The sequence below is a fragment of the Danio rerio genome, chromosome 5 (genome assembly GCF_052040795.2).
Source record: "Danio rerio strain M-AB ecotype USA chromosome 5, GRCz13ab, whole genome shotgun sequence".
In the NCBI taxonomy this organism is placed as follows: domain Eukaryota; kingdom Metazoa; phylum Chordata; class Actinopteri; order Cypriniformes; family Danionidae; genus Danio; species Danio rerio.
The window spans coordinates 8,935,001-9,038,455 of NC_141025.1; the positions used below are offsets into that span (position 1 = coordinate 8,935,001).

The 103,455-nt window shown below is 36.4% G+C and overlaps 4 protein-coding genes and 1 long non-coding RNA gene across 35 annotated transcripts in view; 3 read left to right on the top strand and 2 right to left on the bottom strand.

The window, feature by feature from the left end:
* slc1a3a (solute carrier family 1 member 3a) overlaps positions 1 to 12,084 on the bottom strand; it is a 64,481-nt gene extending 52,397 nt beyond the window's left edge. The window contains exons 1-3 of one of the 2 annotated variants that reach the window (XM_087251275.1): positions 11,994 to 12,084; positions 4,153 to 4,361; positions 1,378 to 1,515 (exon numbers count right to left, since the gene is read on the bottom strand). In XM_087251275.1, the coding sequence (XP_087107401.1) occupies positions 1,378 to 1,515; positions 4,153 to 4,333 (319 nt within the window). In that variant the 5' untranslated portion in view covers positions 4,334 to 4,361; positions 11,994 to 12,084. 2 annotated transcript variants of the gene reach the window in all.
* A 12,881-nt stretch (positions 12,085 to 24,965) lies between these two features.
* Positions 24,966 to 28,110, bottom strand: LOC147843839 (uncharacterized). Its single transcript, XR_015490928.1, has 2 exons — positions 27,216 to 28,110; positions 24,966 to 26,178 (listed from the first exon to the last, which is right to left on the bottom strand). It is a non-coding gene; the product is annotated as an uncharacterized LOC147843839 (long non-coding RNA).
* A 6,928-nt stretch (positions 28,111 to 35,038) lies between these two features.
* lmbrd2a (LMBR1 domain containing 2a) lies at positions 35,039 to 73,029 on the top strand. Of its 30 annotated transcripts, none has more exons than XR_015490191.1 (20): positions 36,493 to 36,617; positions 38,875 to 39,113; positions 41,101 to 41,198; positions 41,361 to 41,459; positions 44,224 to 44,391; positions 44,505 to 44,715; positions 50,199 to 50,273; positions 50,366 to 50,479; positions 52,371 to 52,554; positions 57,787 to 57,968; positions 59,623 to 59,756; positions 59,839 to 59,944; positions 62,427 to 62,524; positions 62,635 to 62,738; positions 64,065 to 64,111; positions 65,538 to 65,646; positions 66,909 to 66,953; positions 67,903 to 68,002; positions 70,992 to 72,150; positions 72,201 to 73,029. XR_015490191.1 is itself a non-coding variant. In NM_001441885.1 (19 exon segments), coding segments are annotated over 17 exon segments (2,067 nt in total). In that variant the 5' UTR covers positions 35,039 to 35,478; positions 38,875 to 38,939; the 3' UTR covers positions 71,056 to 72,542; positions 72,592 to 73,029.
* Positions 73,030 to 75,222: 2,193 nt separating this feature from the next.
* Positions 75,223 to 82,748, top strand: fam111.2 (family with sequence similarity 111.2; the record flags this gene model as incomplete). Its single annotated transcript, NM_001440912.1, is given in 6 exon segments — positions 75,223 to 75,407; positions 76,775 to 76,871; positions 76,963 to 77,025; positions 77,337 to 77,405; positions 78,045 to 78,098; positions 80,649 to 82,748. A coding segment is annotated over 1 exon segment (1,173 nt). The 5' UTR covers positions 75,223 to 75,407; positions 76,775 to 76,871; positions 76,963 to 77,025; positions 77,337 to 77,405; positions 78,045 to 78,098; positions 80,649 to 81,182.
* Positions 82,749 to 86,882: 4,134 nt separating this feature from the next.
* Positions 86,883 to 100,744, top strand: LOC101886901 (serine protease FAM111A). Its single transcript, XM_087253199.1, has 5 exons — positions 86,883 to 87,029; positions 88,927 to 88,994; positions 89,073 to 89,135; positions 98,668 to 98,733; positions 98,864 to 100,744. Exons 2-5 carry the CDS (start codon positions 88,941 to 88,943, stop codon positions 100,610 to 100,612), a joined length of 1,932 nt encoding a protein of 643 aa, XP_087109325.1. The 5' UTR covers positions 86,883 to 87,029; positions 88,927 to 88,940; the 3' UTR covers positions 100,613 to 100,744.
* The last annotated feature ends 2,711 nt before the right edge of the window (positions 100,745 to 103,455 follow it).

Sequence of the window (103,455 nt, forward strand, 5' to 3'; positions counted from 1 at the left end):
AAAAACAGCCACATACAGTAAATTAGGGAGAAAAAAATTAAAATCAATCAAAAACAACGCATCAAAGGCAGTGTTGTTTTACATGCCCAAGACCTAGTCCAAATAAATCTAGTCCAAATCTACTTTTTATATTGAAAATACATCATTTTGTGTGTGTTTTTTCACTAAATTAGTCACATCATTTATGAATTTGACAATTAAAAAGTTAAAATCCTGTAATTTTCTAAGCGATTTAGTAGTTTATATCAGGACTGAGGCTAAATAACAGATTTATGAAAAAAAAAATGTTAACAATATTTATCTGATGCATTTTTACAGCAGTTTAATTCAGTGGATGTTTTCATCATTAACATAACAAAAGGATAGTACATTTCCAGAGTGTTTCGTTGAGTTAAAAAAAATACAAAATCCAAAGCATTTTCCCAAAATATTTGTCAAAATAAGATTTGTCACCAAAAATCATTCTGCTAGCTGAAAAACACAGAGAAAGTTATATCCAAATTAAGACACAAAATCACCCCAGATTTCATGCAAACATCCCCAACAGTACATAAGGGTTAAAAACCATAACAGAAAACAAGACAAAAATACTCTAAACCAGTGTTTCTCAACTGGTCGGTCGGGTCGCAGGAAAATTTTCAGTGGGTGGCAGAGTCCGTGGTCAAAACAACAAACATTTAATTTTTAACTTATTTTGCTTATACCAGACTTTTATTTTGAAATGCGTGAGCGACAAGTGTACCGTATAAAATGTGAAATTTCATTTAGTAACAGAAACAAATATGTCGAAGTGCAAGTACGACCCCAAATATGTAAAGTATGGATTTACATATACTAATGACAAAAAAAGGCTTAACCTCAGTGTGTCATATGTAGTGATGTGCTCTCACAAGAGCACATTTAGAAACCAAACATTTGTCATTTTTACTTTGTAAAATTTCTATAATTTGAGACATTTTGTTAAATGACAGCAATAATATACTGTTTATTTGTAAGTCTTGGTGATTTTATTATGATTTATCTGTCACTCCTTGTGTATGTTAACAAATAAATACAAATATATAATAATTCCTAAAATGATATTCTAGATCCTTAAAATTTGGGTCGCTGGTTGATGACCATGTAAAAATGTGGGTCCCATGGCCAAACCAGTTGAGAACCCCTGCTCTAAACTACAGTAATGACTATAGAAAAGTGGATTCGCAAACACATGCTCAACTTCACAAGCAGACTGAGTAGCTTCAGCTGCCCGAGGGACATAACAAAGGGCAAAGCCATAACAAATCAGTCAGTCATCGCTCTGTGAGGATGGCCCGTCCCGTCAGCAGTGTGTGTTTGTGTCAGACTGGTGTCTGGTGGCGCCACAGAGGCTCATACCTGTGATTAAACTGGACACCAGCAGGGGGAGCACCAGCATCTGCAGCATCCGCATCAGCAGCTCTCCGGGGAAAGAGAAGTACTTCACCTCCCGATACGACATCTTATACGGCCGCAGTCCGAATCCCAGGATTATTCCTGCAGGAGGAAAACAAGGATGTCTTTAACTGTTTAACAGGTATTGCAACATCATATCATAGAATTAAAAGAAACCTATCCTTTAAAAAAACAAAGCTCAAATTAAACTCAAACTCTAAATTGTGTTGGGAACACAATGGGGTATATAGGGGACTTTTTATTTTTAATAAACCAGCCTTGTGTTTCCGGTGAACACCATAACAAAATTGCCCAAAAAATCTTCAATCTTCACTGCCTGATTGACATACATTATAAAGTGGGTCTGAGACTAAACAAGTAGCACGGCTTTAAATGACATTTTCTTCACGCTTTGTCTTTAAAATATGCAAATTTCTTTTAATTTTAATTTATTTTCCAGTATTTTCAGTGGAGTTTCTGCGCATGCCAGCTGCTACCGATGGTGCTTTTGTTGTGTTGTTTTTCATCCTATTTTACGCTTGAACAACTAATAAATGCTTAAGTCTATTTAACTAATTGTATTTGAATTACATTACAACATTCATACTGTAAAAGGAACCTTATGTTATTGAAAATAGTCACATTAGCCTTTCCCCGGAAGTTTATCATTGGCTGAACAACACTAGGGGCCCTATCATACACCCGGCGCAGTGTGGCGCAAGACGTGGCGCAGTAGTCTTTTGGTAGTTTCAGCTTGGCGCAAGAGTCATTTTGAGGTGTTGCGCTACGCTGTTTAAATAGCAAATGCATTAGCGCTCATATGTGCGCCCATAGTTGTTCTGGTCTAAAAAGGAAGGCGTTCTGAGGCGGACCGCTGGCGCGTCGCTATTTTGAGAAACTATAATAGATTTTTCATTAGACCAAAACTAACCCGGTCTAAACTCCGGCGCAGAGTTGCGCCTCGCTTACGCACTGCTTAATACGCACAAGAGAGCAATAGGCAAATATCTTTACATATGAAAAAATTTAAGTATTAAGGATATATATAGGATATAATAAGAATAGATATAGAATATAAATATAAAGGATTAAAATATTACAAAACATTATTTTCTAGCCTACATAAATATAAAAAATCACTGCTTTTATGTCTTCTTCATCTCGGGAGGCTTTTTCAGTTCATTTATAACAATTTGCTTTTGTATAATGACATATTATTAGCAGTATTATTTATTATATCCATATTTATATTTGTTTTATTAAAAACAAGCTTAGATTTACCCACCTTTGACAGGTGGGCAAATCTAAGACCATATGGGGCAGGGCAGGTGTATTTGGAAATAACTCAGTATTTTGACCACACTTGGTCATTATTGTTCATTTATTAGTTTGCTAGAAATTAGAACTGAATTTAAAAAATAGTTTTGAAACGAATATTTGCGCTTAACAAACACAATTAATTATTTATAGGCTAATTGATGTCTGTGCGTAAAGGTTTCCGTATCCAAGAGCGAAAGTGAAAGTAGATCCATTATCTCTCATTCTCACACAGTAGATGCTCTGTTTAACAGTTTTCTGTTAAAAAAAACTGTCAACTGTTTGCTTGTGAAATGCTCAGTTTTTCCACTTAGACTTACTTTGCGTCCTGTAAATAGCGAATGCGCTCTTGGCGCGACGCAGCTGACTCTTAAAGGGAATGGGAGATGAGACTCTAATTGGTTTATTCTAAAAACACATCTATAACTCATTAAGAAAATAAACTCAACCCTTTTAGACCATGCGCCACGGCGCAAAGCGAATTTTCCCGTCCGTAAATGAGCAAAAATGCGTTCTGACACGCCCTGAAAGCGTTTGCGCCCTGCGTTTTGCTCTCTGCGCATGGACCGTCAAAATAGAGCCCAAGCTGTGCATATAGCCCATTGATTGATCAGCACTTGTGTAGTTGGTTCATGCTGATGGATTGGGGAGCGTCTGGTTTTTCAGCTGTTTCTAATCTGTAATTAGATTTTCTAAGATGGAGATGTATATTTAAAGCCTTTGGAAATGTCTGGATGTATTTTTATCCGCTGAGGAAGGCTTTTAAGTCGAATGCGTTTAGTTTATTTCATTTAATTTTAATTATAACTCCTTTATTTACTGGAGGTCCCTATTTTTTTATTTTATTTAATTGAAATATAATACTTTAACCCAGAATAACTTTTAAAAGTTATTAGTTACTAGATAATTAGTTAAAGTTATTAGTAGCTAATAGAGGTATAGTAAGGAATAACACTAACTTTTCTGAAATTGATTGTAATGCAGTAATGTGCATCTTTTATAAAAATGCTTTGAAATAATAAGTATTATGAAAAGCACAACGTTTCTGTGTGGAGTTTGCATGTTCTCCCTGCCTTCGCGTGGGTTTCCTCCGGGTGCTCCGGTTTCCCCCACAGTCCAAAGACATGCGGTACAGGTGAATTGGGTAGGCTAAATTGTCCGTAGTGTGTGAGTGTGTGTGTGTGTGTGTGTGTGAACGTGTGTGGATGTTTCCCAGAGATGGGTTGCGTACAAAATGCTGGATTAAGATCGTCTAGGGAGTTGAATCGAGATCGCAATTTTTTTTACGATTAATTGTGCAGCTCTAAATTATGGAAAGATTTTTCAGGAGGGCTAATAATTCTGACTTCAACTGTATATGTATGTATGTATGTGTGTATCATAATTTCCATAAAATATTGATTTAAAAAAGCATCATCTCACCCACGATGACGGCAGCGACGGTGAGGATGACGAAAGCGTTCCTCATGAAGAAGCCCTTGACGTCATTGCTGGAGATGTTCTGGACAGTGTTTTTGGCCCTCAGCGAGCGCTCGGTCAGGCCATCCCGCAGCTGCTGGACTCTGCTGCGCTGCAGACGCGTCTCCCCGTTACTCTGAGTCATGTCTGGAGGAGACGCCACACCGCCGACACTGCACACAGCAACACACGGGTCTGTAACGCAACAACCAGCAATACAAGTCAATGAATCATCAAACACTGCACTACAAAAAAAATTACTCATTAGATTTCGAACGTTCACACTTAGCTGATGTTTGTTTGGCATGCTGTCCCGGGAGAGAGCCCTGAGCTCAAGGGATCCTCGAGCCCAGGGCTACCTACCGATTGCAGAGCGAGAGGGGAGCTTAAGCTTAGGTAGATTTCAAACTACCCGGCTGCGATAGCTAAGGAAACACTTGAGGAGAAAGGGAGTAAACTAGTGCCTGGATTGCTTAATTATGTATATATTTGGATGGTGGGAGGAAACGGGAGGACCTGGGGGAAACCCACCCGGACACAGGAAGAATAAACAAACTTCGCACAGAAACTCCCAGCCTGGCGAGGACCAGAGCTAGTGGTGTTCTTGCTGTGGGGCAACGGTGCTAATCAATGGGCCGCCCACAAGAAGAGGGGAGGGGGGGGGGGTTTCTTCCATACGAAGATAACTATGGACTGAACCTGTGCTTATTTATAGTAAATGGGAAATCATATGATTGGGAGATCGTCACGCCCGGATTGGCTAATCGGGAGAACAGGGAGAATTCCCGGTGGGCCGGTCCGTTTTTTGGCCGCGAGTGTCGATGTCCCTAGCTGCTTGCACTCTCAGCAGTTGCACTTTTTAAAATTTATTTGTTTATTTGACCATAACCTCACTCTTTTTAATCATTATTTTGCCGCAGCTCCGCTTTTTTTATTTATTTTCTCGCAGCCCCGTGAACTAAATGCAGCCTGCATGTTAATGATGATCATCATTAACCTGCGGGCTCTACCCCATTTCACCCCAAACAGTGGCACCCTAGTGAATATTAATTAATATTAATAAATATTACACCTGCTCAATGAAAATCAGATGATTTACTACATTAATAAATCTTAACTTTTAATTTTAACATAACTTGATCAGAACAAAATATTACAAAAAAAAACAAAAACATAACTTGATCAGAAATCTAAAATGGGGAGAAAAAGAGTAGGGTAAAAAAAGAGTAGATATCAAGTGGTAGCCATCGTGGTCTAGTGGTTAGCATGTTACGCATTAACACAGCCGACCAGAGTTCGAACCTCACCAGAGTAAAATATGGTTTTTTTTTCAGTGTTAAGACATAAAATACTGTTTGGGTTACTTACATATTTTTTTTGTGTTACGACTGTTACAAAGGACTGGATATCTATAAAGAATTAATGTTCTCATATTTATGAAAAACATTTGAAGTTCTAAAGCAGCTGTGTCCTTGAAAAAGACGTGTTAGTGGCATTTAAAACTGAATTGGAAATGACGTTATTTTAATATTGTCAGTCGTCGACTGAGGTGGGCCGCTCTAAGGCTTGAAACTCCAGAGCTAAAAAGGAGTCCCACTCCGGCCCTGGAGATCGTGATTAGTAAATGCGAGATCAGCCGTGATAAATCATAATCACGTGATCCTCTCGAAATTTGTTTATAAATAAACTTCACTTACACAATTTTTCAATTTCAAGGTAATTGGTTGCAAACAATTAATATGGGCTGAAGTTGACCATAACTCAATTCAAGTTGTTTGTTTAAATCCAGCCCATATAAAATGGTTCCAACCACTTACCTTAAAAAAACATTAGTAAATCCAATGAGTCATTTTCTTTCAGTGTGAAATGTTGTGAGGGATTGTGCAACTGTGTTTGCGCCACTATATGGTTGCATATCAGAAGAAATAAATATTTGTCTTGGCCAATTTCACAATTTTATAAAACTATAGAAGTTGCGGTCCCACTTTATATTAAGTGTCCTTAACTACTATGTACTTACTTCAAAAAATAAATACAATGTACTTACTGTGTTTATGATGTATTTGAGAACACTTGTGGTGCTTTTGAGTTGGGATAGGGGTTGGGTTATGGACAGGTTTGGTGGTATGGGTAGGTTTAAGGGTGGGTTAAGGTGTAAGGGATGGTCAATAGTGTATTTACAAATGTAGTTACAAAAATTAATTACAGATGTAATTACATACATGTATTTAATCAAGCATAGGTACACAGTAAATACATGTATTTACACAATAAGTACTCTTAATTCCTGTATAAGTACATATTAGTTAAGGCCACTTAATATAAAGTGGGACCGAAGTTGCTAGTAAATTTTGCAAATAATTACTAAGATAAGACAAGTCATATGTTGAAATAAACCACATAAAGGTTATTTTTGTAAATTGAAACTAAGACCAAAACTATTCGTCAAAAATTTGTTTAATTAACTTAAATAAATAAAAAATCTCAACTACTGAAAAACTAAAATGAAATAAGACTAACAAAAGTCACAGAAAAATGAATTGTAATAAAATAATCATTAAAATTAAATAAATGATAAGAGGTTTGCACAAGAGTTGATGTAAGCTTTGCAAAAAACGTTGCTTTGGTGGACACTGGAAATGTTCTGTTGACTCTGTTAAACTACAATTACAAAAACTGAAACTACATTCATTCATTTACTTTTCGGCTTAGTCCCTTTATTAATCTGTGGTCGCCACAGCGGAATGAACCGCCAACTTATCCAGCATACGTTTTACGCAGTGGATGCCCTTTCAGCTGCAACCCATCACTGGGAAACACCCATACCCTTTCACTCACACACATACACTATGGCGAATTTAGCCTACCCAATTCACCTGTACCGCATGTATTTGGACTTGTGGGATAAATCAGAGCACCCGGAGGAAACCCACGCTAACACAAGGAGTACATGCAAATTCCACACAGAAATGCCAACTGACCCAGCCAAGGCTTAAACCAGTGACCTTTTTGCTGTGAGGTGATCGTGCTACCCACTGCGCCACCGTGACGCCCTCTGAAGCTATATATAAAAACTAAATCGAAATGTTTACACATTTCAAAAAACTATACAACTGTATAAAAAAAAATCTGTCCACAAGAAAACGAAAACACACCGTAATGCATGTTATAGTACACATAAAATCAAAACTAACCATATTGAGTTTATTAGCTCGCATTGCTAGTTTTGTGGCGAACAATTCATCTGTGCATGTCATTAAGAAAAATAATAGTTTGCCCCTATAATCTTTAATTGAAATCTGAAAATGCTTTTTCTGTTTGTTTTCAGTCAAATTTCCAGATTACGTCAGAAATTGGGCATAGCTAACATAATTAGCCACGCCCCTCCAGCTGTTTTGACAGCAAACAGAAATGATGAGGAGTTAGGTTGTAATAACTCTCCCCAAACCCTTTTCCAGATCTTTCTGAATGAAATGCAAACTTTACTACAATCAATCAGGTCGCAGTAGAAAAACAAGCCACGCTCAATGATTTCTCATTGAATATTCTGTTTCTCTAAAAACTGCGTCACACTACGAAAAAATAAAAACAGTCACAGCTTCTGGTTCATGCAGACTTTAACAGCATGCCCAACCAAGAGGGGGCGATAATGACAGTTTTAAGCTGAGTTTACAACAAACGTGGAATTAAGTATATGTGCAAGTTCATTGCATACAAGTCAGTGCAAGTATGAGAACAGAATGACACGAAATACGTGACGTGTTTGTCACAAATGTGCAAAATTCGGCTTAATCACAGGTTTGAATTTGGTGTGAACCCAGCCATGTTGGCTAATCTAAAAGGAGAAAATAGAGTACACTCTGGTGTCATGACGTGAACATTCATTTGTAGTGTCCACACGACTACACTGTACCCATTGATTGTTTATTCACCCTGACCAGAGTTTTGGTTTCTGACACCTGATAATTAATTTTCATGTGGACAAATGATGAAACCACATAGAAAAAAACTGTGGTTTGAAACTACTCATGTTAATGTGGACAGGGCCTAAAGGAGTATGAGTGCGCGAGCATGTAGTGTTTCTTTACAGACGTACATCTACTGGCCCGGCATGAATAATACAGCTTTTTCACATCTATTTTCGTAGATCTATGTGTGAAAGTTGTCATAATTTAGTTTCAGACAAATGAAGAAATACCATTAACATTTTTAGCGCATCCTAGTTTTATAAATGGACCCTCAAAACTTCTTCTAAAACAACCCACTTCAAATAAAACAGATTTGTTTTAACAGAATCAGGCGTCATTTTCATAGATCCATAAGTGAAAATCTGTCATCTGTACACACATTTAGTTTAAAACACATGAAAGAATTACATTTAAATTTTTAGCACATCCTTGTTTTGTAAATAGACCCTCAAAATTTATTTTGAAACAAACAACGACAAATAAAACAGTTGTTTTTAACAGAATCAGACATCATCTTCATAGATCCATGTGTTATTAAAAATATTTAAAGCACACTTCTCCTGAAAAGACCACAAGATCTGAAGTGTCAGCCATGCAAAAAAATGTTGCCTGCTATGAGCATATTGTAATCATTAGGGTTTGTGGTTTCTTCAGATCACTAACCAAAAGTATGAGCAAAAAATAATAGTGAAGCTTGCCTAAAATAAAAAAAATTAACTCTTATATAATCGGAGTTGATTAAAAGTTCAAAATTCATTAATACACTGAAATTACTTTTGAAAAAAAAGTAATTGCTATTACATTTCAGAATCAATAACAGATAAACAGCGAGTAGAATTTAGCAGATAGCATTTCTTAAGTAGAAAACCTGAAATGGATTTTCTTGTGGTTCAGTATCTATAAAATATATTTGGTTCAAAGATGAAAAGGTGTTAACAAGCAATAAAAAACTGCAAGTTGTAAATGTTTTTTTACACCCTATAATGTGTCGTTTCATTTTAAACCTTCATACTTCGCAAGTATATCAAAAGCCACTAGATTTTAGTCATTTATCAATACATTTTTTTTATATAATTATTTTTTAGGGGTTTTCACCTTTATTGATAGGACAGTGGAGATTGACAGATAGGAAAGTGTGGGGAGCAGAGACAGGGAAAGGATCGGCAAAGGACGTCGTGCTGGGAATCGAACTCAGATCGCTGCTAGCACCCAGGTGCTATATGTAGACGCACTAACTAGGCTATTGCCGCTGACTTTATCAATTATTTTTAAAATAAAATATGGAAAAATATAATCACATTTAATTAAAGATTTCAAAAAATAATAAAAAACAGTGCTTTCTACACTGTAAACAAAACATATCATTCATTATTTAATTTTCCTTTGGTTTAGTCTCTTATTTATCAAGAGTCGCCACAGCAGAATGAACTACTAACTATTGCAGCACATGTTTTACACAGCAAATGGTCTTCCAGCCACAACCAAGTACTGGAAAACACCCATACATTCTCACATTCGCACACACACTCATACACTATGGCTAATTTAGATCATTCAATTCACCCATAGCGGTGAATTGTTCAGTTTTAGTTTACTCAGCGGAATGAACCACCAACTATTCCAGTATATGTTTTACACAGCAGATGCCCTTCCAACTGCAACCCAGTACTGTGAAACATCCAAACACCTGGAGAACATGCAAAGTCCACACAGAAATGCCAACTGACCCAGTCGGGAATCAAACCAACGATGTTCTTGCTGTAAGGCAACAGTGCTAACCAATGAGCCACCGTGCTGCCCCATTTACTGTACTATTTACAATTAAGTTTTACATAACATACACTTTTTTCATGTTTAGTAATGCTTATTTGTACAAAAACTCCTTTTAATGAAGACATTTAGCTGGTTTTACAATTTGAGGTCACACAACACATTTTACTGAATGTATTTAATTTATCTAAAAGTTTATTACAAGTTTATTACATCGCCACTGGATTGCATGGTTTGGGATTTGCTCTTTAGTGTTTGGACTTTCAGCAGTGAAAATTAACCCACACTGAACTGAACTAAAATGAACTCTGAAAACTGAACTGACACTGCTTCAGTCTACTGTAATCTTCTATGTTAAGCTGCTTTGACACAATCTACATTGCAAAAGCATTATAGAAACAAAGATGAAAAAAAAAAAATCGATAGAGTTTTTGGCTTGTTTCTAGTCCAAATATCTAAAGAAGCATGTTCCAGAATAGAAAGAATATTGTTTTGTTTTCAGAAACATTAAGTCAAAATTAAGTCAGAATCATTTTTTTCCTTAAAAGCAAGCTAATCTACTACAGGGATAATTAAAATAATCGTGTTTTTATTTTTTGTTTGTACATTGAATTTCTTTTTTCTCCTAATTAACTTTACTTACTTAAAATGAAATTTACATAACCAAAAGCTGGGAGGCACGGTGGCTCAGTGGTTAGCACTGTCGCCTCACAGCAACACAGGTCAGTTGGCATTTCTGTGTGGAGTTTGCATGTTCTCCCCATGTTGGTGTTGGTTTCCATCGGGTGCTTCGGTTTCCCCCACAGTTCAAAGACATGAGCTATAGGTAGGACCAGACAGAATGTGTGGACGTTTTTTTTTTTTTGCTATGTCCGCGCAGAATTTTGTAAAAATAATCTGCATATTAATGTGGAATGATTTTGGGATTATTGTAACTAAAAACTTAATATATGTAATAAAAAAATACCCTTTTTTAAGTTTTAATGTTTACAATGCAAATCCAAATAGATCCACTTATTTGGTAAACAAAGCAAGTCTCTCAAATAATATATCTACTAAAAGGCAAAAAATACTACAGTACAAACTGTATTGTAAATACATAATATAAACATTTTCATATTAGTCAATAATATAACTGACATTATTAAAAAAAACTGAACAAATATATACTGTATTTACACATGTTTACACAAATAAACGAATGATAGGTCACACAGATTCCATGTGGGCATAGCTATTGGTGAATTGGATGAACTAAATTGGCTGTAGTGTATGTGTGTTTCCCAGTTTCCCAGTACAGGGTTGCAGCTGGAAGAACATCCACTGTGTAAAAGAGATGCTGGATAAGTTAGCGGTTCATTCCCCTGTGGTGACCTCTGATAAATAAAGGGACTAAGCCGAAGGAAAAGGAAATAACCAAAATTTCCTCCAATTAACACATTTAACTTGTTTTACCGTATTAAATTGTATTGAAATATTTTTTACTTATTTTACTTTACTATTATTATTAATATTATATATATATATATATATATATATATATATATATATATATATATATATATATATATATATATATATATAATGCTAGTTACCCTAACTTTATGAGTTACTTATAATTTTAAACTAATTAACAGTCAGCACATTTAACTAGTTTTTCCAGTTGCAGTCATACAACAAATATGACAGAATTGTACTGAATTTTGTTAACTTAAAATGTACATAACCATACACATTTGTCCAGATTAGTAATGTAAGTAAACTAAAAGCTCCTCCAATCAGCAGCACATTTAACTTGTTTCACCATTTGCAGTCACACAACAAACAACATAACCCAGTGAGCTCATTAGAAGTGGGTAGAGTGCAGGTCAGCACAGGTCTCTGAAACCCAGCCAGATGCGTCTGCGTCTCAATAGTTATCTAGCAGCGCAGTTATCTTTCCACGTGTGCTAGGAAAACAGCCAGACCAAACATTACTGCTGCTCTCTCACACACTTGGACTCGCATGCTGTGAGAACCACACACACACACACACACACTTAGAAGATCACTAGACAGTGTACTCACATCAGAAAAATACAGGATTTGGTTCAGGGAAGATCCTCCACGCCGAGGGAGCAGAGAGAAGTGTGTACTTAGAAAGAAACTGCAGGAGTTTGGAAGGGAAGAGTGTGTGTGTGGAGGGGGTGAAGGAGAGGGAGAGGGAACGCCAATCAGAGAGCAGAAGAGAGATGAGATGGGGCGGGGCTTTAATGAAGGACAGCAGCTCTTACACAGATTGGGGAGGAGAAACTGCCAGCTCAACTGGGGGTGGGTCTTGGGGAGAGGCTCCACCCACCACGAGATGAAGAGATGGAGGGAAAAAAGCATGTGTTTGTTTTCACATTCAGTGGGGGTTTTAAACGGCTGTGCAGATATAATGGGGAAGTTCTACTCACTATTTACTCGCTCTCAGGTGGTTTCAGGTCATTATGGGTTTCATTTATTCTGTTGAACACTTAAGAAGATATTTTGAAAAATGTTGGAAACCTCCCAGCAGGCATTTTTTGTTTTTAAAAGATGTCTAATAGACATCTAAATGTAGACAGCTTGGCTAAAACAAAGCTAAATTTGGGCTGTCAGTGAAAATCTTATAGACATCTAGGAATTGGACAAAACTGGACTAGTCATCAAATAAACAGAAATGAATCATTATGTAATGTAATGTAATGTGTATTTATATAGCACACTAAATTGTGTATGGCCATACACCCAAAGCACTTCACAATCATGAGGGGGGGTCTCTCCACACCATCACCAGTGTGCAGCATCCATTTGGATGATGCGACGGCAGCCACAGGACAACGGCGCCAGTGCGCTCACCACACACCAGCTATTGGTGGAGTGAAGAGACAGTGATAGAGTCAATTCGGTGGAAGGGGATGATTGGGAGGCCATGATCGTAATGGCCGATAGAGGGACTTTGGCCAGGACACCAGGGTTACACCCCTGCTCTTTCACGAGAAGTGCCATGGGATTTTTAATGACCAAAGACAGTCAGGACCTCGGTTTAACGTCTCATCCGAAAGACGGCGCCCACTGACAGTGTAGCGTCCCCTTCACTTTTACTTGGGGATTAGGACTCACATAGACCACAGGTTGAGCGCCCCCTGCTGGTCTCACTAACACCACTTCCAACAGCAACCTAGTGTTCCCTAGTGGTCTCCCTTCAGTGAGTAACGGTCTTGGGCTGCAGGGTGATATGGCTGTAGCATTACACATATAAAGACTGCCTAATCTGTCTATAGGTGAATTACCGGATTGTAAACATTCAGATTGCACGCACATCGAGGTTGCAGAAAAAAAAAAAAAAAAAACTGGGAGCACTAGGGAAGGGAATGACATCTGATGCGGTACAGAGTTTGTTGTTTTCTTAAGAGATAAGTTATATTGATTACATATTATATAAATTATTCACATAATGCTCTTAGCATATTATAACAGCTTGTCTCCCAGTGATAAGCACAGTTATTCTGCAAAATTAACGTTAAAGTGAGCAGCGTTCATCTGACAGGTCCATTTGCGATTGGACTCCTATTGGATAAGACGAAATGCCAAGCATCCAGCCCCAAATATACAACTATCTTCTTGAAACTTCAAGTGTTTTTACAAGAGGCCTACAAGTCTTTGGGTGCCTACAATTGTGTTCTGTGTGGTCATGTGCACAAAATAATCTTCCATGATTACCAGATTCAAAACTATGTAGTGCTAAAAACCGAGGTTCTTCCAAGCCAAAGACAAGGAAAGAAGATCAACAAGCAAAACAACTGCAGTCTGACAGCGAACTGCACCTGTACGGCAGGGTATGTGAACTTACATATTTACATTTCATTCTAAGAATTCAGTGTCCGCAGTTTAATTCACCATATTTAACTGTTTTTGCTGAAATCATTGCTGCAGTCAAAAACAAGTAATGCGTATGATCCAGCATAGCGTGAACAGAGGCGGACTGGCCATAGGGAGCACCGGGACATTTTCACTGCGAGTCTGGCCTGCCGCGCCTCCATTAACCCCCCACCCCCGGCTCTTCACTTTCTAGATCGCATTAGATGTGGCCTGACTGACTGTAAAGCCTGATTTATACTTCTGCGTCAAGTGACCAGCGTAACCCACGGCGCATGCAACGCGCGTAGCTGTGCATTTATACTTCTGCGCGCTGTCTCTGTTGGTCTACACTTCCGAAACGCTAGTTGGCAGTGAGGTGTAAATGTTCCTCTGTGTTGAGTTTCTTCGCTGCTTTTTTGCTTTTCCTGAACACTTCCGGGATGTACAAGTGGCTCAAACTCGCTCATTTTGAGGCAGGAACCGGCGGACGTGCAACAACTTTAACTATGAGGTAAACAAAAAAACCAAACTATCCATCCGGAGCTCCTTAACGGGACTCCACACTTGTAAACAATCGCTCGCGCCATTCGCGCGGCTCTCTGTCCCGCCCCGACTCGTCAGCACTACCAAGCCGACCAATCACAGAGCTTGCGCTTCGCATTGTTGCGACGTGTAGTTACATTTTTGAGAGGTGCACGTCAGTGACGGCCACGGCGAAGGGCTATGCGTCAGCGCCGTAGCATACGCATGTGTTTAACGCAGAAGTATAAATTAGCCTTAAGATTGGCTCGGTGGAAAATGTTTTCCCAGTCCGCCCCTGAGCTTGAACTTACCTGATATAAAATGAGAACTGCAGCGTCAAGCATTTTTAATTAGGTCCTCACTTATGATGGCTGTAAGTCAATTATATCTGCGGTCAGCATTAAAAGCAGTGTGGTGTACGGTAAAATGTAACTTTTCTATTTTTGGACTTTCGATTTTGGCATCCAACCCCACAGCACGACATGTTTGCTATTGCAACCGGTCTTTTTTTTGCAACCTGTATGCGCGGTTGAACCTGTGTGATGTCATGTGTGACGTAGGTTGGTAATCCGCCTATTTGACGACTAGTCTAGTTTTGGGCTATTTTTGGGCTATTCTTAGATGTCTATAAGAGTTTCACTGACAGCTCAAGTTTAGTCTTGTTTTAGCCAAGCTGTCTACCTTTAGATGTCTATTAGATGTATATTAAACACAAAATTGTTTGCTGGGCTGTAACCATTGACTTCTGTAGTACACTGAAAAAAACATATGCATACATTTGCAGTTTTCCATATTTTTTTATTTTTACTTTATTATTTATGCTTTTGAAATGCATTATGGGACCTTGATATTTCTTTTTTTAAATTTATTAACAAGAACCAGAATGTACAGTTTTCTTATACAACAAAATCACTTTACATTTCTTAACAAGAATGGAATAAATAAGGTAAAAAAATAAATTAAATAAAAAGAAAAAGAGAAAAAAACAGAGGAGAGGGTACCTAATTATCAAATTACATACAAATATATTACGGACAATTTTCTAATTTTAGTTATTAACAACATGCACTTTTACTACAGGAAATGCATATATACAAACATTTTTATGCAAAAATGTTAAAGAAGAAGCATATTTTAACTGTTTTAATTGCGTTTTTATTTTCAGACTTAGAAATCATTTTTATTTACAGTACATCTGAATCTCTTTTTCTAGCACCATGAAGAGAGGTTTGCTTTAGGCAAACTTGGATTTATGTATGTGAAATTTACATAGTCATAAAATAAAGTTTATAATAAAACTTGCATCTTTTAAAGAGCGATCCTTAACATATTAACCCAAAATCACATGTTTATAAGATAAGAAAAATGAGCTTCAACATTAATCCAAAAAAGTTGAGTATATTGGCAAGACCAAAATAAATGTAAAAAAGTTTCATTAAAGCTTTCACAAAAACAGCATTCTAACTCAATATCAATTTTAAATTTTAACCTTGATCTTTCTTCCAATAACTTGTAACCTTAAAAAGTTTAAAAAAGGGACTTTTATGAACATTTTTAGTAGTTTAAAGTGATATATTGTCTGGGTTGGTGTTATATTTTATGCTACAAAAACCTTGTAATAAACTGTCAGTACATATTCTTTTCTTTTACAGTCTTATTTCTGTATGTCATTTCTTATACATTATATTATTTCAAACTACTAAAATGTCAATAAAAGTCACTTTGTTAAACTGTAGAGTTTAATTTTCAACATCAAAAGTCGACAGAGCAGAGATCAACATCCCATAATGCAATTCACAACCATAAATAAACAGAAAACACACAAATACAGAAACTGTTCATTAACAGATTTTTTTACAGTGTAGGTAAAACAAATAGTATAGAAGTCAACGGTTACATGTTTGCAACATTCTTCAGAATATCTTCTATTGTGTTCATCTGTCACTCAAATAGGTTTTTAAATAGTGAAGGGAGGGTAAACGATGAGAGAACCTTCAGTTCTTGGTGAACTGTCTCTTCACATGCATGCTATTGTGAATAATATTACATTTCAGATTCTGAATGCGAAGTTATGTGAAAGGTTAGATGTTTATCTGCTGAATTGACTTTGATTGTTCTCAGATCATGCTGGAGAACACGATCATCAGGTTTTTTTTATCTTGTTGATTTCATGCTGGCTTTAATCCAAGCTGGCATTTATGTTCAAACGGCATTCACAGCTAATTTCTCTTTCATCATAATTGAATATTTTTCTGAATAAAATAAGTAAAAACAAAAACAAAACAATAATAATAAATAAACAATAATAAAAACAAATCTAAATTATACATAGCATTAAATACAATATATCTAAAAATGTTTATTTATATGCAATATAACAGTGTTTATACAATATTTGTATTATTTAATGCATATCTGTATTTAATGATCTATAATTAAATGTTCAAATACTTATTTTTAAAGACTTTATTCCATGTTTATTTATTTTTACTATTCATTACATTTATTATTTATTACATTCTTGTTTATTACATGCTTACTACTCAAGTAAAAAACAATGGCTTGTATAAGCAGACATATATATGATTTTAAAATATTAAAACACTTTAAAAAAAGAAAGTTTTCATTAAAAAGTGAACAATTTTGATTGATTTATATAAAAGAGGTATTAATTGTGGGCGTCACGGTGGCACAGTGGGTAACACGAAGCAAGAAGGTCGCTGGTTCAAGTCCTGGCAGGGTCAGTTGGCATTTCTGTGTGGAGTTTGCATGTTCTCCCCATGTTGGTATGGAGTTCCTCTGGGTGCTCCGGTTTTTCCCCACAGTCCAAACATATGCGCAATAGGGGAATTGGGTAAACTAAATTGGCAATAGTGTGTATGAGTGTGTATGCGAACGTGAGAGTCTATGGATGTTTCCCAGTACTGGATTGTGAATGGAAGGGCATCCGCTATGCAAAACATATGCTGGAATAGTTGGCAGTTCATTCCACTGTGGTCACCCCTGATAATCAACAACTAAGCCGAAAGAAAATGGATGAATGAATACACACTGTAAAAAATATACAGCATGATCAATACGTCATGACAATACATGTTTTTAGTTCATTCATTCATTCATTTTATTTTCGGCTTAGTCCCTTTATTAATCCAGGGTCGCCACAGTGGAATGATCCGCCAACTTATCCTGTACATTTTTACGTATGCCCTTCCAGCCGCAAACCATCACTGGGAAACATCCACACAATTTACCTGTACCGCATGTCTTTGGACTGTGGGGTACACCGGAGCACCCGGAGGAAACCCACGCGAACGCAGGGAGAACATGCAAACTCCACATAACTTATTAAACTAAGTTATTCATGTTAACTAGGGGCGTACTCACACTATGTACAGTTGCTTTGAACCGTTCCGAAGTGCAATTTCCCACACAAATCTTGCTCTGGCACACCTTCAACCGAGCCACGTCCGGTCATTTGTGTTTGGGCCCTATTAAGAGCACTCACACTTGTCAAACAAACCGGGAAAAATGCTTGGGAACAGTTCAGATAGTATAGTGTGAGTGCACCCTAAGTTAATTTTATGAGTTACGCAAGCTGTTTCAAGTCAGTTTAATACAAATTAAAATGACTCCTAAGCTTAATTTGATTCAGCTTAAAAATTTAAGAAAACCAGTAGAGCAGGGGTGGCCAACCCTGTTCCTGGAGAGCCACCTTCCAGCAGATTTCAGTTGCAACCCATTTATATAAATAAGTTGTATTAATTGAATTAATGCATATCGATTGCTGTAGTGAAAGAAAGTTTAACGCTTTACAATACGGGACATGCAGTTGATGTTAGATACCGTATTTACAAACATTAAGCAAATGCATGTACAGCATTTAATAATGCCATTAATTATAATTTAACATTTGCTTATCCACCCTGGGTTAACATGAACAAATGTATTGTCGTAAACTAACAACAAAGGCGAATAAATACAGTATATTTACATAATAATTGTAATGTTCATTGTGTTATGGAAAAAGTTAATAAATTTATTGTCCAATACATGGTTATTGTGTAATACACTGGTAACAGTGTGCACATTAATAAAGCTCATTTGAATTGAAAAGTTAGAGGTTTTATTTAATCCACAATGTTTCATAGCGTTAACTTTTCTTCACTATTATTTTATGTTATTTAATGGGTGAAGCAGTGGCGCAGTAGGTAGTGCTGTCGCCTCACATCAAGAAGCTCGCTGGTTCGAGCCTCGGCTCAGTTGGCGTTTCTGTGTGGAGTTTGCATGTTCTCCCTGTGTTCGCGTGGGTTTCCTCCGGGTGCTCCGGTTTCCCCCACAGTCCAAACACATGCGTTACAGGTGAATTGGGTAGGCTAAATTGTCCGTAGTGTATGAGTGTGTGTATGAATGTGTGTGTAGATGTTTCCCAGAGATGGGTTGCGGCTGGAAGGGCATCCGCTGCGTAAATACTTGCCGGATAAGTTGGTGGTTCATTCCGCTGTGGTGACCCCGGATTAATAAAGGGACTAAGCCAACAAGAAAATGAATGAATGAATGAATGAATGTTATTTAATGACGACAGAGGATCTGGATGAGAGGTTATGTGAGATTGTGGGTTTTGTTTTTGTGAGAGTTACTGGAGTGAAATCTGTCCGCTCATCAGGTCTGAACAGCATTTCTGTCCTGCCATCTCACCCTTTTCCAGGAAGTCAACAGCGTTTCATCATCACATTTGTGGTGAAAAGGGAAGCAAACAGAAGAACCGTCTGGTCAATAGACACTGAGTGCACCAAAAGGCTTGACAGGTTAATGTGTTAACAAGTTACATTTGAATCAATTACATTTGCGCTTAGGTAATAGAATCTCCTCCCACTGATTAGTGAGGAAATATTGGTGCTTTATAGAGCAGGTCATTTGGGTTTTCCAAAAAAATCTTATTTGTAGCTGTCCTTAAACATTCACTCATTAATTTTCCTACTTCGACTTAGTTCCTTATTGATCAGAGGTCACCACAGCGGAGTGAACCGCCAACTATTCCAGCAAATGTTTTACGCAGCGGATGCCCTTCCAGCCGCAACCCACTACTGGGAAACACCCAAACACTCGCATTCACACCCACACTCATACACTACAGCCAATTTAGTTAATCTGATTTAACTATGTTTACAATTACAGAAAAACACAAATATTACATTATTACATTACAAATTACATCTAATTACAAAAAAACAGTTTGTATTGTGAAGTCCTAGTTGGGAAACCTTGCGTTTTAAGCTCAGCCTAAGGACTTCCTTATTGCTCAGATAACTGAATGTTTGGAAAATGTATTGGTATGCTGTCTGAATAAGATTTGACGTTTTGGATACCGGCATTATGAAGTTTCATTCCTCCATTATCTGCGAGTCGTTCAATAAACGCAAAAGTAGATCGACATATTTCAACGCTCTCAATGTTTTTTTCACTCTAAATCAGTGAGACCAGTTTTGTTTTTTAGTTTTTTGTTTTTTTATGCTTAACTTAAGGAAATGACCATCATCCAACAGCTAAGACATTTTTTGTTTTGGTTTTGTTTGTTTTGAGCGAAGTTTCAAAGATATTGGGGGTTTCTTAACTTTGTATTGTTGTTTTGGGTACATGATTTAGTAATTCAACATATTTTCCATCTAATAAATACAATATATATTTGCATAGAAACTAGAACAGCATTTTTATTTCCATTACTCCAAAGTGTCCATTATTACAAGTGACAAACATTTCATTCTGTTACTATATACAGCATATATATATATATATATATATATATATATATATATATATATATATATATATATATATATATATATACACACACACACACACACACACACACACACACACACACACACACACTGAAAACCCTAATAAGTTGACTGTACTAAAATAATTAAGTAAACTCATTGTCTCAATTTCATTTATTTGAATTGACTATACTTAAATTGTTCAGTTCACCAAATGTAGTAATAAATAGTACTTAGTACTAGTTAAATAAGCTTAAATATGTAAGTTTTGGAAGACTCCATTACTCAATTAAATTAAGGCAATGAGTTTACTCAATTATTTTACTTCAGTCAACTTATTAGGGTTTTCAGTCAGTGCAACTGATGTTTTCAAGAGTACACAAGAAAAAACTAATGGACTCAAGAAGTTTTTTTGTTCACTCAACTTCAGGCATTTCTGCAGAAAATATTCAGTAACTTAAAATATTTTGTTACAGAATAGTTCACCTCTCCAGAAAACTAATAATCTTATGTTTACCCAACTAAATGTTTTTTTGTATTACTGACTAATAATTTTAGGTCAGTGCAGCTGATGTTTTCAAAGGCTGAGTGAACAAGAAAGAACAAGTCTCCTGTGTGTCTCCAAATAGTCAGCATTTCAACACTTTTTCAGCATTTTTTCCAACCCTGAACAGAGTCTGCTAAAGGCTCTAAAGGGGCTCATCATGGAGACACAGTCCGACCCTCAGCAGCAATAGCAGTTGTTTCGCAATTATGTTCAATGAGCTGATGATTTGGACGAGGGTATCAGGTGATTCAGCGCCCACACTCGAAAAAACAAATAGTTTTGCTGCTCCTTCAAACTACTGATTTAAAATGAGCTAAAACAACACAATTATTGAGACTTTTTGGGACAACTTAATCAATTTATGTTCGATCTACTTAAATTAGTAAAAACGAGTAAGTTAACGGGCGAGGCAGTGGCGCAGTAGGTAGTGCTGTCGCCTCACAGCAAGAAGGTTGCTGGGTTGCTGGTTCGAACCTCGGCTCAGTTGGCGTTTCTGTGTGGAGTTTGCATGTTCTCTCTGTGTTCGCGTGGGTTTCCTCCGGGTGCTCCGGTTTCCCCCACAGTCCAAAGACATGCGGTGCAGGTGAATTGGGTATAGGCTAAATTGTCCGTAGTGTATGAGTGTGTGTGTGAATGTGTGTGTGGATGTTTCCCAGAGATGGGTTGCGGCTGGAAGGGCATCCGCTGCGTAAAAACTAGCTGGATAAGTTCCGCTTAAACCACAATAAATGCTTGCAGCTATACTTACTGTACTTAAATTTCATTCTTTTTTTATTAAACTGTCTGACATATATGGAGATTGTGCATTATAAAGTATCCTCTAAAAACATTCAGCTCCAGGATGGTGAATGAAGCCTCTTAATAATAAAGCTCTTGCCTGAAGGGGTGACCGTGGGGTTAAAAAGTCAATCTGATCGAGGGTTGTAGGGGCATATGGGGGGAAACAAAAGAAGAATGTGTGACTTACTAGCCCACAGAAACACTGCTGAGAAACATCTGCTTGACTCTGCTCTCTTTTTCACATTTATTTATGATTTTGACTTGCATTATGGGAGCTTGTTCTTTCTTTTAACAACTTTTAACCTTGAAAAGTTCAAAAAAGAGGCTTTTATGAACATTTTTAATGGTTAAAAGTGATTTATTGTCTGGGTTGGTGTTGAATATTATGGTACGAAAACCTTGTAATAAACTGACAACACATATACATTTGACTTGTTGCTCTTTTTAATATTTCTTATACTAGTTCAACCTAATAAAATGTCAATAAAGTCACTTTGTTAAACTGTAGAGTTGAATTTTAAACATCAAAAGTCGACAGAACAAAGATCAACATCACATAATGCAATTCACAACCATAAATAAACAGAAAACCCCTTCACAAAAATCACAAAATCACAAAATACAGAAACTGTTCATTAACAGATAATTTTCCAGTGTATACTTGGAAAACACTTTAATTTAGGGACCAGTTCACACTATAGACTATAACTTCTGCCTCAAATAAACATCTAATTGCTGTCAGGTTAAGTCTGGTTAATTTTTAAGTTTATGTTTCTAAGGGATCTGAAATTTGATGATGCAGAATAAGACATTAATCTTAGGGTTTAGATATTGGGTAGGATTGTTTATGCACAATAATCTAAAACACTTTAGTTTATAGTACTAATAAACAGCCAATATCTTTATATTATATTATATTATATTATATTATATTATATTATATTATTTACAATTATCAGTTATAAGCCAGCAGTTAATAGTGGGAATTGGTACTAAATTAAATTATAAAATATATTTATACAACAGTTTATACTATTTATACAGTTATTTATACAACAGTTCTGTCTGGTTATATTCTTTATATATAAATAAATAAATTTTAAAATATTTCATCTTTATAAAGTTTTCTTATATTTATAATTGTATATTTTTTGGTTTAAATATGAATGTTGATTGGTAAATTCATACCTAATACATAATTTACCAATCAACATTCATATTTAAAACCATATTTAAACCAAAAAATATACAATTATAAATATAAGAAAACTTTATAAAGATGAAATATTTTAAATATTAGATTAAATTATAAATTATTGACTCGTTTATCAGATGAAGAACCATATGTGGTTACTTAATTGACATAGATAACAATATTCATTTATTCAGAATTAGTTTTAACCCCCTTCTTGTTATCTTGTTCTGCAATAACAATCAGTAAAAACCATCAGTACAGCAGTGAGTATTTCAATGAGGGGCTTAAAAAGTGTTAAATGGCCCTACTTTCTATCATTATTTGTAAACACCATAACATCTTGATAAACTATATGCAAATGGGACTAAAGTTTCAATTCTGACCTCAAACTGTGGGGTGACAATTAATGGGACAAATCTATAAAGAAAAACTGAATTTTTTGTCTCTCGGTCTAAAAACAGAGTGTGCCAAAAGGTGCAGCAGAACTTCTTAGAGTGTTCTAACACTAAGCAATCCTATCTCAAACCCGTTTGACCTCCATTTCCCGGTTCGTTTGACAAGTGTGAGTGCTCCGAATCAGGCCCAGGTGCATTTCAGTTGGGCGGCCCTGGCCCGGTTGGAAGAAGTGTGCCAGACTGGGTTCAGTTGGGATTTAGCACGGTACACTTATAGTGTTAGTGCAAATCGCAACTGAGCGCAAAACTGAAGACATGACCTGACTTTTAAGGGACAGCTTCATATGGATTTATTAATCATTCTTACTTTTCAATGAACATGAGCTGTCATAGTTGATTATGCAAAGCCCTCACTACACATCAGCTGCATCTTCAGCAAACCTCTTAATACATGCAGCAGATGACTTTATGAAAGTAAAGAGAGATCATGTTTTGATCCTCGACGGGTCTCACGCACTCAAGCAATGCGATTTAGCAGGTCAGAGTTCACCAAGCTTGAACTTTGCACTGAAGCAACCTGCGAAATTTGACACATGATCCTGCGTTTCCGGTCTGACGCATTCGCGTGCATATGAATGGAAGTCTATGGGGAGTAAAGTCAAGTGTGACCGCAGCTTAACTGAGCGAGATCGCTTCTCTTCCTAACTGAACAGTCGCATCGGTGACTCAAGTGTGTTCAGCTCGGAAGGCAAAATTGCAGTGTGTGTGCAAGCCGAGGGGTACAGGGGGACAGGGGACAATGGCGCTTGGGCACAGTTCAAGATAACGGTGCCTAGTGTGAGTACCCCCTTTGTGTGTTTGCTCAAACTACTTATTTAAAATGAGCTGAAGCAACACAATTGTTAAGGTTTCTTTTGTGACAACTTAATTGTTTTGTGTTCAATCCACTTAACCCTTGTGTGCTGTTGGAGATGTTTTCAACCACTCTGGGGTGATTCTGAGGCAAAATTTGGCCACAGCTTTCACAATTTGCCTCAGCAAATAAACTAATTTTTGCCGACAAATCTCACTTTGACACACAGTTTTGGAAAATGCTTTAACATTTTTCAAAAACTCAGCAATACACTTCTGGCAAATTGACTACACTATAATTATGTCCGTAGCTGTTTTTGCTTGATTGACTTTTATTATTATCACATTTTTTGATTGCGAAGCTATGACACCATAGAATCATGCATTCTTGATTGTTGCTGGATTGTTGGGAACAGGTCAAATTTGTACATTTGTACTGTTGGTCACCAGTCCAACAAAAGCTTAGTTTCTTGCTTTTATATTGAGTATAGTGTGTGTGTGTGTGTGTGTGTGTGTGTGTGTGTGTGTGTGTTTTTGTGACATATCAGGACACAAATCCGTATAATGACATGGGTATGACACAGGTATTACAAAAAGGAGGTGAAATATGAGGACATTGGTGACGTCCTCATTTCTCAAAATCCTTATAAATCCTACAGGATGAGTTTAATCAGAGAGTAAAGCTGCACACAGTCTCCTGTGATGGTAGGGTTTAGGGGTGGGGTGGGGTGAGGGCAATACAATATACGGTTTGGGCTGCATAAAATGAATGGAAACCTATGTAATGTCCCCACTTCTCACAAAAACAAACAATACATGCCTGAAGTTGAGTGAACAAAAAAACTTCCTGAGTCCATTTGTTTTTTCTTGTGTACTCTTGAAAACATCAGTTGCACTGACTGAAAACCCTAATAAGTTGACTGAAGTAAAATAATTGAGTAAACTCATTGCCTTAATTTAATTGAGTAATGGAGTCTCCCAAAACTTACATATTTAAGTTTATTTAACTAGTACTGAGTACTATACTTAATTTGGTGATCTGAACAATTTACAATTGTGTGTGTGTGTGTGTGTGTGTGTGTGTGTGTGTGTGTGTGTGTGTGTGTGTGTGTGTGTGTGTGTGTGTGTTTGTGTGTGTGTGTGTGTGTGTGTGTGTGTGTGTGTGTGTGTGTGTGTGTGTGTGTGTGTGTGTGTGTGTGTGTGTGTGTGTGAGAGAGAGAGAGAGAGAGACCTTTGCACACATACCTTGATTTATTTGAGAAAACAAAAATAAGCAGCTCAGACCAGTAAACATTGTAAGTGTATTTAAACTTCATAATCTGCTGTTTTACTCCATATGAAAGCTAGAAACCTTTTTTGCCCAAGGCTATCTAAAGGTTAAATGCTGCCAATTGATGATCAACAAGTGAAATTACTTATCTGACCTCTTTCCAACAGGGAAAACCACCAACAATCAGGAATGCATGATTACATGGCGCCATGCCTTTGCAATCAAAACATGTGGTTATAATGGAAGTCAATGGGGCAAAAACAGTCAACAACATAACAAAAGAGTTGTTAATTTAAACACTACACTAGGATTAAATTTGTAAAAACTGACATTAACTTAATTCCTTCATGTTGTCCGAACCCGAATCGATTGTATGAAACCCAACATTTTTTTACAGTGTATACTTCATTTCTCGCTCTCCAAGTCAACATTACATCACTTCAGCTCTCCATCTGTCCCTTCAAGAAGCCCTTTAGTGCCATGTGCAGAGTCAGGGCGGGTGTCTCCCGCGGGACTGGCCTGTATTTGGGGCAGGAGATGCGATCCGCTCGGCTCTCCTCCCTCCAGAGAGCACAGACAGTGGGAACGCGGGGAGCTGTGCACCGGCTTTGTGCTGCGGGGCTTTTGTGCGGCGGGTTTCCCAGGATCAGACTTCAAACCTCAGGACAACGAGGCCTAAGTACATCAGTCTCAATTGACGGAGCACAAAAACACTGGTCCTGGAGTGACGCTGGGGCTGCGGCGTGGGGGCGGGTGAATGAAGGCAGCTGATCTCAGGTCAGAGGAGCAAGTACAGTCTACTCGCTTTAATGTCTGCCAGATATCTGCTGATTGTCTGCAGGTGTACAGGTGTACACACCCCATTATGATGATCTATTATTAGGTATTATTAATAATGACTATTCAAATAACAAAAATAAACACTATGAATGAACTTGATGGAATTATGTTGTGAACATAAAACAAATTAAAGATTCATAATGTTTGGGTTTTATATAGATCCCAGTTATATAACTAATATTATTAGCGGCTAATATAGTTAGCATATTACTTTTTTAATGGGATGCTTTTTAAAAGAGGCTGCTTTCAGCAAATTATCATTTATCAATATTATCAATATTATCGAATTATTCACTTCATTGGTTTGTGCTATATGTATACTATACACTACCTGACAAAAGTCCTGTCGTCAATCCCACTTGTATTAGCAACAAATAATAACTTGACTTCTAGATGATAATTTGAAAAGTGGCAGAAGGTAGATTTTTTCTGATGAATCATCTGTTGAGCTGCATCCCAATCATCACAAACACTGCAGAAGACCTACTGGAACCCACATGGACCCAAGATTCTCACAGAGAATCAGTCAAGTTTGGTGAAGGAAAAATCATGGTTTGGGGTTACATTCAGTATGGGGGCGTACGAGAGATCTGCAGAGTGGATGGCAACATCAACAGCCTGAGGTATCAAGACATTTGTGCTGCCCATTATATTACAAACCACAGGAGAGGGCAAATTCTTCAGCAGGATAGCGCTCCTTCTCATACTTCAGCCTCCACATCAAAGTTCCTGTAAGCAAAGAAGGTCAAGGTGCTCCAGAATTGGCCAGCCCAGTCACCAGAAATGAACATTATTGAGCATGTCCTGGGTAAGATGAAGGAGGAGGCATTGAAGATGAAGCCAAAGACTCTTTATGAACTCTGGGAGTCCTGCAGGAACGCTTTCTTTGCCATTCCAGATAACTTTATTAGGAAGTGATTTGAGTCATTGTAGAGATGTATGGATGCAGTCCTCCAAGCTCATGATGGAGTCAGACACAATATTCATTCTGTTTCCACTGCAGCATGACTTTATATTCTATACTGGACATTATTTCTGTTAAGTGACAAGACTTTTGTCTAAGCAAAGTCAGACCTTACTGTCCTAAGGAAATCATTAAGAATCAAGACATGATCATGTTTTATTGTGGTAAAATAAGCATAATCTAGAGGCTTTTGCCTTTCATATAAGCCACTTCTGATACCAAATGATCAACTAGAAGTCAAGCTATTAGTGGTTGTTCCTAAAACATGAATAGGCGACAAGACTTTTGTCAGGTAGTGCGTGTATCAATAGGGACAATTTATATTTACAAAAAATTGTATAAAAACTCCAAGTTAACCAGTAATGTATTAAAAAGGGAAAAACTAGTAAAATTGACCAAACACATACAATTATTAAAAGCTAAATTAATTGGGTAACATATATACAGTTGAAGTCAGAATTTTAGGCCCCTGAATTATTAGCCTCCCTGTTTATTTTTTTATTTTTTTCCAATTTCTGTTTAAAGGAGAGAAAATTTTTTCAGCACATTTCTAAACATAATAGTTTTAATGATTCATCTCTAATAACTGATTTATTTTATCTTTGTCATGATGACAGTAAATAAAATTTGACTAGATATTTTTCAAGACACTTCTATACAGCTCAAAGTGACATTTAAAGGCTTAAGCAGGTTAATTAGGTTAACTAGGCAGGTTAGGGTAATTAAGCAAGTTATTGTATAACGATGGTTTGTTCTGTAGACTATCGAAAAAAAAAATTAGCTTAAAGGGGCTAATAATTTTGACCTTAAAATGGTGTTTAAAAAATTAAAAACTGCTTTTATTCTAGCCAAAATAAAACAAATAAGACTTTCTCCAGAAGAAAAAATATTATCAGACATACTGTGAAAAATGTCCTTGCTCTGTTGAACAACATATGGGAATATTTTAAAAAGAATACGAAATTCAAAGGGAGCTAATAATTCTAACTTTAACTGTATTTGCTAATTTAAAAAAAAAATGTTTTAGTGAAAACCCTAAAATTACAAATTGGAAATTACTAAAAATTTTAATTAGCTCTAAATAGCTATAGTGTATATAAACAAAACAAAAAATCTTAATAATAAAAAACAACAAAATCAATTACTAAAAATGACTAAATAATAAACAAAAATCAAAGTGAGAACTAATAATAGTTACTTAAAGGCAATTTAAAGACAAATTTGGATTTATTGTTGCCTTGGAGGTGAAGAAATATAATAAACTGAAAATATAAACCATAAAAGCTAATTCAAAAGAGAAATTACTTTCTAAAATCATACTGAAAAGTGCAACTTTAATAAAAATGTAAAAACTTATTTGAAAGTAGTCTACACTACACTACACTGCAAAAATGCTTTTCTTAAGTACATTTGGACTCGTTTCTAATCCAAAGGTTTTAACATTTCTAAACCAAAAAGCATTTTCTAGACAAGCAAAAAAATATTGTCTTAATTTAAGAAATAATATGTCAAAATTAAGTGAGGTAAAACAAGCAAGATAATCTGCCAATGGGGTAAGCTAAATCATTTTAAGTCATATAAGGAAAAACAAAATTAAATGCTTACCCCATTAGCAGATTGCTTTGCTTGTTTTAAGTAAAAACTCACTAATTTTTGATGTATTATTTCATAAACAAGACAATATGGTTAGCTTGTTTAAAAAATGTTGATTTAAATTCTTACTTTAAGAATTTTTAGATGTTTGCACCAGAAACAAGACAAAAATTTTCCACTTTTTTGCAGTGTAAATGTACAAATAATACCAAAACGATGGTGATGGCACTGAATTATGTCATTATTCACATGCACTTTGATTTAGAACAGCCGTACATGTTCACGGTTAATGACTTTCGTAAATTACACATTAACTATAATATGAACTGTATTTTACTGTAGGATGGTTATGCATATGGTAATGTATTTTAAAGTTGCATTGTGAAAAATACTGTATATTTACCAGTAAAGACGTATACACCACTGTAAATACATATACAGCAAAATAAATGGTGCTGCGAATGTAAATACAGTATTTTTGCTGTAATTGTTTTACAGTAAGTCGCTGTAGATTCTGCGGGAAATTGTTAACAGTGTTTTATTTATAAGGTCAAGAATAGTTTAGTGTTTGCGTCTGCATGTGTCTGGTCTGTGGTAGTTATTGTACATTCAGTTGTAATAATGAACCGCTGTGAGTTTGTGATCAGTCAGAATGGAGCTGAAAGCAGACCCAGGATCAGTTTGCTCAAGCTTTTGTGCTCTGCGTGTTTTAGGTTTCTCTCTGGAACAAGAGCGCAATAGCGGCTTCCTTCATTTTTAATTGACGCACTTTGAGATATTTGATGTAATAAGCCAAGATTAACAATAGCCGTTGATAATGGGCAGAATATAAAGGCAGCTGCTGTAACAATAGCACATTATGGCTCTTCTCAGGCGTCTGATTTCTTTATCATTCATCAGCGTTCGGCGAGAGGAGGCCTGAAATCCAGCCGTGGGAAGAACAAAACCAACTACGCAGATGAACGGCTTATAGAGCCACTGTAGAGCTGCAGCATGAAACAAATTACTTTTAAAATGAAAACAGACATGCATGACAGATCTGCTGAACTGTTGCGCTTTCATTATGAACATGTTCAACGCCGACATCTAGTGGACAGATTGCGCATGTGCGACGAGACGAGCGAAGAGGGATTTATTTAAAACATCGCCAACTAGTGTACAAATCAGAAAAACATTTAGCCTAGCCTACGAGTGAATCTAAAAAAAGCGTTATTTTTTATTTATTAAATTGTTTTTTAAGTGTTTTTTTTTTTGTAAATGCTAAAATAGTTTTCCATATTTTAAACGGCTTTTTAAAAGCATTATTTTAAATAATAGGAAAAGGAAAAATCTGATAAAAATCTAATGAATATCCGTGATGCATTTTTTAATTTTTCAATAGCAATTATTCATTCATTCATTTTCTTTTTGCCTTAGTCCTTCTAATGATCTAGGGTTGCCACAGCGGAATGAACCGCCAACTTATCCAGCATGTGTTTTACACAGCGGATGCCTTCCAGCTGCGACCCATCACTGGTAAACATCCATACAGACTCATTTACACACATACACTACGGTCAATTAAGCTTACCCAATTCACCTATAGTGTATGTCTCATGCCAACACGGAGAGAACATGCAAACTCGACAAAGAAAATACCAACTGACTCAACCGAGGTTCTAACCAGCGACCTTCTTGCTGAGAGGCGATTGTGCTACCAACTGCGCCACTGTGACACCCCCTCAATAGCGATTATAAATCCATAATATCCAAATATTCACAATGCATTAAAATAAGCCTTCAGGGTAATCTGACCTGGACAAAACTGTCCTGAAATAAAGGAATTGCTGGGTAAATATTGATTAATTCATTCATTTTCTTTTGCTTTTCTAGGGCCACGTCGTGGGGGCAGCAGTCTCAGGAGAGAACCCCAGACTTCCCTCTCCCCTGACACTTCCTCCAGCACCTTTGGGGAGATCCCGAGGCATTCACAGGCCAGCCAGAATGAATTAAACACTTGCAACAATACTTGAGCTTCTTGCAACAACTTAATTGTTTTCTATTCAATAAACCAAACTCTTGTGTGCTTTTGTGGATGTTTTCATTCACTCTGGGGTGATTTTGAGGCTTAATTTGTTTCAATTTTTTTTTTAACTCAACAATACGCTGGACAAATTTACTACCCTTTCATTATGTTACATGTATATATATATATATATTTATATATATATATATATATATATATATATATATATATATATATATACACAGTTGAAGTCAGAATTATTAGCCCCCCTGATTTATTAGGGCCCCTGTTTATTTTACTCCCCAATTTCTGTTTAACAGGGGGAAGATTGTTTCAACAGATTTCTAAACATAATAGTTTTAATAACTCATTTCTAATAACTGATTTATTTTATCTTTGTCATGATGACAGTAAATAATATTTGACTAGATATTTTTCAAGACACTTCTATACAGCTTAAAGTGACATTTAAAGGCTTAACCAGGTTAATAAGGTGAACTAGGCAGGTTAGGGTAATTAGTCAAGTTATTGTATAACAATGGTTTGTTCTGTTGACTATCGAAAAAAAAAATAGCTTAAAGGCGGCTAATAATTTTGTCCCAAAAATGTTTTTAAAAAAAATAATAACTGCCTTTATTGTAGCCGAAATAAAACAAATAAGACTTTCTCTAGAAGAAAAAATATTATCAGACATACTGTGAAAATGTCCTTGCTCTGTTAAATATCATTTTGGAAATATTTAAAAGAGAAAAAAAAATCAAAAGGGGGCTAATAATTCTGACTTCAACTGTATCTTTAAAAAAAGTTGAAATAATGAATTAAAAATGTAAATTAAAATAGCTAAAAGGAAAAATCTGATATCGAATAACCATATTGCATTTTTTTAATTCTTCAAATTAAAAAGCATCCAGAATGCAAAAGTAAAACTTTATCTTTAAACTTTATCTTTAAACAAGCAGGAAAAAGTATATATACAGTTGAAGTCAGAATTATTCGTCCCCCGGTTTATTTTTATCCCATATATCTGTTTATCAGAGAACGGATTTTTTTCAACACATTTCTAATCATAATAGTTTTAATAATTCATCTCTAATAACTGAGTTATTTTATCTTTGTCATGATGACAGTAAATAATATTTGACTAGATATTTTTCAAGACACTTCTATACAGCTTAAAGTGACATTTAAAGGCTTAACTAGGTTATAGGCAGGTTAGGGTAATTAGGCAAGTTATTGTATAACGATGGTTTCTTCTGTAGACTATCGAAAAAAGAATTAGCGTAAAGGGGCTAATAATATTGACCTTAAAATGGAGTTCAAAAATTAAAAACTGCTTTTATTCTAACCAAAATAAAACACATTTTCTCTAGAAGGAAAAATATTATCAGACATACTGTGAAAATTTCATTGCCCTGTTAAACATTATTTGGGAAACATTTAAAAAGAAAAAACATTAAAGGGGGGCTAATAATTCTGACTTTAACAGTATATCCATACTCCCAGGGTCATGTTTATCAAAGTGGATATTTAGCCGCACCATGTTGGTGTTTTGTAACACCTCTTTTTCACGAGGTGGGTCATTGGCCCAATGCTCATCACCCAACCTGGAGGACCTCGACATACTCACATACACTACTGACAATTTATATTCAATAATTTTATTTATTTTATTTATAAGTGGTCATCACAGTAGAATGAACCACCAACTTATCCAGCAAATGTTTTACGCAGTGGATGCCCTTCCAGCTGCAACCTATCACTGGGAAACATCCATACACACTTATTCACACTCATACACACTTATTCACACTCATACACTACAGACAATTTAGCTTACCCAATTCCCCTATAGCGCATGTGTTTGGACTGTGGGGGAAACCGGAGCACCATGAGGAAACCCACGCCAACACGGGGAGAACATGCAAACTCCACACAGAAAGGCAACTGACCCAGCCGAGGCTCGAACTAGCAACCCTCCTGCTGGAAGGGCATCTGATGCATAAAGCATATCCTGGAAGAGTTGACTTTTCATTCAGCTGTGGCGACCCCTGATAAGGGACTAATGTTGCATTCGCAAGTCTGTGTGTGTCTCTGTTGCCCCATGTGCTCTCTCTTTCTCTCTCTCTCTCTCTCTCTCTCTTTCTACCTCTCTCTCTTTCTTTCCCGCTCTTTCCCTCGTCGCAGGTCCTACCCTATTTACGGCATCGACGTCACTAGGGATTGGCTGGAGTGACGTGGGGCCTCTTTTAAAAACAGGAACAATCGTGGAAAGCGGAGAGGGAGTTGCATGGCATGTTGTTTGCAAGTGTCGTTAAAAACTATAAGAGTGATGCTTGTTGTGGTTTGTGTATTTCTGTGTTGAGTGTATAAATTTGGTTTCTTGTTGTTGTTATCCCTCCTGTGTCCACCCTTCCCTTGTAATTTTTGTTCTGGCTTTGTTTGTTATCACTGTAAAAATTATTATACGGTTTGAAGCAGTAGGGGTTGAAATATATATAACTGATTGAAACGTATATTTATATATATATATATATATATATATATATATATATATATATATATATATATATATATATATATATACATACAGTATAAATGAGCAATATCACACAATTAGCAGTGTATTATGGCTGTATATCGGCACTGGTGGGAGGCGTGCATTAGCGCCCCACCAGTGCAGATATACAGCCATAGCACACTGCTACGAGTGTGATATTGCGTTTATACAACAGTTCGATGGCACAATCATGTACATAAAAAAGAAAATCAAACACGGAGAGTCTAAAACCCTTTTGTATTAGGAACTACTTTCTTCCGCCATTCATTCACATCTGCAGCTGACGTCAGAACAGCAGAAGCCGTTACTAATTCACCAACGTCACTTTAGAGCTAGTATTTGAATGATTCTCTATAGCGCAATGTGAAGCAACGCTTCTGGTGTGTGACCCCCTTAAGGTGATGACATAACAGCAAATTTTGCTCACATTTTAGGATTATAAGGCTGAGCGTGACATGAAATGCCATCCATCTACAGAGATTTCTAACCAGACTGCTGTCGAGTTTGCGATAAGGAGAGACAAGGCTGAATCCAGCTTCTTATTCGCAGTTTCTAATTGACTCTATGCGGTCCACCTTAAAACCCCGAGACTTCCGTTTTTTAGCTTTTTAATTCGCGCTCAAGAGAACACACTGAGGAAGGGCTTATTATGCAGTTCTGGCGCCATCTTGGGGATAGACAACATCAACCGCCGCCGACGAGCTTTCAGAAATAGTAAATATTTTAAAATAGGCACTATTCTTACAAAGAAACTGCATAGTTGCAATCTGAACAACAACATTCTCGACTAAAAAAGCCTCAAAAGTACATTTTGCTGTCTAACAACAGTAATATTTGTCAAACTGTAGCCTGCTTGTTGCTTGCTGTATGTGGGCGGAGGAATACACAGAGGTGAAGAGGCCTTTGTGTGATGTTACTGGCAAAATATCGCACGGCTATCAGCCAATCATATTCAAGAACAAGACAGAACTGTTGTATAAATATATATAGGTAGAAAGTGAGGTGTAGTATTGTGTTTTAACTTCTGTTATTTTCTTTGTAAGGTGTAGGCAGTTTTATTGTGTGTGTTTAGGTAGAGTGTACTTTTTGTTCATAATTTTTTTGTTGGTCCTCTCCGAGGTATAGGCTTCACGTTTTGGGTGTTTGAAAAGAGAAAATGACAAAAAAGGCAAATAAACAGACCTAACTCTAAGGGTTCTTATAAGTTATTTTATTTGTCGAGTGTTTTAATTATGTTGCGCCCTTGACCCTAGACACTTATCGTAACACTAAGCCGAAGGGAAACAAATATATATATATATATATATATATATATATATATATATATATATATATATATATACACACACACACAGTTGAAGTCAGAATTATTCGCCCCTTTTTTAATTTTTTAATTATATATATATCGTAACACTAAGCCGAAGGGAAACATATATATATATATATATATATATATATATATATATATATATATATATATATATTTCTCAAATGATGTTTAACAGAGCAAGGAAATTTTTACAGTATGTCTGATAATATTTTTTCTTCTGCAGAAAGTCTTATTCGTTTCATTTCAGCAAGAATAAAAGCACCTTTAAATTTTAAGGTTAAAATTATTAGCCCCTTTATAATAAAGCTAATAATTCTGACTTCGATTGTGTGTGTGTGTGTGTGTGTGTGTGTGTGTGTGTGTGTGTGTGTGTGTGTGTGTGTGTGTGTATATATATATATATATATATATATATATATATAGTTTCTATTTTGGTATGAGACTTCTTTTTCTGACTTTCAACCCCCCCCCAAAATATATTGCACCCTAATAATAACCTAATAATGCACCATAATAGCATCAGAGTGAGCGGTGAGCTTTGGCCGTCTGGTGTTAAAGTGTTTAACAAGATGAGAGTAAGCAGCACACAGACTCTTTATCTCCCGCCCATCTGCTCCTCTCAGAAAACTGCAGGAACTCAGAGCCTGCAGGACGGACTGACCTGAACTGAAGATGAGTCTGCAGGAGTGGCTGTGCTCTGCGGACGCTCTGCTGTCTCTGCTGCTGGAGGACACACAGCCCGCGGAGGACTGGGATCTGTGTGTGCGTCTGCTGGAGAACCTGAGTCTGGATCTGATGGGTCAGCTGCAGTGTCTGCTGGAGGACAGAGGGGTGTGCGCGCGTCTGCTGGGCTCTCTGTGGGCCGATCAGCTCTCCACATGGGCTTTCCTCAACATGTAGAGCTCTGGGGACGAGGATTTCAATGCAGAGATGACATCTGAGTGACTCTTTCTGATATCTTCATTATATCCTGCTCATCATGCTGCATTCACAAACACAGGCAGAAATCAAATGGAAATACACATTGTAAAAAAAGGATTAGTTGACTTTACTTAAAAAAAGTGAGTAAACTTGTTTTCAAACCTCTCACCTATGGTCACTAGCTTTGGGTCATGACCAAAAGGATAAGATCTCGCATACAAGCGGCCGAAATGAGTTTCCTTCGAAGGGTGGCAGGGCGCACTCGTATGGATAGGGTGAGGAGCTCTGACATTCGTGAGGAGCTCGGAGTAGAGCCACTGCTCCTCCACATCGAGAGAAGTCAGCTGAGGTTGCTTGGGCATTTGTTTCGAATGCCTCCTGGACGCCTACCTAGGAAGGTGTTCCAGGCATGTCCCACCGTGAGGAGGCCTCGGGAAAGACCCAGGACACGCTGGAGGGACTATGTCTCTCGGCTGGTCTGGTCTTGGGATCCCCCCTGGAGGAGTTGGAGGAAGTGTCTGGGGAGAGGGAAGTCTGGGGTTCTCTCCTAAGACTGCTGCCCCTGTGACCCCAAAAAAGTGGCAGAAAATAAATAAAAGAATGGATGTTACTAAAATTAACATTCATATTTAAAAATTAGAGAAAAATTTAACTCTATGTAATAACTTTATAAAATTTCACAGGATTTAATCTTTAAACTAAAACAATGCATATTAATGTAAACAGTAATGTGAAGCATAAATAAATGGGCAGATCTTTAATAGCTACATTTATAAAATATTTACTTCAACACAATACGAATTGTAAACACATTAATATTACACTTTAATCTCTTGTAAATACTAAAATTTACTTCACAAATAATTTTTTGAAGTAATTCAGTAATATGAAACAAACTCGACGACCTTTAGTCTTCATCTTAGTACGAAATTGTTTCATTGACAACACTTGAAATTCAGCGTAAAAACACGGTAATATAACATTTAAACAAACAAGAACACCTCGAATCGTCATGTATGTGCATGTTACTAAAACCAACCTTACTTAAAATGTTTAAAAACTCATCCTACCACAAATAAAACCAACCTACGCAAAAACATAGAAGAAAATACAACTACCACAATGCATCACGAAAGTCGGAAGTGCATCACTGCACAGTTACGTGACACGTCAAGAGATACAGTACACAAATATCTCGGGCTGCTTAATTTTTACCACGAGAATGTGACCTGACTAAACACTTTCTTCAAGATTTCGTCCCGAGTGTCTGCTTTACCTCGTAAGTTACTGTCCAGCTCTTTCTCTAATGCTTCATTGACGGTTAACGTTAGAGGATGAACTAACGTTAGCGGAAAAGTCGTCCGGTTGCTCTGACAGAACATCTTTGACTCTGTACTATTAATTACGCAATAGCTACGTGTCAAAAATACATATATCCAACGCTATTTACAACATGTGGCTTATCCACATAATTTCAAGTAGCCGATATTAGCGACTGTAATGTCAATAGTTTGACAGCAACTTGTTTAACTTGTTTCTGATGCTTTATTTATTCTGTTTATTGTAGAATGTAAACAATAATCAAAACGCTAAAGCTGGTTTAAACGATGATTTGAATTGTTTATGATATTTTGTATGTATGTTCAATATGTTTAATTATTAACTGGTTAGGCAATACAACTGTCTTTTTTCATTTCTTAATATTATTATTATTTTTATTATTATTATTATTATTTATTTTTTTTTTTTTAATTTTCTTTTTCGGCATAGTCCCTTTATTAATCTGGGGTCGCCACAGCGAAATGAACCACCAACTTTTCCAGCACATGTATCATGCGGTGGATGCCCTTCCAGTTGCAACCCATCACCAGGAAATATTATTATTATTATTATTATTATTATTATGACAATTTGTATAATAAATTAATTATTTGAATAAAATATTTTATTTTCATAATTTAATTTTAGTATTTAGTATTTTAGTATAATTTTAGTAATAGTATTATGCTTTATAAATTATATTTTTGCTAAAAAAATAAATTTTCTGAACAGTTGGGTAATACTGTGATGATTGTCAATTTGTTTTTAAATTACATTCTAAAAACATGCTGACCCAAAAGCTGGGTCATATGTAAACAAATAATAATATAGGGTTAATTTTTCCAATAAAATTTAAATGACACTTTTTAATCCAGTGAATGTGGTTTGTCCATTTTTATTCCAAATTTAGGTTACAACTTTTCAGAGTGTAGGTTAAAAAGTGTTTTTTAAATCTAGATTCTTATTCTTAAAATGTCATGATCTTACTTTGGATTTTGTGGTACAACTCCATCGAGAATTTCTACTTAAAACTTTTACCTTTATGTCCAGTATTGCGTGTTTAAGATGTTAAAGTGGCATGCTGTAACATTTTGGTGAGACAGGTGTAATGTATGCGACAGATCAAGAATGAGGCAAGAATCAATTCTCTTATGAATTCTCTCTAAAAAGACAGAAAGAAAACATAAATCATAACATCCAGTATTACTTAACCATTTAAAAATGTAGTTTTTAGCAAAATATAGTACAAAAAGAGTAATATGATAAAATATGAAATAATGAAACTAAAATATATAATTTTAATTATTATTTTACTAAACAAATTGTGCAAGTATTAATAGTAAAAATTTTAAATGGAAAAACACACTTGTTTTGCTGAACCAGTTTATAATAATTAATCTGAACCAAATTAATATAAAAGTGTCAAGCAAACAAACAGCCCAAAAGGTAAGGGTTTTATGTAGAAGTTTGAGTTGTACCACAAAATCTAAAGTAAGAATTTGAAAAATAAAAATTGTGAATCTAAAAAAAACAAAACAAAAATGTTTGAACCTACACTCTATAAAATGCTGTGTTGTTGTAACCCAACTTTAGGTCAAATATGGACACTGGGTTAAAAAAAAAAGAAAAGTGTAATTTAAATTTAACTGAAAATATGAACCCCATGTTGGGTTTGTCCATATTTGACCCAACCTTGAATTAGGACAACCCAGACTTTTTTTAGAATTTGGTTTAAAAACAAATTGACAATCAGTATAACAGCATTACCTAACTGTTCAGAAAACATACTTGGGCTTTCACTTGGGCTTCGGCGCAGTAAGCTTGTTGTGTGAGTGCAATGCGCGCCTGAGCACAAAACTGAAGGCAAGACGTGACTTTTAAGGGACTGTTTTATAAGGATTTATTAATCATTCTTACTGTTCAATGAACACAAACTTTCGTAGTTTAGTAAAGACGCAAACCCTTCGCTGCATGACAGCTGCACCTGAGCAAACCTGCTAATTCCTGCAGCATGAGGACTTTATGACAATCTATGAGCTTCAAAAGTGGCTGATCTGTTTGGCGAAATATTTGACTGCGTGTCATCGCATCCCAAACAACTAAAATGAAATAACTAAAATATGCATTCATGTTAACATGGTTCAGATGAACTTGTTATGAATGTCAATATGTGATGTATATTCCTGAATCTTGATGAATTTGCTGTACCCAAACAGTGCTTGTGTTGATGGCGTGTGCTGGTCCAGTCTGACGGGTTACAGAGAGAGAGAGAGCAGTCAGGATGAGTGGTGTGGCTCTGGCGCTGGAGGTGGTGGTGGTGTTTTTCCTGGCACTCTTCCTGCTCCATCGATATGGAGATTTCCGCAAGCAGCATCGGATGGTCCTGTTCGCCACGCTCCTGGCCTGGTTCTTGTGCTTTCTCATTGTCTTCATTTTACCGCTGGACGTTAGTACGGTGAGTCCTGCTAGATGACTGAAAACAAACTGAAGTAAAAAATCTACACGTTTAATGAGGAAACACATTAAAAGGATCTTTCAACTAAAAATTTAAACTCTGTCATCATTTACTCATCATCCACTTGTTCGAATCCTGTTTAGGTTTCTGTTGACCACAAAGGTAGATACTTAGAAGAATGTTGGGAAAAAAATATCGTTTTTTTCCAACATTCTTCCAAGTATCTTGTATTGTGGATTCACTTGAGTGTAAGTAAATGATGAGGACATTTTTAGTTTTAGGTGAACTTTATCTTTAAATATGGATTTAAATGTTAGTTAAAAACATTCATGAAAAGTTTAAGAAAATTCAAATTCAAGTGTAATGATATTGAAAATGATTATGCAATTACTGAAAGTTTCGCACAAAAAGTTATGGATTTCTACGAGTCCTAAAAGTGACTTATATTCTCATATTTAAACATAGGTCTCAAACTCGATTCCTGGAGGGTCGCAGCTCTACTACAACCCTAATTAAACACAGCTGAACCAACTAATAAAGGTGTTCAAGACTACTAGGGACTATTAATCAGGTTTGAGTCGAAGATGGTTGAGGCTAAACTATGCAGAGTTGTGGCCCTCCTAGAATTGAGTTTAAGACCACTTAATTAAGGTCTTGAAATGACTCTAAATCAGAGAAAGTTAAAAACTATTCATGTTTTATGGAAATAAACGTCAATAAAAACCATTATTTCTGTATTGTTAATAATACAAATATGTAGACATTAAATCCCACGCTTTGATTTCTGGGAAACTGAAAGAAAAAGCGTATGCTTAAAGTAAGAACAGTATTTGTGAATCATGTATAAAAACCTGTTTTAATCAGAAACTGTTGTTTTGACCTTTTTATTTATAAAACAAGACCTTTTGCCTCTTAAATAAATCACCTATTAAGGATCTTTAATAGTTAGCACTAAAAAACAACACAGAATTACTGAAGATCAACACAATTGTGCAGTGTGGTCAGAGGTTAAAACTATTTCCATATGTTAATTCCTGAGAGCAGAGTTTATTTAGGCTATAAACATGTTTTATGTAATAAATTAACTAAAAAAGACATTGGTTGAAAGTTGTAATTTCAAACCTTAAAGAAATACTATTCATTCATTCTTTCATTTTCTTGTCGGCTTAGTCCCTTTATTAATCCGGGGTCGCCACAGTGGAATAAACCGCCAACTTATCCAGTAAGTTTTTCTGGATAAGTTGGCAGTTCATTCCGCTGTGGCGACCCTGGATTAATAAAGGGACGAAGCTGACAAGAAAATGAATGAATGAATGAATGATTTCTTGCCGTGATTGACATAATATTTTATTAGATATTTTTCAAGATACTTGTATTTAGATTGACATGAAATTTAAAGGCTTAACTAGGCTTATAAGGCAAGTCATTGTATAATGATGGTGTGTTCTGTCGAAAAAAAATTAGCTTAAGGTGGTAATAATATTGACCTTAAAATAGTTTTAAAAAATTCAAAACTGCTTTTATTCTAGCCTGAATAAACAATAAGACATTCTCCACAACAAAAAAATTTAATAGGAAATACTTTGAAAAATTCCTTGCTCTGTTAAACATCGTTTAGAAAATATTTGAAAAAGAAAAAAAAAATCTGAATAATTCTGACTTGTACATACTGGCATTTCATTCTATTTACTCCTCGAATTTTCTTGGTCCCAAATGAACCTGCATTAAACGCCTGTGCAACTTAAGACAGAATAAACTCAGAGGATGATGTTTGCATTTATAATTAAGACATGCGACACGAGCTCTCATCTACAGCCTTTTTCAGTTGTGTATAATTAGTGTATACGTGACTGTCACGATCAACAGATGGCAAGCGTGCAATTCAGAACATTTCCTGAGGTGCTCTTTAAACAAAAAGATGAAATACCAGTCTGTTGTCTTTTACCCTTCACCCCTGCTAATGCTTTGTTTCTTTTTGCATCTGCAGACCATATATAACCAGTGTAAGATTGACAATCAGGTCCACCTCGTGCCCAGCAACAGTAATGATAACTCCTCCAACACTTCGGTACTTCCAACACAAAGGTAAAGAGGTTTGCTTTGCTCTATTGAATAGCACTAGGATGAAGTAAAGCTGTGGGATTTGTTTAAACACTGATGTGCAAATAGTGCGAAGACATTTTATGTTCGGTTAATATTGTTATACATTAACTTCATCAATGTCACCTCACCTTCTCCTGATTAAAGGATCCCAAAGACTTGCTATAAGCCCTGGAGTTATATCCCAGATGGAATCCTGCCTGTATTTTGGAGGGTGGTGTACTGGACTTCACAGTTCCTGACATGGTACGAGAGAAAAATGACCTTATTACTCCATTTCATTAAATTTTTTTCCACTTCTGAAATTACTTCTTTTTTTAAAGCACTGAAAGAGTATTCAACTTAACATATATACAAAGCATAAATGAGTACACCCCTCACAGATCTCTTCTTTAAATGACATTTTGTTATAGGATGCTTTACAATAATATAGTTGAGCGTATATGTAAGATTAATCGGGACCAATCGCCAAAACTGGAACTAATCTAACAAAAAAAAACTTTAAGTCACAGTCCAAAAATGGTTACACACAAATTAAAATGATGGAGAAAAAATATGGGTCCCACTTTATATTAAGTGGCCTTAACTAATATGTACTTACATAGGAACTAATAGTTTGTTACAATGTACTTATTGTGCAAATACATGTATTTACTGTGTACTTATGCTTGATTAAATACATGTATGTAATTACATCTGTAATTAACTTTTGTAATTACATTTGTAAATACACTATTGACCATCCCTTACACCTTAACCCACCCTTAAACCTACCCATGCCACCAAATCTGTCGATAACCCAACCTCTATCCCAACTCAAAAGCACCACAAGTGTTCTCAAATACATTATAAACACAGTAAGTACATTGTATTTATTTTTTTGATGTAAGTACATAGTAGTTAGGGACACTTAATATAAAGTGGGACCAAAATATTAAATCAAATTTTAATAAACAGGGGAAAAAAAATCAAGAGAAACATAAATATTAAATTAAGTGATAAAAAAAAAACGTAAATTATTATCTTTCTACTCCTAACGATGTCAAGTGACCAAACTCTTCTTTTAGTGGATATAACTGTTTAATAAAACATTTTTGTTTAAATGCACCACAAATTATTGGCGATATTCACAGAGAAATTGATAAAAATATTCATATTCAAAAAGGGTGTGGTCATTTATAATAAGCACTGTACATTTAAATGATTACGTCACAAAAAAAATTATTTGATTTATTTAAAAAAAAAAAATCACAAAATTATGTTATTCCTTTGCTTTTTACAAATGAAAAAAATAACATAAAATCAAGGCAGACTTACTGTGAACCCTGATATTGTTGAATGATGGATACTCATTATATAAATGTACTAAAGCCACAATTCAATATTTAGTTCTTATTAAAAATAAATTGTTTAAAATGAATTGTTATGAAATAGTTTACTGTAGAAGCTGCTGTTGAGAATGCCCCCCAAAAACCCGTCCCTTAAAGCATTGCAAATGAAGCAATTTTGTGTTAATGCATAGAATTTATGTACATACTGAAATATTTTCAAATAAATCTATTGCAAACTGTTAGCATTTTTACCCATAGCCATCACATCACCGTTTTTGACAAGGTGTTAGAGCAAAATAATGATTTCCACACACACACAAAAAAAAAAAATCAATCTTAGGGTTCTGTAAATAAACGGAAATGTTTATTAATTATTAATTAAACAAGACAGACTTACCATGAACTCTGTTGCTGTTGAATGATGGTATATTATAGGCATTCTGTATCCACACTGAAACCACAATTAAATATTTTTACTTATTAAAGAAATTAAGTTGTTACAGAAGTTGCTTTTATCAATGCCCAAAAAAAACTAAATTTCTTTAAATTCCCTGCAAATCATACACAGTACATTATTTTATTCACTTTAATCTGCGATACGGAAGTGTGCTCGCTTTTTGCACTTGTTTTAGCTTCCACTTCAGTCGCCTATGGGAGAAATAACTAGTAATAATAATAAAAACAGTCCAACTACTTGTTCTACAAGCAAGTGTGTTTATGACTATACATAACAAGTGCAATAACACAATAAGAAAATATCAGTTTGCAACATCAAGCAGCAGAACATGCTGTTTTTAATGTCTAGAAATCAACAGAAGTAAATAAGATCAGAAGTAATGAGCCAAAAAGATTCCAATGGCGGCACCTGATTGTACGTCAAGAATAAGGTCAATACTGTACACACTGTATTTTCTATCAGTCTACCACAACCCTACAGCTAAACCCAGCCCTCATAGGCAACTGTGTGCAGTTTTACTTTCTGAAACAAATTAATTAATTAATGATTTATAAGCTTTTTAATTTAATAATTACCTAAATAATTCAATATTGGATCATAGTGGGGGTTTTTTGAGCAGCACTTGCTTCTGGAATGACATGCCTGTATGAAATAATACTATTGAATATTTCCAAGATCTTTAAAATTATTATTATTGTCACTTATTTTGTCGTTTTCAATTTTTTCAATTTCAATTTTTTTTTTATTGGAGTAGATTTCTTTTGAGTAAATAAATGGTAATAAAACACCTTTCAGAAGTATATTTGGTTGCACTCCAGAGAACATTTCTATCAACAATAAATAATTTTTATTTTACTGCACATTTTTACACCTTTGGTTGCACAAACGTTTCTCTTATCGAAGTAAAATTCAATTCAATTCAAGTTTATTTGTTTAGTGCTTTTCAAAATAATTGTTGTTCCAAAGCAGCTTTACAAAAGATGCACATTACTGCATTACAATCAAATCTGGAAAAGTCAAGGTTATTAGTTACCATATACCATAACCTGAACTAATTAACTAGTTACTAAGTTAAAGTTATTATATATAAGCATAGTTAACCTGCAGTTATATAGTATATAGGTGATGTCTATGTGTGCATGTTCAATGAAGTGTATTAAGTGTATGTGTAAAAAGAAAAATGGTTTTAAAGTGTTTGAACATCTTGTTTGTATGTGTGCAGGCTTCTGATTCCCTTCATGCAGTCGTATGCACGTTCAGGAGGTTTCTCCATCTCAGGAAAGATAAAGACAGCCCTGATAGAAAACGCCATTTATTATGGCACATACCTGCTTATCTTCTGCTCTCTGCTCATCTACGTCGCCGTCAGTCCACAGTGGCATCTCACCTGGTCTGAGTCCCGCCTTCTTCCTTTTGCTACAACCAATCACAACATTCCTGTTTATGCACATCTAACATTTCTTTAACTTAAATGTGTGTGTTTTTTTTTTTTTTTTTTTTAAGGTATGGCTTGCGTACAATTGGCATCACTGCCGCTAACACCTGGGGTTTGTTCCTGCTGGTGCTGTTGTTGGGATACGGCCTTGTTGAAATCCCACGCTCCTGCTGGAGGGCATCGTGCCACGGGCATCTGCTTGCAAAGACATACTTTAAAGCAGCAAAACTGATGACCGAAAAAGCAGATGCTGAGGAAAACTTGGAAGATGTCATGGAGGTGATTTTTTTTCTTTTTTTTCACATATACAGTTGAAGTCAAAATTATTCACCCTCCAGTGAATTTTTGTTTTCTGTTTTCAAATATTTCCCAAATGATGTTTAACAGAGCAAGGAATTTTTCACAGTATTTCCTGATATATTTTTTCTTCTGGAGAAAGTCTGATTTGTTTTATTTCAGCTAGAATAAAAGCAGTTCTTAATTAAAAAAAAAAAAAAAAACATTTTAAGGTCAAAATTATTAACCCCCTTAAGCAATATTATTTCTGATTGTCTACAGAATAAACTATTGTTATACAATATCCGGAAAATTTCCGGAACGACTTTACCAGTAAGTTCAAAAAAGTGCTGTTCACACAGGCAAGGACGTTACAGACTTTTTCCGGAAAAGAGCATTCACACATCCATTCCAAAATATCGGTAAATTCTCACATCATTAAAGGTTCAGGACACCCTGGAGAACTTTTTTTTTTTTATATTAACAGATTTGTGTGTGTTGAGCATCAGTTAAGACAATGTTAGCACCTGTCAGCTTTAATTGTGGATAAAACTGGATAATTTCAAGCTTTTGTCAGCTAATTTCAGCTTCCGGGTTTAAAATGATTTTTGGGGCGGGATCAAAATCTGCGACGTAGCGCAGAACTGCAAGTGAAATGATGACGCGTCGGTTTCTCATTATTATTCATAGCAGAGTTTTCTTATCCTATGAGAAGAGCTGGCTGCTTAATTATTCATGAGAGCACGTGCTTTCCGAAGGCAGACCTGCCAGTTTCAAGCAAGCTGTGAGACAAACCAACGGCAGCTGTAGCCGTTCATGAAGGCTCGTATGTGTTTGTTTTCATGATCCACGGGGTTTGTTGCATGTTTATTCCCCGCGATCCTGTCAGGGCCGATCATACAGCAAAGCTGTGTGTGTGCTGCAAGCATTTTTGTCGGGAGAGCAGTGCGAGAATTGAAAAATGGCAGACGTTGACTTTTATCAGGAGTTCATTCACATTCAAACACATCGCCGTGCTGCTGTGTTTGCCTAAATCCTCCAGATTACCAGCAGGGTTAATGGTTAAAATAGACAGGTCAGGAGACCTGCTGCACTGAGTCTGCATTCAAGATCTATAATTTAGACCCGGGGATCGAGGGAGAATCCACATTTATAGTGTTTACATGAACACACTTATCTTTATAATGATATAAATTGTGGTTATGTGTATATGAAATTACGAATAATAAATGTTGCAGGGCATCAAATTACTGTTTATTTCTTTGCATTTTAACTTTGTGAACTATAAACTCATGCGTCTCCTCTTTGTGTCTCAGTTTGTGAGCTATAACTGACAACAGCAGTTATTCGCTCACGTTCTCCCCTGCTGGCCACGCCCACTCCTGCCCGATGCTCACGGAGCTCCACGCCCATTAATCATGCATCTTTTGAAAAAATTCTGAAGTAGACTTTAACTGAAAGTGAGGGTGTCATGGCCCTTTAACCAGAAATGAGCTCTAAACGGTTGCGCTTGCATTTGTAAACATTGAACTACATCACAAACTCTGTAGATGGATCAGCATTGTGAACAACTTCGATGTAAACATATGGAGGAACACTTTCGCATGCCGAGATGTACATGATATGTGTGTGTGTTGGCGCTCACCGGCTCCTTCACGGGCACACGCGACACATCAAGCAACTGAAGGAAGCAGAGCTTGAAGGTAAACAGACAACGGCTTATCATAAGCATCTTATCAATAATTAGTTTCACAGTTGGCATTAAGAAGGAACATAGAAACTTTATCTGACTAATTTCTAGCAGCTAAAGGTGTCTGGGAAAATATTCAAAGGCTTTTATTCTCATAAACCGCGCGAACGTGAAAGCGTCTGATTGTTCTGATTGGCTAAAGCCTAGTTCAGACTGCGTGATTTTAGCCCAGATTTTGGCTCACTGACAGGTTTTGAGAAATCGCCGACAAATGCCTGAAATCACAGGCAAATCGGTGCTTGTGCACGTGAGTGACAATCACACAGTATGAACTATCAAAGACGCGATCTGAGAGAATCGCCGATAAGTCGCCGATGCCTGCGAGATATTTGGCGTGCTAAATATCTGGAGCTGTCTTCAATTCAAATCATTGCTGTGAGAGGTAGTTTGGACGAAGTTGTGGGCGATTCTTAGTATGGTAAAGTTATGCAATGTGAAAGTCCCTGTCGCCGATCCATCTTGCAGTGTAAACAAAGCGACGAAACGCTAGCCCAGATAGTCATTCAGTGTGAAAACATCTGTGACACGACTACTTTGAAAATTATGCAGTCTAAACTCGGCATTAGCAGAAGTCTCACGTCAGCATGTTCTAGACGTGCACGCGCTCTTTCCGGCAATCTTCCTTCTGCGTTCACACGGCGCAGCATTCCAGCAAATTACCGGATTATAATTATAATCTTCTCTTTCCGAAAAATAGCCGGAATGAATTTACTAGTATTTTTAAATAAAGGGCCTGCTCACATATACAGACCTTTCATGAAAATTATTAATTATATTTATTAACTATTAATTAATAAAAGTAATTTTCTGTAAAGGTCTGTATGTGTGAAAGGGGCTTATGACTTGCCTAATTACCCTAACTAAACTAATTAGCCTAGTTAAGCCTTTAAATGTCACTTTAAGCTGGATACTAGTATCTTATAAAATATCTAGTAAAATATTATGTACTGTGATTATGGCAAAGATAAAAGAAATTATTCATTCATTCATTTTCATCTGCTTTTCCGGGGCCGGGTCGTGGGTGCAGCAATCTTAGGAGAGAACCCCAGACTTCCCTCTCCTCAGACACTTCCGCCAGCTCCTCCGGGGGGATCCCGAGGCATCCCCAGGTCACCCTTCCGGGTGACAGAGCTCCTCACCCTATCTATAAGGGTGCATCATGCCACCCTGTGAAGAAAACTCATTTCAGCCGCTTGTATCCAAGATCTTGTCCTTTCGGTCATGACCTAAAGCTCATGAACATAGGTGACAGTAGGAATGTAGATTGACCTGTAAATCGAGAGCTTTGCCTTTCAGCTCAGCTCCATCTTTAACACAACAAGCCGGTACTTCTACCACATTACTGCTGCTGCTGCACTGATCTACCTGTCATTCTCACGTTCCCTCTTTCTCTCACTTATAAACAATACCACAACTTGAACTCCTCCACCTGTGGTAAGGACTTTCCTCCAACCTGGAGATGGCAAATCATCTTTTTCCAGTGGAGCACCATGGCCTCGGATTTGGAGGTGCTGATTCTCATCCCAGCTTTGTCACACTCGGCAGCAAACTGCCCCAGTGCATGCTGAAGGTCCATGTTCGATGAAGGCAACAGAACAACATTATCGACAAATAACAGAGATGAAATGGTGTGGTCACTGAACCGAACCCCCTCCAGCCCAAGGCTGCACTTTGAAATTCTGTCCAAAATAATTGTAAACAGAATTGGTGACAATGGGCAGCCCTGCCAACATGCACTGGAAACAAGTCTGACTTCTTGCTGGCAATGCAAACCAAATTCTGTTCCTACAGGTACAAGACAGCCCTTAACAGAGCACCTCTGACCCCATACTCCCCGAGCACCTTCCACAGAATGCCACAAGGGACACGGTCAAATCCCTTCTCCAAGTCCACAGAACACATGTGGACTGGTTGGGCATACTCTCATGAACCCTCGAGCACCCTGGTAAGGGTATAGAGCTGGTCCAGTGTAAAAAACAAACAGAAAAACAAACAAAACAAAACAAAAACATTTAACAAAACTTAAGAATTTAGAACTTAAAGTCAGAATTTACCAGGGGTATGAACAATTTTGGTCTTGACTGTATATCAATGATAATACTATCCATATTCATGTAAATTAATGTCACTTCTTTAAACCTTCAAATGTCGCCAGTCCAGTGTTCAGGATGATTTTTAGTATATTTTCCAAACAAAACAAAGATTTCTACACCTAAACTTATTTGGACAAACTATGAATAATATGTATCACCAATAATTTTCAAGTGTGAATTCTAAATTGCTGGTAACAGTTATCCGCTTGTTAAGTGGTGACGTGTTTGTGATGTATGTATACTGTTTCCGGGTCCAAGCCTCCATTCATTTGAGTGGAGAAATCATTCGTTTATGATCACGTTTTATTCCTATCACACATTAAAGTTAATTTTATATAAAGTCGTAGTGTACACAACAATCTCTGGGCTTGTTGCATAACAAATACCAAAAATTTAACAATTTATAAAAAGATTTTATCACTTACTGCTAGGGGTGTCACGATTTCGATTTTTAATCGAAATCAATCGAAATTTATGCTCAATTTCGATTATCGAATCAAAAAATAGAATCGTCGATGCTGCCACGCCCCCATGTCACGTCAGCTTGGCTTGCCAAGCGGGAAAAAAACAGGCTTGTTGAAGTGCTTGTTAAACTGCAGACGCAGGAGACCCGTCGACAGAGCTTAAACCCTCTCCTCTTTCAATGAAGTCGCCGGTGTTTAAGCGTTTTGGATTTCCAGTGAGTTATGTTGACAACGTTCGTGTTGTCGACAAAAAAAAAACACAGTTTTGCACGATCTGCTATGTACGTATTACATACGGTTCGTCCGATAGACAACACCGGCATCGCAATCCTCCGCCCGCCCCCATTGCAAATCCGCTCGCGAAAAATACACACTCAGGCCCTGTTTACACTGTCTTTGTTTTTAAATGCATTTTAGAACGAGAACGATTTGACATCCACAGTGGCGTGTGGCATTTCTGAGCAGCTCTCCTTCCTCACTACCTCTGAAAATGCAAATCACGGGACCACACAGACGCACTCACAGCCATGTGCTCGAGACAGCAGGTCCAGGCAGTCAGAGGACTGCTTCAATCTTTCACTCACTTGTACTTAGTCATTTTAGCGAACACCTCAGATACTGTTGGCTGGTTCCTGTTGGTTGTGCGTCTTTTTTACCGACGCCATTATAACGACACAGATCACTGCCTATTCACGAGTCCCGCAGAAAAAGTGATCGACAGGTGGTAATTATGTGTGTATCTTGCCTTTATTCATTTACTGTATGATTTGTTTATGGGTAAAACAAAGACCATGCAGGTCAGGTAGTTTAAATGGTAGGCTACAAATAATTAATTAGTCATTAATTAATTAATTATTCATAATCGAAAATCGAATCGAATCGAAAATGTAATCGAATCGAGGATTTGGAGGATCGTGACACCCTTACTTTCTGCCCATCGGATATTAGGCATGTACATATATACTGCGATCGTGATTTTCGAAAGCCTTAAAGTGCTTTGTAAACGTTTATTATTACCATTTCATGAGTCTCCCCATTCAGTTGAATAGAGCGCTTGGACCCGGAAGCCGCTTCACATGACGTCACACTTAACAAGCGGATTGTGTTAATTAATGTCCATGCTTTACCCAATCAAAACATAATAAAAGCATACTTATGTGTCCCTTTCTATGTGTACAGGATGTCAAAACCGTTAATGAAACAATAAAATATAATCATCCTCTAAGGAAATGCATCGACACTATTCTAAGGAAGGTAAGTTTCATGTGATCTCGATCTACATCTGTATTTTACTGACTCTGCATGTGGAAATATATGGAAAATCAACACCCTCATGTCTTTCTCAGTGTCCTGTAGAATACCAGGAAAAGTTGGGCAGAAACATGGACGATTACGAGGACTTTGATGACAAAGGAAACCCTTATCCTAGTAAAAAGAGTTTGGTCAAACTACATAAGCAGGTAATACAACTGCAGCAACTGCATGGAATATGAATATAAAGCAAATTCATTGGCTTGGCCATTTATTATTTATGAATAGTATTATTTAGTTGAGGTGTAACGGATCAAAAATCTCACGGTTCTGATCACATTATGTTTTTTTAAGTAACGGATCAGACCATTTTTCAGATCAGCCAAAAAGGGGAGGAGACAAATATAATTTGCTTTCCATTAATTACAGAAACAGTACTGCAAGCACTTGGTTTTAACAAACAGAACTGAAGAAAATGAAGAAAATAATCAGCTGAATAACAAAGAACTAAAATATTCAGTGCTGTAAAAAATTCACTGTTACTACTGTTGCTGATAACGCTAAATGTAGAAATCTAACATAATTTGTACCCATATTTATTTTTAGTCTCATTTTCAATAAATGTTATATAAATATAATTTGTACAGCATAAATTAGTTCATGTTAATATCTGATAATTTATTTTATCTGATGATGTTTTTATAATAATTTAACAGTATATATCATGATATAGTAACTTTTCATTTATAGCTTGGATATAATATTGTTGATACTGTACAGTGATGCCGTTTGGATGAAATACTTTTTATAAGTATTTTTTAAAAAGTAAATACTAAAAAACACACATTCAAAAATGATTGATTATTTTTTCTTACTGTATTTAGAACTTCAGGGCAAATATTTAATTATGTAGAAATATCAGATAAATATAATGAAATATAAAACACTTTTGAAAAACTAAAGATTACAGACTCAACATAAAATATAGCTAAATAAAATACAAAATGAACCTCAGCTTAGTTGGCGTTTCTGTGTGGAGTTTGCATGTTCTTCCTGCCTTTGCGTGGGTTTCCTCTGGATGCTCCGGTTTTCCCCACAGTCCAAAGACATGCGGTACAGGTGAATTTGGTAGGCTAAAATTGTCCGTAGTGTATGAGTGTGTGTGTGTGAATGTGTGTGTGTGTGGATGTTTCCCAGAGATGGGTTGCGGCTGGAATGGCATCTGCTGCGTAAAAACTTGCTGGATAAGTTGGCGGTTCATTCCGCTGTGGCGACCCCGGATTAATAAAGGGACTAAGCTGACAAGAAAATGAATGAATGAAAATACAAAATGTAAACATGTAAAACAAGAATGTGGTTGTCTAAATTGTAAATACCAAACATAATTATTGTAAACAATGTATTTTGCGACACCACAACATAAACGACAGGGCATGATATGAAGAGATAGACTTTTTTTTTTATTATGTTGCTATACGCTCTTGATTTGTTCTTGATTTAATTTCATTTTCTTGTTTTACATCTTCATGCAAGGTTGTTATGGAACTTATGAGCTCAGTTTTCAGTTGTTGTTTATTTATTTTGGTGTTATCAGTTTCTTGAGCCATTCTACGCTGAGTTGATAACACTAGCCATTTCATGCATGGGCAGATCTACAAAACCATTTTGCCTGAAATAATAAAATAAGAATAGAAAATGCCTGATTGTGGTTTCAGAAAACCCCACAAAGCAAAATTCAGATGCTTAATTGCTTATATAAACTATTATCTGATTGTTAAAGCTCAATTCAATTAAATAAGTCCCATCTGGGGTGCCAATTTTTATGAAACTGACTGACTGCTTTGGGATGCCAACTTATAAATCATTTATAAGTAAAAAAAAAATTCTACATAGGATTCTTTTGAACATAAACATAGTGAACCAACAATAAATTAAACAAAAACTAAATCAGCTTAAATTGCATGTGAGTGTCATACAATGTTCCCTCCTTATGAATAAACAATTTTACAATGACACAAAAGAAAATATTCAGGACAAAATGAACTGTTATATTTCCCAACCCCATGTCTGAGACATCTGTATTGTTCTTTATCCTGTCAGGTAATCTATGCTGTTCAGAGGCACAACCGCACAAAAGTTCAATGGCAGATTCTATTGGACGAGGCCTTTCACTTAGAGGACGTGGCCAAAAATGAAACAAGCCCCGCCCACCAGTTTGTCCACAGCTTCCCCTCCACAGAAACGCCTGGATGGATCAGCAAGTACCTGTACACACCCACAATGGGTGAGAAAATCCCGCAATACAATACCTTTCTGCTCTCACTACAATAAAAGCTTTATGAGAGAACACAAATCAGCTCTTCTAAAGCCTGAAGGCCTGTTCACTGTCTGCCTAAATGCTTTTAAACAATGCATTGCTGTCTACCTATTAACAGACTAAAGTTGTGTGTATTTTAAACAATCTATGAGTGGTTGAATTGAATGAGTTGTTGAGATGTAAAGATTTTTCACAAGAGATACACCCGTATGCATTTGGTGATTAAGGTATTAGAGGCTATGTAAAAAAAAAAAAACATTTAAATATACTTGTATTTAATTAAGATTTATTTAAAATAATTAATAAAAATGTAATGTGCATAAATAATTTAATAAAGCTTTGATTAAATATGAAAATATGATTATTGAAAAAAAATAATAATTTATTAGGATGAACACACAGTTGGATTTTAAAATAAAATAATTAAAAAAAAATTAATAATAAGTATAATATAATATAATATAATATAATATAATATAATATAATATAATATAATATAATATAAAAATAAATATAATGTAAAAATGTTTGGGGTGATAGCAAAAGGGGAAATTGGGTGATATTACAAATGGACGGTTTATTCATTTACTTTGTGAAAGCTTTGAATTGTATGTCTGTTGCATTAAAATAATTACATTTAGTTATAATAATAATTCATTCATTCATTATCTTTTGGCTCAGTGTGATTGATCAGAGGTCGCCAGAGCGGAATGAACCACCAACTATTATGGCATATGTTTTACGCAGCGAATGCCTATCTAGCTGCAACCTAGTACTGGGAAACACCCATACACTCACATTCACACACACTCATACACTACTGCCAATTAAGTTTATAAGAACGTGCAAACTCCACACAGAAATGCCAACTGATCCAACCGGGACTCTTCTTGCTATGAGGCGACAGTGCTAACCACTGAGCCACCGTGCCGCCCTTATAATAATAATATTAATGTTAATAAATAATAATATCATTAATGTTGGTCTGCTGAATGTTAAATGCACCAAAACAACATTGTTTTATTTGATAGCTCAGCAATAAATTGCTAAATGCATGTCTTTCTAAACTCTGCTATTTTAAAACATAAGTATATCTTAAGTACATGACAAAAAAAATAGCTTTATTTTTTACGTAAGATTGAAAGTGAGCATTGTAACCTAATTGTGTCAAGACTTCTGGGGACTCATGTATCAACGCTGTGTACCACAAAAACTTTGCGTACGCCAGGTTTCACGCTCAGAATCGCTCACGTTTGGATTTACTAACAATGAACTGAACGTGGGAATGTGCGCAGCTTCACGGCAGCTTTATGGCTGGCGTACGCACTTTTTTTGTGTGTGTCTGTTTTATTTCCATTGGCGACTCCTAGAGGCAGTTGTGTTAAATTCCTCTCTACAAAGTGTCTGAGCCTTGCAATGGCAGCTGTATGAGACGGGTTCATCTAGTAGGTATGTAAGGTTTCCATACCATACAGTTGACCAGCTAAACATTAAAGCGCAATTTGCAGCGGTCGCCTGTTTCCCCAATGTAATCTGAGCTATCTACTGCACACACATTGCTATAAAGACACTATCTGAAGATGAATTTGCATGCGTGAATCAGAAACATTTTCATTCACTAAATGTGCAAATAAAATATGCACAAACTTATTAATGATTCCTACTTGTCTTTCTCGTGATAAATAGTTGGCAAAATCTGATATGTAGCGGGGGGAAAAAGAAGAAAGAGTTCATCAGACGCTGGATTCGAACCGATTCATGCTAGATCGTGTCAACACATGTTAACATGCAATTTACGAGTTGCGCCACTGAGACTGTTAAGGGTACTGCAACATTTTACACCTATAAATCACACTATTTCTTTTTAATGTGCACTCTATTTTTTTCTTTTGTTGTTAATTCCGGAGAACAAACTTGCAAATAACACCGCTTTTCTCCGGTCTACCTCCGAAAGCAGCACCTCCAATTCACATTCTGTTCAAAGTTTCTCTTTTTGCTTGCTTTTGCCTTTGCTTTTTCGTTGGGTTTTGCCAAAGTAGAGTTATTTGCATATTCATACGGGGGAGGAGGCAGGGAGGGGTTTTGTGCTCGTGCATGTTGAGCTCAGTTTCACGTTCATTCGGATGTACAAAAGAATATGCGTGAGATTCGGCGTACGCAGTGTTTCATACATATGAATTTTTTTCTGCGTACGCACATTTACAGCTTTGTGCGTACGCAATGTTTTAGTATGATTTCCACGCAAGTCTTCGTACATGAGGCCCCTGGTCTTATTCACTTTAACTTATTTTCTACTATAAAAAGCAGCTTGTTATGCTGCCTAAAGTTAAAACTGTTATTTTCTTGCGTTACTATTTTAATATTATTTTTTTAAATTATTTTAATTTTAGTAAACGCATAAACACAGAGCAAATATTTTGACCGTTTACTGTCATTTGTTCCTAGACTTTTCCCTGCTGTCCAATGAATCAGAATTTTAACACATTAGCAGAAAAGATCTTTCTTCTGCATTGTAAAATAGGATAAATATCTGGGCTTTTACATATCCCAACCATAAAAGAAAACACTTTTATTATTATCTTTAAAAATAAATCTACACAAGCAATGCAGACATTGAAACCTAATTCATAATGCTGCGCAAATGCTTATTATCTATTACTTCTATAGCCACCATGATAAACATGATCATAGACTGATGTTTTCAGTGATCAGTGTTCTTTCTCAGTACATAGCATCTAAATTAATATTGTGACATGGCAAAGTGTAGAAATGTTCCAGACTTGTAAAAAAAACTATTTTAACATTGCATAATTTATTATTTTAATAAATATAAGTGTCAAAAATATACATTGTATGACTTCTACTAACATTTATCTGGTGCCTGCAACTGTTTGCTCATCTTTTCTTTAATTCATGTTTAACCTGGATGATTTCAACAGCTTTTATTTACAGTTTTTACAAAGCCAGACTGTTGCACAAAAAGTTTAGCAACACTCCTTAGCCTCTATCAGAAAGCTAACGGAAATATCAATAGTTTATTTCAAATATTAAGCCACTATCAAGTCTGCATAGTATGTATGTTTGGATTGGTTGGTACATTAAAAAAAACACACAGATGACTAATATCACCCACTTGTGACCTTTCCGTTTGCTGTAGTTTGCTTTCATCATTGAACAGCTGCACAATTAATGTTGTCATTCAAATCAAAGCATATTGAAGGTTAGGGCTGCTGGAAAAATTTGTAATGTTGTTGCGATAACGATATTTCTTAAAATATAAAATTTCCCTGGAAAAATGCTATTTTTTATTAGCTATGTTTTTAAACTATTGATTTATTTAATGATATTAAAATAAACATGAAAAATATATATTTTCAGATCTAAATCATTCTAATTCAGGCTAAAAAACTGTTGAGATGCTAATATTTAGGGCTCTGTTTTAACAATCTAAACTCAAAGTCTAAAGCGCAGGGCGCAAAAGCATTAAGGGCATGTCTGAATCCACTTTTGCTATTTTAAGGACTGAAAAATACGCTCTGCACCCCGGCGCATGGTCTAACAGGGTTGTGCTTATTCTCTTAATGAGTTCTGGGTGTGTTTTGAGCATAACATGCATTAAACCAATCAGAGTCTCATCTGCCATTCCCTTTAAGAGTCAGGTGTGTTGCACCATGACACATTTGCTATTTACATGATGGACTTTGTAAGAGGAAAAACTGAACGCTTCACTAGCGAGAAAACAGTTAAACAGACCATCTGCAGCGCAAGGATAAAGAATGAGCCTCCTCCATTCAGCCTCTTTACTTTCTCTTTACTTTACTTTTACTCTTTACTCCTTTACTTTTGTGGAGTAAGGAAACGGTGGAAACTCACTCCACTAAAACATCCGTTTTATTTATCCTTTAATTTGTTAAGCGCAAATATTTGTTTCAAAACTATTTTAAATTCAATTCTAATTTCCAGCAAATGAATAAATGAACAATAATAACGAAGTGTGGTCAAAAAACTGAGTTTTATCCAAACACGCGTCCTGAAAGGTGGGCAAATCGACACTTGTTTTTATTAAAACAAGCATAAATATACATAATTAATACTACTACTACTAATAATAACATAATATTATCCAAATGCAAATTGTCATGAATAAATTGAAAAAACAATGCGTCTTAACACACCTCCTTTTTAGACCAGCACGCTCCACAAAGTGGCGCAAATAGATTTGCTATTTAAACAAAGTTGCACAAAACGTGAAAATTAGGTTTGATAATAGCAACAAATCACGCCAAACATGTCTTATGTATGATATGTAGGGATGTATGATAGGGCGCTTTGTCTTAAAAACAATATGGGTGCTTTCACACCTAGACTTTTGTTTCGGAACCTGTCTCGTTTGCACAGTTAGCGTGGTTCGTTTGGCATATGTGAATCCAGCAATCGTGTTTAGGTCCGTGCCAAATAAATCGGTCCCAGATTGCCTGAATGAAGTGGTCTCTACTCGATTAAAAACTCGGAAGCGGATCGATTGTAGTGAGAAAGCGATACAATCTGAGCCTGAGTATATCAGAGTGTATCATGGATATGTCATAGGCATATATATTGCTCATCTTCACAAATTAAAATAAGGATGCATGACAGTTGAACGGGACTCTGCTAAATAAACCCTGAAACTCTGACCAATTTGAGGAGATTTTAATCGAACATGACTTGTTTTAGCTCTTTTGTTCCGATTAGAAACTTTGCCATGTGAAAGCGAACCGCACCAAGAACAAAGAGCAACATTGTAACAATTTAAATCCCTGTTTCGGAACAAATGAATCGATTCACAGGTGTAAAAGCACCCTAAGAATGAGTGAAAACCTCAACAGATATTCTGACTCTGATTGGCTGTTGTCGTTTTCCTCTCTCGTCTCGACTATTAGTGTATATTTTCAGCTCTGGGTTCACCTTCTAGCCATTAGCAGAACCGCAACTACTGGGGAGGTGGGGATAAAGATAGGATTTAGATAAACTACCAATGTATAAAATGAATTTAATTTATCACGTCTGGGTTACATATATGCATATACTATTATCACAATAACAATAATTTAGCCATATATTGTGCAGCCCAAGCTAGAGGTTTGTTCAAAATCGCTAAGCTTCAGTAATAATGCTGTAAATGAGCAGTTTGTGTAATGAGCGTCTCTTTCTCTTCTCTAGAGTGGTACTGGGAGTGTGTTTTCCGCCGCTGGTGTTATCGCGTGCTGGCTGTGGTTTTGTGTGTGTTTTCTGCGGCCGTGGTTTGGTCTGAATGCACCTTCTTCAGCACACAGCCTGTTCTGTCTCTGTTCGCCGTCTTCATTCAGCTCGCAGAGAGAGACTACAACTACGTTTACATAGAGGTGAAGAGAAACACACATGCAATGATGACAAAAGGCCAGTCAGAGTTGAAGCAGGAATATAGAATAAACCTTTCGAGTTTTTGGGGACCATAATAATGTATTTTGAATTTATTATTATTAATAATTTTTTAAATCTGATAGGGTTAAGCCCACCTATCAATTTGAAATCATATGAATAATTGTTTTTTTTAGGGCATCTTAGATTAACATTTGCTGCTTATTAGTCTATTAAAGTTCTTTTAAAAGCAAATACCATCCACAGTTGGTGCAAGGTTTTTATTAATAATTTTTAAGTGCCTGTTCACAGTTGTTTGCTATTTACACAATAAATGTGCAGTTTAAATAATCACACTTTGTAAACCAAGTGAGGTAAAATTAATGTGAAAAATTGTCAAATATATCAAATAAAGGCCCATAAGTTTATTCATGCTGCATTACATTATTTTATATTATATTCCACTACATAAAAGTCAGTTCTCTGCTAGATTTATTTATTTATTAAATAATTATTATTATTATTATTATTATTGTTGTTAGGTATGGGTCTGAGAACATTTGTCCACATTTTTCATTTATAAAATGTTATTTTAGAGCTTTTTTTTTTTCTTAAAAATAACAACTGGTCAGAATAACAAATGTTTTCATTTACTCTGCTTAAAAATCACTTATTCCACGAAATACACTTACTGGCCACTTGAGTTCTGGGTTGGACCCACTTTTATCTTCAGAACTGCATAAATTTTTTGTGCCGTAGATTCAACAAGGTACTGGAAATATTCCTCCGAGATTTTGGTCCATATTGACCCTGGTAGCATCAAGCAGTTGCTGCGAATTTGTTTGCTGCACATCCATGATGCGAATCTCCTGTTCCACCACATTCGAAAGGAGCTCTATTAGATTGAGGTCTGGTGACTGTGGAGTCCATTTGAGTACAGTGAACTCATTATCATGTTCAAGAAACCAGTCCGAGATTATTTGTGCTCTATGACATGGCATTTGCGCTCACTGGTTATTTTCTCTTTTTCTGACAATTCTCTGTTAACCCAAGAGATGGTTGTGCGGGAAAATCCCAGTAGATGAGCAGCTTCTGAAATACTCAGACCAGCCTGTCTGGAACCAACAATCATGCCATATCTAAAGTCACTTAAATCACCTTTCTGCCCAATTCTGATGCTCTGTTTGAACTGCAGCAGATGGTCTGGACCATGTCCACATGCCTAAATGCATTGAGTTGCTGTCATGTGAGTGGCTGATTAGAAATTTGTGTTATAGAGCAGTTGGACAGGTGTACCTAATAAAGTGGCCGGTGAGTGTATATCTGAATATCTAATGATCTTTTAAATTAAAAAGACATTCTGAGTTGTCAGTAAACATGTCTCCTTTTTAGTTATTTTATGCAAAGTAATGCTCTAAATTAAAACGTATTTAATTAAATTGTAGAAGCAGTAGTACTTAATGTAGTAGTTAAAAATAAATAATCATCAATTAAAGTTCACACATGGTGCAGTAAAAATAAAATAAAAATTGTACTTAGTTGTAATTTTATATAAAGACACTGACTTGATTTTATGTATCATGATTGAGTGATTTAAAAGTGTTTGGAAGGGTTGCAAAACTAAAACCTCCATATGGTTATTTTGTCTTTGTCCACCAGATGGCGTGTTTTGTCACTATATTCTTCTTGTGTTACTGCGTGTACTCCACTGTCTTTCGGATACGAGTCTTCAACTATTATTACCTGGCCCCACATCACCAGACAGACGCCTACAGTCTGCAGTTCAGCGGCATGTAAGAGACACCATCTGATTGTCACAAAATACTATTGATCAGTTTGTGTGTTAGTATTTAGCATGTCATTGCGTTTGTGCAGGTTGTTCTGTCGTCTGACTCCTCCACTGTGTCTGAACTTTCTGGGTGTGATTCACATGGACTCCACCATCTCTCACCAGCAGAGACAGCCCACAGTGTACACTTCAGTGAGTCACACACACAACAGTCAGATACAGTATCATTACATAACTGTACATATAATAAATGTGCTAGATTTTATTTCTAATCACTAAGGCTGAATGATATTAACCCGTATAGAAATCTGATATATGGAAATGTATGCAAATTCCATATATAAAATAATTGTCATATATATATATATATATATATATATATATATATATATATATATATATATATATATATATATATACACACACACACACACACACACACACACACACACACACACACACACACATATACACACAACTTGTATTTCAAAATATTGCAAGAAATGGCCTTTTATACATGCAATGATGACAAAAGGCTGAAGAAAGCTTAAATCAGAGCTTATTTTGAAGAATAATTCAATTAATATAACTTAATATGTGGCCATGTATGAACTTATATAAAATATACATATAAACATATATATATATATAAAATATATATATATATAAAATATATATATATAAACAGCCATTTTTGCAGTATTTTGAAATGCATGTTGCATATATGACACATTTTATATATGTTGAATTCAAATATGAACTTGTCTGTCATATATGTAATTTGCATATTTTCCATATATCCGATGGCACTATTATAATGCATGTCCAAAATGTTTATACGAATGTTATATGTTAAATGTTATACGAAATACATGTTCATGACTGCTGAAATCCCTTTTAAATAAAAAAGTAATAATAATTTGTAAAAATAACTATCAAGAATTGTATCATTAATAAGAATAAGAATGTTTGTGATATATTTAACATGTGCCAATACTTAATTTAATCCACAATGAACAGGAACATGCAGTTTACAAAATTAAATATTATTTATTTGTTAATTAAAAACGCAGTATGGCATCTGTATTTGATGATAAAAACAAAAGACTGAATATTCAAATTCAAATCAAAATCTTTGCATATGAAATTGTGCTTTAAATCTGATATATATATATATTTTTTTGATATCTGATATCAAATATTTTTGATATACTGTATACGTTACACTTTACATAGTTTTTTTTTGTACTTAGTAAAAATCAAGAATTTGTTGTTAGATACAGATCTGGCACTTTATCCTGTGACTAGTTGTATTAATAATATAATTTTTATGGAATTAAATTTAATATTATTATTATTGTTTATTTTTATTTTATCATTATTATTATTATTATTATTATTATTATTATTATTGTTATTATTATTTTATTAGGTTCATCTTAGGTCATACATTAAAATATATATAATATTGATACATATAGATATACGCACTGATACAATTCACCAAACAAGAAATTTTCAGAAAGACATAATTATACACTAAATAAGTATATAAATAAAGATAAAATACCACATTTATACACAAAGATATACAAACACAAGATAACAAAAAAAATAAATAAACAAAATAAAAATAAATAATACAAAGAAAAGAAAGATAGAAAGACTTTCTGGAACTGTTCTGGCTTTTGTTTCATTGCAAACCGAATCTTTCGAAGAGCATGCAGGAAATCAAAAACCCATTGCCGATAAGATGGGGGAGCTGCTGACTTCCAATTCATAAGAATAAGTCGTCTAGCCAGTAAGGTTGCAAAGGCTACGCTTTCGGCCTGTAATGAATTTAATTCATCACTTTACATAGTTTTTAACATAGTTTTTAAGTAATATTTTGTCAATATGAAATGCTTATAAAAAATGCTTTTTTATTTTCACTTCTAACACTTTATTCTAGACCAGTGGTCACCAAACTTGTTCCAGGAGGGCCGGTGTCCTGCAGATTTTAGCTCCAACCCTAATCAAACACACCTGAACAAGATAATCAAGGTCTTACTCTGTATACTTGAAACATCCAAGCAGGTGTGTTGAGGCAAGTTGGAGCTAAACCCTGCAGGGACACCGGCCCTCCAGGACCAATATTGGTGACCCCTGTTGTAGACAATGCATAGTTCATAACATTGAGTATAATTGTTTTAAATTTCTATCATTTAATGCATTATTGTATTAATCTATTATTTCACTGTGATGAAATGTATTGTTTTGCATGTCGAACATGTTTAAAAATGTAATTTATAAACAATGTTTAACCTATCATGTCATTATCATTACATTATTTTAGTATCATTAGATTTGTTAAGATATTTTAGTTTTATTTATTTTAGTTTAGTCACTTTAAATTAAGAAAAAAATCCTTGATGTTCAACAAGATGTTTGTTTACTTATATATTTATTAATATATTTTTGTATATACAGTTAACCTATTTCAAATTACAAAAAAATTTAATTACTGTAGTTTAATCTTTTTCATTTTAATTATTTGTAATAGTTCTGGTCCAATTTCTATATCATAACTGGTTTTCAGTTATAGCACACAACAGATATATTGATACTTCAAGGCCACACTCTTAAAATCTCTCTCTCTCTCTCTCTCTCTCTGTTTTTTTCCTCTTTTTGAAAGATAATGGGATCCATGCAGGTCCTGTCATTCATTGCTAATGGATTTTACATTTATTATCCTATGCTCATTGTTTTGCTCTGCATCGCGACTTATTTCAGGTGAGATGTAACTCAAATATTTATATATTTTGCTTTCAGATAACCACAGAGGTTGTTTGTTGGAGGTCTGTTAGCTAATGGTTTCTCCTCATGTTGTTGTTTTTTTGTAGTCTGGGCACACGCTGTCTGAATCTGCTGGGTTTTCAGCAGTTTATGGGTGACAATGATCTGACCTCTGACCTGGTAGACGAGGGGAAAGAACTCATCCGGAGAGGTGCTAACACTACACAAAAGACTATTTAACTAAACACTTCACATTTTCTTATATTTTAAAGAAAGTATAATCAAATCGTTAAAAAAAGACACATTTAGATGAGAGTTTTTGATTTTTAGTTCCATTTTGAATTAATGCAAGCATTTCCTTAATAATTAATAAATTAATGAATTTAAGCAAGTTTAAGTATCTGCTAAATATTTAGTTTCTCAGCATCCAAGCAAACATACCTCATGTCCATTTCTTGCTAAATAATTGCATGCTTTAAAGTGCTGTTATATTTTGCCATCTGAATAATGTACAGGGTGTCCCCAGGGTCTTAAAAAGTATTAAAAGTTGATAAATCAGTTATGAGAAAATTAAGGCCCTTCAGTGAAGTTTATTCATAAACTAATTTCAAGAGGATCACGTGCTTATGATTGACACGGCTGGCCCCGAGTCAAGCTAACGTACGAACCTCCAGTCAGACTATTCCTAACCAAGTATAAATAACCAAACACCTTACCTTTAGTCATCTTCGTCTTGAAGAATCCCCCCTTCCACCCCTTCGCCTCCTCTTTTTTGGGTGGGTGTTCTCAAGATCTACCCGAGCTCAAAGTCCTCTCTCACCCTGCAACGGGAGGGAGCCCTGGGCTTGAGGCTCTCATGAGCTCGGGGCTCTCTCCCGGGACAGCCTGCCAAACTAGCTTATTACCAATCATCAGCTAAAGGCTGATTTATACTTCTGCGTCAAACGCCGGCGTATGCTACAGCGCTGACGCATAGCCCTTCGCCGTGGCCGTCGCCGTCACTGACGTGCACCTCTCAAAAAATGTAACTACACGTCGGCAAAATGGGAAAATGTAAGTTTGCATACTCCTGGTTGGAGAAAAACGAGTTTAAACAGTGGCTAAAGCCTGATGCTGAAAACAACCACGTAGCTTTCTTTCTTCTGAGCTTATCTAAGGTTGCATGGTTGTGATCCATTGATTTATGTAACTACAACTGTTTATTAACAACCGATTATTAAGTTAAAAGTTTGATACTGATTAGAACTTGAAGTGGCAATGAGGTCTTAAAATATTCTGAGAAGGTCTTTAAAAAGTCTTAAAAAGGTATTGAAATTACCTTTAGGACTCCTGCATATACCCTGATGTAATAGCATAGCATACGGTTCACCTTAAGGGATGCGTTGAGCCTTTGACGTAAATGAAAGGTCACTAGGCTTTTTAAAAGATGCTTCAGTCACATCTTGCATATTTCAGAAACAAATACAGGACAGCAAACTGCACGTGTCAAGCCATATCATTGTTTTTGTAAAATGCTGTAAAATGTCTTCATTTTCAGAAAGAAGAAAGCGTCAGAGAACAGAGGACGGCGAGAGCAGACGGAGAGTGAGTTTGATCCTTTTAAACCCATTTTGTTTTTAATCATTTGAATTCTTTGCTTTTTTATTCCTCGTATGTTTCCTTTATTCTTGTTTATGTAAAGCACTTTGAATTACCATTGTGTATGAAATGATTTGCCCTCCTGTGAAATTTTTTTTTCTTTTCCAAATATTTCCCAAATGATGTTTAACAGAGCAAGAAATTTTTCACAGTATTTCCTATAGTATTTTTTCTTCTAGAAAAAGTCTTATTTGTTTTTATTTCGACTAGAATAAGCAGTTTTTATTTTTTTAAAACCATTTTAAGGTCACAATTATTAGCAATATAAATGTTTTTTTTTGATTGTCTACAGAACAAACAGACTAATGACATTTGTCATTAAAATAGCGCCATAGGTAGTTGGAAGATTTGTGTAAAGGGCCTGCCGCCACAGTGTTCCCTCTAGTATAAGTTGGCGGTTCATTCCGCTGTGGCGACCCCGGATTAATAAAGGGACCAAGCCGACAAGAAAATGAATGAATGAATGAATGAATGAATAAAATCAGTGCATTGTACAATAGGCTTTTTTTTTTAACAAACATTCAAATGTTGCATTTCAAAACACAACAAAGGCAGTGCATTGCAGGCTTCTTCTACATTCAGATATGTTCATTCATTCATTCATTTTCTTGTCGACTTAGTCCCTTTATTAATTCGGGGTCGCCACAGCGGAATGAACCGCCAACTTATCCAGCAAGTTTTTACGCAGCGGATGCCCTTCCAGCCGCAACCCATCTCTGGGAAATATCCTCACACACATTCACACGCTATGGACAATTTAGCCTACCCATTTCACCTGTACCGCATGTCTTTGGACTGTGGGGGAAACCGGAGCACCCGGAGGAAACCCACACGAAGGCAGGGAGAACATGCAAACTCCACACAGAAACGCCAACTGAGCCAAGGTTCGAACCAGCGACCTTCTTGCTGTGAGGCGACAGCACTACCTACTGCGCCACTGCCTCGCCCAGATATGTTCATATGTTATGTTTTGAACTGCATAACAATTAGGGATGCAACAATTATAGATTTTGGTTGTACGATTCTGAAGAATAATCATGGTTTCACTGTTATCACGTCTAATGTAAATTTAAGCTTTATATTAGCTAAGTATTTAAATAAACTGTTGTTATCATTTGAGTTCATACATACATTTTAATAGTTTGTTATAATTCGTCTAACATAGCTTTTGTTTACACTGTTTACACTGCAATGAAAGCCACGCACAACTCTCACCACTACATAAAATAAAAAATAATAAACAGGAGGCTAATAATTCAGACTTCAACTGTATATAAATAAACTTGCCTTGCCTAAACTGCCTCTCAATCAGTGATGAGAATAAATCAACACTAATGCCTGTCTAAACCCTTGTTCATTGTGTCTCTGTCAGGAATGGAGGGAACGCTATGGTGAACAGAGGGAAAGATACAGCGGGAGGAACAGAAATGCTTACTCTGAGCTGAAGGAGACGGATGGATCCAGCACAGAACCAAGCAGAGGTGATGCACGCCTCACAAAAACACTGTATTAAAAGCGCTACTGCAAAATGCATTGAGCAATAATAGAGTTATATTAGGGCTGTCAAATTTGTATTAATTTATGTGGACCATGAGAGCATATGATTCTCACCAAATGTGAATTTAAGTATTTGTGCAAGTAGATTAAATGCAAAGTCAATGCAAACTGGGTGGTGTGAATGATGTGCGATGTGTTTGCTGGGATTGCGAATATGCAGAATCCATTTCAATTGTGACTTTTCATATTTAACTTGAGCTGAAAATTCGCTTGAGGCATGAGTAATCTATTCTACAGGGTTCCCACACTTCTTGGAAGTACTTCCTAGTGCTTGATTTTCAGATATATGAATTCAAGGTCTGGAAAGTACTTAAAAACAAACACAGGTCCTTGAAAGTGCTTGAATTGAAAGATTATGCTGTTATTTCACCAATTGTACAATCCTGCTTTTTAACGCCTGAACAAAAAAAAACTGAAGAAATTCTTAATTTAATAATCTTAAATCTCAATTTTATACATGAACTATAACAACCCACATAGTAAAATTTCTCTGGCCCAGCTATGGCCCACACAAATCAGGTTTTGCTTAGCAGTGAATTACGGTACATGACTGGACCAAGTCTGGCTTCCAGACAAGGGCCAAACATGGACATATCTGGGTCAAGTCACGGCCAAGTTAATAACTCATAACTGGGCCTGAGCTGAATATGTTGGTGTGTGCAGATTGCAATGAAATTGATAAACCCACAAAGCATTGAGCTTTTGGCACACTATGGGCATGCTTTTTCTCAAAGCGAACTGATTGGTAATTTTTTTTTTTTTGTTTACTCAAAAATTATTGTAATATATTTTAAATGTGGGTCAAGACAGGCCAAACTTACGTGGTCCACATATTAATTTTTAAAATCTGGGCCAAATACTACATTTTACATCTTGCCCAAATCTTGTGTGCTGCCTTAAAGACAGTGCCACCTCTGCCAAACCCGGGCCATGTGTGGCCCACATGCTGTATGCCAGTGCCGGATGAATGCCTGCTGTGCCAGAATTCTATGCTACCTGCAAATAATGCATTTTATCAATATGTCAGAAACTGCATTTGAATATCGCCAGTAAAGAATTCACCTCTTTAAGCATGACTTTAATATTGTTGTTTAAAATGGTCAACATTTTTAAAAATGACATTCAAAACATCATCATTATCACATTTTGATGTAAATATTAAGTGTAAGTGAAATGTTAATTACAGGAAGGACTTTGATGACGCTAAATGCTGGGGGTGTGAATTACAGAGGTAATCGATTTAAACTATTTATGATTTTAAAAAGTCCTTGAATTTGGTGTCCATGAAAGAGTGGGAACCCTGATTCTAATGAGTGAGGGACAAGGTGCTTTTGGTGTAAACCCAGCATTATAAATAAAAATCTATGCTGTTGTTAAAATCTTGATCTTAAAATAAATTAGTGCACTTTTGTCTTGTTAATTTGTTTCAAATTGGACACCAGTAATAATTGTTTTCTAAGGCATATTTGAAAAGATTACTTTAAGATCTTCAAGATGGCCTAATTCTGGTTTAATCTAAGCCTGTCTGTGAAACCAGGCCATAAATGGATATATATAGGTAAACATCCACTTGTTAAGTGTGACGTCACGCGAAGCGGCTTCCGGGTCCAAGCGCTATATACAACTGTATGGGGAGACTCAACAAATGGGAATAATAAACGTTTACAAAGTGCTGTAATACTTTCTGAAATTACGATTGTATTGGTCATAAAGTGAGTAGTGGCTTGGACCAGGAAACAGTATTCCATATGTCACGACTTAGCAAGCAGATAGCATAATTTTGTGCAAATTTAAATCTTTGTGCAACTAAATTACATGAGAAGCCATTGCAAACTGGGCAGTGCGAATGATGCGTTTTGGTTTTTATTATTATTATTATTATTAGTTTTTTTTTTCTGCTGTGAACACACAGAATTTGCTTCTATCGCACAAGTTTAAGATATTCAACTCAAAAAATATCCCATGAGTGAACTAGACTAAGTGACTTGGTGCTTCGAAATTTGGAGTGAACCCAGCATTATAATACAAATCCATGCTGCCTTAAATTGAATGTTGACTATAAACTACATCTCCCATATTGCATGACAGTTTTGAGACTCAGCTCAAAATCATCTGTTGGTCGAAAGTTCTGCTTCTCTCAAATGTGACAAGGTTTTGTGTGTGTATGTGTGTGTGTGTAGCTCCGTCTAGAAGAGATCGAAACGACAAGGCTGAATTACTACAAGACGTTGAACCGTTGGACTTTACTGGAGAAGAGCCGCTGGAAACAGACAACAGGAGGTCTGTATGATTATATCCCACTATATAAACTCATTATATTGCGGAAAATAAGAGCATGTTCAAAGTAAAACTCAAGAACGTTTTTCTGATCTAGTCACTCTAAACATTATTGAAAAGTACATAGTATATAACCTTGAATGTCATACATTTCATTGTTTTAATAGAAAATTATTTAACTATTTTGTTTTTTATTAATATGACATTACTCATATATCCAAAGTAAATGCTTTTGTCTCATGTTTGACGATGTTGTTGAATCATACATTATTTAACTGAACAGATGCTAAAGTCACAGGTGAGAATAAGAAAATCACTCATTTAGATGTTTTGCATATTTTTATTATATACACACATTATTTAATGTAGATTATGTTTAGCTTTGATTGATAGATAGATAGATAGATAGATAGATAGATAGATAGATAGATAGATAGATAGATAGATAGATAGATAGATAGACAAATGGATAGATAGATAGACAAATGGATAGATAGACAGATAGATAGATAGATAGATAGATAGATAGATAGATAGATAGATAGATAGATAGATAGATAGATAGATAGATAGATAGATAGATAGATAGATAGATAGATAGATAGATAGATAGATAGATAGATAGATAGATAGATAGATAGATAGATAGACAAATGGATAGATGGATAGATAGACAGATAGATAGATGGATAGATAGACAGATAGATAGATAGATAGATAGATAGATAGATAGATAGATAGATAGATAGATAGATAGATAGATAGATAGATAGATAGATAGATAGATAGATAGATAGATAGATAGATAAAAACAGTTGATAGATAGATGATAGATAGATAGATAGATAGATAGATAGATAGATAGATAGATAGATAGATAGATAGATAGATAGATAGATAGATAGATAGATAGATAGATAGATAGATAGATAGATAAAAACAGTTGATAGATTGATAGATAGATAGATAGATAGATAGATAGATAGATAGATAGATAGATAGATAGATAGATAGATAGATAGATAGATAGATAGATAGATAGATAGATAGATAGATAGACAGATAGACAGATAGACAAATGGATAGATAGATAGACAAATGGATAGATAGATAGATAGATAGATAGATAGATAGATAGATAGAAAGAAAGAAAGAAAGAAAGAAAGAAAGAAAGAAAGAAAGAAAGAAAGAAAGAAAGAAAGAAAGAAAGAAAGAAAGAAAGAAAGAAAGAAAGAAAGAAAGAAAGAACATAACCCTGGTTTCACACACAAAGTTAACTATAGTCAGAGCTGTTTCAATTAAAGGAAACTTTCACTGCCTGATCTTAAAATATATCACCAGTGCCTTTTATCTAGTTAATGGACACCATTAACCTGTAAGAATAATTTTCTAAGGCATATTTTAAAAGATGACTGAAATTTCTTCAAGATGGCCTAATTCTGGTTTAATCGAAATCCTGTGTGTGAAACCAGGCCATAGATGGATAGATCTAGATTAACATAGCATACTTTTGACCATTTATTTGACACTTGACATCCACTTCAAAGACTATATAAGTATGGGATTAGAATTACAGTGTAATGTTTTGCCCAAATAATAATGTTGTAAATGTTCTTTTATTTCATTATTTCATGTTTTTAATGCATCCAAAGTGCTGTTTAATAAAGTGAATATTTTTTTCCAACACGTTTGTAAAACATAATAGTTTTAATAACTATTAACCAATTATTTTGTCCACTGTCATGATGACAGTACATAATATTTGACTAGATATATTTCAAGATACTAGTATTAAGCTTAAAGTGACATTTAACTAAGTTAATTAGGTTAACTAGGTAAGTGATTGGACACAAGTGGTTTGTTCTTTAACCCAGTGGTTCCCAAAGTGGTCGAGATCCCCTGGTGGGTCATGGGACCATGAGAGGGGGGTGGGGGGGGGGGGTATGGTGGCTTGGCAATTACCAAAAATCAAATTTATTTTATTGAACTATTAGAAGGACCATATTTTATCCATAACCTACTGAAGAACAAAATAGTAGTTAATAGTGACAATGAGTAAGTTTATATGAACATCAATAATCAGATTTGAATGCGATTAAAACAATACTCTGATTAAGAGTCTAACAGCGATTTTTGATTACCTCCGACTAAGGTCATAATCGAACTAAACAGAAATGGAATTAGGGCATGTGGAGTATGCCGATATGAGTATGGAGTATGTTGATTTTTCAATGCATTTTGCAACAGGATAGTCCATATACACACGGCTCCGAGGAAACGTGGATAGCGCAATGACTAGGGATGTAACGGTATTGTAAATACCGTCATACCGCAATATTAATTTTTTTCGATATTACCGAAGTCGCATGACTCTGTAAAACTATAGGTCTTCTGAGAAAATTTGCTCAGGCGAATGAAGCGAACGGGAGGTAGCGAAAACTACAATTCCCATCAGCCCATGCTTGACCATCATCCCTTGCGGTCTGTTGTCGCTACAGATCCAGTAATGCGGAAATGGAGTGTGCTGCTAGAAGCAGGGATGAAAAGAGCTGGAAAACTCTAAGGCCCCGTTTACACTAATGCGCCTTAGCCTGAAAACGCATAAGTTTTGCTACGGTTACGCCAACCGTCCACACTACGCCGGAGTTCTCGAGCGCCGAAAACGGAGCGTTTCGAAAACGCTGGAGAGGCCGTTTTCATTCTGAAACGCTGCTGCTCCGTCTCAGTGTGGATGATGGAAAACGGAGACATCTGAAAACGGAGGCGGGGCTGCAGACGTTCGCCTCTCTGATTGGGGCTTTTCCTGAATATTAAGTAGCCTAACACGCACAGTTCAGTCCTGCATTATCTCCGTGTAAGTTCAGACTTCGCAAGTTTGATCAAGGCTGCAGTCTATTATATTATAAAAAATTATAATATAATAATAAAATGTAACAATTCTAATAAAAAATATTAATTTTGCATTCAACTGTATGTGATTGTCTCTCTGTAGGTACCCTGGAGGACATTACCTCTCCACGTCTGCATCTCGCACCCGCATCTTTGATGATGTATAAGAACAAGCAGAACACTGAAGGGAACTTGTTTGCACTTTTTAAATCTTCACACTTTTCCTGAAGTGTCCATTTAGAGACTGCAGCTGTAATGCTCACGTGTCTTTCTCTAATGATTTGTGTGTGTGTGTATGTATGGTGTGTGTGTGTGTGTGTGTGTCTTACATCCATCCATTGCCCCTTTACTTCCAGATGAAGCCAAATCTGCTGTAGAATCATGGTTGTGGTGCACTGACTAGTGTGGCATCCTCACGGCAGAGACGGTTATATTTTATGTTGAAGATCTTTATTATTATTATGTGGCTGAAAAGGGAAAGAAAAGGGTTAGGTTTGCTTTAGAATGCTATTTTGAATTTTTGAAACATTCTTTAGAATCCTGTTTAGAACTTTTGAACATTCTATTTGCGATGAAAATGTATTTAAGGGATGTTTTTGGAATGAGTCGGAATCTAGCTCACACTCTGACCTTTATGCTCTATTGTGACGTCTGATCTAGTGTTGTCACGATATTGGAATTCGATACTAAAATTTAAAAAACTTCCATTTTCCGCTAACATTTGAGTGTTGTTGAGCGCGTTCCTAAACAGCGCTGATTTACCATTGTGTTCACATGCTGAACAGAAATGACTGATCGGGCGTATGTAACCACGGATAAAAGGACACTGGAGCATTTCAAAGTCACGTCGATCAGCTGGTTTGTCTATAAGCTGACATGCTGTATGAGCAATCTGCAGCTTTAAAACACTTAAGAACGTGGATGATTCCGATTAATCAGTGAATGTTTAAGAACACGTTCAACTGGGCTCAAATGTTAGCAGGAAATGTAAGTTTTTTTAAAAATTCTGTATTTATTGGTACCAAATTCCAGTATCATAAAAACCCTAGTTCTATTTGACCTCTGACCTAGTGTTGATCATGATACTGGAATTCGATACCAATCGGTACAAAATTTTTAAAAACATCCATTTCCCGCTAACATTTGAGCGCTGCTGAGCAAGTTCTTAAACAGCTGATTTGCCATTGTGTTCACGTGCTCAACAGAAATGACTGTGATTGGCCATGAAGATCATTCAGTGAACTCACCGCTGTTTACTGAGTGTAACCACAGATACAAGGATACAGGAGTGTTTTAAAGTCGTGAAGATCAGTCAATTAATCAGTAGATAACTCGTTGTTCAGCTTTTAAACAGACCAGCTGATCGTTGTGGTTTTAAAACACGCCAGTGTCCCTGTATCTGTTGTTACACTCAGTAAACGGTGAACTGTAAACCGGTGAGTTCAGTGAACTGATGACCTTTATAAGCTGACATACGAGTGATCCGCTGATTAATCAACTTATCTTTGCGGCTTTAAAACACGCCAGTGTCCCTGTATCTGTGGTTACACGCAGTAAACATCGGTGAGTTCAGTGAACGGATGACCTTCACGGCCAATCACAGTCATTTCTGTTGAGCATGTGAACACAATGGCAAATCAGCTGTTTAAGAACTCAACAGCGCTCGAATGTTAGCAGGAAATTGACATTTTTTAAATTCAGTACCGATTGGTGTCAAATTCCAGGATTGTGACAACACTACTCTGACCTTTGAACTTCAGGATGGGAATCTGTTCGACCAGTAAATCACCAAGAGGAAATGCTTCTGTCTTTCTGTTTGACTGTTTTAGTTTAATCATTCATTATTTAACAGATCCGACTATATAAAGGGTACAGGTTTTGGCTGTACATCTCTGGTTTTGTACTGTAAACTTCAGTTCTTTTCTGAAAACATGAATGCTGTTTTACTTTATTTATTATAAACCTCCCTGAATTTATATTAATCAATTGCCAGATGCTACTGACATGTTAAAGGATAATGAAGGAAGTGCGTTTGTTTATTTCGGGGATGATACAGAAGCTGTTTTATAATTATTTTCTTTTATTTTGTGCCCTTTTTTCGCATTTCCTCAATACCTCAAATAAAAGAGACCTTTACTATCTTTCTGTGCAGTTGTGTTGAACTTGGTGGAAAGAAAAATAGCTCAATGCTGCTGTCGGAACCTTTCATTTTCTATTTAAAGGCACACAGTATGTAATTTACACCACATTTCTTGGGATTTGAACATTTTTCGAAACATTTGGGATAATGCAAGTATGTCAGCAAAATATAAAACACTGTTCTTGTATGTTTTCAATATTTTAAAGGAAAAAAATCCCCTTTATGTTAACAGAGTTCTTTTAGCTCAGCGTTATTAACGTGTAGAATGACACACATGACATTTCACTTGCACTTTTTCTAGTGCAGTTACACTGACTGACATAGGCATTTTATTTAAACTGAAACACCTGTATTAACTGATTAAATCACGTGACATGATTGACAGTGATGAATATTTTAAATAAATACAAATAAATATGAGAGAATAAACAAACATTCAACAATTTACATCTTTGACCTGTTGTTTTCCCCTACTATGCTGCCACCTACAGGGCATCCCGGTCACTGCACTGTAGAGAAGTGAGAGAGTTTTTAATCCAGGGGTGTCCAAACTTGGTTCCTGGATCCTGCTGAGTTTAGCTCCAACTTGCTCGAACACACCTGCTAGGAAGTTTCTAGTAGATCTGGAAATAGCTTAATTAGCTGGTTGAGGTGTATTTGATTAGGGTTGGAGCTAAACTCTCCAGGACACCGGCCCTCTAGCACTGAGTTTGGACAGCCCTGTTTTAATCACACTGGTTTTAGACTAGGGGTGTCCAAACTCGGTTTGACAAAGTTTGCCCACCACTGGATTATTTTGTTTGTTTGTTTTTTGTCCTTTTCTTAGAATATTCATTCATTAATTTTCTTTTCAGCTTAATGCCTTTATTAATCAGGGGTTGCCACAGCAGAATGAACCGCCAACTTATCCAGCATTATGTTTTACACAGCGGATGCCCGTCCAGCTACAACCCATCACTAGGAAACATCCATACACACTCATTCAAACACACACACACACACACACGCACACTCACACTCTACGGACAAATTATTTTACCCAATTCACCTGTACCGCATGTCTTTGGACTTGTGGGGGAAACCGGAGCACCCGGAGGAAACCCACGCCAACACAGGGAGAACATGCAAACTCTACACAGAAATGCCAACTGACCAAGCCGAGGATCGAAGCAGTGACCTTCTTGCTGTGAGGTGACAGCGCTGCCCACTGCGTAACCGCGCCGGTCCTTCTTCAACATGTTTTGGACGCATCAAGAAAATGGACGACAAAACAAGCAAATTACCTGTGTAAAAACAGATATTCATATGTAACAAGTGAATTCGCTTGACAACTGAATTGTAGATTTGGCTGTTTTAAAACTAACCAAATCCCCTCCCCCCAAAAAAACAGTTTGAGACCTCGAACAACTCCAATGCGACACAATTCAAAGTCTGCAGTTAAAAACCTGTTTCTTATGTGGTAAAAATTGTGATTTTGCTACATTTTCGTTTACACTAAGTGACTGAAGCCATCAAGCTGTTTATTTTTGAATCCTTGTGCACTGTTAAAATTCTCTACCCCTTTGTTATGATGAAAACATCCACTGAATTAAGCTGCTGTAAAAATCCATCAAATAAATGATTTTTCCTTTTTTTTCCTTTTTTTTTTTGCATAAATCTGTTAATCAACCCCAGCCCTGGTCAAGACTATTAAATGTTTAAAAATTGCAGGATTTTAACTCTTAAATTGCCAAATTCACAAATGATGTCACTGATTTGGTGAAAAAACACAAAATGACGTATTTGTGGACTGGATTTTTATTTATTTTTTTACTTTTATCACAGTCCTGGACATGTGAAACAACATTTTAAGGGTCGTTTGACTGCATGGAAAATCGGAAAGTGTACGGAACATGAGTAGTCTACATTAGATGGTGAGTACATTTTCAGTTTTGGGTGAACTATGCCTTTTATTACGGTTTTAGAAACCAGAAAAACAGCTTTAGTTCACATCTAAATAATATTATCTGAGGAATAGAGATAAGAGAGTTTTCCAAATTGCCTGCTGTATTTGATTTTACTCACTCCAACATAACAGGTGACTTAATTAACAACTCGACGGTTAAGTAAAGTGGGAGTGGAACAGAGTTTATTTGCTTAGAATAACTGAATTGATCAAATTAATTATATATAAGTAGTCTATATTTTTTTGAGAATACACAAACGCTTGTTCACACTGATTCCGTCTCAGTAGGTGGCGATAAATGAATATAAACGTTGGTGTTATCCGCCATTAAAGAAGACATTTGAAATGTTAGCGCGCGAAACAGCAGCAGATGATCACAAGACTGGAAAACAGACGACGCGCACTTTCTCCAACTTCATTTTAACTCACTCAAGGTAACATTTAAACACGATATACAACATTCCCCTTTGGACTGTTTGTGAATGACTAGCTTTTGACTTGAATTCGAGTTATATATGTTAAACATGGACAAACGAAAACAACTGGAACACTATGACATGTAACGTTAATGTTATGGCGGTTTACACTAATTAATCCAACAAAAGCCGTATAAATACAATCTTGTGACTTATTCGATAAGGCAAAAAAAAATACATTGTAGTTTGTTTAACTTTAAACCCCGTAAAACTTAATAGCACTTAAGTAGTTTGGATGAGCGGTGTTTTAGCTGTGGATGATGAACTTCTCTGCTTCCTGTTCCTGACGCTTCTTTATGGAAGGCCGCTGGGGCCAAAACGTTTGCACCTAACTCGTTTACACTATTATAACGTTTTTTTTTTTTTTTTTTTAGGTTTTTTTTGCGTGATGACGTATTTTTAAGGATATAATGAAATATGTGAAATTGTGAATAATTACTATATTGAAAAGCTAAAACTTATGTAGTTCAACTAATGATTATAATGGGAAAAATTCCTATACACAAAATGAACTGGTCAGGTGGTAACCCATGTATTTTTTTTAAAAACAAATTCAAACAGTATTGCAAAATGGTGTATAAATGTAAATTAAATAAAAAAGTAAATTCAAAATTGACTTGCGTCTTACTACTTTTATGTCAATTTTAGTTTATTTTTGTTCTTCTGGCTGTAGTGTTTCATTTCATTTTATTTTATCTACTTCCCATAACATGTACTGTTGGCATATTGTGTGAATCTTTTGTTGCAATATTTGTTTATATGCATATATATATATATATATATATATATATATATATATATATATATATATATATATATATATATATATATATATATATATATATATATATATGCGTGTAGATTAGTATGTCATAAATTGTTACAAAATGACTGCTTATTTTAGATAAAAAATTATTATTTGAAAAATGTTTACATTCGTTCATAAAAGTACTGTAAACGCATTTGTTGTGATAGTAATATAATCAGCATTTGTAATGATTTATCTGTTTTAAATGTACCGAAATAACGAGTTACACGTTTGTAACAATTAAATTTTCTGCATTTTCAGTAACACTTTATTACAAAGTCCATTAGTTAATACTTAATATTAATGAGCAATAGATTTGTTACATTTATTAAACTTTCTTAACACCTAAGAAATGAGGGCAATGTCATTTTGTATGCAAGTTATTGCATTCTTTAAATGTACCTCTATTTTATTTAATTGGCGCTGTTTACTCCCATAATTCATTTAAAGCATCATGGGATGTGAGAAGTATTGTGTCAGCTGTTTTGAGAAATAATGTGATTTGTCTTCTTCACAGAAACGGTGAACTGTCAATGTCACGTTTGGTCATCAAGAGCAAAAAAATGAAGAAAATGGACAAAACTGAGATCAATAGCATTCACAAATTCTTAGTGGTGACACCATTTAAATATTGCCATATTTATAATATTATATTGAACTGAAGTGTTTATAGTGAAGTCTGTTGATTTTGTTTTTATTTTTCAAAAAAAGTCGACTGACAACAGCAGTGGAGCCAGGAGGATCTTACAATCCAATGCAAATGTTCAGGTATACTATAATAATGATGATGATCCTAATTATGATAGTTAAGTTTACTAATAATTTACAAATACCTCTACAGTGTTTAGTTATTGTATAGTTTTAGCAAATGAGCATTATTGTCATCAGCTTGGGCAAAAGAACCAGTAATTTCATTATTTAAAAACATAAAAGTACTTTAGTAATGTATATAAACAATATTTCATGTTTTGTCCTGCCTATAGTTGAAAATTTTACAAACAAAAAAACAAACAACAAACTTTATTTTAATTATTAATAAAAAAATAGATGAACAGATTTGCCATCTACTGTCATTTTAGGACAGAGAAAACTGTACGAGCATGAAGAAAGAAAAACTGATCAGCAATGATCATCGTAATCCACTACAGGTTTGTTGCATACCGACATACATTTATAGTCAGTATTATACGCCCCCTGTTTATTTTTTTTCTCCAATTTCTGTTTAACGCAGAGAAATTAAACACATTTAAAAACGTAATAAATTTAATAACTCGTCTCTAATAGCTGATTTATTTTATCTTTGCCATGATGACAGTAAATAATATTTGACTAGATATTTTTCAAGACACTTCTATACAGCTTAAAGTGACATTTAAAGGTTTAACTAGGTTAATCAGGTTAACTAGGCAGGTTAGGGTAATTAGGCAAGTTATTGTATAATGATGGTTTGTTCTGTAGACTATAAAAAAAAATAAAGCTTAAAGGGGCTAATAACATTGACCTTAAAATAGTTATTTAAATAAATTTAAAACTGCTTTTATTCTAGCTGAAATAAAACAAATAAGACTTTTTCAAGAAGAAAAAATATTATCAGACATACTGTGAAAATTTCCTTGCTTTCTTAAACATCATATGCGAGATGTGGAATTTACCAAAACTTTTTGCAAAAACAAATTCTGGTGGGCTGCTTTGAAAATCCAATGCATTGCACACACTCATTATGATTTACAATATAATAATAAACAGTGCGCTGGTGGACTTAATGAATGCTGTTGACATTCATTAAGGGGAGGACCAACAATATTTCTGAAGAAGGACTGTTTAGCAGCTTTCTGCAGCAGGTATTATATTTTATACTATAATGTGTGCTGAATGCTTGATTCTGATTGGTTTATTAACCCTCTAGTTGTCTTAGAACTCCATATACACCATTCCACCTTCAGGTAAAAAATGAGCCGCCTTTACTAAACCACTAAAATAAAGCATCAAATTTAATTTAAATCATTAAATCTATTTTGCTCTAAGAAACAACCCCATCTTCATCACAAACTCTGTGAATGTCTAAGTTTTTCCCTCATCAGTGTTGATTATTTTATCAGTGTTTAATCAGAGGGCAACAATGGTTTTTGACTAAGTGAAGTTTACGTACAAACAAATTTCGAGAGGATCACGTGCTTATGATTGCTAGCAGCTGACCCATATTTTCTAATTCACTACGATCCAATCAGATGACTCCTAAACTACTATAAATACCCTGGGGTTCATTCCATTGCTATCTTCGTTTTGAAGAGTCCCCCCTTCCTCCCCTACTCCTCCTTCTTAGACGAGTGACACGGTGGCCCAGTGCCTAGCACTGTCGCCTCATAGCAAGAATGTCTCTGGTTCCTGGCTTTACCAAAACTAGCAGACATTTCTGTGTGGAGTTTGCACTTCTCCCTGTGCTCACATGGGTTTCCCCCGGGTTCCCCGGTTTCCTCCCACCGCCTAAAAACATGCAATAAAGTCAATTGAACAATCCAAATTGGCACCATAGACACGCTTCTAGTTCCTAGTTAATTTCAAGAGCATTCACTTGCTACAGCAGGGGAGTTCTCGAGATCTACCTGAGCTCAAACTCCCCTCCCGCCTTGCAACGGGAGGGAGCCCTGGGCTCGAGGATCTCATGAGCTCAGGGCTCTCTCCTGGGACAGCATGCCAAACAAGCTTTTATAATTAATCATCAGCTAAGTGTGAACTCTTGAAACTAAAGGGTGTATTATCTAATGCTAAAAGTGTAAAGTTTTAGCAAGACAGTATTCATAAACGATAAAGCAGCAGATTTATATTGTTTGTGAAGGTGTGTCTTGGAATGTGCACATGTGTGCCAGTAGTTTTTTGTGGTGTGCAAATGGTTTTGTTGTACCCTAAATGTGTACAGCCTTCATGGAAATAGAAAATGTATTATTTTTTTCTATGTCGGGGTCATTTTAGGAAAAGTCACCAAAGTTCAAGATAAAAAAAAAATTGTTTAAGTTTTTTCGGCTGTTAAATATGGTGTTTGGGTTCATTTTGACCTGTTAGTCAAGAAGAGGGTTAATATTTGACGGTGCGCATTTGTTTAGAGAAATGCAGAGCTTAAGTAGTTTCTGGTCTTGAATTAGTTTCATAACACTCTGCCAAACAATTTTACCTTATTTTCTTTTTTTTTCAATCCTACAACAAATTACATGTCTAATTGGCCTATAACCGCAAAAGAACCACAGAAACACACAAAAACATCAACCAAGAATGTAAAAAATACACTTTGAAATTAGCAGTTGAGGTTTTAGATGAGATGTGTAAGAAAAAGCATTTTTTGGACAAAAACTTACACAGGGTATATGCAGGAATCCTAAAGGTCATTTTAATACCTTTTTAAGACCTTCTCAGGAATATTTTAAGACCTCATTGCCACTTTAAATTATAATTAGTAGCAAACCTTTAATTTAATAAACAGTTGTTAATAAACAGTTGTAGTTAAATCTATGGAGCACAACCATGCAACAGAACTCAGAAGGAAGAAACAAATCTTGAAAGAATAGATTATGCGGTTGTTTTCAGCGACGGGCTTCAGCCACTGTTTAAACTCGTCTTTCTGCAACCAGGAGTATGCAAACTTACATTTTCCCATTTTGCCATCTGTTTTTCTCTATGGTTTCGCTACATGTGGAGAGCGTCACATCACCTTCCCGCGTTTGTCACAAATTGGCCTGACGCGCCCCAGCTCAAACCAATCACGTGGATCAAACACGCTGTTGTTGTTATTAGGAGGAAAATAAATATATTTATGCCTTCTTGGAGTCAAACAGTTTGGAAAATGCTTGAACAAAAATTAAGACCTCGTAAAAACATCATTAATGTTTATTAATGACTTTTTTGAATACTTTTTAAGGACCTTAACTTTTTAACTTGACTTTTTAAGACCCTGCGGAGACCCAGTTACAAATGTCCTGAAATATAACATCTAAACAATGTAAAATTAGGAACTCCAGAAAATTATTTATTTATTTATTATTATTTTTTTTTTAAATACACAAAATTGTTGGGTAAAAAGAAATGCATGTTGAAAGAAGAATTAGCAAATGGTGCAGCTTACAGTAACTAACTTATTCATGCCACAATCAGGAGCAATTATATACAGATACCTTACCAGTCAACCTAATATGTAGTACCTAAGAATGAGCCTTTGCTGTTTAAATCTTGAAATTCCATTATTTATGGATTTTTATTATATGGGTTAACACTGAAACTACCAGAATTCTAAAACTACTAGAATTACCCAGTAGTGTAATAATTATTTATATGACATCTAAATATTATACTATATTTAATGGAAATCTTTAATGCATTAACTGTTATTCTGAATTTAACAGAGTGAAGAAGGGAAAAGTCACACTTTCAATTTCCGCTACAAATACAAGAAACATGCAGTGGCGTGTGACATGTCCAAGACTGTCCTTGATGCTCTCAGTACAAACAAGATGTTCGAAAAAATTATGGGAGAAAACAAAAATAAAGAAATTGTCATCCAGAGATCCCAAGGAGACGTTCCTAGAGCTGCTGTGAGGAGAGATTTCCCTTGCTGCCTTATTGAAAAAGATGAGCTGTTGGATATAACCTTCATCAAGAGTAGTGGAAATGTTCCTACAAAGCGAAGGACTGGAAGATGCTCATTATCTAAAGAAACACAAAATATAATAACCTTTAACATCAAAACTAAAGGAGGCAAGAAAGTGAAACGCTTGATGAAAAACAACGAGCTGAGGAAGAAAGTTGAAGATGTTTGTGTGTATGCATTCAAAGAAGAAAGAATCAAGGATGCACTTCGGCATGATGGACGGTTCATCAATGCCATTTTCAAGAAACATTGTGCACTTACCGAATTTGGGAGTGAGACCATCTATGAAATGACACAAACTGTAGAGCATCTGGACGGAAAGCATTTCGAGATCATTGTTGTCAGTGACAGTATCCAGCCAGAAAGTCAAGATGCCTTCTTGAGTGATGAACCGTATGAAGCTTGCTCTGCTGATCTGCAAGAAAACATCAATCCCAAGCAACATCCTATTAACAATAAACTAGAAATTAAATCCGTTATGAAATCCACAAATCCAACCAATTCCTGGACTCTTGAAATGATTCCAGACTCTGAAGAAACTGTGAGAATTCTGCGCTATCAGCGTCCATTTTACCTAGAGAGCTTATTGAAGCAGCCAGAGAGCAGAAGGAAGAAATCTGAGGTCCGAAAGCTGTTCAGAGCAGAATATGATAAAAGCGTTCAAAGCTTTTCTGAGGTGTTTAAAATAAAGCAGATCATGAGACTCTTTAACAGATTTATCCTCACCAATGCACATGTTGTTAAGGATTTTCTGCAGAATCCAAACAGGCTCTCCGCTTCAAAATATCTAGAGGCTGCATTTGATTTTGATCGTCTCGACTCCAAGGTGAAGCTGGTGCCAATCAAGAAACAGATTCCTGCTTACTGTTTTATAACCGATGCTAATAAAAGCCGTCTTGACTTTGCTCTTCTTGAATTGGATGCTGCTGATGAAATCTCAGGTCGCCCAGAGTTGCTCAGTTATTACAGCCCTGGAGTTCCTTCAACTGGTGGGGTTTGCATTGTGGGACATCCTGATGGCGGGAATAAGAAAATGGATGCCTGCTTCATCATTGCTAAAGATAAAGCACTAGAGGCGGCGGATGAACACATCTCTAAGAATGTCACTTTCATTCATGTGGTTTCACAGAGGTGTATAGAAGAGAAATGGGACATTTATGGAAACCAGTTTAGTTATAACTCCTGCTTCTTTTATGGATCTTCTGGCTCTCCGGTTTTTGACGAGGACTGCAAGCTGATTGGTGTGCACACTGGTGGATATGTGTACCCGGAGAAAGGAGGTAAAACTAGAAGCGTAATGGAGTATGGCTATACCATGCAGTCCATTCTGGATATGATCCGAGCTCAGGTGAAGATAAAAGGTTTGAATGAGATTGTCAGTCTCTTGGAAAACTACAGCGGTGTGTTTGAGACTCCAGAGAAAGAGGAGGAGACCGACTGTGAGATGGAAGATGTTGAGTGAAGCCGTCCATTTCTTTTGGGAGGAAATGACTAAAAAGTCTTAATGACAACAGTTTTGGATGAACTAATCATTTAATTACTCACCCTCACGTCGTTTCAATCTCCTGAGACCTTCATTCATCTTCAGAACACAAATGAAGATATTTTAGATGAAATCCTGAAGCTCTCTCATCTTCCATAGACAGCAATGGTTCAGAGATGTTCAAAGTCCAGAAAAGTAAGCAAAAACATTGCCAATACAATTTCAGTGGTTCAACTGTAATCATACAAAGCTCCAAGAACACTTTTGTGCTAGAAAAAAAAAGTAAATACAACTATTACTGTCTATTTAGATTTTTTGTATGGCTTTATGTAGGGCTGGATGATTAATCGAAAATGCGACTGCGCAAAGCTGAAGAATCCCTGGAAATCCTCATAGCATTAATAATGCATTATATTTATAGACCATTGTGAGGGATGTAAACAAAAACAATGGTCCCAACGACTTCCTGTTTTACATTTTTAATTAAAGTAGCTTACGAGAATCCAAAAAGAGCCACATATTAATTAATAATGTTATGAGAGCAGTTTTAACATTAGGTTATGATTGAATTGCTTCTTGTTACTGTTATGAAATAGTTTGATAACAAGCAGGAAATGTTCATGGACTAATGACATGACCACATTGAAATGATCTATACAAGGGGTCATCAATCTCAATCCTGGAGGTCCGGTGCCCTGCAGAGTTTAGCTCCAACTTGTGTGTTTCAAGTATATCTAGTAAGACCTTGATTAGCTCGTTCAGGTGTGTTTGATTGGGGTTGGAGCTAAAATCTGCAGGACACCGGCCCTCCAGGAACAAGTTTGGTGATCCCTTGTCTATACTGTGCTTTTCTTACACTCAAAGCACTATGGTTAGGGTAATACAAAGTAGAGAGTGAGTGAGAGAGAAAACAATAAACAATACAAAGTAAAAAAGCGAAATAAAAACAAGATTAAAAAACAGCTTTTTTCGTAATTTTTTTAATCAGAAAAGGTCTGTATTAAAAAACATTATTCATAAATGATTAATTTTTTTTCTTAATGTTGTCTCCAAATTCCCTACAACATTTTTTAGCAGTCTATGAGTTTCTAGTACTCATTTATTCAACTATGGTGAACGGATGTAGAATAAAGGCTCTTGCTTTTGCACTCCTTTATTTCGGACACTGCGAAAATCAGCTTCTCTCCCATGGTGCTCAACACAGCTGAAAATTCTGTGCGACTGCCACAAGGGGGGGGGGATGGATTACAACAGTAGTGTCCAAAAGTTGGGTGCAGTGGAAAGGCGGCTTGACTGTGTAGTAAATGCTGCTGTATCTGACAGCATCTGCCAGAGGTTCACTTGAACTGGCTTTACTGACAAAATGTGCATGATAATGGGTTTTGATTAATCACCCAGCCCTGTTTTTTTAAAGATAAAGTGTTACTAATCAATTAATAAGTTTTCCTTTGAAATTTCTGGTTTGATGTGATTGTGGGTCTGTTTCATAACCAAAGCAGAACAATTAGATCTCACTTGGCAAAGACCAAATATATTTTTACATGCTATTTTACAGTTCAGTTTTTCATACATGCTTGTGTGTTTGTATATCTCACACAACAAAATCACTCATATAACTATATTACATGTTTTATTTCATTGTGTTTTCTATATTGACATTTAATGCTGCTTTTATGATTTACACATTTTCATAATCGTCATCTCTGAATCACTGAAAGTACTTTGGGCAATGGTGTCATCAATGGGCAATCAGGAGAGACAGGGCAACTGGAGTTAGAGGCAGTTTTGTCATCACCTTTACAGTACACTACTTAATGTTATGGCAGAATCATGTAATAAGACACAACAATACACAATTAAAATTGTATTTCCACTACAATATATTTAAAAAGAAAATCTAGGTCTCAAATCCAATGGGCTATATGCACAGCTAGTGTTTTGCCAAAGATGAACTTCCGCTGAAAGCTTTATGTGACTACTTTCAATTTCATAAGGTTCCTTTTACAGCATTGATGTTGTAATGTAATTGCATTACATTCAGTTAAATAAACGTAAGCATCCATTTGTCAAGTTTGTCAGTGTGATTCATGTTGACTGTTAATGGTTTTTTGTTTGTTGTCTGTTAGACCCATGAGACGTGTCTTGGCCAGGACGCTCTTCAGGACATTTTTACTGTTGCTGAGTCATTTGAATTTTACCACTTCCTATAGCAAATACAATTCATTGTGGGATTATTTTGTGCTCAGAGCAATAACATCTTTGTGTTTACACAATTATAGTGGTTTCATGCCTCTTTAATAGAAAGGGATTATGTGAATTTGTAATGCTGTTGACTTTATTTTAGAAATGTATGCGCCCAAAAAGACGTGCTGAGGATCGTTTGCGTATTTGCATGCACTGCACCAGTTTTCTGGTGATGTTTTTAGTTGGCCTATTCAAGCTTGCTGTTAAATATATTACTGAATTTATGCAACATATGCTCATATAGATTCTTTGCTTTATTCTCAAAGTTAAATATAATAATATATAATGCAAAAAAAAGTCCTACATAAAATTTAACCAGTCCAGAACCTCCTGTACTAAGGAATTAAATAACACAAGAAAACTCCTCATGCTTTCTTTCATTCATGTTTATTGTATAAATGTACAAAAGAAATCATTCAGTCTGAACAGCAAGGTGAAAACAAATCATAGGTCAAGGTATATGGACACTGAAATAATGAAAATTAAAGCAGTATTTGTTATATTAAATATATGCCCAGACTTTTAATTTCAGTCAGCCAGAACCAGGGCTTCCGGTTAATTGTCATCCCAAACATAATCACTGTTTAAGATCTGAATTCTTTAAAAAAAAAAAAAAAAAGCAGTGATCTTTTCTGCTTGGATGAGATACAATATAAAGTGTTTATTAAACCAAACAAGAAGCACTGCATTTATTTTTCTGCGCCAACTCTTTAAAATATGGAAATGAATTTCACCCCAGTATTTTCAAAGGAGTTTCTTTGCCAACCTTCTGCTAATGACGGCGTCTGTATTTAAATGTCTTTCATCTCTTTTTACGCTTTAACAACCAAATTATTATTATTAATATAACCTTTATTATGTTTAGAAATGTGTTAAAAAAAAAATCTGCTCTCTGTTAAACAGCAATTGGGGAAAAAAATAAATGGGGGCTAATAATTATGACTTCAACTGTACATCCAATGTTGATAAACAATGTTTATTTTAATTGCATGCATGTTACCATACTGGTGTTTAGGCGTGTTACTTTCTTATTACCACCTGCATATGACTGTGTGTTAACGGGTATATCTGTGTAACAAAAGATGTGTAGATGTTAGTAATTCACAATACAAACATATTACCTCTATAAATTAATGAATTATGGTAGTTTACTGTAAAAATGAGAATTTACTTTTACGGTTTGTACTGAAATTTTAACAGTGAAGTACTGGGAACAACAGCTGCTGTTTTTTAACCGTAAATTTTACAGATTAATATTTTTACACTATTCCTAAATGGTTTCTGTATGTCATTTAATATATTTTTGAACTAACTTCTCATAACTATAACTTATTTTGCCCAACATGATTAAAAATAGTGAATACACCATTTCATAAAATGTAGAAATTACAAAAAATGAGTGATGACCAGATAAGTTCAATAATCTAATAATATCATCAAATTTAAAAGCCAGTGAAAGGTAAATAGAGATCAAACTTGAAGCAAGAGAGCAAAATCGAGACCAATTTACCTTATACAGAGAGTCCAATGAACTGGATAAAAACTTTAATATCAGTTAATGATAGACAAATAGAGTAACACGCTTTAAAACAGAGGATTGTAAGTTTGAAAGAGTTCAAGTAGTTTAAAAAACTCTCAGTTCAAAGATTTTAAGGCTCACAGAGATTGCTTTGTGGTTAATATATGATGTTGCGTGTTGCTGCAAGATCAGAGTTGGCTTTTGCTTTGCTGTTGTATCCTGTGTGGCTGTTCTCTAGGGCATTTTTTAGACAAAACTTGCAAGCATGCAAAATATGTGTTATTTCCTTTGGCTTTTGATGATTATAACATTAGCTGTATTTTAATTATCATTATTATAATATATATTTGAATATAAAGCATTCCTTCAACTCCACTAAAGCATGTGGACAGGAACCCTCTATTGTAGATAAAGAAAATCTACAATAGCCCCTAAACCCAACTAAGCACATCCTTTTGGGCGTATACATTTTTAAAATGAAATCAAGATTAAAAAATTCACATAATCCCTTTGAATTAAAGAGGCCTATAAACACTATTATTTTTGATGACCTAAGCCCAAAAAAGTTATCACTTCAATCACAAAATATATCTTTGTTATAGGAAGTGGCGCCCACAGGGTAAAATTCAAATGACTCAGCAACGGTTATAATGTGGCATCAGTCGTCTCCAGTCTACAGACTGACATGAAACAAAGAGAGCGACACTTTCCATCCTCCTCAAGATTAGATTGAACAAATACACTTTATGTTTTTTAATTATTTGGTTAGTACCAGGTAGCTACGGAGTAGTTTGTGCCTGCCGGCCGGTGGACTTCTGTGTGGGGAAAAAAATAGAAAGCAGATACATTAAAGAAGGCGCCCAGAAACTCTTATTTTCTCGGACAAACAGGTAAAGTTTCCTTGTTTCTTTATAGCGAGAAGGATTTTTTATTTCAGATTGCCGTGGGTAAATCTTTACAGACTACATATGGCCAAATTTTTTTCACTTGTTCGCCATATACTTTAAATATTCAGTCAAGTGTTTCCTTAGAATTGTATTTTATCCACTGAGGTTTGTTTAAAGTTACAATTAAACAAATCACAAGCGATGTCAACTTAAAAAAATACATTATAATACACTTTTAACTTTTACTGTAATAGCTAATATTTTGAAGACATTTTCTATTACAAAATATCTGAGAATTTTAAAAGCATTTCCTGTTTTAGAATATTAATAATGCTTTACATCATACAACTTTATCTTAACGTTTTCTGCATGCCATTTTATATATTGTTAAACCTTGTAAACTAACTTCTCATAACTATAAAGTATATTTTGCTGAACATGATTGAAATTATTGAATACAACATTTCATAAAATGTGGAAATTACAAAAAAATGTGTGATGACTAGATAAGTTCAATAATATCTAATAGTATGATCAAATTTAAGAGCAGAGTGAAAAGTAAACAGAGATCAAACTTGTGGGATTATTGATCGAACATAATCCATGATTCAAAATAATCAGTAATCTAAACCGAGACCAATATACTGTATACAGAGAGTACAATGAACTGGATAAAAACTTTAATATCTGTTAATGATAGACAAATAGATCCTTTGGGCGTATACATTTTTAAAATAAAATCAACATTACAAATTCACATAATCCCTTTGAATTAAAGAAGCGTACAACCACTATCATTTTTGATGACATAAACACAAAACAGTTACCACTTCAAACACAAAATAAATCTTTGTAAGAAGTGGCGCCCACAGGGTAAAATTCAAATGACTCAACAATGGTTATGATGTGGCATCAGAAGTACCCGCTTTCTATTTCCTAAAGGGTGTGGACAGACTGAAATGAAACAAAGAGAGCGACACTTTCTAGCCTCCTCACGATTAGACTGAACTAATACGCTTTATGTTTTTAAATAATTAAAGTTAGAACCAGGTAGCTACGGAGTACAGTTTGTGCCTGGCAGCAAGCGTGGTGCAACACCTCAAAATGACCCTTGCGCCAAGCTGAAAGTAGCAAATAATAATTGTGCCGGGTGTATGATAGGGCCCATAGTGACAACACTTAAGTTTATGTCACGGTATTAACAAACTATTAACTAACACAACTAAATTAATAAACTACTAATGATCAGTTTATTAATATTTAGTAAGGTAGAAGTAGGGTATGGGTTTTGGATAGGATTAGAGATGCAGCATAAGATCATACTTCATAACTACTAATGAACAGTTAATATCTTAAAAACGGGCAGGTAATAAGCCAGTAGTTAATGGCATGAATTATGACCTAGACTATAGTGTTACCGATATTACAAATTACCATGTGATCTCAACTTTATATTAGTAGATACGTAACTAACAAATTCAGTAAATGGTAACATGCTAAGTACATCCATCTAACATCATTCCTTCACCAAAAATAATAGCATATCTAGGGAGCAACAGAACTGAGAGTGATATATTGTATATACAGGCAGTGCTACTGAACTAGAATTGACTAGGCAGGGAGCTGGATGAATGGACAGACTGACAGTATTGTGCTAGCAGGCCTGTTGCTAATGTGTTTTAGCATAATGCTAACATCTTACTAAAATTTGCTGCTGGGATAGAATATAGTTAATTGCATATTTTAACATATTTTTCCTTAGAAAAAAACTTCAGTAACAATCAACTGATATCAAACCACTAAATTTGTACTCATTTTAAACATAACACTGATGAGATAAAAAAAAAAACACAGACAAACCATCCTCTGTTGGGCTAACTATTATTTTTCCTCTTTACAGGTAGTGATCAAAACATGTCTGAAGAGCCACCCAACAAAAAACTGAAGCAGACAGACCTTCTGAGTCCTGTAAGTAGCTGTTTTTCTTGTTCTCTCGGTTTGGATTGAACCTAAACTCTGTGTCATTGATAATGTTCTGTCTTTCAGAAAAAGGAGATTAACACAGACAGTGAAAATGAGGAGTCTTCACATGCTGGGATCACTAATCAGGTTATTTGTTGTGATATTTGCTAGGTTATGAAACAAAAGGCGTATTTCAATATGCAATATGTTAGTACAAAAATGCGCTATAGAGAAACATAATAATTTGGGTTGGAAAATACATCAACAATTTGAGCAGAGTTAAAAGGATTTGAAGTGTGTAATTGAGAGCATGAATGCTGCTTTACACCGTAACTCAAAAAAAGTAGGGGTATAATGGCAAACTGAAGTCACGGGTAACACTTTGTTACTGTCACAGTTAGCTCTCTCACAAAAGCATGGGTCACAGGAATTATCAAAAATTTATTTACAAAAGCACTCACTGGCCAGGAACAGGAACACACAAAGGAAGAGGAATGACAATATAATAACGGACCGAGGACTTAAATGAACTCAGGGGTATAAAAACACAAGACATAATTAAACTGATTACAAACAGGGGAGAAACAGTTGGAACTAAAAAAACATTACAAACAGCGGGAAATAAAACAGAACAAAAGAATCACATGATATAACACAGCAATCACATCAAATAAACACAAGCACAAGGAACACAACACATGGGAAATCACATGGCAAACACACGGGAAACAACACATACAGTAGAAACAATAGAATCATGATATGACAGCCGGCAGGACAGAGGGAGCATGGTGGAGCTATAGTGGGCTGATAGTCCACGGAGAAAATGAGAAAGGAGTGAGCCAACACAGAGTCTTGGGGTCGAAGGGCCGAGGTGGAGTCCATAGCTTGGAGGCTGGAGGCGAGGACAAAGGCGAGGAACCACCTGGATAGACAGAACATAGATTTATGGTATATGGTAGAACATATATATATTTTAATGTACTTACATTTATATTGTAATAGTTTTAATAAGTGTTATTTTCTAGCACTTCAAATTATCATGTGATCTCAACGTAACATTTTGAGTAGTAAAGACCAACTACTAGCTAATTCATTCATGCATTCATCCATTCATTCATTTTTTTAGGCTTAGTCTCTTATTATCTGGGGTCACCACAGCGGAATGAACCGCAAACTTATCCAGCAAGTTTTTAAGCAGCGGATGCCCTTCAAGCTGCAACCCATCTCTGGGAAACACCCATACACACTCATTTAAACTCATACACTACGGACAACTTAGCCTACCTAATTCACCTGTACCGCATGTCTTTGGACTGTGGGGGAAACCGGAGTACCTGGAGGAAACCCACGCGAACACAGGTAGAACATGCAAACTTCACACATAAACGCCAACTGACCCAGCCATGACTCTAACCAGCGACCTTCTTGCTGCAAGTAGACAGCACTACCTACTAAGCCACTGCATTGCCCTAGTTTTTTTTGTTTATTTGCTAATATTTATCTAACATGATTCTTCACAAAATAATTATAGCATAGCTAAGATAAATTATTACCTAATGCATATTTCACTGCTGAAGGCTTATCCACGAAAGAGGAATTTCACCTATGTAAAGCTCCACCAGTCCCAGCCAAGCAAGCCAGTAGCAACAGTGTCAAGAAACAAAGTTCATAAACTGACAGATAAGAAGGAAAAAAAAAAAAAAACTAGTGTGGAACCAGACTCAGCTGGGCACACATCTATAGTCGACAGTGGTGGAAAGAGTACTGAAAAACCATACTTAAGTAAAAGTACCATTACTTGTTTAAAAATGTAGTGTGAGTAGAGGAAAAGTACCTGTTGTAAATATTACTCAAAGTAGGAATAAAAAGTAAGCATTTTAAAAGTACTCAACAGTAGTAAGTATTATGCTGTTAAAAGTTGAAGCATTTACATGTAATTTGTGGATGTGTGTGTGTGTGTTAACGTAACATGCTGTAGTGCATTTAGTTATTGCCTAGTAGGCACACAATGTCATAAGACAATAATAAAGACAGTTCCCCGGATGTGACAGCCCGAACTCTGCCAGTCCGGGGCGCTATGCCTTTCAGCTCGCAGGTTCTGTGCATTTCGCCAGTGGCTCACAGGTCCTGGGAGGACGGTATCCTTTTTCCCAGCCCTCGAGCCCCCCCTCCAGAACTTGGGTGCGAGGTGAGAGTGAATCTCTCGCCTCCAGCTCTTCCGCGGGACCCTCGCTTTTCCCGGATCAGCACACCCACTCCGCGCTGCCCCACTGCTGGTACGTCAGCGGTTGTAGTAATAAGTCCATTAGCAAGAGCTCTGCCTGCCTGGTTAGAGCGGGCCAGCCCTTCACATTGGCTCATATGCACAATCAGACTCGGCTAAGCGATTCAATTCGCAAATCGACCCCCCAAGTTCACGGGTGTGTATTTCACCAGGGTCAGCTCCCTGTTCGCTCCGGTCTTGCGAGAGGAGATTGCTGTCCTCCTGGTAAAGGATGCAATCAGGGCGGTCCCTCCAGCCGAGATGGAGAGCGGGTTTTACAGCCCGTACTTCATTGTGCCCAAAATGAGCGGTGGGTCACGACCAATCCTAGATCTGCGCGTTTTGAACCGCTGTCTGCACAAGCTGCCGTTCAGAATGCTCACGCAGAAACGCATCCTCCGGTGCGTTCGTCCTCGGGATTGGTTAATAGCGATAGACCTGAAGGATGCGTACTTCCATGTTTCCATTCTTCCACGCCACTTTCAGATTCTGCGGTTTGCATTCGAAGGTCGAGCTTGGCAATACAAAGTCCTCTTCAAGCTCTTTCTGTCTCCGCGGGTCTTCAGCAAGGCCGCGGAGGGTGCCTTAGCGCCCATTCGGCTTGCGGGCATCCGCATACTCAATTATCTTGACGACTGGCTGATTTTAACCCACTGTCGGGAGCAATTGATTATGCACAGAGACAAGGTGCTCTGGCACCTCCACCTGTTGGGGCTTCAGGTCGACCGAGGCTTCAGAAGCTGGACTCGGTCACCATGACAGTGTGCCTCTCCGGTAAGCACGCTCAGCTAATGCTGAACTGTCTGAGAGAGTTCGACAGCAAAATACTAGGCCTACTGAAATTATTTCAGTGGCTCCTGGGGCATATGGCATCCGCAGCCGCTGTCTCGCTGCTCGGATTACTCCATATGAGACCAATTTAGCACTTGCTTCACGATCAAGTCCCCAGACGCGCATGGCACGCGGGCACACACCGAGTCACTGTTACTGCCCTGTGTCGCCGCGCCCTCAGCCCTTGGAACGACCCCTCGTTCCTACAAGCTGGAGTGCCTCCAGGGCAGGCATCCAGTCATGTTGTTGTTTCAACAGATGCTTCCAGCATGGGCTGGGGGGCTGTGTGTTGCGGACATGCAGCTGCGGGCCTGTGGAAAGGAACCCAGTTGCATTGGCATATCAATCGCATAGAGATGTTGGCAGCGTTTTTTTCCAGTGCTGGAGCAGCAGCATGTGCTGGTCAGGACGGACAGCGTGGGGGCAGTGGCGTATATAAACCACATGGGGGTATTTGCTCTTGCTGCATGTCTCAGCTCGCCCTCTATCTGATCCTCTGGAGTCATACGCGGCTGAAATCGTTACACGTCATTCACATTCCAGGCGAGCTCAACCGTGCAGCCGACGCGCTCTCCCGGCAGCCTTTGGCCATGTCTACACTAATCCGGATAAATTTGAAAACAAAGTTTTCCTCTAAAAACGCTTCACGTCCACACTGTCATTTCTATTCGTTTTACAAAACTTTGGCATCCACACTGAAACGACTACAAATGCTTTCACCCTGTACAGCCCATGCATTAAACGTAAGACGATTCGGCACGCGTCCTTTCCGCCTGACGTTTATTTTCTTTCCGGCTCTTTGAAACGTTGTGGCAAAATGTCAAGGAAAAGCACAGAATTTTTTAAATGTACTGACTTTAAATTGAGTTGCTGCGCCGAGTAACACAATGAATACAAAGTTGCGAAAGAGAGTGAAAATGTAGACTGGGAGACGTGCCAAAACAAATACGCCGATATACTGGACCGCTTTAAAGAAAAGTATCCTGCTGGTGACGCTGCTTACCCTCACAGTAACCAACATGACTAAACTCATAATCACAACGAAATTAAAGTAAACAAATTAGTAACATGACTGTGTCACATGACAAAAAACGCATCATCGTTTTCGAAAGACTCCGTTTTCACAGTCTAAACTACGACACGAAAATGGCGTTTTCAAATTTATACGTTTTTGTCTCCTTAAAACGCATCTCAGTGTGAACAGAAGGGCAAAACGGAGACAAAAATATGTGTTTTCAAATGAAAAAGTTGTTCTTTTCCTTGACCGAGGGCTCTCTTGGCACGGATGCACTGGCCCAAAGCTGGCCTCGGGGCATGCGCAAATATGCGTTTCCCCCAATGAGCCTGCTCCACAGTTACTGTGCAAGGTCAGTAAGGACGAGGAGCAGGTCTTGCTTGTTGCACCCTCTGGCCCAACCGGACCTGGATGTCAGAGCTCTCCCTCCTCACGACGGCCCTCCCCTGGCAGATCCCTTTGAGAGAGCACCTACTCTCTCAGAGACAGGGCACCATCTAGCACCCTCGCCACGATCTTTGGAACCTCCACGTGTGGTCCTTAGACTCGAGGAAGACTTGGGTAACTTACCGACTGCGGTGGTTAATACCATCACTTAGGCTAGAGCCCCCTCTTTGAGTGCCCCTATGCCCTTAAATGAGTCTATTCACTGAATGGTGCGTCTCTCACAGAGACGACCCCCGAAATTGCCAGATCAGCGTTGTGCTTTCTTTCCTCCAGGATAAGCTGGAGAGCAGGCTGTCGCCCTCCACACTCAAGGTTTACGTGGCTGCTTTCTCCCCTCATCATGACGCGGTGGCTGGCAGCACTGTGGGAAGGTATAACCTCATCATCCGGTTCCTCAGAGGCACTAGGTGAATTAATCCATCCCGCCTACCTCTCATGCCATCTTGGGATCTCGTCCTTATTCTCACGAGCCTGCGTACAGATCCCTTTGAACCACTCGATTCAGTATCTTTAAGATTTTTGTCCCTGAAGACAGCTCTGCTGGTCTTGTTGGCAACGATTAAGAGGGTCGTGGACATGGAGACACTTTCGGTCAGTGACTCTGGAATTTGGGCCGGCTGAGACGTTGTCTTGAGACCGATGAGTCGATTTGGTGAATTAGTTCAACCAGTTCATGTAGAAGATCTGGTTAAAAAGATTAATTCGCGATCGCGATACAGGAATAAAACCCATTATTGGGCACAAATGTGTTAAAGTAATAGTTTTAAGTCTCTGTATTTAATGCTGTCACCGTGCTGCTGTCATGTCCACTCGTTTTTGTCGTGGGAGCCGGTTTCCTCAAGGGTATTAGGTAACCCTTGGTGATTGAGGAAACAACTCGGTTAAGGTGTTGAAACACGCTTGCTGTGCCATTCTCCCTAACACAGAAATACAGGCACTTATTCACTCTGTCAGTAAAGTTCCCCGCTTAGGTGAGCCCTGCAGATTCCTCCGAGGCCCCCAGCACTGACTAAGCAGAGTAATCACTCGCTGACCCATTACGTTGTTGGTCTGCCCTCTGCTCAGCCAGCGTTTTGGGTATAGGTGCCCGCTATGTGATCCCATATATTCAGCCACGGTGCAGTACCCCCTCACAGATGGACCCGTGTCTTCCCTCTCTGCTAACCATCTTATTATATGCGCACTCCCCCTTCTCAGGGCTAGTCCATATATTCTGCCATCATATCTCCCCATTGGGTAGCAGGTAGCCTCCGCAGCGTTGTCCCTATCGGGACTGCACGCTTTCCCAACGTACTGTCGTATTTAAATTCCTAGAAATGATCTAGACGCTTGCGGCTCCCGAAAAATATATCTAAATCTGTAAATCTTTTTCTTCGTTGGAAGACTGCACCTCTCTATGATGCAGGTGCGCTCATGCTAAGCCTAGCTATGCTTTCATCGGAGTCGAAGGTAAGGTGCAGTCATTGTGGCGTTTTCTAGACATTTCCCCATACATGGATTAAAAATCCACTATAGCATTGAAGTTCCCCATCCGAATGGAAATTCTCTGGTTACTAAAGTCACCCTCGTTCCCCGAGGAGAGGAACGGAAATGCTATATTGCATCCCCATGATGACTGTCCCTTAGCTGTAGGTATCAGTCTCTTTAGCTTAAAAAGGATGCCTCATCTTGGTTTTGCTGTGCTTTTATGCTAAATTGATTGCAACACGCATCAGGTGCGCAAGCTGACGCTGCCAATTAATTTGGCATTTCATTGGTGTTGTTTACATACTCTTTCAGACAATTGGCTTTCTGAACGAAATCCCCATACTTGGATTAAAAATCAACTATAGCATTTCCGTTCCCCTCCTCTGGGAACGAGGGTTACTTTGGTAACCAGAGCGTTTATCGCATTCGTTAGAAGTTAAGCCCCAAATTGACACAGGTAACAAAAAAACTTTATCAAAATGTCCACTGTTGATCATAATAAACTTCTGTTTTCAATAGCAATTTTTAAAAAAAATGAATATAGGAAGTCCTCGGCTATGCAGAGGCTATTATTAATCAGAAATTTTCCGAAAAATACATAGTTTTATGTTAGAAAATGTAGCTTTGAATTTACAAACAGTCGGCAAGTACCGGAGAATTGATGTAACACGTTGATAAAGTTTAGTTTTCTGTCAGGCCTACGTAAAAGTAATATTCAACTCGTTTAGTTTTGCCTTCATTCATTTTTGTTTTCAGTTGTGACATAACGCACGAGTCTTTAACACATGATTTATTTACAACACATTTTTAAACATAATAGTTTTTTTTTTATACAGGGAGTGCAGAATTATTAGGCAAGTTATATTTTTGAGGAATCATTTTATTATTGAACAACAACCATGTTCTCAATGAACCCAAAAAACTCATTAATATCAAAGCTGAATATTTTTGGAAGTAGTTTTTAGTTTTAGCTATTTTAGGGGGATATCTGTGTGTGCAGGTGACTATTACTGTGCATAATTATTAGGCAACTTAACAAAAAACAAATATGTACCCATTTCAATGGTTTATTTTAACCAGTGAATCCAATATAACATCTCCACATTCACAAATATACATTTCTGACATTCAAAAACAAAACAAAAACTAATCAGTGACCAACATAGCCACCTTTCTTTGCAAGGACACTCAAAAGCCTTCCATCCATGGATTCTGTCAGTGTTCTGATCTGTTCACCATCAACATTGCGTGCAGCAGCAACCACAGCCTCCCAGACACTGTTCAGAGAGGTGTACTGTTTTCCCTCTTTGTAAATCTCACATTTGATGATGGACCACAGGTTCTCAATGGGGATCAGATCAGGTGAACAATGTCATTAGTTTTTCTTCTTTTATACCCTTTCTCGGCAGCCACGCTGGGGAGTACTTGGACGTGTGTGATGGAGCATTGTCCTGCATGAAAATCATGTTTTTCTTAAAGAATGCAAGAAGGTGTCTTCCAGAAACTGGCAGTAGGACTGGGAGTTGAGCTTGACTCCATCCTCAACCCGAAAAGGCCCCAGAAACCCATCTTTGATGATACCAGTCCAAACCATTAATCCACCTCCACCTTGCTGGTGTCTGAGTCGGACTGGAGCTCTCTGCCCTTTACCAATCCAGCCACGGGCCCATCCATCTGGCCCATCAAGACTCACTCTCATTTCATCAGTCCATAAAACCTTAGAAAAATCTTGAGATATTGAGATCAAGTCTTGAGATATTTCTCGGCCCAGTCTTGACGTTTCAGCTTGTGTGTCTTGTTCAGTGGTGGTTGTCTTTCAGCCTTTCTTACCTTGGCCATGTCTCTGAGTATTGCACACCTTGTGCTTTTGGGCACTCCAGTGATGTTGCAGCTTTGAAATATGGCCAAATTGGTGGCAAGTGGCACCTGGCCGCTGCACGCTTGACTTTTCTCAGTTCATGGGCAGTTATTTTGCGCCTTGGTTTTTCCACACGCTTTTTGCGACCCTGTTGACTATTTTGAATAAAACGCTTGATTGTTTGATGATCACGATTCAGAAGCTTTGCAATTTTAAGAGTACTGCATCCCTCTGCATTATATCTCACTATTTTTTACTTTTCTGAGCCTGTCAAGTCCTTCTTTTGACCCATTTTGCCAAAGGAAAGGAAGTTGCCTAATAATTATGCACACCTGATATAGGGTGTTAATGTCATTAGACCACACCCCTTCTCATTACAGAGATGCACATCACCTAATATTCTTAATTGGTAGTAGGTTTTCGAGCCTATACAGCTTGGAGTAAGACAACATGCATAAAGAGGATGATGCGGTCAAAATATTCATTTGCCTAATAATTCTGCACTCCCTGTAATTTCTAATAACTATATTTATATCAATAATTCCTCATTTTCTTTTCATCTTAGTCCCTTTATCAATCTGGGGTCGCCACATCGGTATGAACCATCATCTTATCCAGCATATGTTTTACGCAGCGGATGCCCTTTTAGCTGCAACCCATCACTGGGAAACATCCATACACACTCATTCACACTCATACACTACGGACAATTTAGCCTACCCAATGCAAACCCATGGCCACATGGCCGCAGGGAGAACATGCAAACTCTACACAGAAATGCCCACAGCCGAGGCTCGAACCAGCGACCTTCTTGCTGTAAGGCGACAGCACTACCTACTGTGCCACCGCATCGCCCCCATGGTGACAGTTAGTGCATATTATTTACTAGATATTTTAGAAGCTAGAATTTAGAATTAAAAATAATCTAGAATTTAGAGTTAGAATAATTAGTCAAGTTATTGTATAACTGCTTTGTTGTGTTGACAATCAAAAAATATAAATATTTCTTAAGGAGGATAATAATACTGACCATAAAATAGTTTTTAAAAAAATGAAAAACTGCTTTTATTCAAGACAAACTGTAATAAATAAGACTTATTATGACTCTAGAAGAATTATTTTTGTTTTACAGGAAATATTGTGAAAATTTATTTGGTTTGTTAAAGATCACTTGGAAAACATTTTACATTTTTAATAAATTAATGGGAGGGCAAAAAAAAAATTACTTCAACGGTATCTGTTAAAGTTTACATGGTGCAAAAATGTGCCTTGATGTCCTTGAATGTTAAAAAACCTGTTATCCTACTACTATACAAAGTTACTTGTCAAATAAATTAACTTGGAAGGTTATTTTGAGTTTAAGTTATTAGATAATCTTGTTCGTAAAGACTGCAGAGTGATGCATGAAATAAAATGACTTTAAATACTTGTTTAAGTAGTTTGTGATGTATGTTAAAGTGTGCCCCCTAAAAGTACAAGTGGCCCCTTCTGCCTCTACTTGCTCATTTAAGGATTTGGAGATTGTTATTTAGGAATTATTTACTCCAGGCTGGACTATTGTAATGCTCACACTATATCACTGCATGGCATATAAGAAATTCTTTAAATGTTTCAGTGTTTGCTGACTACAGAAAACGAGGAAACTATATGATTGTCACTGACTAAAATGGACACTGTAATAATTAATTATTCTAATAATGAATTGCTTTTTCAAGGAAGATTAAAATCATACAATACTGGTGACAACAATAAGTAAACATTAACATTGACATTATTACTGCTGGCATTCCCACAGAAAAGGACGGATGATTCAAGAGAGAAAGAGGCTGAAGTGGATCCATCAAAACATGATCCTCCACAGGTACAGTACAGTATATGTCACGCAACACTAAATTTACAATTCATTTAATACAACTATTATTCAAAGATGTCCTTTAAATGTGTATGTGACTGTTCTTTTTGTTTATACTTCTTTCTTTTAAAATTAACAGAATGCAAAAAGGGAAATGCACACTTTCAACTTTCAGTTTAAAAAAAATACACATGCACTGACCTGTAACACATCCATGACTGTGATTGAGGCTCTTAATACTAGCAATATTTTCAAGAATATTTTAAAGAAGTACACAGACAAAGAACTAATCATCCAGAGATCCCAAGAAAAAGTTCCTAGAGCTGCTGTGAAGAGAGATTTCCCCTGCTGTCTTATTGACAGAGATGAGGTTTTAAAAATAATGTTCATCAATAATGATGGAAATACTTCCTCAGAACAAAAACCAACTTCAGATGTTTTAGAGCCTGACAATTTAGTCACTTTTTACATTCGAACAACAGGAGGGCCGAAAATAAGACTGTTGATGAAAAACAAGAATGTGAGGCTGAACGTTGATGATGTTTGTGTGTACGCATTCAAAGAAGAGCGTATAATATCTGCTCTTGAGCGTGACGGGAGATTTATTAATGATATGTACACATGCTGTGCTCTCAGTGAAATGGACAGTGAGACAATCTATGAAATGGCAAACGTTGTCGATGAAATTCATCAAAAGCACTTTCAGGCAATAGTTATCAGTGATTTTTACCTGACAGACAGTCAGGTTGGCTTGGGTACTTTCAAGACTGAATCAGGTGCCGTAGCTTCAACCACTACTTTGGTGAAAACCGCTAACCAGAGCCCCCAAGTACTCAGCACTGAAACAGAAAAAACACCAAGTAGTCCAGGTCATAGTATGAAAATTCCTAATTCCAAAGAGACTCTGGAATTTCTTCGTGCTCAGTTTAAAGATTTACTCGAGACATTAAAGCAGCGAAAGAACCTGAAGAACAACTCTGAGGTCAAGAAGTTCTTCAGAGCAGAATATGATAAAAGTGTTCAGAGTTTTTTGGAAGTTAAGAAGGTGAAGCAGCTCACGGGACTCTCTGCCTCTGTGTGTCAGATTCGAGTGGAAGGATCCGCCAAGGGAACTGGCTTTCTACTCTTTGACAGATTCATCCTAACGAATGCTCATGTTATTGGAGAATTTGACCCTTTCTCCAGGAAGCTTTCAAAGACCTTCACAGCAGTATTTGGTTATGAAGATTTGGAAGCAAAAGAGACCAAGAGTGTGTCCATCAAGCCAGACGTTGCAGCATTCTTTCATGGATCGATCAGCATGTTCAGGCATCTTGACTTCGCTCTTCTCGAACTCGATGACACTGATGAAGTTGCCGACTGTCCTAGATTGCTCAATTGCTACATTCATGGCCCTCCTCCTAACCGTGGTGGGATCTGCATTGTGGGACATCCAGATGGAGGAATCAAGAAAATGGACCCCTGCTTCATCATTGAGAAAGAGAATATACAAGAGGCTGCAAATGAACACGTATTAAAAAACATTGAGTTCATTCAAGTGATTACACAACAGTCTTTAGCAGAAAAATGGCAAATACATGAAAACCAGATCAGTTATGACTCGTGCTTCTTTCACGGATCTTCCGGCTCTCCAGTTTTTGATGAGGACTGTTATCTGATTGGCATGCACACTGGTGGCTATGTGTACAAAGGAGAAAATGGCAAAACCAGGAGCATCTTGGAGTACTGCTATTCCATGCAGCCCATTCTGGAAAGTATCGACACACAAGCCAAGAAAAATGGGAGATCTGACATCTTGAAGTTGCTCTCTGAAAATCTTGACTTGGATGACAATGATGTGGAAATGAAAGATTTGCAAAATAAGGGACAGTCACATCTGTCACAGTAGGCCTTGTCCACATGAACATAGGTATTTTCAAAAACACATCTTTTTCATTGCAGTTTGACTGTTCATCTACACGCAGGGGCGTAAATCCCCACCCCCCTCCCCTAAAAAATTTTAATTATATTAAAAAAACTCTGAATTGTGAAAAATATATGTATATATGCCTAAAATAATTGTCTAAGTATAAAGAAAACCGCATTTATGATTTATAATGCATTTAGAAACAGTTGAGTTCCCCCTCCCCTTCCTCAAAGTGGTTCGGTCCACTGTGTTTTTTTTCCCGCATCTCACACACACGCACACGTCAGGTGTGCGGTTGCAGCTGAGTTAATGTAGAATTTCAGTAAGTAAGTAGGGGAATTTATTCACCTTAAATAAAGCGATTCTCTTCAATGTAGTTAATACTAACTCGTTCATAAATTAGTTGCGGCAAAAATGCTGATAAAGGATATAATTCTCCATGAATCTGCTGTATTAACGATTGAAATTACTTATCTAGTTAACGTTGGCTTGCTGCTAACGCTAAAGCCGTTTCTCATGCATTGTTTAATTAGTGACGACTTGGCATAATGTTAACTTAACATTAACAACCACAATTAGCATATTGTTTAGCTGTGTATTTGCTAAATGAGCACTGTGCTACACTGTGCACACTGACCCCACTGTATTATTGTATAATCAGTTTCTATTCTGTTTTAAGTGACTCAATTAATTTGAAATTTAAAAGTTAACCTTTTTTAATTCTTTGTTTTTGTGATTTTTTTTTTGATAATTTTGCATTATTTGCATGTAAAGCATTTTGAATTACCATTAAAATGTGCTACAACATAAATAAACTTGCATTGCAGGGTCATGTATTGGATAAAATGACAGAGAAAATGGACATAAGATCATTTTTCAGTGCAGCTAAATGCCAAGTACAAGAACTTCAAGTAATAAGGCAATTTGGCTTTAAGAATGAGTGCTTATGAAAATACTAATGTCACAATATTAATCACAGGTAAAGGAAAAAGAAATGATTGAGGAACAGGCAGAGCAGGATCAGTCAGATGTAGTGTCAGGTAAGGGTGTTGTGCCTTATTGAAGACATAATGATAAGTCTTTTGGGGTGAACATTTTTTTATGGTTTCTAAGTTGTGGCTGTTTAGCAGATGAACCTCGTAGGCTCAATGATTTACAATATGATCTGTCATTTTAACAAGTGTAATGTAAACAATTTAGTTATAAAAGTATGGAAAATGCCTTTTCGCGCATTTATTCTGCTTCAGGAGTCAGTCAGTTGACTGTAAACAACACAACAAACAATGCAATAAATAGTTATGAAGAAAAAATTGCTTTGTCGTAGAACCTGAGAAAAACATTAAAAATAATCATAATGACGTAGTCTCCATGCTATAATAATAATAATAATAATGATGAAACCATTTTTAACTGCGGGAACATATCTTTATTAGTACAATTCGGCTGTATTATTTGTGTCCCCTTCAAAAAAATGCTGGAAAGAAATTTTATATTTATTGTCCCCCCCTACTGTTAAATCAGATTTACGCCCATGTCTACACGCAAGTGAAGTAACTGGTAACTGAAACCAAACCTTTTTTAAAAATCAAGATCTTCTCATCCATTAATATTATAACAAAAGCATGACAACTTTGTGCACCATTTTGACAGCCTAAGTATAAGCCTTCATGCTGGCTTGTCTTGAAGGTTCTTAACTGTGCTTTTTTGAAGAGAGCTTTTTTTTTAACGGAGGACGTTTATACAAATACCCGTGTATGCATAGACATAGCCTAATCTTCAAGTATGCATGCCCATTTAATGTTCACTCATTTACACTACCTTACAAAAGTCTTGACGTTGATCCCAGTTGTAAGAGCAACAAATAATAACTTGACTTCTAGTTGATCAGTTGGAAAAGTGGCAGAAGGTAGATTTTTCTGATGAATCATCGGTTGAGCTGCATCCCAATCATCACAAATACTGCAGAAGACCTACTGGAACCCTCATGGATCCAAGATTCCCACAGAAATCTTTTGATACTTCAGCCACCATATCAAAGTTTCTCAAAGCAAAGAAGGTCGAGGGCTCCAGGATTGGCAAGCCCAGTCACCAGAAATTAACATGATTGAGCATGTCTGGTGTAAAATGAAGGAGGAGGCATTGAAGATAAATCCAAAGAATCTTGATGAACTCTGGGAGTCCTGCAGGAACGCTTTTTTTTTGCCATTCCAGATGACTTTATTAATCAGTGATTTGAGTCATTGCAGAGATGTATGAATGCAGTCCTCCAAGCTCATGATGGAGTCAGACACAATATTCATTCTGTTTCTACTGCAGCAGGACTTTATATCCTATACTATACATTATTTTTGTTGAGTGAAAAGACTTTTGTCTAAGCAAAGTCAGACCTTACTGTCCTCATTAAATATTAAAAATCAAGTCATGATCATATTGTATTGTGCTCAAATAAGCGTAATCTAGAGGCCTTTAACTTTCATATAAGCCACTTCTCTACCAAATGATCAACTAGAAGTCAAGTGATTATTTGTTGTTCCTAAAACTTGGATAGGCGACAAGACTTTTGTCATCTAGTGTATAATTCTAAGCTTGCATTCATTTCTTTTTCTGTGGATTATAAAATAGACACAGCACAAAAAAGGACCAGTTCAATCCAAAAAGTGCATAACAATAGAATAATATTCAAGCTGAAAATTTTTATTTGCAAAAATTCTGCATGCAAGTGAATCTGTCTGCGCGATTGCAGACCTAAAATCTGAGTCAGATCAGTGCTAATTCACGTGAATAACAATTACAGCAGCAGCTCATAATAAAAGTGGTGCAATGGC

Coding starts and splice junctions, on each gene's coding strand:
- LOC101886901 (XM_087253199.1), top strand. CDS start 88,941: ATGTCTGAAGAGCCACCCAACAAAAAACTGAAGCAGACAGACCTTCTG. Junction 88,995..89,072: donor AGACAGACCTTCTGAGTCCT/GTAAGTAGCTGT, acceptor TCTGTCTTTCAG/AAAAAGGAGATTAACACAGA. Junction 98,734..98,863: donor CAAAACATGATCCTCCACAG/GTACAGTACAGT, acceptor TAAAATTAACAG/AATGCAAAAAGGGAAATGCA.
- lmbrd2a (XM_087251891.1), top strand. CDS start 38,940: ATGAGTGGTGTGGCTCTGGCGCTGGAGGTGGTGGTGGTGTTTTTCCTG. Junction 52,555..57,786: donor CCTGTACACACCCACAATGG/GTGAGAAAATCC, acceptor TCTCTTCTCTAG/AGTGGTACTGGGAGTGTGTT. Junction 62,739..64,064: donor GAAAGAACTCATCCGGAGAG/GTGCTAACACTA, acceptor CTTCATTTTCAG/AAAGAAGAAAGCGTCAGAGA.